This window comes from Brienomyrus brachyistius, unplaced genomic scaffold (genome assembly GCF_023856365.1).
Source record: "Brienomyrus brachyistius isolate T26 unplaced genomic scaffold, BBRACH_0.4 scaffold148, whole genome shotgun sequence".
Classification (NCBI taxonomy): domain Eukaryota; kingdom Metazoa; phylum Chordata; class Actinopteri; order Osteoglossiformes; family Mormyridae; genus Brienomyrus; species Brienomyrus brachyistius.
The window spans coordinates 3077-117997 of NW_026042423.1; the positions used below are offsets into that span (position 1 = coordinate 3077).

At 49.0% G+C, this 114921-nt stretch overlaps 4 protein-coding genes and 3 long non-coding RNA genes across 11 annotated transcripts; 4 read left to right on the forward strand and 3 right to left on the reverse strand.

The window, feature by feature from the left end:
- Positions 1-4402: 4402 nt before the first annotated feature.
- On the forward strand, positions 4403-36836 carry LOC125728055 (AT-rich interactive domain-containing protein 1B-like). Of its 2 annotated transcripts, none has more exons than XM_049005117.1 (17): positions 4403-4678; positions 12500-12589; positions 13992-14171; positions 17391-17721; positions 23438-23565; positions 24941-25035; positions 26191-26349; positions 26572-26781; positions 26923-27127; positions 29114-29252; positions 30469-30641; positions 31366-31510; positions 31944-32063; positions 32212-32287; positions 32375-33158; positions 33341-33471; positions 33702-36836. In XM_049005117.1, exons 2-17 carry the CDS (start codon positions 12508-12510, stop codon positions 35502-35504), a joined length of 4761 nt encoding a protein of 1586 aa, XP_048861074.1. In that variant the 5' UTR covers positions 4403-4678; positions 12500-12507; the 3' UTR covers positions 35505-36836. The 2 variants fall into 2 exon arrangements, with proteins under 2 accessions (XP_048861074.1, XP_048861073.1); XM_049005116.1 differs by having other exon boundaries at positions 4550-4678; positions 26575-26781.
- On the reverse strand, positions 22942-25787 carry LOC125728057 (uncharacterized). The gene is made up of 2 exons (XR_007388902.1): positions 25573-25787; positions 22942-23150 (listed from the first exon to the last, which is right to left on the reverse strand). It is a non-coding gene; the product is annotated as an uncharacterized LOC125728057 (long non-coding RNA).
- Positions 36837-40696: 3860 nt separating the features above from the next.
- Positions 40697-82214, forward strand: LOC125728056 (palmitoyltransferase ZDHHC14-like). 3 transcript variants are annotated; one of them, XM_049005119.1, is made up of 10 exons: positions 40697-41530; positions 41916-42204; positions 66730-66890; positions 72335-72493; positions 74167-74304; positions 74977-75025; positions 76115-76217; positions 76504-76613; positions 77704-77806; positions 80470-82214. In XM_049005119.1, exons 2-10 carry the CDS (start codon positions 41966-41968, stop codon positions 80869-80871), a joined length of 1464 nt encoding a protein of 487 aa, XP_048861076.1. In that variant the 5' UTR covers positions 40697-41530; positions 41916-41965; the 3' UTR covers positions 80872-82214. The 3 variants fall into 3 exon arrangements, with proteins under 3 accessions (XP_048861076.1, XP_048861075.1, XP_048861078.1); XM_049005118.1 differs by having other exon boundaries at positions 40697-42204; XM_049005121.1 differs by having other exon boundaries at positions 40698-42204; positions 80515-82214.
- A 5645-nt stretch (positions 82215-87859) lies between these two features.
- LOC125728067 (uncharacterized) lies at positions 87860-89238 on the reverse strand. Its single transcript, XR_007388906.1, has 2 exons — positions 89114-89238; positions 87860-88268 (listed from the first exon to the last, which is right to left on the reverse strand). It is a non-coding gene; the product is annotated as an uncharacterized LOC125728067 (long non-coding RNA).
- LOC125728066 (uncharacterized) lies at positions 88265-94320 on the forward strand. The gene is made up of 3 exons (XM_049005136.1): positions 88265-89891; positions 90543-90583; positions 91099-94320. The coding sequence occupies exons 1-3, from the start codon at positions 89397-89399 to the stop codon at positions 91184-91186; spliced, it is 624 nt and encodes a 207-aa protein (XP_048861093.1). The 5' UTR covers positions 88265-89396; the 3' UTR covers positions 91187-94320.
- A 657-nt stretch (positions 94321-94977) lies between these two features.
- LOC125728065 (Krueppel-like factor 11) lies at positions 94978-98782 on the reverse strand. Its single transcript, XM_049005134.1, has 4 exons — positions 98579-98782; positions 97248-97505; positions 95984-96773; positions 94978-95813 (listed from the first exon to the last, which is right to left on the reverse strand). The coding sequence occupies exons 1-4, from the start codon at positions 98627-98629 to the stop codon at positions 95518-95520; spliced, it is 1395 nt and encodes a 464-aa protein (XP_048861091.1). The 5' UTR covers positions 98630-98782; the 3' UTR covers positions 94978-95517.
- An 8234-nt stretch (positions 98783-107016) lies between these two features.
- Positions 107017-109104, forward strand: LOC125728062 (uncharacterized). Of its 2 annotated transcripts, none has more exons than XR_007388904.1 (3): positions 107017-107027; positions 107642-108261; positions 109020-109104. It is a non-coding gene; the product is annotated as an uncharacterized LOC125728062 (long non-coding RNA). The 2 variants fall into 2 exon arrangements; XR_007388903.1 differs by lacking the exon at positions 109020-109104 and adding an exon at positions 108717-108835.
- The last annotated feature ends 5817 nt before the right edge of the window (positions 109105-114921 follow it).

Below are 114921 nucleotides of genomic sequence, written 5' to 3' on the forward strand. Positions count from 1 at the left end.
ATATTCAAATTAATGTTATATTATATGGAGTTATAATATTATATGGAGTTAAGTGGGTAGTAGTTGCTGACAGACGGGTAGGATTTAGCAGTGACGGTATGTTCAGACACAATGAGTAAATAAAAATCCTGAGTGTGTCTGACAGTGGTTATTATTCCTGTCTCTTTTACTTTGGAGGGGGTATTTGGATACCCTCAGACTGCGGTCACATGATTGGAGGCTTTACATCAAACGAGCACTTGTCATGAAACTCAAGACAAAGAGAACTAATTACCTGCCACCGGGAACGGACACGCTAATTAGCCGTGCGGCCGGGATTCCGAACTTGACGTCACCGTGGGCTAACAAGCACATGACCTGTCCCCGCTGGGCCCCCGCTCTGCGTCTAACAGCCGTCAGACGCCCAGACGGTGACGCCACTTGGCCCCGACGTTAGCTCGGGATTCGACGCTCCGGTTTCTCCGGGCCGAGGGGCCGCCGAAAATATCCTGTAATTCTGTGAGACTTTTTGCCCGGTTGTCAGACAAGTGGCCCAAAGCCTGCGGGAAACTGTCAGCCGCGATCGCTTCCAAGGAAGCGCGAGAGTTCCGCCTTCGCGCCGATTCGGAGCAGCTGCCTCAGATTTACCAGCAGAGCTACCCAGAAGTCCAGGCGGGCCTGAAAAAGTTTTTGTACAGCACTGTAAAGCCGTACGCCTCGCGCTCACTGTCTTGGTCTACTGGCTCTCCGCATGTCACTGGTCAAACCCAGTGCCAGACAGCCTTCTGCCCTCCCCCTCCTCGCTCCATGTGGAATGGGGGCATCAGGGGCTGCCCCGAAGAAGGGTCTTCTCGTGCTGTGTCAGGCCGTCCCATGGGGGCTGAAGACTGAACCGGGGATGGTAATTACAGCACGGCCCTCACTGACCCCGTCGCATGGACTCCCGGGGTGTGCCGCTGCTGTAAAGCCTCTTGGTGGCCGCCTCTTGTGCCTGTGTGCTTAGCGGGTGGCCTTGCTTCACAAGCTCATTAGCCGAGCTGAATCTGTACCCAACCCTGTACCCACCGCCTGTTACACTTTGCTGATTATTAATGCATATTGTTAATTAGCCCAATAGCCACAGTAGCTATAGTGCTAGATGCCAGAGTTGGGTAATGATGTTTGTTTCGTTTTGCTAATTAGTCCTTGCATTAGCGTAGCAGCAGTTAGCCAAATAGTCACGGTAGCTATAGTGCTGTTTGCTAGCATTAGGTTGTGATGTTTGTATTTGTATTGATAATTAGCCCTTGCATTAGCGCAGCAGCAGTTTAGCTGGATAGCCTCGGTAGCTACAGTGCTACGTGTTTGAGTTAGGTGGAGATGTTATTTTTTTGTTGCGGGGATGTGGTCATTAATAATGGTGTCTTATTATTTTCTTTGCTCCGCTGTACAGACTTGTGTGGGGGTGAAGTTCGACAGGGGGGGTAAATAGTCGCAGAAAAGTCAGTGCAGCGCTTCCCTCCAGCTCCCCGGCCCAAAGTTAATCGTTTGGTGCGTGAACAGACAGGCCGTCAGCTTCCCCACGCCGCTGACCCCTCCTGCGTCCCTCCCTCCAGTTCGGCCGTATCCGGTTCCGCCTCTGCGAGGGCCGCAGGGCCTGATGTATTTCTGCCGGCGCTGATGGTTTCCGGGCGAGCGGTCACTTTAAATAATTAAATGCAGCGCTGGGATGCGCCGGGAAGCAGGGGCCCAGCGACCTCCCCAGCCACAGCTCGGACCCTCCCCTTCTGTCTAGATGATACATCTCCCCCGGGAAAGTGCGTCCAGTTTGAATAAAAACAGGCCTTACACTGTCCTTACGAGAGCTGACACTTTTAGCCAAAGTGAAGCCGATTTTCTGGGGCATTTTATGTGGGCGCTGCTGATGATAATCCAACCACCCCAAATACCAGCCAGCGTGTGGGAGGGTCATCCCAGGCAGTGGGGCATGACACACACACACACAGATACTGAAAACCACCATCAAGCATGTTGAGAAATGTAGAGATGCCAATTAACCTAACCGCGTGTTTGGCGACAGTGCTAACAGTCCCACTGAGGGGGAAAAAAAGAAATAAACCACAAAACCCTTCGCCTCAGCCACTCGGGACCTTAAAGGTTCCTTGCTGCCTGGTGCCCCACCACCACGTGAGATGTGTCACTCCACACGCTTCCCTCGGTGGTGGAACGAATTCCTGCTCCACGTCCAGTCATCAGACTCCCTCTCCATCTTCAAGAAACTCCCCATCTGTTCCATTAATCCCTCTCCTAACCTGACTGATGGCTGGACACTCTTATGTTGCTCTGACTGGCCCTTGCCTAGTCTTATTAGGGTCCTGCTTTAATGGATATACCTTGTACCTGGGCACCCATTGTAAAGCTCAGCCTAACCACACTTATGTCTTACTGACTCCTTGATGGCGTGAATATTTGCAATGTGCTGTTTGCCTCGCGGTATGTCGTTTCGGACAATAGAGGCTGCTAAAAATGTAAATGGTGATGTAAATGTAAAATAAGTAATAATATCTGGGGGGGAAAAATGTAAAATGCTGTGAACCGTATCGCGAGAGAGTGGTGTGGGCTGTGTGAAAGGCTGAGCGGGGTTCTTCATTAAAGGCCGGCATGTGGGCTGGTATGGCACACACACACACACACACACACATACGACGCCCCCCTCCGGCACGACAGGAAGTGAGGTGGCAGGCCGAGGTGCGCAGTAAAGAGCGGTACCCCAGCGCATAACGAGGACGCCGGAGGCTTAGGGAGGGCGTTTCCCAGTGAAGCGGCTATTATCACCTGGCTATTTTTATTATTATGACAATTACACGCTTCAGGAGCGGATTAAGCGATACGCGGCACCGACTGGGAGCAGTTGACAGCTATTTGGAGACTCAATGCACAGAACAATTTGCAGCGCTGAGGCTGAGAAATTGGATCTGGGCCACATTGGAAAGGGACCAGAGCACTGAAAATTTGGACAGGGCCGTAGTTTGCCACACTAGGCACTCCGGAAGACTCCGCCGGGTCTTGCCACTGTGCTGCTTTCTCGCCACCGCTGGGCAGTACGAGATGTTTCCCCTCCCTGTAAGCTAGTGGTGAACCATCGTTTTATGGTCTAATGGCATCTCAGACTCAACCCTGTTCACTCTTAACCTTGGGCTTATTTGAAATTCATCCATCTGTTTTGTGCAAGATCCAATAATGGGTTACTGTGATACTGGGACCTATTGCAGGGGATGCCCTGCAGGCGGCGCCAGTCCGACGTAGCACTCATTTGTACAGTGTGGCCATTTAGAGACACCAGTCTGCTTTGCTGCCTGTTTCTGGGCTTTGGCAGGAAATCTTGTACAGCATGGGGAGAGCATTCAAACAGCATACACTGTGCTGGGGGTGGGAATTGAACCCACAACCCTGGGGGTGTGAGGCTATAGCACTGCCTCTTAAATTAAAAAGATACCTGTTAAAATTAAAATCCCCAAATATGGTGGCCTTGGGCCCCCAAAGACCCTGATTTCTGCCTTTCTGGCCCCTCCCCTCCCCCTCCCCTCCCCCTCCCCCCACAGTGCTTGTATCAATAACTCCCCGCCAGAACGTGAGCCCTCTTCATCACCTGCTGATGACAAATGACTGATTGTTTAGCGAGTAAATCAACTTCACCGAGCGATTAAAAACTTCCCTAATGAAGGCGCGGATGCATATTAAGGAGACGACTCATGAATAACCCGCCGCGGTTTGATTAAGCCGTCGGAAGACCCAGCGGAGACATCGGTGGGGTTCGCCGGACCCCCCCGGCGAGCCCGCGGCGACCCGTGGCCACCCTGCCGGTAGTGGCTGCTGCGGCCGAGAAATTACACCGGGAGACGGTGTCACTGTGATTTATTTAAAACCAGGGCACAGAGAAGACTGGATAAGCGTCTGTGAGTCTTATACCAGCTTTTGCCCAGAATTACACACACACATGCGCACACACACCTCTCAACTGGGGTTGCGCCTTGAGATTGGGCATGTCTGAGAGTGCAGTAAAATAAGAGAGTGCTGGTTAGAAAGATGTTAAACGGTTTGCTTCTTTGAAAGGGAGTGCAAGCTGCCCAGTGAAGCACATACCTGTATTTTCTTATACTTTAATTATTTGTTTGTCTTGTTTGTATTGGAGTGAAGGTCAAGTGAAATTTCTCGTCACCTTACTTGGCCAATAAAACGGATTCTGATTCTGAGCACAAAGTGTCTGCTGAGAGGCCGTGCAGTTCATTTGTGGAACAACAGGGGGCGTAGTGGTGTCTGCTTTCCGTCAGTCCCTCTTGCGGTTTCGCTCGGTGCAGTAACCAAACCAGGGAATGTTGTGCTAAATAGCTAGTGAGGTGTACTTCCTGTGCTCAGCTGGTGTCTGTGTTAAAGGTCAGTGCTCATCTCTGTGCCCACCTCCCTCTGTTGCAGGACCTGTCGGGCTCCATCGACGACCTGCCCACGGGGACGGAGGCTGGTCTGGGCTCAGCGGCCAGCGCCTCAGGCTCCTCCAGCAGCCAGGGCGAGCAGAGCAATCCAGCACCGTCGCCATTCTCTCCCCGCACTTCCTCGCCGCACCTTCCTGGGGCACGTGGAGCGCCCTCGCCCTCTCCCGTGGGATCCCCCGTCGGCTCCAACCAGTCCCGCTCGGGGCCAATCTCCCCTGCCAGTGTCCCAGGTATGGCTCCATGGCGCCCCCTTTTGGCAGCCTGTGCTCCAGCATTTCCCTTTTATTTGATCTCGCTCCACCTCTCGAGTCACGATAGGTTTTGTTTATAGTCATATTGTGCTTTGAGAGTCACAGGCATCCTGTTACATGCTCCTTGGACTGAGAGCTGCCACCTTGATTTAAGGAAAGTTTCACCAGGAGACATTTCTTGGCTGGTGTATTAGATATGCATGGGGAGTAAGATTTGTGGACTCAGCAGATATTGAGCTCTATTCTAAACACTTATACCACAAATTCCGTCCACATGTTTCAGTCTCCTGTCTGCCAGTGTTTTTACTTGCGTGAATATGTTTTGATAACGTCGCTTATGCATTGTTGTAATGCTCCGGCATATGAGATGAATGAATCTCAGCGGACTTCTTCGAATAAGTATGATGGCATGGGGAGAGGGGGATGCGTTATTTATGACTCATCCCTTGGCCTGGGCGACTGTCCCAGTAGCCTGTGTTCAGTTTTTGATTGTCCTATTTATTTTTCTGGGAGGGGGGCAAGTGGGGCCAGCCAACCTGTCCCGATTTTTTTTATTTTTTTTTCAGCCATTACAAGGGAAGACAAATAGCAGATGCGAGAGTGGTACATTTCGTGTTTGCGTTTGTTTGGTTTAATAAGTGTTGTTATAGTTTCATGCTGAATCGTTTGGCTCCCATTGATGGTTGAGTGTTGTTCCGGGGATGTCGTCTTTCATTTACATCGGAATACGATGGAGCCCCGCTGTCAGTTTTTCCGAGGATAGCTGCAGGTCTCATTCGATTTCTGCCGGTGTCTGTCTTGGCTTTTCGGCGAACTTGTTTGGCGAGCTCATCAGCAGTGCCGGAACGACGACTCATTTAATAAGTAAACAAACCGAATTTCAGAATAATGGGGTAGGTTTTCAATTCAAAGGCATGGATGACCAGGGTCTCCCAGCCCCACTGAGCTGACGTCGTCTCTGATTGAGGCCTGACAGGGATGTGCCCCCCTCCCCCTCCCTGGGCCTGTCAATCTCAGCGATGAGGCGGGTCAAACACTTGAGTGACTTCCTGAAGGCTGCGTGCGCGTGACGGTGATTGACGTTAATGAAACGCTTGACCACAGCTCCAGGGTGTAAACACTGGCAAATTCGGTGGGGAAGCAGGCAAGTCACATGTTGGGGGGAGTGAGCAAGAAATAAACGTGGATGGGTGTGATTGATTGAATCCCTTAAAAAATATTCCAGCCCAAAATAAATGCTCAAAAAACATCCGATGCAGGATTCTAGACATTTCCATGCTGCCAGTGGGCCTCTCAGTCTTTTCCTAGAATTACGTATTTCCCAACGTGGAGTTTCTCAGCCAAACATTACTGTAGCATTGGGTGCTCCAGCATGGTCATGATGTTCCGCAAGCCTGTGGCCTCCTGGTGGCCATGGCGCTGTGATGACAGCATGACCAGCACCAGAGGTTACCTGTCAGAAGCAGCCGTCCACTCTGCGCCGATGTGGCAGCCACCAGCTTCTGTAAAGGCGTGACTGAATGTAAACAGGTCGCATGAAGGACGATCGCATTTCAGTATGCGCACTGCCGGTTTTTCCTCGTGCCGTCCCCTGATTGTCGACACGTCATTGCTTCTGTCTGGTTGGCCCGCGGAGTCACCGTCGCTCCCCTCCCCACCACCTGTCAATCTTCTCCCGCCGGCTGCCCCCCCCGACTCCCCACCTTCTTCTGATTCAGCTGCCGTATATTGATTCTTGGGTCTGAATCTGGTCAGAATTCAAGTGAGGTAAAGTATTTGGGAGAGAGGTGAGAGGGATGCTTAAACCTCTGCCCCCCACTTCCCGAAAGCATGAGGCAGATTGAATGCACGGTAAAGCTGTTCTCACTCAACCAGCATCTGGATGGTCCTGGAGCCGTGGTGGGTCCCAGCAAATTGATTTTGCCGTCGTTCCGGATTTGGGACGGCAGCATGAATCGCATCACTCAGCCCGAGCGTCTCTGGACCGATTTCGCAGGGGCGCCGTGTCCGGAGAAGGCTGACAGTCCCACGAGCCGCAGAAAGCCCGTGAATATCCGTCTGCGGGTGCTGAGAGCAGGGACCGGCGGCGTGCATCATCCCGTCTCTGACGACCGGGGGCGCCGTTTCTTTGCACATGTAATGGACAGGAGGTGTGGGATTCCCCTACACCACATTTAGCATTTAAGAATCCCCGAGTTAAAGGCGGGCCCCTTAACAGATCCCCAGGCATTTTTCAGAAGGACTCTGCCCTTGTAAGCAAGAGTACACAGACCGTTAACCATTACCAACGGTCACTTTTAATATCCAGCAGCTGCCGGCGGTGATTAAAGCCGCTGCCCCCTGCCGCCTCACAGAGAGGCTGTTTGCTTCCACACTCCAGTTCTCTTTGAATGGCCATTTTGGGTTTTTAGGAAGCCGGCAGCTTCACCTGAAGTTTCAGGCTGGCTTCTTTAAATGTGCTGATTAAGATTCTAGAAAACCTGCCGCTTGCCAGCCTGGGAATCCACTTATTTTCTGTGTGTGTGTTTCATGATGGCCTCTACTTCGGGGGCCTTTTGAGCGCCTTCCTCTGGTCACCTCTGGGGGGCCCCCCCCCGCCACCCCCGAAAGCCATAAGAGCGCCAACAAAGCAGAAATGTAAATGGGATCGCGGCTGGCGGATCTGTATTCACTGGCCAGTCAGCTGTGTCTCTGCGTGGAGTGAGTGAGGGGCTTAAATAAGACACCAGCCGCACGCTCTGTCCCATCGAGGAGCCATCAGCTGGTTTGCCAGCTGATCTCTGAGATGTGCTTGAATAGCCTCATGGTTTCGGGTTTTGAATCACAGACACAGGATGCAGCGCGGCTGGATCGGGAAAACGGAGCGGACGGCAGGTCGGCGGTGAGGGGCACGGAGCCGGGTGGATGTGTTTCGTGTTTTTGCCTTGGGTTGTTTTTGGATATTTTGGATGTTTTTGTCGTTGGAAGTTAAGCTTCCCCTGGGAAAAATGATGCTCGTGGTGATAAAGGTTTTTTTCTTAATTTTTTTTTTTACCTGCCTATCATTCTGTCTCCGTAGAAACAGAGTCATGCTCTGCTGCGAGTCACAGCCTTGCTCCCCGTACCAAGCCCAATTGAATCTGAGCAATTGGGGGGGGGGGGCTGTGTCCCATGATGGCAGTGATTTGCTCAGTGTGGTGTTCTCGATCAGAAAAGGCTGCTCCCTGTACCCCCCCACCCCACCCCAACCCCCCCACCCCACTTAAAGATAAGATGTTAGCTTCTGCAGTCTGACTTCAACGCCCCAGCCTCTATCATCTCCGCGCCAAAGTTGGATGGGGTGCAGCGACACGACAGTCAAAGGCATTACTGCCCCCCCCCCCCCCCCCCACACCCCAGCCAGCCTCTCTTTGTGAAGCCTTCTTATTGGTAGCGGGTCGGATATCACCATCAAATTAATCACCTGTGTGGTGTGAAGGAAAAATATTGCTTATTCTTAATCAGTGCTGGGAGGAAGGATGGCAGTGAATGAGCCCAGCAAATGGAGCTCTGGGAGAGGAGCGAGGGGGCGGGAATTCAATTAAAGGTCACATGACACGCTTCTGTTGGACACAGACAGCGAGCGGCCCTTCAAACACACCGTGCGGCGTTTTTCTGTGAATTGTCAAGATTAAAGTGTGTCTTCCTCCCCCCAACCTGCAGCAGGCAGGCAGTCAGAATGTTTTTTTTTTTTTTTTTGGCTTTCATATTCCCAAATTCGCAAAAAGACACCCCCCCCCCCAACCTCGTTTTTCCATTTAAATCCCTTGATTGTGGGAATTTTAATGATTCTGCCTCCTCGCTCCCCTCACAACTGCCTCCGTCACAGTTTGTCACCACCATCCGGCCCCTGGGGGGGGGGGCAGTTCTGGAAAATGGCGTTCCTCCCCCCCCCCCCCCACCCGACTGTGTTTGTTTCTTTTTCATGATTTTTTATTTTTTTTGTTTTCTTTTAGCTTAAATGGCATTTCTCCCCCTGCAGCTTCTTCCCCCGTCTTCCTCCCCGGTAATGAGGTCCAGGGGAGATAATTTCCCCGGCTCTGCGCATGCCGGCCCTAAAGCGGAGAAATCCCGCATCTCCGCCTAGGGAGCTTTCAGCAATGCTGGTGGCTCTACAGCGCCCCCTTTCCCTAGGGGCACTAAGCACTGCCGAGGGATGTAAGGCTTTTTCGGTATCTCTTTCACTCCTTTCTTCTCTCCGTGACCCGCCGAGGCTGGAAATTGCCAGTCGGAATTGCGTGCCGCGCCCGTCGCATGTTTTCGTGCAGGATTAAAGGCGCTGCATTGTGCGCAGGTTAGAGCCGCTCCTCCGCAGGGATGCGCCGCGCCAGCACATCATCCGCATAATAAAACCTTGGAAAATGTTGAAAAAATACAAATATGAGAGCTTTTAATATGCCTTTGAACTGTTTTTTTATTTTTTATTTTTCTTTCCCCCTTGCCAGTTGTGTTAGAAATGCTTTAAAAACTTCAGAGATGAAAGTCTCTCTTCAAAGGGCCTCCTGTTACTCTAACAGCCCTTATTTTCCATGTCTCTTTCTGCAGTTAAGGTGTTAATGCCCATATTACCTGTAAACCGAGTCACTGCGAGTCTTTGCTCTCAGGGTAGCCGACACAGCCGCACTTTAACTCCCGTTGAAAATGAAAATGATTGGTGGGGGGGGGGGACTGGTGACTCTCGGCTCATTATTTGCGGGTTGGCAGGTTGTCTGGTTCTCTAGACTATAACCACTGGGATGTGTGACCATGAACTGCCCCTGGTGGTGAATCTCTGCAGTTGCATTGTAATATCGCCTGTTCCTTCACGTGCTCAGTCTGTCACGATGGGCGGGGCCTGACAGTGGTACCCGTTTGAGCGTCACAGGTGAAAATTACCTGCCAACGTTGCCCAAGAGGGAGCCAGCGATGGCTGGGCTATCCAGCGACGTGTCGGACTGCCCGGGGTTCACAGTTTTGCTAATTGTGCTATCTGATACCGGTGGGATTGCCCCCCCCCCCAGCACACACACACCCTCCACCAGCTCCCTCTACAGTCACTGGACTGAGGCTCACATTCTCACACACTCCCCGGCAGACGGAGGCCCCCGGAACGCGAAAGCAGACGTCCAGAATTCTGCCATTTATCGATAATTAAGACGCCGTATCCCGAGAGGGATGGAGCCGCGCCCTGACATTTAGGCTTCTCGCTCCTCCGAGCCGAAAAAGTCCGCAGACAAAATGCCTTGTGATGAATAATTTACCAGGCGCCTGTCGTCCTTTTTTTTCCCCCTCAGTGTAAGCCTTAGTGTCGCCTACTTATTTTATTTAGTGTAATTATTCAGGCGAGCTCGTTAGGACTGAGGCGGGGGTCGCAGCGGATAGATCAGTAGAGGGTGACAGTAATGGCCTTGGGGGGGGTGATCCAGCACCCGACCCGTACGGAGGCATGTGAGCACGTGGGAAGGGGCGCTGGCCCTGGACTCACCGCAGCCAGCCTACAGCCCCCTGGCGAGTGACCCGCTCCCTCTGAATCGGGCGCGACGTTCTTCTCACGGGCCCTGCCAGCGACTAATGAGGAGGAGAATCAGGCTGGGCGTGAGACGAGGCCGAATGCCGACACCAATCGCCTTTTTAAATTAGTCCCCCGTAATCCTCATCTGGTCCACCGGGGGGCCCCGGTAACATCAGTGTGATTTCCCTAAACGAAATGTGACAGCGGAACCTGTGATGGCCCCCCCACACCAAAGTCACCCTCTCAGACATGTAACGCTTCCCTGCTTTCGGGCACCAGCTGATGGTGACCTTGCAGAGGGGATGTTAATTGATGTCCCAGCGCAGTGAGACGGTGCCCCCTCTCTCAGACACTTACATTAGGAAGGTGCGCTGTGGGCCGTCCCTCCGGAGGACGGTCCATGCCGCCTTTATTCATATTTTTCTAGACGTTCCTAATTCCTCTTTGGAGGCGCCCCCTGGTGGCGTCTGTGATGTCCAGCAGCCTCCCATCGGTTTCCTTCTGGTTTACCGTCACCCCAGAAGCCTCTCCGTGAGATTAAGATTTCCGTGCATCTTGACACTGTCGTGCTGATTCAGCCTGACTTTAGGATGCAGGTCATGTGAGCACAGGCAGTCTGAGGCTGCATGGTCACAGTCCGTAATGCATGCTTCTGGTCACCAAACCCTCCACACCAGATGGCGCTTAGACCTGTAGGTGAACTATAGCTATAAGAATGTTGCCTTTTTAAGTAATCAGTCAATGTATTCAGCTTTTCATTGTATTTTTACTTTCCTGTGTTTCTTCAATGGATATGGACGCTGTCCGTGTATAAAATGAGTACCAGGAATAATGAGTGTATCAGAAAAACAGCTTGAAATAATCAGTGCTTTTTTTTTATTTGCGTACTGCCTTTCTGAAAGGTCCAGTAGCGTAATGAGCGTCCCGGGGGCCTTTGTGAGTCCGTTCCCTGATCTCGCACATCTCATGTTGGCTTTCATGTTTTCTCGAAGGCTTGTAAGCCTCCCCGCGATCCTTTGTGGCGACCTTAGATCTGCGACCGCTGATGTCTTGAGTTAAAGCAAAAAACTGTATAGCAGAACAGCTTTGTCAAGGTCCTAGTTCAATGGGTTGGACTACAGCTGGCAAAAAGTTTGTGAGTTGGGAATGTGATTTAAAAAAATAATTTAAACAACCGAATTCTCGTGTTAGCTGGCGAACACTTCTGACAGTGTGGAATGAGTTACGCAACTTATCAAATAATCCTGCTAATAGACAGTTTAGTTAGAGGCAATGTGCTCTAAGAATGTAAGAATGGTTGGGTAGTGTGTGGCTCTGGGTTAAGGTGCTGTACCCGTATTCAGAAGGTCACTGGTTCAAATCCCATGTTTGGCAGAGCGATTTCACTGTTGGGCCCCAATTGGCCAGTATGACATCACTGTGGATCAAAGTGTCTGTTCAGTAAGTTAATGTAAAGTTTGAGAGATTCGCCACCATCTGCAGCTGCAGCGTGGTTTTCCTGTAAAGAGGCGGCTTTGTGGGTGTATGATGGCTGAAGCCCGTATCGGACTCCTGGCCAGCGCTTGGTTTTCCGTGGCTGTGATCCGGGTCCTTCCGCGTGCCGTCATGTTAATTAAAGCCGCAGCTCTCGTCTCGCATGTCCTCGATGCGGCCAGTGTTCTGTACGCACCGTGGATCGATAATCCCCCGTGTAGAGGGTTTTTGTTAGTGCCCTTGATCGGGGTTAAACGCGGCTCGTGTTTCGGTGGAGACGCACCGGCTTCGTGTTCCGCTGCGGCTTCTCGTGTTGCCACTTCCCAGGCTGTTACCGGGGAGGCTTGGGTCATGTTGTCGGATGATCGTTGTACGGTCTCCCACCAAAGCTTCCGTGACACGTGTGCAGTTTAGCGACAAATTTCTTGATTTGCTGGTGCAGGGACTGCCCCGTTGCATCATGGAAGATACCTGTGCTAATTTCCAGCATGAGTAGCATCGCTGTACATCGTGAGCAGTCTCGCGGCTGAGCCTAACCCTGCTTCTTCAGCTGGGGGGGGGGGTGGGGGGGGTCTCCATCCACACTGAGCTGAAGCAGACTCCCAGGGGGACGATTTCCTCGTCAAGCACAATTAAAGTTCATTTTTCTTTGCCGTCTTGTGAAATTTGCTTGTGCTGCGATTCTGTGGACACGCTCGGCTGTCGCCATGGTTACAGGAGTCCTCTGAAACGGCCGGAGAGCGGCACTCCGCTGTGCCTGTCGCCCGCGGTGACCCCGGGGTGCACAGCTCATCTAATTACCCCCCCTCCCCCCACAGGCACCCAGATGGCCCCACAGACCCCCGGGACCATGTCGGACGTGGGCCCCCACGCTGCTCTGAGCCAGTCACCCATGTCGCAGGAGAGGGGTAGGTCATCTGCCCCCACCGCCCGACCCACCCCGCCCTGGGGACTTTGCTGTGGCATGTGTGCCCCCTGTGCCCTTGGTGTTGTGCCAGGGGGGCTCAGTGTCAGTTATTGGTACCCTAACAAACCCCCCCCCCCCTCCTCCATCAGCACCACAAGAAAAAAAGTCACTTGAGCCATATAGCTTGTGTGTGTCCATCCGTCTGTCTGAACCAAGACCTGTTTGTCTATCTTTGTGTGTCTGTGTGTCTGTGTCTGCGTATCTATCTGTGTGTGTGTGTCTGTGTGTGTGTGTGTCTCTGTGTATCTATGTATATATCTGTGTGTGTTATTGAGAGTGCATGTGTGTATGTGTCTGTCTGTGTGTGTAATTGAGAGTGTGTGTGTGTCTTTGTGTATATATGTGTTGTCTCTCTGTGCTCTGAAGCCTCTCCCTCTAACTCTGCATAACCTGCTCTTAGTGCCGCCTGCGCTCCTGTGCGCCTCACCCCCCCCACCACCCCCCCCCCCCCCCCACCATCCATTTTCCAGCCAATTTAAAATGCCGTATTACAGAGTGTTTTCAGAATCCCTTCTCTAATGGAAGCAAAACATTACAGTAGTGGGCCAACCAGGACCACCCCCCTCCACGGCCCTCCCCACGTAAATACGCTCACACTCAGCTTTCTCAGCTTTATCACACGACCCCCCCCTGCCCATGTTGATGTGGGGTGGGGGAAGAAAATTTCTTATGCCTGTGCGGCCCCCTAGCCTCACCCCCCCTCAGAATTTACACTTATTTAGCAATGTAGCAGGGGTTGCATTTACGGCCTTCTGTGCGCACCCCTTACTCACCCGATGGCCCCCCCGCTCTCTGGATTTAAAATGTAATAAAAGGGCAGTCAGTTTAAAAGCTACTTTTCGGTGGGGATCACTTAAAATGTCAATTTCCATGTCGGAGGCTGCCTCAGCGCAGAGCGACAGTCATTCGAGTGACACCCGCTGAGTTTTAATTGCCTTTTAAATTTGAATCGTGGGCCCGTGTTCCGTAGGAATGTGCGTGTTCTGCTTGATGTCGCCAGGAAAACCTCAGCAGTTGTACATTTTATAACTAGTTTGGCCCTGATATGAATGGAATTTACGTCTGAGAATTGGACGCAAGTTTCTTCTGTTAAGTTTATCAGCGGTTCTGATGAAACCGCGGCATCGCTGCCTGCAGGTCGGTGGTCCAGGTCGGCTGTGATGTCAACTTGACCTTTTATGGACGAGATACCCAAACATTCTCGATGCACAGATTTCAAGGCAGGAGCCAGAAATTTGATATCTAGATGTTATACGCAAGTTCTTTCTGACCAACTCCAGTACCTCCCCCCCCCCCCCCCCCCAAAGCCCTCTTTGACGTGTCCTCCTTGCTCACCCCTCTAGGGTTCATTCCTGGCATGCAGAGGAACCCAGTCGTGTCCCAGTTTGGCACTCAGTCGTCCGGTCCATCCATGTCTCCTCACCCTTCACCAGGAACCCAGATGCATCATGGGATGGGCTCCTATCCCCAGAGTGGCTCGGGCAGCTCCTACGGATCTCAGAGCGGCCAGTACGGACCCCAGGGTAAGAGTTTGCCCCCCCCCCCCCCCCCCCCGATCAGCAGCGTTACTTCATTAATTAACAAATTGCAGGGAACTGATGCTGGTGAGATTTTAGCTGAATAGTCTAGAGCTCTGTGATGCCGCCATCTTGGTTCAGCATCAGCATTTTTTGGAATTTGCCTGAATCTCAGGTTCTGGTATCTCCTGCTGCTGGACAGGATTTCTCTCGTCTGTCACATAGTCCCTCTGATCACCGATCGGCACACGCACACACCTGCGGTTGGTGTTGGGCGCGTGTGGCTGCCAGGAAACGCTTCTCCCCTCTCTGTGTGAGGGACGCAGGGCCTTTGTGAGGTCACTGGAATATTCATCAGTGATTTGAACTCGGCGCGGCCTCTCTCTCCCGTTTTTATTTTAGCTAAACAGGCAGAGAAGGGCCGGTGAAGCGTGTAGCTTCTGAGCTGGGTGCCGATGTCAGACTCATTATAAAGGGTCACTGTTTTAACGCCGCTCCCACTGAGGGGCGCTTTGCTCAGAGCCGCGGGGAAGTTTGTTACCCTCTGACAGGGACTGTGGGGGGGGAGGGGGGGGGTGTTTGGCGCCAAAATTACAGCATGAACCTGGCTCCTGGCCAGACTCGGGAGCACCCCCCGCTTTGGGTCACTGAGCTGAGCAGGTGCCACTCGCCGTGCTTAACTACGCCTCCCTCTGCTTTGCGGGATGGGTGATGTGCCCCCTGGTGGAAGCGTGCTGCTAAATGCACACAGACCTATTCGCTGCCTCTCTGATGCCTTGCAGTCATTACTTAAGGAGGCTCCTGTTTGTGAAAGGAAAGAACCTTCTAAACGAGGAACTGCAGTCAAGTTAAGGTGGTGCGCTGCGTTGTTTCTGACCAGTTAAATGCACTCGCCACGTGGCTCCGCCCCCCTCAGGCCAGGTCTTTCGCTCCACCAGCCCGCTGTGACCTGCCAGGGTCAGTGACCTGCCGTTAAAGGCGAATACGTGTTTCTGGAGAAACGATGGAAATGGGTTTTCAGCTGGTGTTCCGGTCTCACGGCCTCCATTTCTGCGGGGTGTCTGGGGCCCCCGCTCTCCGTGTCACTGGCACCAAGCTGTGGCCCGGCCCAGCAAGATCTACACTTCATCTCCTCATGACAGGATCTCGGAGAGACGTGCGTGGACGCTCTAGATGCAGTGTGACATGCTTCTTACTGCCGTCCGGCACTGTTTCTGGTTTCTGTCGGGGATCTGTGGGAAAGGCACCTTCGGCCAGAGAGCCGGTCCTGGTGGCCGATCTGGGCCGCTTGGCATCAAGGTAGTGGGCGCTGGCCTTCTCAGATAGACATACACCTTTCGGAAACGGGGGGCATGCGATCCGGAATCCTGGCAGCCCCCTAAAGTGGACCTGTGTGCCCCGGGTTTGGTTCCGGAGTGATCCCCACAGCTGGGAGGAGCGGCGAGGTCTCTGCTTGTAGGACAGTGCCAGAGGAGCGATTCCTTAGACAGATAGGCGAGTTGTGGGAGAATATGTACGCAGCGAAAGTCTCCGCATGTATGTATAGAACGTTTTCACACGCGCGCCTTGAAGCCTGGGATGTGGGAGAAAGGAGAGAACGCTTTGAAGCGACGAGGAAAGAGATAAAAAGACGACTTAGAAGGAACATTAAAGGATGAAGAAGCACTGGAGGAGGGGGGTGGGGGATTGCGTATGGCAGGATAGGACATCTCCGCAGGCCTCGCTGTCAGTAGTGCAAGAAGAGGGAGGACTGCCAAGAAACCCCCCCACCCACATCCCCGCCAAGCCACTGAGACAGACAGGGGGCGCCGTGGTGAGGCAGGTGCTCTTAGCCTGACTCTGCCGGGTACATCTGCAGCTTCTGCTTAGGGGTTTATAGCCTCCCCCCCGATCTGAGCAGTGAGCTCCAGTTGACCCGCTTGCTGCAAGTAGAGCACTGCCCCCAACTGGCTGCGGTCCGGGGGCTGCTTTGCCCTCTGATTGCTGCTTTCTGTCCCTAATAGACGTTACAGATTCCGGTGAAATTTTAGCTGGATCAGTAAAATTTTCATTGGGCACGGGGTTTTTAAATGAGCAAGTCCCTCTGCCTTTATGTTTTTTTCCTTTTCCCTTGCTCCTTCAGGCTGTTCGCTCGTGTCGTGTGAAATATCTTTCCGCTGAAGCGGTGTTCCGATACAGACACCACTTTCAATTTCCTGATACATTGCTCCGTGTGAAAATACTGCGATCCTATGTTTTGTTCATCCTGGGCTGGAAAACCCTTCAGGATTAAAAAGAGTTTTAAAATCTCCTTCTCCAGACTCATTCTGAAGGGATTCGGAAGCACGGGGGGGGGGAGCGCCCTTAATCAAATCAAAATAAATAGTGGCTCACAAAAGGGCTGCAGTCCTTTTCCATTTGTAGTTGTCAAAGGTTTGTCCTTGGGGAGAGTCTGTGACTGTGCTGCGTGTGTGTGGGGTGGGTGGGGGCTGGTTCCAAATGTCCCTGCAATGTGGTAAAACCTCTTGGCTTCTGGGGACATTTTTTTGGGTCCCCGCAATATAAATCTCAGTTTTATAAAATTTACAATAATATGGCAAAGATCTTTTTTTGTGTGGTTGCTTATGGTTAAGGTTAGGGCTGGATAGGGGTTAAGCTTATCATTCGACAGTCCCCACAAAGATATGGATACAAACCGTGTGTGTGTGTGCGTGCGTGCGTGCGTGTGTGTGTGCGTGCGTGTGTCGAATTTTTGGGAAGTAAGGAAATTTGGAGTGCTGTGTTTACAAAATAGATTTTTTTTGATTGTGTGGTATGTGATGTGTGGCCCGGGGCTCTGTAAGAATGGCTTCTGTGAGCATAATGAGCACTGAAATGTCAGTTAAAATGGCTGTCAGAAGACTGACAAAGGGACATTGAAACTGCAGTTTTATAGATTGCTTTACATTTGCTTAACAAAGATATGAAAACTGCAGTTACGGGCTGTAACTTGGGGAAGGTAACATTTTCGTATGTGAAAGGTTTTCCCGGGTATGTGTTGGATTCTGTGGTACCTCAGGATTTATCTTCCTTATAGGTGCAGTTAAAAGTCACACGGCAGCTTCGACAGTTGGAGACGGTTTTAACAGCACAGTAACATTTTCACTGGATGACTGAGTGTGTTGCCTGTTGTTTCTGTAGTCAGACTAACAAACCCCTGTTCATCAGTCACCGGCACCGCTGCCTGACCCGTCTCGTCTCCCCCAGGTAACTACCCCCGGCCCCCCAACTATGGAGGCACCCCCAGCGGTAGCTACAGTGGCCCAGGCCCCGGCATGACCAACAGCTTGGGCCTGAACGCCAACAGCCCCATGCACGGCCAGGGTCCTGGGCAGACATGCAGCTCCGGGCCAGTGGGTCGCAGCCCTGGGCCCGGTCCCGCAGTAGGTGGGCGACCGTACTCCGGCACCATGAGCGGGGCGGCCCCTGGCTCACCCAGCGTGCCCCAACCGACCGGCCCCGGCATGGGCCCGCCTGTTGCCAACATCAGCCGCAAGGCTCCAGAGGTCGGCGGCACAGCCAGCTCCGCCCAGGGCAGGTGAGTGGCAGCCCGTCGTGCCCGCATCCCGCAGCCAGGGGGCACCCTGCATCCTCTGCCATATTCTCCACTGCGTCTACCACCATCTTTAGCTGCATCGCTGACATCGAGCTTCATTTAAAAGTCTGGCGGCCCTCGAGGGAAGCACGGGCCCTCCCAGGGGATCTGCGCGTTAATGATGATTCCCATAAACCTGCTGCCGGCCATCATGGAGGCAAAGGCCGTTAAACGTCCGTAACTTGGTTTACAAACCTTACAGCCAGGGGAAGCAACTGCAGAATAGCGCGTGCTCATTTTATAAGATTTTTTTTTTTGTAAAATTTCCCCAGTGCTTGAGAGTCTCTCCACGTCGTTTTGATGTGCTCTCTGATGGGAGGGGGGTCAAGCTTGAGGGGTACATGCAGTGCCCTCCTTTTGACCCCCGTTTGAGAGGGTCGTCTCTTCTCAGAGTCGCTATTTTTAACTCCGCATGAAGAGCAGCCGCTGCGATGAGGTGTCGGGGTCTCGTGGCTGCCCACTTGGAATGTTAGGGTTCTTTTACAGTGACTGGGGGGGGGGGGGGGCTCGTGCCAGGTCCCATTTAAGCTGCTAGGGGGCCTGAGCAGCTGCCCCCCCTCCTTCAGCCCTGTAACCGCACAACTCCGTAAACTCCCAGCGAACCGGCGCGGGCGGAACAAGGGCGGGCGACGTTCCAGCCCAGAGCGGCCGCCCAAAACCGAGGAGGGGGGCCCTCGCTGATTCTTTGCAGGAGAGCAAGTTTGTATCGGGGAAGAACATTTGCGCTTTCATTTTATTTTCTTTTTTTTTTTTTTTGTGCGCAGTCACCTGGGGAGCCGTAAAGGTGACCCTTTTATGGCGTTTCTCTCTGGAAGCTCTGCTCCCCCCGTGTCAGATTTATGAATCTTTTAGCTACGTTATTAATCTTTATTTGTCATTTCACCCCCCGTTTCCCGCGTCCCTGTGACGTCTCGGGCTGCTCTATTTGTGAGGGTCGGTTCTAACCCGAGAGGCTCGTCTGCACCCCCCCCACACTGCAGGCCTCCGTTTGCGAGGTCCCCCGTCTACCTGGGCTCATGGCCCCCACCCCCCCAGCAGCTGCAGCCGCCGCCGGCCCTGGGCTCCTCGCCCCCCTCCTCTTCACCGCAGTATGATCGCTACGGGTAGGTTCCTGGGTGCCACTGGGTGCATTGCTATCAGCAGGCGCAGTGCCGGTTCGCAGTGCTGGGGGGCGCTAATCGAAGACACGCTGCATGCCCTTTGTCACCCATCACGGGCAAGGTTTTCCCACCTTTTGTCTGATTGGTCGGTTTGCCTGACATGTGATCTCTCACTGCACCGCTCACAGGTAACGGCTAACGCAGTGCACTGACCAGACTAACGCGTGGTACAGTCTGCTAACCTAGCTATGCAATCTAATGGAGAGTCTGTGTCACCGCTTTATGTTCCCTGTAACAGTGTGTGTGTTGTGAGCTGAGCCATAAAGGGCACATTATTGTCAGGGGTGTAAAGTCTCTCTGAGGCTCTCTGGGGCTTGTCGCCTCTCCCGCGATGATTCTCTGGACTGTCGTCCATCTCCTCATGGATCCACACAGCCCCGGTGGCACAAGAGGGCATCATGTGACCGCGATGGTCCTCCTTATAGCCATCTTGCAAAAAACAGTCATCATGGCTCGCACTCGGTAATAATGACAAATTAGGCGCCGGCCGAGAGGCGCGGCACTCACTCCGGCATTCGGGGGTGCCGTCTGACAGCTGGTGATTAATGGCTGGTATCGGCTCTGGCGGCGGGTGGGTTGGGGTGGTGCGTACGTGCCGGACGGGGGGGGGGGGAGTGGGGGGGGTGGGTACTGGAAGACGGATCCTCTGTATATGGGTTCTGGCACAGTGCGTGCCATGGTGCCGAATGAGCGGACCTATCAGTCACCCCTCCATATCCCCCTAAACGCAGCACTCCAGTGTCGATGCATCTGTCCGGAGAGAGCCCCCCTGTGCTAGATACCTACCCCTGTCTACCCCCCCCCCCCCTCCCGGTTTGAGTCGCACTCCTGGCCTTGATTAACCCTTCCCGATTGTATCTGGCTGTTGTGTTTTTTTGCACGTCAGTCTCGGTTTGCCGGCGGCCCGTTTATCTGATTCCGACGCTGCGTCATTGTGCCGGGTTCGAAGGTTAACCCTCGGCGTCTGGCATTTTTCGGGAGGGGAAGAAGAGGAAGACGAGGCGAGGGACGAATCAGTCTGAGCATCTCTGTGCCTGCAGCGGCCTGAGCCTCGCATCAGGGGCAGGGGGTGCGTGAGAAATCAAACATGGCTCATACATAATAAATAATCTCTATGCTCCCACCACAAGCCCATCATTGTTGTTCATATTGTCCCCCCCCCCCCACACTTTATTCCCTTTGATGTGACAGCATGTCTTTCAGGCTACGCTCAGATGTGGCTCACGTGAGGGGGGGGGCATGAATGTAATTAAAGCGCTCTGACAAAAGGACTGACAAATCTCCCCCCATCCTGCCCGGGCTCTCGGGTCCTCCAGATGACACTCGAAAGCGGGAGGTTGACAGACTCCTCACTCTGGAGGCACATGCCACCCCCGCTCCACTATATCTCCCCCCTCCCATGAAGAACGTGGCAGAAAACGGGTCCAGCCGCCAATGAGCCCGGCCCTTCGCTGGGTCCTGATCATTTCCTGTTCCTTGTTGTGGTTTTGTTTCTTTGTTTGTTCTTGCGGTTTTGTTTCTTTGTTGCTGTGCAGAATGTCCTCGTCTGCCGTGTTCCTTTCTGTGCGATATTTTGAAGTACGGGTCCATTTGGCCGCTGGCGCAGCCTCGATCGCTTCTAGCACGATGCTCTGCCGTCGCCGTGGATATTGCATCCTCACCGTAGCGTTTTTTTAGCGTGTATCACCGTCGGAGCTGGGGGCCGCCTGTCATATGGTCCAGGATAAACCGAGAGGGGCAGTGGGGTCTGTGCTGACGGAGTTGGGGGGGGGGGGGGGGCATCGCCCTGTACATAGGCGGCCATCAACCAACGAATAAAGCAAAAAGAAACTGTTGTTGGTTACTGAAGGGCAGGCCAGCACTTTGAAGGAGTGTGTCCCGATGTTCAACGGTAGGGGGCGGATTTTGGAAAACGAGGCGATTAACAGGAACCTTTGAATCCCAGCACCTCCTCAAAGCTGCAGGAGTGTCACAGTGGTGGGGGGGGGCGGTGAACAAAGAGGGGGAATGAAAAGCACGATTTTAATAAACCTATCAAGCAAATGAAAAGCAGAAGACGGAGGAGAAATTCTTCGAGAGAAGAGAAAGTGTTGCCAAATAATTCATTTCTTACCTCCTTAGTAAGTAAATTTCCTAAATAAATAAAAGGCACTTGAATGTGAGTCGTCGAGCTGCCGCAAGCTGGGGGGGGGGGGGGGGGGGCGGCAGCACGTGTGAGGCAGGGAGATGTGTGTGTGTGTGTGTGTGTGTGTGTGTGTGTGTGTGTGTGTGTGTGTGTGTGTGTGTGTGTGTGTGTGTGTGTGTGTGTGATGAATAGCCGATATAAATGGCTTTTCTCTGCTGGAGCCGTTTCATGTGCTTGTTTTTTTATTATTAATATATTATCATTATTGTTATTAAGCATTAAGCATTTCTCTGGAATTAAAAGTACATACCCATCCCCCACCCTTTGCGTTCTTGTGTTCAGCCGAGCAGCAACAGTTTAAGTGCTCTCTGGGTGCTGGAACGGGGCAGGCGGGGCCCAGTTCTCCTCTTTAGAACCCTATCCTACACGTTTGCATGGAAACGCCCGTCTTTGTGCCGCTAGTGATCAGTGCCAAGCGTTACAGGCATCAGTGCACCCATCCGCCTTGTGTCAGGAGTCACTTGGGGTGGCGGTTCTCCCTGATTGGCTGTCAGGAGGCCCCACCCAGGGTGTGACAGGCTGCTCCATGGCCAAGAGGCGGGGCTTGCATGCCGTGTACGTGTGGCATGCTGCTGTCCCTCACTGCCACTCCCTTTGGCGAAGTCTAGCGCCTCCTGGTAGCGGCGATCTCGGCGCCGGCTGAGACACCCCGGGGGACGGCGGAGTGTGCCACATCATGATGGGGGTCTGGCCCCACATGCATAAATTAAGCACAGAGTGGCTTTTAATGGCTCCTCTTAGACATGAATTTGTAATAACTTCAGTCCCATCCCTGAGTTACACACACAGTGTGTTTCTGGGGGGGTGGGGGGTGGTGACAGTATTTATCCACACCTCTTAAGGTTACCTTTTTATACTGGTGTGAATTACAACTAAAGACCCCCCCCCCTCACTCTTTCAAAATCCTCCCTTGTCTGGAGATTACAGCCCCCCTTTCCTTTTCTCTCTCTCTCCCTCTTTCTCTCTCTCCCCCCCCCTCTCTGCTGGGCCCTTGAAGCTCATGTATGCAGGCACCTGCAGACCCCGAATAGGACTCTGCCCTTAGCTGTGGGGGGGTACGAGGCTCCTTGACCCGCCGGACACACATGACATTAACAGGCCGTCATCGCGAATGGTACTTTGGGGCTGAAATAGATTTCAATCCTCTCTCTTCCCACCAAAGAAGCCAGAGAGGAGGATGAAGCAACCACGGGGGGGCATGGGGGGGGGGGGGGTGGACGGCCGGTTTATTTTCAATTGTATTTATTTATTTGCTGGAAGCTGCCTGGAACGTGTTGTCAGGGACCCAAAAATCTCATTGCCATTATAACCATTGTGTTCTAAAATCATGAAATGTAACCCCCCCCCCCCCGCGATGTAACACTTCTTTAGAGGATTCCATTTCACATTGCCCCCACCCCCTTCCCCTTAATGGTTCTGTCTGCCACAGCGGGATTCCTGTCCCTCATTGGCTGGCCAAGCTGCCTGGTTGCACTTCACTTCAAGCCAAGCGGCTGACATCAGAGCCCCTGGAGTCTGCTGTGGTTGACAGCGTCCCCCCCCCCCCCCCCCCCCAGAGTTACCTTGTGCTATTTTTGTACTGACAGCTGATGGGACAGAGCCCCTCATTGTGTGCTTGTGTTTTTTTTCTGTTTTCTTTCGGGGATTTGGGGGTTGGGGGGAGGCAACATATAAATCACCTGACATCCTGGGGGCCGTTGCGGCTAGGTAACGTTCTGTGGTCGCCATAGCGACCAATTACGTGACGATGCGGTGGGCGGAGGGTGACGTGTCTGTTCTGGTGAGACACCCTGCTGAGAGCCTTGTTTTTTTATGATACCCCCCATTGCCTTCCTTAGCCTGGGGAGGTGTATATTCTGCTTCTCCAGCATGACGTTACGGGTTTGTTTACCCGCTTACCTCTGATGACATCGTCTTGAGGAGGCGTGTCGGTCCCGAGCGTCCGATTCGCCGATAGTCCCATGAGAGCCCCTGAGCCCAAAGAGCCCCTGGGACGTTCGGTGAATGTCGGTATCACTGCAGCTAATCTTAAAAGAAAAATCACAGCTTTGTCAAATCAGTCCCCAAAAAGCCTTTTATGAAAAGCAGCATAACGCATGAGAATTTTCAGTCAAAGGCACTGTGGCATCGCCGGATTTCATTATCCGACTGTATTCTTAGGTTGGGATCTTTCCAGTGTCAGGATTGTCCGTTTCCTTAACCTGACAGCATCCGTTAATTTCATTTTTTTTTTAATTTTTTAATTTTTTTATGCTTAACATGCTTTTTAAAATGCATGCCCCCAAGTCATGCTTTGGTATTCCCCTGTACACAGGCAGGGAAGCTACCCTGGCACGAACCACATGGGGATGATGGGGGCCAACTCGCCATACAGCCAGCTGGCAGGGAACAGCTCTGGGGTGATGACATCACAGGCGCCGCCCTTCAGTGTTCCGCCCACAGGTAATACTCAGTGACCAGAAGGAATTGTGGGTAATGTGTTAGTTTGAGGTTTATTCTACAGTTCTGTAGAATGACTATTGCATTTTTTAGTTTTTAATGCCTTGTATTTCTGTTATTGTTCTATATTAATTAAGTTATTGTAATATGAGAACCAGGACTCCCAGAGAAACTGTTCAATACAACCACCAGCCCTCAAAATACACCACACCATCCAGACTTTGAAATCGTACTTATTTGCTATGCAAGATGGCAGTTCAATGGAAAAATGCCTCTTTGTCGGATGACTGCAAAGAGGATCGAGAACGTGAGCCCTTGAAGCTGCGAAACAGCCATCTTTGTATTGTTTAACAAAAAAGAAAAAGTGCACTGTCAAAATGAAAATAAATTTCAGAAAGCAAATGAAGCTTCGGTGTGGAACGTTAAAGTTCCGTCCTCGCTGTGTGCGTCGAGCCTGTGACTCATCCCCATGCCTTTATCCAGCTTAGATTAAGGCCTTTGTAGCTAAATAAATCAATAAAATTCATAGGTCGGTCCAAACCTTTATCTCTCATTGCCAAGTATAAACTATCAGAAAGTGCTTTCCTGAAGGGTACCGATTTGTGCTAACCATATTGAATTGGACTTAACAGTGCCTTTCACAGGCTGGTAGTTGCCCCGCTTAGCCGGCCCCGATTGGGTCCTTGCATTTGCTGGCCTGAGGGAAAGGCATTTCTTCCTGTTGAGGGCGGAGTGGTTTTCAAGGAAAACAACACGATTATTGTGTCTAGTACACGTAGCATAACTTAGCGTAAAAACACAACCTGCTTATTTGTCGGGCCGACAGGTCTTTCCGAAAAGATTCAGCTTTCAGTAGCAGGTTGGGGTGCGTAAGGGCTCGAATGTCCGCTCTGCGTTGACTGACGAGAGTGTTAAGTTAAACTGAGGCCATGCTCGAAAGTGTGATTGACACAGCATGTGCGCGCCCTCTCGCGCACATTATATGGATGTACTTTATATAGACAAATTCCCGTTTCACAGCAATTAACAGTTTCTAACAGAAATGGATGAAAATTAAGTGTAGACGAATCTGTCCGCACCCCGTCACGCAAACACGCGTGCACACATCAACATGGCGCATACACACGTGAGGCTGCGGACAACTACACGCACATTGCAGGCCTATGTGCCGATGACGGTGGGGGGAGGAAGATGGAGCCCCCAGCTATCATGCTTGGGAAGCATCTTCTGTGACATCCCTGCAGTCCTGACATTTACAATGCCGAGTGATGGGCTGACATCGGAAAGGCAGGGGCATCCCAGGTCCCACCAGTACAGGGCGCCCTTTCTCCATCCATTTTTTTTTTTTTTTGTCTGTGGCTCCTTGAATGGCCTGCAGGGGGTGCTGGTGAGAACATGATGGCTGCTGACCCAAAGCAGAAAACTGACAACAAGGAGGAGAGCGTTCCACCTACAGAGACTGCCAAAGCTAAGGTATGAGCATGATGCTGTTCTTGCGCTCTAACTAACACACACACATACATACATACACACACACACACACACACTGCTCAGGACAATGACGCAAATACCCATTGGGGCATTGTCTGACCAGACTACATGTCCCAGCATGCTTCTGTCACATGCACAATGACAGGCTTGTGTTAGCATTTAATGGTGACTGGGTGGGTGATGACGGCTGGTATTTAGAACAAGTATCCCAGATTACGATCTGGTTCAAGAACTGTGGCCTTTATTGAAGTCAGACGGTGGATGAATTGCGGGCCGGCACTTTCAGAGGGCTGAGGCAGAGGGAGGTGTGATTCCCATGGGCAGCCATCCCCTCTTTATTGACAGTCCCACAAACTGGGTTTCCAAATGCCTCATAAACAGAAAATGGAGCTAAGATTTTCCTCTTTACCCCCCATTATCGAGTGACCTGTATCTATGAGCCCTAATTTCTCATGCGCGTTTTGGTTTCATCCGCTCGTCTTCTCGCCACGGCCCTCGTCTCGCTGTTTCCCCACTCACCGCAGATAAGGGACAGACCGTCCTCGCGGCGTCGAACCGCAGAGCTTCGCCTCGCCCCCGGCGCGGAGCGGAGCGTGTTTCCGTTTAGTTTGTGCATGTGTGCTTTAATCCCTCGTCCTTCACTGCGCCACGTGTCACTCACAGCGAGACTCTGCCGCATCCCATGACAGTGCTGACAGATCGGAATGCTTTGTGACGAGTCTCCAGGCTCGATGTCATCCCAGTGCTTTCTGTCCTCACCCCCTCCTGCCCCGGGGTGACATGTCGGCACTGGAAACCCCTCCCACAGCCCTCCGCCCCCCATTCCCCCTTCTGCTCTCCCACTGATAGTGAGCTTTTGCTGATAACACAGGTTCACGCGCTGAATTATTCAGAGCAGCTGGAGCCGCCTGAAAGACCCCGGCTTCCCTCCGGACGCTGCCGGCCCCCGGGAGCGTGCTGAGCCCCCGCTATTAGTCGGCATGCTCCGCTGATGCTCGCACTCCGGTCTGGCTGCCCGACCAGCAGGGGGCGATATGGTGCCAGTTTCACTCACATGGGAAGGAACAAAAAACACAATGAGGGATCTCGCTCACTCCTGTCGATGCTCACCCTGCCTTTTTCCCTTCGCCGCCCCAGGATGGATACAGCTCTCAGTGTATATCTCAGCCCCCGACGCCTGGTGCCCTGCCCGTCCCCTCCCCGCTGTCCCCCAGCCCTGCTAGTCTGTCCTCCTACCACGGCGATGACAGCGATAGCATCAGCAGCCCTGCCTGGCCAAAGACGCCATCCAGCCCTGTAAGTGGTGCCTCCTCACTCTTTCTTAGTCCCCTTTTGTTTCGTCTGCGTGTGTCTGTGTAGACATGTGGAGGTATCGAGATTTGATATGCGCAGGGTTTCGACACCAACCCTCAGTGGAGGAGACCTGCCTAATTTTTTTTGGTCCTCCGTCCCTGTCTGTAACCCCCACCCCCCCCTATCTCCCTTCTTCTTCACCTTCTCCTGTCCCTTCTGGCTCAGAAGTCCAACTCCTCGACCATGACCGGCGAGAAGATCGGCCGGCTGTACGACATGGGCGGCGAGCCGGAAAGGAAGCTCTGGGTGGAGCAATACCTCTCCTTCATGGAGGAGCGTGGCACACCTGTGCCAAACCTGCCCGCCGTGGGCAAGAAGCCCCTGGACCTCTGCAAGCTCTACATGACGGTCAAGGAGATGGGCGGCCTGGCCATGGTGAGGGACCGGCTCTGTCGGCGCACTGAAAGGCGTAGGAGGGGCGCGCTAAATTTAGCGGGATGCACAAAGGGGGGCAACCCAGAAAAGGGGAGAGGTCCGGTGTCCTCTTGGTGCTGAACCCACCTCCCCCCACAACAGGTGAACAAAAATAAGAAGTGGAGGGAGCTGGCGGGGGCCCTCAGCATGGGCACGTCCAGCAGCGCCGCCAGCTCACTGAAGAAGCAGTACATCCAGTATCTGTTCGCCTTCGAGTGCAAGGTGGAGCGCGGCGAGGAGCCCCCCCCGGAGGTCTTCGCCATGGCCGACGGCAAGAAGCAGACCAAGATCCAGCCGCCGTCGCCCGGTGAGGAGGCCGCAGGCCGTCTCGGGGAACCTTCCGGAACATACGTCACACGTCTCCCTTTGATTTGGGTTAATCTGCTGTGTAATTTTAGCAAGCCTCGCATTTTTTCCCCCCACCAGAATCTGCAAGGGCGGGTGTGCATTTGAGTACTAAGGATTTTTGCTTTTTTTTTTTTTTACTTTCTGAAATCCAAGAATTCTCAATAGCAGAAGAAAACCCATTGAAGAGGGGGGAAAAAACCTTTCCTGGATAGGAAGTGGCAATTATATCGGCATCGCAGCTGGGTGCCTGTCGCCTGGCTGCGTGTCTCACGACCATCCCCCCCCCCCCCCCCAAATGGGCCGCTGGAGGTGGTATAACGGACGAGAATGCTACGTGCCGGTGCCTAGTCGTCCTACATAGTCAGGAAGCGCCTATCACGCCTATCCAGCCATCCTGCAGGTGGTGCCTCCCCTGCTTGGGCAGAGAGGGAGGGAGTGACGGGTGACTATAAATAGCTGACGTGATGTCACGGGGAGAGTCGTCAGGCAGCCGAGAGGGGGATTCCCCTCAGGATGATTAATGGGGGCGGAGCCAGCATATACACCGAGGTGACCTCTGGTGAACCCAGTGTTTGCAGCCATAGCAGTGAGGCAGCAGCTTTTTTTTATTAGCTCACCTCACCCCCCCCCACCACCACCACCTTCTCCCTTCTAATATAAAGATGAGGGCACTTGAGTGCAAGGCGCCCCTCCCTTCTTGCTCTGTGTCTGCGCCCGCCTGGCCTTTGAATAATGCCCATCCACTCCAGCTCAACAACCACTTTGTACTGTTTTTTCTTTGCTGGAGGGGGGAGGCACGTTTCCAGTGTTTTGCTTTTTGCAGTGGTGATACTAGCACCTGTCATCTGCCTGCCAGAATAATCCCACAATTCCCGAAACAAATCCTTCCCCACAGTGCCCCCTGCAGGGAACCTCGGTCCGGAAGGCCTTTCCCCATCCCCTCTGCCGAGGACCCAGTGTGCTGTCAATTATTCAGCGTCGATATGAATTTTTAAAGTCAGTCTCTGTCCCATGTGACATTTTTCCTCACTAGTGTAGATCACCAGGATTTTAACTTGTGTTTTTATGAGTTTGTACATGTGGCGTTGTGTTGAAGCCGGCGGCTTTTGAGTATGTACTTTTGACTGAGCCTTCATAAAGGGTTTGGCTTCTCTATTCTGGGCGGAGACCATAGATCATCTTCTGTGTGTCATGTGTTCGGTGGGCGAACTCCCTACTGGCAGCACACAAGGAAGAAACACATTGAGTCAGAGCTGGGCACACGGCTCTTCCGCTCACCCACGCCCTCCAGTGGCCAAGTCAAGTCAAGTGCGCTTTATTGTTATACCATCCATATCCAGGTATAATGGGGCACGAAATAGTGTCCCCCAGAGCCTGGGTGCATCATACAAACAGCGAGTGATGGGGGGGCGGTGTTTTATAGGAGCAGGCTGGACACTAGGGGTTTGTGTACATAGTAGCATGTGCATGTAAACCAGGGGTAGGGAACCTGATCCATGGAGGGCCAGTGCGGGTTTTTGGGATGACCTCTCAGTCAGCCAATAATAAAGCAGCGATTCTCAACTCCAGTCCTTAGAATCCACTGTTATTGGCTGATTGAGAGGCCATCATAAAAACCCGCACTGGCCCTCCATGGATCAGGTTCCCTACCCCTGATGTAAACAATGAGTAAAACAGCAGCAGCGTAACCGATGAAATTAGAATAGTGACTCTTAATGAATAGGTAAATAACTTGTGATGTTCTGGAAGGCATGTGAAGTGTGGTTTGTTGTCCAGTGAGTATTATTAAATCAAGGTTCATATCGACTCATTAAACTAGGAATGAGAATTTGGTGGCCATATTGGAAATTTGTGCTGTTCAGCACTCTGCCTGCAGGGCACCTCTTTCAATGCTTCCTCTTCTCCTCTTCACTTGCTCCTTCTCTCCGCTCCTCCATCTCTCCAGCCAACTCTGGCTCCCTTCAGGGCCCCCAGACTCCACAGTCAACAGGGAGCAGTTCCATGGCCGAGATGCCAGGAGACCTGAAGCCCCCCACCCCGGCAGGCACGCCTCACAGTCAGGTCACCCCGCTGCAGGGCAGCAGGTAGGTGGAGTGGTGCAGTAGCGTACCAGCATCAGCCCATACGGACCTGCCTCCCAATCAGAACCACAGACAGAACCAGAGGCCTACTGTCATTTACAACCTGGCAGCCCGTTATTTCAAAACAGATCCTTCCCCAAACCTGCTCTTGCAGAAGTCTGTATTTGCGAGCGAACAAATATTAATATTGCTTGCCAGTCTTTTAATTGTCACGATTGCTTGGCACGTAAACATTACCGATAAATAACTTGTAGCCTATTTGCGGCTTTGAGAACACAAATTAGAATGTTGGCAGAGCACTACGTAAATAAAGCAATTAAGGAAACGTAAGTGCCCACAGTTGATTAAACAACCTATTTTAAAAGAACGTAATGAAGAATTCATTTATACTGAGTTACATGACCTCCGTATTTTATTGTGACGACTGCTCGGGAGTGATTATTTATGCTCGTGTTCTGTTGCCGAATTTGTGCGCGTCTGAGTGTCCTGCTGTATTTCTGAGCTGCTCATTCTGGTACCAGCATGGAGCACAGAGGATCTTGCCCAGTATTCATCTGAGTGGGTCGAGAGATAATGTTCAGAATCACAGATATGTCTGGCAGGACATAAAAGGCTTATTATCGTTCATATTTATAAAGACCCTTATTCTTAAAATAAAACGTTTAAAAATAAAACATTCCGTGATTTGGCCGTTACCAGCCATTGTGTGCGTACCTGTATATATATTTGAATTTGAATTATAAATATGGTAAGTGAATTTTCTCCTGCAGTTGTGATAACTGGCTAAAATGCAGTTTAGATTAGATATTGTTAGGCCGCTTGCTGCGTTAATCACTGAAATTAATATGTGCTTTAATAATAGGCCTAGACGTAGCCCCCTGTTGTGATTTAGGTGCGGTTTAGCTCACAATGAAATTGTTTATATTGTAACCATAATATCATAATATATTCTGTATAGTGGTCAGATATTGCAAGGTTAGCATCAAACAAACCTTTATTTTAGTTATGTAACCACTGCCAGTTGTACTACTAGTAATAATGTTTTTATCTTTTTGGGGGAGTGATTGAGAATTAATAATATTTATTTGGGAATGAATTAGAAGTCTGTCAGCGAGAGACCAAGAGAGAGACAGTTAAGCCTGGCCTAAGTGAGGTGTGTGCTTGTGGTCAGTGTGGTGATTTGCGCTGGCTGTCCTTTCCCCCACCCCACGTGTCACAGGAACAGCACTGTCAGCGTGCAAGACCCCTTCTCAGAGGTCAGTGACCCCGCCTTCCAGAAGCGCAACTCCTCGACCCCTGGCGCCCCCTACCCACAGGGCACCAACATGTCGGACGTCATGATGCGGATGCAGTTCGAGGCCAACAAGGACCCGTTCACGGGCATGAGGAAGGGTGAGCTGGCAAGGGGGTGCTCTGCGTGCGGCTCGCAATCGATCGGGGGGGGGACACCTAAAGGCAGATGTGATGCCCCCACTTCCTACAGCGCACTGACTATCAACCGCTCCGATCGCTGGCAGTCTGCTGTATGACCTTCAGCCTCTATCCTCCCCTTTCCTTCCAAGAACACTGGATCACAGTGGGTCAGACAAAACTTAAGCATTATCTCACCCTGCACTTTCTGTTTGGAATTAGCTTTTGCCGGGAACATTACAGCCTCAGTAGGAATGCCGGCTTTTATTACGTTTTGGCAGCTAAGTAAAGCACTAACTGAGAACAGCTCATGCTCATCCATAGTCACGGCCACACTCTGCGGCAGCATCCTCACAGTCACTCCTGGTCCTTGCTGATTATCTGTGTGGCAGTGGTGCCCCCTAGTGAAGGCCAGTGTCCTTGCAGGGTTTTCCTAGCAAGGCCCCGGTGTATGTAAAATCATGTTCAGCTTGTGTGAGAGTAGAGAAGCTTCGACACTGTTCTTTAATCATGTTCTGCTCGCCCACAGCTACAGGTGTAGCCCTGTATGTTCAGTTATTAATTTGTGTATTTGTTTTGCATGTATTAATAAGCAAATGGGGGGAGTTTATTAGCTGGTGGGAGTGGATAAGCCAGAGAATATAACAGGTGTGCATACAAGATACACGCACCTGATTGGCTGATGCGGCCCTATATTTTTCAACAGTAGCGGGCGCAGAACCATTCATGTCGGCACAGATGCCCGGTAGCGGCATGCAGGACATGTACAGCCGAGCGCCATCCAGTGCCATGGCCGGCCTTGGCATGGGCCAGCGTCCGCAGTACCCCTATGGGGCCGGATACGACCGGAGGTGAGCCAGGCCGCCGAGTGTGCGTGTGAGCTCTGTCATACCTCTCAGCCAGTGAAGGGAAAATCCGGCCTTGCTGGGTTATCATGTGGTATAACCCATGTCTGATTGGTGAGGGCCTCTTGGGTTTGGTCAGTCAATGTGATCTTTCACAGTAATCCCAGCTTGTTGATATCTTCAATCACTTTTATCAACTTGAGGGAAATAAAGAGGAGCATTAAGTATTACTAACTTCATTTTTACTACTCAATGACTTGATGATCAAATCAATCTTATGATTATATATCTGTGAGTATATGTCTGTTACATTGGTAAAATACTATAATTAATGTGTGGAACTTCTGTTATAATTGCCCCATACTTCATAAGCATGTGTAATTAATATGTAAGTAATGTGAGAAATATATCTGACTGGGGTGAACATCCTGTCCAATAGATCAGACCATGTGATGGGCATGGAGGGTAACATGGGACCCCCCGGGAACCAAGGCAACATGGTACCTTCCAACAGTGACCCCAGCATGTATTCTCCCAACCGATACCCCTCTCAGTCGAGGTACGACATCCAGCGTCCCCCCCCCCCCCACCACCCAGCTATCTGGCGTGCTTTAAACCCTCCTGTGAATTTTCCATAGAGGGTAACAACGTGTGCTTACCGTGTGTTCGAAGTTTACACTCACGCTGCCGTGTCCCGTCCATGCCAGGCACGAAGGCTACAGCCAGCAGTACGGCGGCATGCCCTACGGCGGGCACCCCCCTGGAATGTTCCCCCAGCAGCAGGTGAGGTGGCCGCGCATGCCAGAGGGACAATCATCTGAACGTGGGCCCAGGATAGCTAACTAGCGCTAACGCTTACCCATTCTGCAGAGCTATAAGCGGCCGATGGAGAGGATGTACAGCGGCCCACCAGCCAAGCGACACGAGAGTGATGTGTACGGGGTGCCCTACAGCGGCCAGCAGCCCGACATCTATGGGCAGTACGGAGGCAGCTACTCGGGCCCCGAGCGGCGCCCCCCACAGGGCCAGTTTCCATACTCATACGGCCGCGAGCGCATGGCTGGTCCAGGCCAGGGCCCCCCACAGCAGCCCCCACAGCACGGAATGTCTCCTCAGATGATGGGCGGGGGCGGCTCGGTCGAGGGACCCCAGGCCAACATGTGGCCCCCCCGGACAGACATGCCCTACCCGTACCCCAACCGGCCAAGCCAAGGGCCGCCTTCGCAGGTACCTCCATACCCCGGCATGGGGAGGGGAGACGACATGGACAGTCGGTCCGGGCAGGATGGACCGTGGCCTGGTCACGGGGGCCAGCGGCAGTCCTCCTTCTTACCGCCCTCCACGGGGTCCATGCCCCCCATGAGCGGCAGGCCCCCGCCATCCAGCCCAGCCATGCCCAACCACATCTCCCGGGCACCCAGCCCCGCTTCCTTCCAGCGCTCCCTGGAGGCCCACATGTCACCCAACAAAGCAGCCTACATGTCCTCCATGAAGATGCCCAAAGTGGGCATGCCCGTGCCTGGCCAGCAGGGCGGCCCTCTCCCAGGCCAGGGCCCTCCACACAACAGGCGGGACCTGCACTTTCCTTCAGGGTCCATAGAGGGCACCATGCCTGTTCTCAAGCCGCGACGAAAACTTACCTCAAAAGACACTGGTAAGTCCTGCTCAAACGTAATTGTCATAGCAGTTTATATAGTACTATTGAGTAAAGTACATTTCCTGAGGGGAACCACAGCAGTTTTTCCTTGTAGTGACAGGCGCGTAGCCGCTGTGCTAGCCAGCTTCAGCCCGCAGTGCAGGTTTTCGTGTCAGGAACCATGTTTCAACGTCCCCCAGGAACTCCAGAGGCATGGCGGGTCATGATGTCGCTCAGGTCAGGCCTGCTGGCGGAGAGCACCTGGGCGCTGGACACCATCAACGTGCTGCTCTATGACGACAGCACCGTGGGCTCCTTCACGCTCTCGCAGGTGCGGGGTGCATCGGGGGCGGGGGGGGGGCATGAGGGCACATGAACACAAGGGCTGGGGAGCATGCACATTTTGTAAGACTTTAATTGTTCACTCAAAAGGTTGTAAACAGATATCGATCGCAGGGAGACCAAGTTGGGTTAGTGGATACAGCCAGCTGTACGAAGAACAGGAGCATTCCCAAAATAGGAACAGAAACTGAAAATGTGTGTAACCGTGTCTGATTACAGCTGCCTGGCTTCCTGGAGCTCGTGGTGGAGTACTTCAGGAGGTGTCTCATCGAGATCTTCGGGATTCTTAGAGAGTATGAGGTTGGAGCCGAGGGCCAGAAGACGCTCCTGGGACCCGGTGCCGACGAGAAGTCTGAAGAACCTCCTGACTCTGAGGGCGAACCCGAGCCCAAGATGGAGGAAGGGGAGGGGCTGAGGGAGGAGCAGCAGCCCAGCCAATCAGAAGAAGCCCTGGCCAATAAGGAGGAAGCCGCCCCAGAATTGGAGAAAGAGGCGATGGTGGATGGGGTGGCTAAGGATGCAGACGGCGAGCCGCGGCTGGAGGGCGAGTGGCCTTCAGAGCAACCCATCCTGGAGCTGGAGCCAGAACCGGAGCCTGAGCCGCGGCCCAAGCAGGCCAGCAAGTACGACAGGTTCCCGGTGAAGGTGCAGAAGAAAGAGGACGACTTTGTGGAGGACTGCTCTGACCGTCTGGGCCAGGTGCAGGAGTTCACCAGCGGGCTGCAGCACTGGCAGGCGGGCGGCGGGGACTCCACGGCGCACATCCAGATCCACTTTGATAGCAAGAGCGAGGGGCCTGCCTGGGGGGTGGTGTGTGGAAGGGAGGCGGGGCCTGGGTCACAAATGAGGGCGGCCAACAACGAGGAGTGCGGAGAAGAGGCAGTAGAGAGAAGCATCACCGCCACCGTTGATGATGTGCTCTGCGCCAGGCATGGCAGCCTCTCCGAGGGCGGCTCCTCCCTGGGGGCCCATGGCGGCTCATACCCTTTCCGACTGGATGAGGCCGAGGGTCGTCGTCGCATCACGGTCCTGGAGGATGAGCCACGCACCCTGGATGAGGCACCGCTGTCTACCGCCGCCACCTGGCAAGATTCCCTGGCCCGCCGCTGTATCTGCGTCTCCAACATCGTGCGCAGCCTCTCGTTTGTGCCTGGCAATGACGCCGAGATGTCCCGGCACCCCGGCCTGGTGCTGATCCTGGGTGAGCTGGTGCTGCTGCACCACGAGCACCCTGAACGCAAGAGGCCGCCCCAGACCTACGAGCGGGAGGAGCAGGACCGCGGCCTGGCCTGCAGCCGCGACGAATGGCGCTGGGACTGCCTGGCTGCACTGCGGGAGAACACCATGGTGACTCTGGCCAACATCGCCGGGCAGCTCGACCTGTCCCTCTACCCAGAGAGCATCTGCCTGCCTATCCTGGATGGCCTGCTACACTGGATGGTGTGCCCCTCGGCTCAGGCCCAGGACCCATTTCCCGCCGTGGGGCAGCACTCTGCCCTGACACCACAGCGCCTCGTCCTGGAGACCCTGTGCAAGCTGAGCATCCAGGACAACAACGTGGATCTCATGCTGGCCACGCCGCCCTTCAGCCGGCAGGAAAAGCTGTTCGCCACGCTGGTGCGCTATGTGGGTGAGCGCAAGCATCAGGTGTACCGGGAGATGGCGGTGGCCATCCTCTCCAACCTGGCACAGGGGGACACGCTGGCAGCACGCACCATCGCCGTACAGAGGGGCAGCATCGGTAACCTGGTGGGCTTCCTGGAGGATGGCGTGACCATGGCACAGTATCAGCAGAACCAGCACAGCCTACTGCACATGGGCCACCCACCCATGGAGCCGCCCAGCACCAACATGATGTGCCGGGCCGGCAAGGCCCTGCTGGCCATGGCCAAGGTGGAGGAGAACCGGCCTGAGTTCGTGCTGTACGAGGGCCGGCTGCTGGACATCTCCATCTCCTCTGTGCTGAACTCTGGTGTGGCCTCCCTTATATGTGAAGTGCTCTTTCAGATTGGCCACTTATGACAAGAGACGCAGAGATCACATGCGATTGGTGGTTTTATATTTTTATTTAAATGAAATCAAATAAAGTTTGTTTTTTTATATATATAAATATATATAGTTCCTCTGGCTCATTAACATTTTCATTTTGGAATTTAAAAAATAATTTTAATACAGATATTTAATACCTGCCGTTCCTGTGTTCTAAGTGTATTTCTTTGCTTCTTTTATATGTAATTTTTTTTTTCTTTCGTTTAACCAAAGTTGCTGCCAGATTTTGGAGAGGGTATCTTTATTTTTCTTAATTTGAAATTAGTTTTCTGAATGTTCATAAATATCGGTTTTGATTTATTTTTGGGAAGCAGATTTATTTAAATTGTGAGAAATATTGTAGATAAGTTATCTTGCCACGTGCCGAGGAGAAAGGAGGACAATGAGAACAAAAGGAACCTTGATCTTACTTTTTTTTTAAAAAGTAAATATATCCATCTCTGAGAAAATGAGTTGTGCAATAGGATTTAATGTAAATCAGCTTGGTAAGTAAGAGAAGTGTCTTTTAACATGCAATACATGAATTCGACCACAAGAGGGCAGTGTTGCATCAGCCTGTCTTGGAGAAAATTGTCCTCATAATTTTTGCTTCCTTCAACAGTGACAAAATCTGGCTTGCTTCCTTATTTGTTGTCACGGCTACATCTTGAGTACACTTCCACAAAGGAACAATTTTGTTTTTGTACTTCTGTTGCATTTTTTTATTTTCTATTTTGCCGGTTGGCCAATATGTATATAATGTTGTACATTGGACACCCCCACATTTTTACCCCTTAAATTTTTTTCCCCAGTTCTTTTTCAGAGATGTGGTACCTACAAAGTGATGGTAGTTTTTAATCATTATTATAATTATTGTTAATGTTGTTATTTAATATTATAAATATTTTGTTATCTGGGTCATATCTTCAAGCAAGGTTCATGTAAAGGTTCCTATCTGTTTGTTTTAAAAATAATTATAAAAATTCTCGTATGCTTTGTTCTGTAGCAGACAGCTGTTCACACCAGTTGCTTCGTTAACCAGATGTGGAAGTGATTACATTCAGATGGTTACTAGAAAAGGTTACAAAAGAACGAAGAACAGGTTTAATGGGCTTTTTTTTTCTCCCCACCAGTGATGCAAATGGTCATATTTGTACTCCAGAATAATGTAGTTAAAAAGAATGACAAACAGCAGAAAATACCAACAAAGGATGTAAATGACACCTTTTTCCTCTGACTCAATATCATTTATTCAGTATAAATCTTTATACTATATGTTCCACATGTTAAGAATAAATGTACATTAAATCTTGTTAAGCACTTTGATGGCCGTTTTTTATTGCTTTATATGTCTGCTGTTGTTTGTTCCAGTGACTCGCAGAAATTCTGTAAGTCCAGACGCAGGCGTTCATGGACACCTGCCGTACCAATGCGCCGTGTGTCCATTGCTGTCCAAAACACATTTTTAGCTTCACTTGGAACAGTCCTCATGGAGAACTTCAGGCTAAACTAAGGCATCTGAATACCGATGACGTCACCATTCAGATAGAACGCTCAGTCCGTATGCAGGGTCCTTTATGGGAGTTTAAGTGAATGTTGGGCCAGCAGTTGGTGGATTCTGATATTCTGGGACTGGAAAGCCGTTCAGTGCTGGAGCTCAAGGGGTCTGCGGGTGTGAACTCAGGCCACCTGGTCTCTGGCAAAGCAAAGCCCCGCTATCTGTGGCCTGGGTGCAGAGGAAACGCACTGACTCCATTCTCCGCAGCAGCCTGCTAACTGGTTTGGGTGTTGAATCCTCCCCTCCACCAACAGATTCTGCACTGTCCTTCCTATTAAGCCCCCAAACTATCGAGTACAAATTGATATTGACAAAATTGATCCCTATTACAGCCTTTAGCCTCGTTTTTCTTATTATTCTCCCTATAGATCAGTGTTTCCCAGTCAGGGACCCAGAGCCAGTCCACATTTTTGCTTCCTCCCCACTCTCTGGCAGACAGTCCACATTTTTGCTCCCTGCCGGGAGCATGGAAGGAGCAAAAGCGTGGGCTATATGTGGGTCCAAGAGGACTGGATTGGGGGAAACTGCGATAAGTGCACAAAAGCCAGTGGAAGTTTATAAGAATGGACAGGCTCTCAAATGATTTCTTGGGCAGAGCTGTTGCACAGCACAGGGCAGTTATCTAAATCGGCTGGCACTTCAGCTGGTTCCTGACGTAACCTCCCACTCACTATGCTACCGGAGCCAGCACTGCCTCTGTGCTGTGGTGAGTCACAGGAACCACCAGCACAATGTGTGATGCGTGGGCAGTCAGTCACACTGGCCCCCGCCACGCCTACGTCACATGGGGCGGCAGGAAGGTAGGTGATTACCACAGGACTTCCACACAGTTTGGGTCTGAGGATGAGTGTATTCCATTTTACGTTGAATTGTGTGTGTGTATGTATAGAGAGATTGTATTGTGAGAAGTAAAATGGCCACATGACTGATATGAACGATAACATCATCGTGATGTCATCCTGTTGCCTTCAGTCCCGCATCAAGGACATGACCCTCTGCAATCCACTCCTGTAACTCTGCCTACATGTCACAACCAGCCAAGTTTTGTGTAAAATGTCTGTTCTGGCACGACCTCCCATATCACCTGAACTTTCAGTTTCGAGATCACACTGCTGCGGGCATCTTTTTCTGTGTATCTTCTGCTTTCACTCTTTGGTCTAAAGTCCATTCTGGAACGTTTCAAGTAAATGGTTGATTAAGAAATAGTTCCCTGCGAAAGCAACATATCCAACTGAGACCTTGTTTTTATAGCAGAGTGCAGTTTATTCTGGAAAATGGGCAGGTCTCATTTTTGGCATGGTTTCATGTTGTTTATGTATATAAAAAGAATATCATGGAAAACAATTTCCTTTTGGAAGCACTGAGTTATAACCCCTTTCAGAAGCTGGCAGACACTACGATCTGAATTCCTAAGCAATTCAAAACAAGCAAAAGCCACACATGCACTTTCCGAGTGGCTAATAATTCTATATGAGTAGGACTGTAATAAACGATGATAAGCTATTATTCATTAGGTGTGTAAACTGTTGGCACAGTGAACAGCAGATGCGTCCATTTGTGGTTGGTGAGACGAAGCATTTGCCTTAGTGGTCGAGCCAGCGACCATGCAGGCGCGCAGGACATTTTCCTGGTGATGAACAGGAATGAATCTCAAATTCCACAAATTCCAAAGGACTCCATGTAACACAGCACCAGTGGTTTGAGGGGGGTAGGGTGGGCTTTCCTCCAGTTGTACATAAGATTTGATGTGTGTTAAATTGGATGAATTAGCTGCTGGGGAGATATCTTCGTGCTTCTGACCAGCATTTGGCCATCGCATGTCGAGATCTGTTGCTAGGCAGTAAGCTGTCCTATACCCCTTCTCAACAAGATGAGACTGCAGGTGGTCCCCCAGACGGTCCACATTTTTGCTCCCTCAGGGAATATGGACCGTCTGGGGGTCGCCGAGGACTGGTTTGAGAAACGCTGGTTAAACTCATCCAGGCCCAAGAGTGTGCTGCCATCATCTGATGAGGTTCCTCCACTACTGATATATCCTGGGAATGCGTGAGGACTGAGATACAAAAAACAGGTTACCTACAGATGTCTGAGCAGCTAGGAAAACAATTTATCTGGGTTAGGAGGTTTCTTTCTGTTTTTTTTTTTGGGGGGGGGGAGGGCGCTCATTTACAGTAATCCCTATTCATTTGCTCCAAATAAGCTAGGTGACTGAAATGCTCAGAAGATTATTTGGATCTTAATTTTAATTCCCGTATTTTTATCGTCATCCCGTCAATAGTGACGTGTTAAATTGTAAGCAACGCTCCGGACTCCTTTCTTACTTAACTGGAGCTGTGCCGAGCTAGTGCTCTGTGAGTCACCAGAGCAATGATGCCTGACTTTTCTGACGGAGACGAGGAGGCCCGTTGAGTATGGTGGGCAAGCACCGCGTGGAGGAAGCGCGGGGGAATCACCTGGGAGACAGTCTGCGTCACGAACGGGCGAATACGGCGCTCCCGTAAAAGGAAGGGGGCCCGAATCACGTGACCGGGCATCCGGCTGCCAGCTGTCATCTCATTTGCACTTATCTTTCTGCTGATTTATCTTTAATTTTACAAACTGTATAAGTGTCACTACCCATTCAATGGTTAATGAAATGATGCAGAATAATATCTTCGGTGGGAAATGGAGGGGATTTCCACATTTACGTCGTTTTCCTGTCAATCCATCGCATTTCAAGCCGTTTCAACATGTGAATACAGAAAAAACATTACGTAGAGAATCCGGTGTGAAACATCTCATAAAAATCACGTTATCTTACGTTATACTTTCATACAGTAAGTCGTTGCGGTTCTTGATTTTATCGATACTAAATGTATTCACATTTATTACATAATTTACTGCGGTTTATTAAAACAACGACCACGACTGAACTAAATTAATACAGCTCAACGAAAAATCAAGTGGCGTTATATGCTGCATCTTTATAAAGCTAAAATACTGCTCCAACTTGCTAGGTCAACTATATCTCCAGATTTCTTTTATTTAAAAATTCCCGAATCATGACACTCACTGTGTAGTAGTAAGAGTCATCACCTTTGTCTTATCATAGTCTTAATTCGACCGACACTAAACCGAACTTATTTTGAAGTTACTCCGAATCGCTTAATCACTTAAAACGCCCCGAACCGAATAACTACGGCATATAGGTCCCTTCAATAATTTTTAAGCATTCTGCCGATTTCTCTTTGTATTACAGGAATAAACATCCTGATATAATTTAAGAAATCCCAGATTCTGCTGCTCATACGAAATATAGTTCAATTTAAGTTCGGATTTTACTACATTACTATATTACTTGTGATCTTTTGAACGAATTCCAAAGGACATTACCATGAAGCTCAAGAGTTATTTTCAGCATTCCCAGAACAAAACACAAAAAAATGTCTCGTTTAGAACATCTTGGGTTATGGAGACACCAGCTAACCGGAAGGCTGTGCACATTGTTAAGCAACTCGTGTTCATATGCCTGTTCATGAGATGGAATTTGTAGTTTTTATAAGAATATTTTTTGTGTTGGCCTTCAGTGTCGTGGGACCGGAAAACTACACTTCCCGAAGTCCCACGTGTGGCCGTACCCGCTCTTCTCCGGACAGCTCAGCGTACTGTTTATTAGTTGCAATGAGCAGCGAAGTGGTGAAGGTGGTGGTAGAGTGTGTCCTCTGGAACAATTAAATAAGGGCTGTTTCTGTTCTGGCATTTCTCTCGGTCGATGTTGCGAGTTTCCACGTCGTCGGCCACGGAGGAAATAAAGGCGCTCGCCGTGTACCTCAACTCCTCGCGTTTACGATTTTGAATCTTGATCCGACGCGCCTCACCCGTGCTCATCACTCGGATTCCTACGTCGTTTGTGGATTAAAAAAAATTCATATTGAATGTGAGGGCGTCCCGAGCTGATGCGACTGCCTGACTAAGCGACGCTTTTGTCGGCGAAGGTGGCCCGGCTGTCGAGCGCGTGAGGCACCGGCGCATCTATGCGGACGCCTCGCGTGTTTGCGGGATGAAGATGTCGCGCATAGTTTTAATAGCCGCTCGCAACAAACCCGGATAATCAGCGGACGAATAATCGAGAGAGAGGACGACAAGTAGTCACGCTTCTTTATTTTTTTTTTTATTTTTGTTGTGGAGGGTGAGAAGAAAAGGAAGGGGATATTTGGAGGGCTTTTCGTGCTGTGCCTCTTACTGCGATCTTCAGTTGGATGTCCGTCTGCTTACGATGAACTGGCGGGGCGGCGAAGAGTAGAAAGGAAACTGTCGGCAGGAGACCAACTTCACCGTGTCTTAGGCGGCCGTCCTCCTGCATATGACCGCTTTGTGTTTACTGGGGATAACGAATAGTATAGGCAGCCCGACCCGCGTAGACGAAAGGCTTTGCTTGGATATTTGTATTTTGACGTCGGGTTCTCCGAAGGGAAGAGACCAGGTAAGGGTAATTTAACCAAGGATCCCTACCACTCTAGAGGTTTGTTTTGGTCGATCGATTATCCTTTTGAAGACGTTTCCGATATCCTTTATACTGCTCTGAACACAAGACATTGATGACTCTTGAGTACCAATCAATAAGTCTTGAAAAGAATATTCCCTGTTATGTAATGGGGAGTATTTCAGGGAATAGACTATGTGTACGTGGATAGACTTGTTTTTTATATTAGGGGTGAGCTTGAGATACTGGGGCTTTCTTGCAACAAGCAGGAAATCCATCACACTGTCTAGATACGGTTTCACTGGAATTGCAGTGGACACTATGGTGAGCGTGGACATTACACAAAGTGACTTCATCATTCCCATCTGCTCTGGTTCTCTCGCAGAGACTTCCTCGGATTTCTTTTGACCATTGTTGGGGTGCCACTGTTGATTCATGCATCTCGGGGTGTCCGATCCCATGAGAGAGTGCGAGTACAGTCAGATAAGCACTCGCAGCTCGACACCAATGGAATCTCCGCACAAGAAGAGGATCCCAAGGAGGAAGTGGCAAGTCTTCCCAGGCCGGAATAAATTTTACTGCAGTGGAAGGATTATGATGGCTAGGCAGACCGGTGTCTTCTACCTCACCCTGGTCCTCATCGTGGTCACCAGTGGGCTCTTCTTCGCTTTTGAGTAAGTCAAATATGTCTGTATATGTGTGGGTGGGTGCGTGTGTTTTTTGAATCTTCCTATGAGCATAACGTCATTTCACTGGTTTGTTGACGTTAGGTCAACATAACCCCTGCAACAAGTCCACTGGGAATCTGCTAGGCCGCTAAAAAGTGTTTTGAATGCAGTTGTCATTAAGGGTTCTTTGATAACAAATTCTTTGACAGTATTTCTACAAAATGGGGCGATGCATCAACATTCACAGTGGATAAAGACAACCACGTAGGCGAGGTACACCAGTAAGGTGACCATCCAGTTAAAGGGAATCGCTGCCTTCCAAAGATGTGTGTAAACCACCTTTTGATACTGTTGCAACTGTAACCTCCAGTCTCCTGTTACATCTATCTGCTCTGAGTGTCTTTTTTTTTTTTGTCTGTGTGTCTCAACACATCCAACCATCTGTGTTTGTTTAGTGAAGATAATTTCCTTGGGAGAGGGGGATTCCGCCCTTCTCTTTGAGGGGGGGGGATTATCAGTGAAGCTGGAGCATATAGTGGAGAAAAGGTGGGCGGCCAAAAGCCAGCTGCCCCCTCTTCCTCTACTTCGAAATCCTGCCCACCACGTTGTGCCAGGGCCATGCTGAGTGCAGCCCGCCATGTGGTTCGCATTGACAAGCTCCTCTTCCCCTTCTAGCTTTTTTCCATTCATTATCATTTTAACCCGGCATGATGCAGACTTTGGCCTTGGGCCTGTAAGCCGGGCTCAGTCTGCTTCAGCTAGCGACGAGAGCCTAAAGCAAGCACTTCCATAAGGCCGACACCTACATCGATTGGACGCTCCAGGCTGCAAAACAAAGGAATTTTCTAGTACTTAATATTTTCATGGCTTGTCTCTTATCTTGCGGTATGACCATATCTTTTTTTTTTTCCTGTTTGGTTATATATTTTTTTCGCTTTACGTTTGATTTTATTTAAGGAGCACATTGGATATTTCGCTGTGACCGTAGAACCTACAGATGGCTGTTCTCGGAACACGCTGTGTAGACACCGTTAGTCAGCCTCTTCACACTCTGTGTTCGTACAGTATGTCATTGGCTCTGTAGCACTGCACACGAGACCTACTTATCTTTAAAGTGGTCCAGGAAAAGACCACATTTGCAGTACCTTTTTTTTCAGCAGCCCGGTCTCTCTCTCGAGCCCCCCTGAGCAAACGAACCACTCTGCATGGCCTTGCCGTGAGCCTGCCCCCTCACCTCTACACGGTGATTTCTCCTGTGTGATACTGGGGTCCCTATGAATAATATAGAAGTATAAGTATTTTGGAATCATGTGTGGTGTCAGGGACAAACGGCAGGAACAAAGCACTTTTAAATGTCTTTCAATGCTTTTGAAGCATAAGATGACACCCATTAGCAGTCATCCCTGCTTTGGGCTTTAAGCAGACTACTCCATTAGTGGGAAACATTTTAAAGTGATACTTAGCACCCCAGTACAGATGGTGTGGACCAGCTGATCCCTTTGCCAGTTCCTCAGTGTGGAATGATGCTTCTCATCCCTGCACTAAAGAAAACAGGGATGTCTGTGTTAAACTTGGTGTAGATCTATGCAGCTTTCATGTGGTTTTTAAGGGGCTCTATGTGGTTTTCTAAACGCCTGTGATGCCTAGGGATGGCCTCTGTCTGAAATTTTCCTGATGAAGGAAATGAATTCAGATCTCGTTTCTATACTCTTCTTATGCTTAGCGGGCTGTTGCTGTATTTGGCTGTCTGTGATAACTGAATTTATTTCCCGCCTTGCTGCACATAAGTTATAGCATTTAGCCCTTAGATGCTGACAGAACAGAGACCTTCTGAACCATTACCCTCTTCCTTGTCTTCTGTTTTTTTTTTCCCCCCCTCTATTCCCCTGTTCACCATGCTGTGAAATTATCCCTTTATCCTGCCAGATGCATCCATACGCCTTCCCCCGATGGTGGTCTAGACCCCGCGTTGGCTTAGTAGGTTGGTTGCATTCTTGCCTTGTCAAGGCGTTTGGTTGAATACCCACTTGCACGTAGTTTAATGAGATCCGCTGATGAAAGGCAGCCCATTCTTATCTGTTCCCCTTAGCAGGAGCGCCTTGCATAATTCGGCCCGAACTCCGTCAACCCGAGGCCTTTGTTAGCGGAAATGACCCAAGACGCCCTGACTGACAGGGTGCCGTAATTTTACTCTTGTGAAAAGTCACGTGTGCAAACGGCGCTGCCTCCTGAATGCGCCTCTGAAGTCTGACATTTGCACAGTGTAACGGATCATTTTAATTATCTTCTTCCATTCCATTAGCAGCAAGGACAAATTGCAGACTTCCGTCAGCACTGGGTGCAGCGCTTGCTGCGGTTGTGTTGACTGCTTGTTACCTTCCCTTCCAATGATGTACTGTGTCATTCTGTAATTACGGTCCCTGCTCCCGGCCCGTCTGTGACTTGCGCCAGAGTAAACTGGCCATGCTGTCATTTGGCGTGTTGACCGACAGCATTAAGCTCTCTGCTCTCGTGGCACGCTGAACTTTGCAGAAACGTGGGGGGGGGGGGGGGGGTTAAGGCATGAACCCAGGCCATAGCAGCTGCACTATTTGCCGACTCAACCACAGCTACCTCGTGATCCTCTGGAAGCCGTGCTGTCTGCCTCCAGGTGCCTCCCACATGCTAATAGGTCTCTTGACCAGTGTGGTTGGTTCCTGCCCACTGTCCGCTTGCACATTTACTCTGCATATTTTCAGATTTTCTTGCAGTTCTGTATTTTCAAACTGGTTTCAAGTTCTAGTCTTGCTCATGGATTTAAGGGAAGCGGACACCTAGGAAGTCCTTTACAGCTAACTCTTGAGTTTTGTGTGCATGCAGGCTCCTTTGCTCTTCTGATTTGTTGGGCTGTTGGTGTTTTTTTTTTTTTTAATATCTTCCTCCAATGCATCTCAAAAATAGATACTACTCAAAACCCACTATGCCGAACTTCAGGCAATAGCCCGGTACAGATGGGGTGAACCGGCTCATCCTTTGCCAGTTCCTCTGTGGAATGGGACATGTTAGAAAACGGGGACGTCTGTGTTAAACTCAGTGCCGATCTGTGCAACTTTCATGTGATTTGATTAATGTGATGTCGTCCTTAGCAGTAAGAAACTCCTCCCAGTCACAACAATATAATTAAGGCACTAGACTTTTTTTTGACACTGGAAATGAATCCCACTCACCCCTGCGCTTTATGTATAAGGAGAGTGCTTTTAGGTTGGGTTGTTGTGTGTTGATACCATTGTCGTAGTTATATCCCTTTTGCAGCTTTTCCAGACAAAAATGCGGTAAATAATGTCTTAGTGAAATTTCCTAATGTAAGAGTTTCTGGCAGGTATTTGGAGCGTTTAAGTCTGGGTATAGGGCCATTGGCAGGTCTCTCCGTTTAGTGTTTACTGAAAACTTCAAACTAATCTTGAACCAAAGTAAACCACCCCCACCACAAAGAGATTCCTTCTCGCCTTTCTCAGAGATGCGTATCTCTGTCTTGGCACGGCGTTCGCCGCCGTTCTCGAGTCGGGGGATGTGGGGGGGGGAGGGGTCTCGCTTCTCCTGGCCCCTCTCGTGCCGTGACAAGGCCGTGCCGTCTTACGGCAAGCAGAACGGCAGCATGGCGGTGCTGCCTCCCGTAGGGAGGAGGTGGCCGCTGTGAATAGTGCCGCACGATGGATAATGTTGGTGCCTGCACTGCTCGCTAAGTGTCCCTTCCGCTGGAGACAAAGATGAAAGGAGCGTGACAGAAATGGTGGAGAATCTGTCGGAACCTGTTCGCCATCATGGCGTGTGCCGGAAGAGACCAAAGACATTCTTCCCTTTCTTTCGCTGTCAGTGATGTGACAGCTAACGATTTTGTACAGAATATTTATGCCTCTGTTGCATAAGGGCCCTTCTGTGTTTCCTCTAACATAAAGTTGAATCTGTTGTAATGAGAGCCATTTGTCATTGTAAAGTTTTATCCGTTTCTCAAATGGTTACCTGGCTTATCGCGGCAGGTCATTGATGTGTGTGTTTATAAGGGCCTTCGGAATTTATATGAGCATGTCGCTGGCTGATGTAACCTTTTTATTGTGCCTGGTAGCCGCTTCGCGTACGAATGAACTGCAGTGGCCGTCGGCCACTTGAATGTCACGACCCTCGCCTCCTGAGATACTCACTGAGGTGTTGACTAGGTCCCAAGGACATTGGGTGGAATTAAAGGTTGAGAGTAAGTACCTGATAAACCAATTACTGGCACATTTGGTTAATCCTCCACATGCTACATCAAGCAGCTTTCAGTCGACTGTCTAAGAGCCAATTTGAGAGTTTTCTCCTACACCCCCCCACCCACCCACCCACCCACTATTGGTCACCCTCATCCTGACTCAGTTTCAGATTAAGATGGCAGTTTGGGAATCGAGTGAATCCTGCTAGAAATCTGGTTTCTTTATTTGTCTTTAACGAAATCGGTTTATCCTTGATCTTTACTAGAGCTGTCACAATTACTCTATTGAACTCGATTATTAAAAAGCATCGGTTTAAAATTTTCCTTCTCGAATTACTCTCCAATATGGTGGAAGGAAGATGACACATAGACAACGAGGATCCAGATAAAGAGCGAAGGCGTCATTTATGTGGAAGCATTTCACGGTAAAACGTAGTCATCTGTCACTATTGCAAAGCAGAACTTAAATATCATCACAGTACGACTGCAATGCAAATATATCTTAAAAGAAGACATCCTGGTTTGATGGGCTCGCCCAGTAATGGGAGGTTAGACACAGAAATGTCCCATCTAGCCTCTCTGTGTAGCCTAGCCTGACTTTGCCATCACTTTGACTTAAATCGTTTTGCTTAATTTACTGTCTACGATTTCTGTATGCCAGAGGTTTAGCCCTGCTGCTTAGCCACATCATTTTACATAATACAATACATATAACCAATTAGAATAATTTTTTTTGTGAATGTATTGTGTGTTGGGGCTGGACGATACTGGGAAAAGTTCACGTTGCATTTGTGGTATTTAGGAGTTGAAAATTAACTGTAAAGCCAGATATAACATATCTACTAAGTTTGTCATAAACTCACGACAAGATCTATTAGTGAGTCCAACAGCAAGGATGAGAATGATAATGTCTTGCAGAGCGCATACAGTGCTCATGCAAAAGCAGCAGCAGTAAACTTTAGACTGACCTTTTTTAAAGCATATACTAGATAATGTTTAAATGTAATCATTATAATTGCAAAGCTGGCTATGTTTTGTTTCCTCCGACTGAGAAAAAATATTTTATCGCAAATTTTGATGCTTTGAACCCAGCAGACTGTCATGGTCCTTGTGATATGAGAATCGCATGTGCATTAAAATCGCCCATCCTGCAAGTTTTTCTGAAATGCGGACGGTGCAGTGGGTAGAGCTGTCGCCACACACCACCGCTTTGCATTTGTGAAGTTTATGCGTGTGGCGCAATGGTGTGTGTGTGCCCTGCGATGGGCTGGCCCCCCATCCTGGGTCGTTCCCTGCCTCGTGCCCATTGTTTCCGGGATAGGCTCCGGACCCCCCGCGACCCAGTAGGATAAGCGGTTTGGAAGATGGATGGATGGATGTGTGTGGCGCTTTGGCGCATCCTCCGGTTTCCTCCCACTGGCCAAAAACATGCGACGTAAGTGGAGTGTCTAAGCTGACACTATGTTCGACAGTTCGCACCAATTGCAAATGTATGTTATTTATATTATGAACGACTGCTCAGTGAATCCTCAAATTAATTGGTAGATTACTTGATTATTAACATTATCCAGAGAGACAGCCCCAAACTGTACCCTCCCTTTGGGGTGGTGTGTTTTTTTTTTTTTGGCGGTTAGGAATCTGCACCCCTGTGTGGAACTCTGTGGGTTCAGATCAGATTGCGTAGCTGTACCCAAGTCTCTCAATCCTCCATTGTCCCAAGGGCCCTGGATGCTGGCTGACCCTGGCATCTGACCCCAAATGTTGCTCTCACCTCTATATACCCGTCTGTCTTTTTCATTTAGCACAAGACTGGATAAGTGGAAACTACATAGTTTCCCCCTTAGGATGAATAAAGCCCCACTTGTTTTGTCAATGTGCTGAAAGGTCCTCAGTCCATGGATTGGCACAGTTCTTTGCGCATGTGCTCTTTGCATTGATGACTTTCACAGCGTAGTGCTCGTCCTTAAAATGCTGTGCTTTCGATGTTTGCGGCCACAGTCATCATTGCGGCCTTTGTTCTGCGCTGCAGGAAACTGTCCGGGGGCACGGTGCTGCTGTATACCTGTCGCGGTGACCGGCGTCACGGCACCTCAGCTCGGTTATAGCAGTTTCCCCTCTTTCCGTGCCATTCCTTCATCCCCTTTACTGCATACGCGTCCACCTGCCGCAGCACAGGGTCGGAGCCCTCCAGCGGCCAGCTTTGCTGTGGGAGTATTGGGTGGAGCTGGTGTGTGCGTGACCTGTCCGTCTCTGTGTCTTTCTCTGTGCTACCTGTAACCACTGCGAAAATTCTGCAGACTCAGTGCGGGGAAGTACCAGAGTACAAATTACATCGTACCCAAACAGACATTAAGTTCTAGTAATTAGTGTTCTGAATTGCCTCTTTCACCCTCAATGCAGCCAATGTCACATCGGAAACACCGAACCAGGCTGATTTTTAGATTTGAGACTGTTCCTTCTCGGCACTTCACAGCATCCTCGATCTGCCCCGTCATCTGACGATGTGAGACGCCTGCCAGTGTGTCTGGTCAGTCTGTGTCCGTTCCCCAGCAGCCACGTTCACCAGGTAGTTGTGGTCGTCCACATCTCCTTGAATGTGTTGGCCCTTGCGGGGAGAGCAGCCATTCAATTATTCTCGTCCACCCCATGATTGACTGGCATCTTGTCCATTACAGCTCCCCTGCCTTGTGACTTAGGCCGCGTGTGACTCTGTATTGAGTAAATGCTCGGAAGATGGAATATGGTTGTTTTAGACTATGAACGATAATTAGCCTTATGATTTTATGTATATATGGCGCTGGTGCATGTTCAGGCTCTTTGAGATGGTCTGTTTAAGCTGGCCAAACTTTCATATCAGAGAATAACCAGAGATCAGAGTTGATATGACCTTATCCTGCCTGGGACCATTGTGTTTGTTTCTGAAGAAATTGCAGGTTTCACTGGTGGCATAGATGACCCCCCCCCCCCCCTCAAAAAAATGCAAAGGGGCAGGGTTTCATGTTGTCATCTGGAAGCTTTTCGGGAACCTGCGTCCTTTTTGGCTCGATCGAGGGCTGAATCCACTGGACGATGAGGCTGCGGGGCGGTTCAGCCTCCATGAAGAGAAGGTCGGAAATACCTTTTATTTTAATCGAACAGAGAAGCTTTTAGCATCGATCGCACCCAGTCGTTAGCGTGAGGGGCCTGTCAGAGAGCCAGTGCTCATGGCAGACGGATATACTTTACAAGGGTCACCCGCCTTTTTGCATCCAAATGCCAGCACTGCACTAACTAGCTTTTGCACTCGGAGGTATGCGGAGGACAGCTTTCAGAGCTAGCAGCTTTGATTTTCCATATGTGCAATATTTCGGATTTTATTAAATTTAATCCGATCACCATCTTGCTTTGGTCTTTAGAAAATAAATGCATTTGCATCTGAATTGGCACCAGTTCTCTCTCTGGACCGTCGCCACAATGGCTGGGCCCTTCGTCCATGACTTCTCACCTTCTGGTGGTTGACACAAAATGATATCATGTGAAATTATTGGAAATGAAACCCTGGATTATGTGCCGTCTGCTTTACCTGCCTCCATGCTGCGCGTGGAAGGCCTGCAGTAATTGCGACCGCCTCTGTGTTGCGGCACATCGAGTGCCCGGTCTTCTGATGGCTTCAGAATGGCAGAGGGGCACAGCCCGCCGGCTGCATGTGTCAGTTATGCCAACACCTGATGGGGGGAGAGATCACCCCAGTAAAAGGAACGAAAGCACAGCTGTCCATCCTCCCCCCCCCCCCCCCCCCCCGGAGGCAAGAGTTCTGCATTAACTGCAACGTTCAAGCTCCCCCCCCTGCTCGTGGTCATTGCCTTTGGTATACCTGCCTTTGAGCTGTGGTTGGTTGTGTAATTACCTGGCATGATGCTGGGAACGCTGGTCCCGTCCCATGTGGACAGTCTGTGTCGTTGAATGTCCACGTTAGAGGGTCTTGTGGCGAGTGAGGAGCAGTCTCCTTCCTGTCGGTGGGAAGAAGGGCCCGCAGTGTAGTTCGGTACTCTGGGCTCACTGTGGATCTAAATGACGTGTGACAGCACCGTTCCCCCCCCACCGTAAATCTGTGGTGACTTTGCGCTATCATTAGCCTAACAGCTCAGTGGATGACAGCATCTTTGGTGGTGGGTGGGGGGGGGGGGGGGCTCAACTTTAACTTGTGTTTTCTGTCTGTTTACTTCATGGGGTGGGGGTGGAGTCCCCATGCAGCCAGTAAAATTGTTTGTTGTAGGGTAAACCGCCCCCAACCCTGTCACAGGGAACAGCAGGTTTGAGGAAGTCGCTCGGCCTCGCTACTTATCTGCGGTGATCGGGATGGTTCTGGTGGCACATGGACCTGGGCTTACTATGAGGTTCTGGGGTGAGGGTGGGAGCACAGGGAGAGAAGTATAACCTGTTTGACTGGTCCACTTAATGTAGGACAGGAGTCGCTTCATGCCTGTAAGAAGTCCTGTGGTGCTGGGAAGTGCTCTGAGGGGTAATATGCAAAGGCCACCTCTTACAGTTGTATTCCCTTACACAGGAAACTGGGAGGGGGGGGGTACCCCTCTCAGCCTGCCTGTTTCATAATCTTATTTTTACGATGCCAAAAGCAGACATTTCATTGGCTGTAGCTGGCTGCTCCCCTTCCTGTTTGGACTTGAATTGCTTCCATCCTGTAGCACAGCTGACGGTTTTATAGTGTCCATTTGCAGAACGTCTCCGACGGAGGGGATCCCAAGGACTCTGTGCTCCCCCCCCCCTCCCCCTCCGAGGCTAAGTGGCTTCCCTTGGAGGGTAATGATGTGCCCCTTGAGGCTTCTGCGCCCAGCCCATCTCACCCCGCCCCATGGAAAGATGAACTTGGCTCATCCTTGTTGCAACAGTGGCGGGTCATTTCCTTGTGACTGTTCGTCATGCTTTGCATGTCACCACGTTTATTAAATAAAGGCGGGTGCCGCGCAGAGTGCCGTCCTGGCAGGCATCCGGCAGGAACACGATACTACGGAGACAGCCGCACCTAACTGGAGCGACACTTCTCCTGCAGAAACGCACACACCCCACTACATCTGTGTTCTTAATAAACATCTTCTGCAGTCTCCAAGCACCGAAAAGGCTGATGTCGTCTTCCGTCGTAGTTTATTTCATGGTGCAAACATTCCTTGTTTCATCGTTCTTTTGAGTTCAGATGTCTTATTTACTAAGTTGTCAATTTCCAGGCATTATGGTTGTAATGATGCTTATCTGATGCTGTAAAGAAGAGCGGGAAGTATGATTGAATCTCATCTCTGCAATGAATGTTGCTGCTCGCAATCTGCTGACTGTTTGGAAATATCTGATGCATATGGTCATTGTTGGGATGAGGGTTTTACCCATAGAAATGAATGGAAGGTCCCCACAAATGAATCTGTGTGTGTGTTTCATAGAAGATGAGAAATGCAAAGATTAAGTTTCATTATACTTCGAACAATGACAATATAGGCATTCCATTGTTTCTAAAATACATCGATTATTCTCGGCCCTGCATCCTGTCAGAGTTAATTGCAGCTGATTGTCAACCTGCCACCCATATATTGGTCTTATCCTGTCCCCGCAGTCTTCCAGAAACACGGTTTTCTAGATGCTGATGAGATGGGCCTGCTTATGGATTGGGGACCCTCAGTTTGTTCCAAGTCTGTCTGGGGTAGCATACGGTGACAGGGACAGGAGCTGGTGGGCAGTCACAAAGCTTGATTATATAACCACCGCTGGCAGCCATTTCTCTCACTATGGTTAAGTTGACTGGCATGTCTTGAGCGTGTGGGAGGCAATAACTTTACTCTAGGGAAACCCCTCAAGCTCTGGAAGGAGACGCGCTGCTCAACGAGTTGAATGGTCTCCTTCAAACCTACATCCAGCTGAAAGAGCAGTACTATCTACCAAGATATCTTGGCAGTTGGGATGGATCCAGCCCGTTGCTGTTTGGCTTTGATGCCGTTGCTGTTTTACAGGAGTCTCTCTAATTTGATAGCTTTGGGGGGGAGGGGGAGGAGCAGGCAACACCATTGTTTTTAACCAGCCGTCGGTCCCTCGATTATAAATACCTGAGCGACTCATCAATTCTTCATGTTGTTCCTGTAATTGACGAGATCATTGAGCTAATCACACCCAGTGCAACCATGTGATGTTTCAACGACTTTTGCTTGCACACCTGGAGTGAGCGGTTCGAAATTATGGCGCGTGTGGGTCTTTGAAAACTAGCATAAAGCCGGTTTCAAGTCCTTAGGCCTGGAGGATAGAAATGGGGGAGTGGGGGGGGGGAGGCTGCCCCCCCCCCCCCCCAAGTTGAATTCTCTCTAATGGTGTTTCACTCTGCTTGAGGCTAGAATGGTTTCTGGTGAAATGCCTGGTGTGCAGTGGTACCTTTTGATTCCTGATAAGTGGCTAGCTGAAGTACACTGCGTGGGAATGCTGATGCGATGACTCAGCTTGTCATACTGCTGCTGTCTGCTGCGGTCATGACCTTCCACCCTGTTTAGCCCTCTTCCTGTCAGACATCGGCTGCCTGATGGTGCCTCACTAGTGACATGCGGTGTGGTGCGCGGTCCTCTTGTTGCTTGGTACCAGGTGACCGCAGTCGATGGGTTCCATCCCATGCATAGTACCTGCTGAGTTGTTTGGTGCTGCAGGTTGCTATTCATCACCACAGCGTTTCCGTTGGGCAGCCACTGAGAAGGATTGCCATCAGGCCAAAATCTATCCAACCAGTCATTTAATCCAACGCCTTTGTAACTCATTTTGCAAGCCCAGTTCTCGCGCCCTCACCCCCATGCATGCGTCACAGAATTCTTGGTTTAATAGACGGTCTTATAGACCTCCAATAAAATTACATTGGATTTTTTTTTCCTTAGAAAACACCCGTGAGGTACGTAAGCATAGCAGGCCTTTAGTTAGGTGTGCTCTGCTCTCTAACTCATACAATAATTTTATAACCATTTTTGCCGTTACGGTGTCATTTGAGAGTGGGAGCGAACCAGTAAAGTCTACCCGTCTATCCCCTGGTGACCCAGTAATGCTAGTGGTAACTGTCTCGGCTTCTGTGGGAATGGGAAACCATAACGGAGTACCATGTTCAAGAAGGGCGGGGTGGGGGGTACTTCTCCCCACATATTAGTTAAGAGTACACGACGCCCATTACTCACTTCCCACAAAAAAGGCACTAAGTTTGTAACTTTGTTACGTTTTTGAGTGAAGCGCTGGAGATGGGAAAACTGTTGAGGACATAGTTTAGCAACCTCTAAATAAACCTTATCAACTGTCACTGAAATAACACTAGCCTATATAAATTGATATAATTGTGTACCTCCATAGACAGAGGAAAAGGAAACATGCTATCACTAAACGGTAATGTAAAAAAACATGTCCAACAATAGTCTGTCTGCATCCTCCCCCCCGGGCACTTTGTCCCAAGGGGAACACTGTATGCAGCCTGGTCTTCATAGGGGCCACCTTCATCACCAGCTTGGCTTCGCCATAGCACAGATTCTCATCAGCTTGCCCAAGTTGAAAGATCAAGTGCATTATCATAAGCTATGAAAGGCTTTCAAAGGTAAACAAAGCATTGTTTGTCGAAAGGGCAATTTTTGAAGATATTGTTCTCCGCATTCCTTTGTCCATTCCTTAATCAAGCTACGTTTTGCATCCCATCGGACTTCCTGAGGGATAAGCCCTTTCCTACCTCAAATGTAGATATATACAGTCTGGTTATTTTTCTGCTTCTGAAGGCAATGTAAGAGGGATTTTTTTCCCTGTGTTCCCTAGTGAAAATCAGGTCTGTTCCAGACGCATCATTTTGTGCCGAATGCATCCAGATGGAAGGGAAATTAAGCGATTGTTCACTTTTTGGTTTGAATGCGCACAGTCCACTGCTAGAATGTAGCTTGCCGATTTTAAGCATACTGTTGATGTGTGTGGAAACCCATCAGTTGCTTATATTATTTAGTGTAATATTAATACTAACCAGGATTGTAGACTGTAAAAATATCCAAGCTATTAGGCTGTTGGGTGAATGAGGGGCCGAAAAAATTCTTCTAGAGCGGAGTTTCCCAGTCCAGTCCTTGGGAGCTAGAAGCTGGGAAGTAGCAAAGACATGGACCGTTTGTGGTTCCCCGAGGGCTGGGTTGGGAAACGCTGCTTTAGGGCACCCTGCTCCTGCTCTCCCTGTATCAGCTACATGTTCAGAGTTCCTAGGATCTCCAGCCACGTCAGGGATAACTCACAAGTTGCCTGCAAGCAAATGTTCAGATGGGCTAGGTGACTGTTTTCTTATAAACAGATTTGTTGGTGTTTGCTGGGTGGCAGCAAATATGTTCGCACAGCATTACCTCTACGCACCATACCTTCAGCTACCCAACCGTTCGCCTGTGCGGAAGCTGCTACCTTTTGGGTCAGTAGGCATAGCATTCTAACCTAAATTTAGGAAGCAGTTTCTTCTGTTACCCCATGCGAATAATGTTTGGCTGACTTTCACCTTCTAATCTTATTGAGTGGCCATCAGTTCCTTACCAGGGGTCTCATTTATAAAACTTTGCCTAGAATTCATACTGAAAGTGTACGTGCACTTAAAATGATGTACGCAAAAAAAGTCAGATTTATAAAAACGTGCGCACGCACACCTGCATGCAATATACGTTTTATAAATCTCATTCTACCTGGGATTATGCGCACGTGGATTTGCCGCATATTCCGCCGTCTAGACGGCCCCGTTCAACCATACATGGTCAATGCAAATCACCTCATGCGTATTTAAGCCTCCGACGTAAACCTGAAAAACTCCTCATGGCATCATGGCAACCAAGGGGAAAAGTAAGAAGAGAAATTTTTCTGAAACCGAGATAGATGTGCCTGTGGGTGAAGTGGAAAGCGGAAAAAATATTTTGTTTGATGGTCACAGTAGTGGGATGACAAAAAAAAAGGCAGGTGATGAATGCTGTCAACGAAGTGAGCGCTGCAAACAGGATGGTGCCCGAAATAATTAAAATGTGGTCAGATGTGAAAGTGATTATTAAAAAAAAAAAGAATTGCAGCGCATCGAAAAAGCGTGTCTGATGCGTCCAAAAATCGCCACCTGCATTTTAGCAAGACGATCGCGCGCTCCACAACGGTGCGCGCACAAGCGTGAGCATCATTATACACATTTAACGGTGCGCACACAAGCGTGAGTATCATCATAGACATTTAACGGTGCGCGCACGAGCGTGAGTATTGTTATAGACATTTTCCTGTGCACTCTGTGGGTTTGAAAGGAGGGTGAGGAGCCAGTGCTAGAGAGGGTAGCCGCTGCCACCTGCATTTCATAACAGAACGATTCAATACATGAACAATGAATAGTTATAAATTACACAATGTTTTTTTAATTTTTTTTTATCATCTTACCAAGAAGCCAGTCATCGCGCACAGCACCAGCCTGCAGTTTGCTCCCTACACTGCTGTGTTCCAGGATAAACGAGTCATGTGTTGAACCAGGCCATCGTGCAAACACGTTTGTCAGGACCATATCAGCGTCACAAATAATTTGCACGTTTATAGAATGCACTTGTTTTCTATTCACGTAAATAAATTAGTTTTCATATGGAGCCTTTATGCAACGTGAGTGCAGTCAATTGCGCCAATTACATTTGGGAAACCGGACATTACTGCAAATTGCCTTTTGATGTTGGCATTTCGCCCACAGCGTAAGGGAACTAGTCATTTCAATAATCCCATCAAAAGCGACAGGTATTATTGAGCTTTAGTGATGGTTGTGATATCCCAGACCTAGAATACAATTAAACATAATTAGATTATTATTGTATTTCCTAGGCAAACTTTAGAACAAATTCACAACATTATTGTTAATTACAACATATATCTGTCAGCTAATTCCCGTTGGTAACAGGCAGTTGCAAGGAACCCCAGGGTCATCAGGATTGCAAGGAACCCGCGGTTCCGTCGGGTTGGTCTCTCTAACATTGGGCCCAGTTCAGCACATAGCCCCAAAAGCACACATCTATGTAATCTAAATCGGCTTATGAGGCAGTCATCATCATGGGCCAAAAAATCTTCATCGCCCCGAAGAACCCGTTCCCTTCTAATTCTGCCACTGGCGTAATCTTCCAACAATGCCGGCGCATCCATTCCGTTATGTTGCACACAAATGTGATCGCGGTATTTATGTGTTTTCAGCAATGAGACTATTTCACACCGTATCCAAATGATCATGATAGTCACGGCCACCTCTTATCCATTTACATTTCAACAGCTGCGGCGCATGGATTAAAAATGTAGATTAAGTTAAGATTTGAGTCGGATTATACATTTTACTTGTTTGTTTATTCACTATTATAAATATGTGGCTGAATAAGTGAAATTAAATCTACGGTGTATGACTCGCTAGCACAAGGAACTATTATTTATGCACTGATGCCACGTTTTTGCTCACCTTCACCCGCAGTCGCATTTTCTTTTCTCCAAAATGTTCGCAAGCGCCTCGTGCTCATTTCTTCCATGATAGGCTCCGGACCCCCCCCCCGCGTCCCAGCAGGATAAGCAGGTTGGAAAATGGATGGATGGATGTTTGCACGCATGGGTCAGGGTTGGCGTACATATGTGCACATTCTGGCATTGTTTGTTTCTATAGATCACAACGTTTGCGTAGAAAGAGGCATGCACAAGTTTTAGGTCCCGTTTTGTGCATATGCAACGGTTATAAATGAGACCCCAGGCCCTTTTTTTGGGACGTAATTGTAGATAATTCTTCAGTTCCTGGACAGACATACATCTTTGCGGGTGCTTGCAGGGTCATTTGAGGTTATGGAAATGTGCACGTAAAGAGTGCGGCGTTGAGAGTGTAAACGGTTTAGTACATTGGGCTAGTGTCATCTTGGGATTTTACACTCTGGAATTACCTGCGGCTTAGACTTAAAGAATGATGAAAATCTTTAGACTGCATGGATTTTCCTAGCTGAATTTATAAAGTGAACCTTCAGGGGACATTTTTTTTTGAATAGTGCAAAAATTGTGTGCAAAGCAGTTTGAAGGCTTTAATTTCGGAAAATGTTGTATGTGGTGTTTTCAGTTCTTCGGGGACATGGAGCAGATAGTCATTTTTAATACCTATTAAAGGAGAGGTGGGCATGGAAAGTGTAGATTTATTGGTTTACTGGGAGCAGGCTAGTAATAACGCCTGAGTTTTGTATGCTTCATAAAATCTTTGCGAGATTCTTTCACTGGAAAAAGGCTTGCACTGTTGAACCCAAACTTTGACGTGGATGACACGCGTCAATTCTGTGATGGTTAGTAAAACACCCTGTTTACACCGATGAGCCAAAGCATTTCGTTCTTGCTCATTATCTGTAATGAGACTCAACTTAAGTAGGAAACAAGTCTTGTGATCCAGATCCTGGAGACCTACCCCCAAATCAGATGGGTCGACCTTCAAAAACATCTAATTGATTTAAAAGGCTGTAGTTCTTGTTTTTAACATTTGTTTGCCAGTCAGTTGGGTTTATTTTCACATCATGCCTTTCCCAGAACATCTGCTCCAGAGGACTTGGACAGTGGTCTTCCTAGGAAGATGCTGTATTTCATGAAGGTTTTTGACAACCAGGATGATGCTGATGAGATATTGTAGCGTGATTGAGCCCAGCTGTGGTGGCACGCATGGCCCGGATTCAATTTTCAGTCTCTGTGGGGTATGTTGTCTTAGCCTTTGGTAAGCTATAGTAGCGAATTGATCAGAGTGTCTCCTGAATCAACGACGTGACGAATGAAAGGAAGACAGTTTTTTGAGGGCTGGAGACTGACATATCCTAGCCCAACCAAATGGAAAATGTCACCCGTGCTGTAACTACCTATTTTGGGTATTGCTGTTTGGATGACATCATAGGCTGATGGACAGACAGCATGAGGCATGAACGAAGCGATGAGGTGAAGTGTCGACCAGCTTCTTCACAGCGGAGTCCTTGATATTATTTATTTATTTATTTTTTTGTGGTTTCTCACCTTCTGCATGTCGACGCTCGCCGAAAATGGTCGTCTGCTGGTTCCCCCAGCAACCACTTGTCTTCTAAAAGCTCCATGTGTGCTGGTGGACAGCTTGCATTGCCATAGCAACGGGTGCCTTGGAATAACATCCCAGTTTAATTTTTTTGAGCGCTCACTTGTGTCACTCCCCGTAAAATATGCGTGCCTTCACGTTTAGGTTGAAGGACCTGCTCGTCGGGAATTCCTTAAATTGCAGCCTTTTGAAAAGCTAGTTTCAGAAGTGCCCAAAACCGTGATCTATCGAAACCTATTCCCGAAAAAGCAATGTGCTTTCCAAGAATACACGAAGGCTGAATGAGCCTTTGTGTGCGTTCCTGAGAATCTCCTCACTTTCACGCAAGGGTGGCTGCAGACCCAGTGACCAACGTTTACCCCGTTACTCACCCGTATAGAGGTTTGTCACGCAAGTTTTGTACGTTTCTGGAGGGTCTGGACAAACAGAAGAAGGGGACAACTGCTAATTCAGACTTTCAGGAACTTGCAGCGGGGTATGCAGCAAACAGCAGTTTGTGGTGGAGTGACAATGGGTAATGAACTCGAGGAGCTTGCCAGTGTAAGGCTGGAGCCTCAAAGTAGCTGCTTGATGTTGGTGTGTATTCAGTGCCCACTTGCCCAATTTTAAAGCTCTTCATCTTCTCTGTTGTAAACGTTAGTGTTTGTTTTTGCACACTTTTATCCTGTCCAGATTTCATTGCCTTACCTTTTCATCTTTCCCAAAGCTAGGACCCATATCGAATTGACTGACGCTCGTTATCAGTCCTTGATATGGGACTTATTTTTAATTATGGGTGAAAATTTAACCTGTGGGGGCTTTTTCGTGTGTCACGGCACTCCCAGGTCTGCAAAAATTGAACTGTAAGCAGATGAGGGATATAATTATGGGGTTGCTTCACAGAGCCGTCTGTAAACTGGCTCGGGCTTGAATCCTGCTCTGATGTGGCTAAAATTAGCTTGGCCCCCCCAGCGGTGGTGGACCTGTACCAAAGGTGTGCCTGCCCGGGCAGGGCTGTCATTTGCATATTCCTAGTTCATCCAGCCGTAAATATAAATGTATTTTTTTTTTTTTTACGTTTCTTAGCCCTTCTCAGAGGTTTAAAGTAATTTTTAACTTTAGCATAAGGCATCGTTTATTGATAATAACGTTAGTCGGTCAACTTAGCTGTGCTTATCGCTGTGCTTATAGCTGTGCTTATCGCTGTGCTTATCGCTGTGCTTATCGCGGCTCTTTTACTGGCAAGTCGGCGTCCCCTAAGAACTCGGCGCCCTAGGCGGCCGCCTATGTCTCCTGTAAGATCGACCGGCCCTGAGTTTATTTAATTAATTTAAATATAAGAATAATTTAAACATGACTGAAATTGCAGCATTATTTAATATAAATGAAGAATTTAGTAATTAACAATTTTAATTAAAGGCATATTTTTGTAAGTATCTTTCTAGTATTTCTATAGTGGAACTAATCTCGCATTTGGGTTGGGGTCTGGCCAGTTTTGCTGGTAACATTTTTCGTTTTGCTCAGTTAAGTGCAGCATTTGTTATGCGGCTCAAAGTTATAGTGTCAATATTCATGGAGACTGGAGTTATTGTACAAGCTGCAGTCGTAAGTTTTCTTTAACTCCTTGAATTAACGCGACCAGTGAGGTACGGGATTTCATGTCCAATTTGCAAGTTGATGGCGTGAGTGAGCTGTATTTGTGTTTGGTTATTTTTAGGGAAATGCCCTGGTCTTTAGTGATTCATTTTATGATTTATGTGCTTTATTTTGTCTAGTTCTCACGGCATGCTCGACCGGATGGATACGCGAATAAATGCCTGTGACCAGAGATCAACTTCTGTTTGTGTTCGTCACTGAGGGGAGTTATAAGGGGGGCGACATGGAGGGGAGGGGGAGTATCCGCGGTGGCCTCATAGGAAAGTTGCGTATCATTATTATTATTATTATAACTACTACTTAATAGGCTTTGCTAAGCAGGTAAATTCATGTGGGCTTGTTCTTTTCATATCAGACACATTAATACCAACTAGCTTTAAGAATAGTGGAATGTCACACTTTTTTCTTCCTCCGTTTGTGGCCCCCCCTGGATGGACGGCGCTCTTAGCATTTGCCTATATTGCCTTTGCCACGGGCCGGCCCTGTCAGCGTGCGATCCTTTGGGTTTGGTTGGCAGGCTGGCACGGCAGCTGTGCCGAGGGTGCCGGACCCTCGGTGTCGGCTGATTTTAATCCCTCAAAAACCGTAATTGCACTGTTAACCCCCTTTTACCTCGGGGGTGGTGGGCATGGACGGCTAACTCCGTTCATGGATTCAAATGAGTCTCTGTTTAGGTTTGTACTATGTTTGTCCTCTAACCTCGGGGCAGGGGGTGATCAATTTTGATATTTTTTGGGTCTATAATCAATAGCCCATCAAATCAGTAGTTTTATGATCTTCGGACTTATTTTGTTCGGCTGCTTTTTATGTGTCCGCTTGTGTGAAGGTACTGTGCGGGAAGTCAGGTATTTTAAATTGTGGGGGGGGGGTTAATGTCGTCCTTAAGGACCGACTACTGAATAATATAAGCATGGACTCTGGCTTTCCCCTTTAAGTGTGATGAGTACACACTTTCCAGAGGATGTCATTAAAAATGCACCCGATCATTTCTACTGGTTTTAAAAAAAGCTTCGGCCGAAATGGTGTCCGATTACGTTATTGTCACGTTAACAGCTCTGTTTGCCGAGAGAGTCGCCATGGTGTTTTGCCGCGTGAGTCTGTGGGATTTGTGGAACAGCGAACCGACGCTGGTACCTGTCATCACTAGTGCTGTCCAAAGAGCGTTTTGAAAACACGGGTTTTAATGGTGGTGCTGCGATACACACAACCATGCTGTTAGAGTTCGGTCATCGAAAACCGATCCAAATAGTTCCGTCGTCTTTGGCTAGCTTGCATGGTAGCTGTGGTGTCAGTGATTATGTAAGTATGTGTTGTCGTTGAAATGAACGTCCCTCACATTACGGTAATGACAGGGTAATTTGGAGGAGGTGGAGATGCCCTTTAACGTCCCTTAATCCTTGTTCCTTGCACCACTCTGTCCCCGTTTGTGTAGCCGTGTGCAGTTAGCAGTCTGTATTAGCCGGCTCGCTCCCTGCTACGGGTTAGTCTTGTTCTTCCTTGTCCGCAGCTAAAAGTCACAAGGTTTAACGTCTCGGGTTGTGCATCAAGTTAAACTGGAGTGCAGTTTCGTAAGAGAATTTTTGATGACGAGACGTTCTCATCCTGGACTGAATTTCCCCTTCCGTTTTGCCGAGGAAGTGCGTGTTGTGGGCTGGCTAATTTTAGCATCGTAGTCAGCTGCTTCTTTCTTGTTCTTCTCTCATCCCTTTCTCTCGTGCCGAACAAAACTGCCTGTTTCTGTTTAAGGGAAATAAACATGCATCTCGAACCTTCTCAGAGTCGGCTGCAGGAAGGCCTCTCTCTCGATTTTAACACTTCAGTTCCTCTTTTAAAATCTGTACTGGCCACATCTGTGTGCGTCTGTAAGATTTGTCGTTTGTAATGAAAGCCGGGGACATTTTATAGTCTTGAGATATCCAGGTGCCTGGCATAACAAGCCGATTAAATTGAATCCACAAGAGCAATAAACTATTAATAAACTGAGAGTGCTAGTTTTTGCTCTTGTTTTAAAGCCCAAACAAGGATGTTCAACTACAGTGTGGAACACAGTGAACGATGCATCTGCGAGCTCATCATGGCCTCCGTGGCCATGTATTCTGGCCCTGTTTAGCTTGAATATACTGGAATGAAACGTCCAGGACAGGGCCCTCTAAATGAGGCTTGCCGAGTCCCAGTGAAGGACGGCTTGAGAACTGAGCTCCATCACCCCTCTGTCACCATTCTCTGGCAGAATCGCAAGTGAGTTGTGGCTTGATGACATTCTGAGCATAATCTTTTGTCTGTGGATCTCTTTGTCTTCATTATTCCCGGTCTGGCATTGATGTAAGCACTTGTGCAGCTTATTAACCGTGAATTCATATTATTTCAGCCAAACAGCACACGGTAAACGCATCTAGGACCTGGTAGTCTTCCCTTCTGGCATGTATTACCCTGCCTCCACGTCGGCTGTTTCCCCCGAACTGCATGTGTGAGGGTTCGGTGGGGGGAGAGTGGGTGTGAAGCTATCCAGCTCATGCTGTAATCGGCCAGGAAAGCCCCTTGGCAGGATGGGGGAGGCGGGGGGATGTGTGTATTAAAGTCTGTGTGTAGGTTACGGCATGAATCTGGTCTAGTCATCCAGCTCTCGTGGTGTTCCTCCGATCTTCCAAGGTGTTATGGGTAAAATGCCTGCTTTCTGTCAGCCCCCCTCAGGCCCCCTTTTCTTTTCCACCCTCCATTTCTGCAAGTTCCAACTCTGGCCAGTCTCTGTTGCCAAGTGACGCAGTCTTTGTCCTGGTCAGGACCCTCAGCTGTCTCGTCCGTGTTCTCTGTACCGTAACTGGTCAGCAGTTGACCAGAAGCCGTCTCTATAGGTGCCTGTAATTTGTCGAATCCGGAGAGCCAAGATTTATATTTCGCCGTGAAGAATTTAAATTGTGCGTACAAAATACAAAAGGTACATTTTGACTCTGCCTGGATGCCAGTTCCACTTGTGTGGCCTTTTTTCCCTTCGCTACCAAGGATGGTCTCTTTCTCTGTCTTTGAACCCTTGGATTATTGCCATTTCTCCGGAACACTGCTGACTCTCTTGGGAAAGACCGGGGGCTTTTCCATGAGGTGACGTAGCGAAACGCCGGCTTCGCAAGGGGTACTGGAGTCGCCAGTTTGCTTTGTCCCTGTGGCCTGTTTGGCATCGCATCATCCCTGGGGACCCAGAGGATTACTCTCGCAGGCATCCCACATGACTGCCTAAACTCCCTGCTACAAAAGCCACACTTTTCTGCGCTTCACGGTGCCGCTGCCAGGCCACGCGTCTGTCAACCTGCTGCTAGTACGTGTCGGCCTGGTGGGATTCTGGGACTGCGTTTGGCCTGAGTGGTGTGGTGACACCCGCTGGTCTCTTGCGAAAGCTATTCTTTCGCAAGCACGAGTCTGGGACCCCACTCAAAAACATACTTAAGCTTACTCCGCAATAACTTTTTTTTTTAATGCATACATTTTTATGAACCCCTGGGAGTGCATGTATTCTGTTTACCACGTAAATGTGTGGTTTGACTAGCAGTAAATGCTACTGTCTGCCATGAATAGTACGACTGTAGCAGTCGCCACAGCCCAGCTGGTGAAGCCCAACCATCCACGATAAACATTGAATTATCCCTCTGTCTTGGTGCTTCCATCAGTTGTGATGATGGTGTTGAGTGGGTGAACCAGAAGACTGTGCTACTGGCTCAGGCAGGATTCTTGAGGCTAATGCTGCGTTCCATTTATCATCGGAGGTCGGAAGTCCGAGTTGGGAATGACGTCACACCCGAGTGAATCGCGTTCCAGTAGAGCGAGTCCGAAAGCCATTTAGCAAATACCAGATTCCAGAATACCAGAAAAGCAGGATTTCTTTTCCGGATTAAGGTACCCCAGGTTACATGGCCTTTATATTCATTCAATTGCATTTAGCCCAGACTACCTTAAATCTGACAAATTATCTGGCTAAGCGAGAAATCCTGCTTTCTGAAACAGGCCCCACTTCTAGCCTGAGGTGCGTTTCCCAAAACCATAGTTATGACTTCATGGTCGTTCCAGTCGAAATTTCCAAGTAGAAACTCGGAATTTTTGATTTCAGAGTTCGATTGGAATGTAGCATTACTTCAGAGTTTTGTGTTCCCCGCGCGCAGCCCCTACTAATTGTTAAACTGGCTGTGTTGTCATAGTAATTTACGCTGCATGCCGAACCTGCTGGGAGCATAACGGGTCCCTTCACTAAAAACTGATCCTTAGCCAAAAAGCAGAGCCACCGGATCACTGAATGGTAGGGATGGGTGAGTTTCTTTTCAGTCCCGGATGGAATGTTTTGTCCCGATACCGATATTTGGTGCCGACCCCTTTCCAGGAGCAGATTGCATTTGCCAGGGGGTGTGAACACTCACAAACCCAGAGTTAACTCGCCGAGTTCGTAACCACCCTCGTATTCTGTGCAACGTCGATTGCATCAGGGTTCATTAACTCTGCTCCAGCGAGTTACCCGTGTATGTAATACTCACCTCCCCGGTTTCGCAGTGCAGGCAGGCAGCGGTAGCGGCGGCTCCTGTAAGCCCCCCTCTGCTCCAGGCCTGGCTTTTAGGCTGTGTGTCCTCAGAGCCCTTTCTGCCATGTGCCCCAAACCGTGGAGCCAAAATGGCTGCCTGAAATAGACTAGCCAGATCGGTGGGGCGTTAACTCAAGGGGGGTTGAAATGGAAACTCTCCCAAGGTGTTGCCATCTGGAAGATCTGAACTGCCGACATCCTCGACTGTTAAAAAAATAAATAAGGGGGGGGCGGCAAGTAGAGAAATTCCCTAAAAAGGCCAGAAAAAGCCACCCTGCCCTCCCCGCGGCCTCCGATCATTGAAACATGAGCCCGGAATGTGGCGGCGCGGGCCAGGATGTTGCGGTGTTTACACAGGGCCAGAGGAGGCGCTCCCGTGTGTACACACAGGCCTCAGCAGCACCCTCTGGTCTGCCGGTGTGGCCGCGGCGGGAGACTCGCTATGACCAGTTTTGAACGGGTTCCGCTGTTAGGGGGACGAAGGAATGTGAGATGTGTTCCCCCTGCTGGTCAGGGCGCGAAGCATGTGCTGGGATGCCAGAGGGTATCACACCCCCAAGCATCTAGCGATTACAGGATGGTGAACCTTCTCAAATGGATGCATGTGGTATGGAAGCCTCGAGGGCAGCATGCGTGATGCCCGCTGCGGTGTTTGTTTTTTCCATCCCCTCCGCAGACTAAACCGCCCCAGGATCTCCCCGATCCCGTGTCCCGGCTACCCAAGGCTGGCTCCCCGTCAAAGGATGTTTTCGTAATGGCCGTGATCAATAATTGAATGTGTATTTATAGCCTTTTAAAAAAAAAAAAAAAAAGCAAAATGAGCTGCCCCCCCCCCCGCCCCCATCACCATGGCAATAAAGGGTCGTCACGGCGACGCGAAGGCCTTATTGCGATCGATTTGAGTCGTGCTATTAAGCTGCGTAAGTGCTCAGGTAATGGCCTTTCTGCTACTCAAACTCACATACAAATCGTAAAATAACAGACTTTTGTTTCGTGACTCCACTATTTCATCATTTCAGTTGTCCTTTTCCCATGATTGTCGTCTAATGTAAGCTTAATCATTTTAACTCCCCCCACAGAGTGGATGTTTTGGGACAGGCGAGCACAGGCCGCTGTCGGTCGGGTCGGCAGATTGACCCAGCCCGTGGACTCCAGCCAGGCCTGGAAGGGAAGCCAGAAAAAAAACACATCTGTGTGTAACCGTCTCCATGTTTCCCTTCCTCCTGGCGTGTGTCTGGGGCGGCAGAGACTGACTCTAATCAGGGACCTCGGCAAGGAAGTTAGCGGTTTTGTCAAGAGAATGATGTTGGCAGCTGTTTTCGCGAACAATTTAGTCTGTAAGTTTCGCTGCAGTTAGTCAATGGTGGGATGGTCTCCAAGAATCTGTCTTAGAGTACACAGACACACACACACACATATATACTTTTGACCTCTGGACCAACCAATTAAATTTAACCAGCTGGTTGTCTGAAGTAACGCGATTACACTAATTAACGCCGGTAAGATCAAAAGGTGACTTATTTTAATCCCGTTATCTGTTGCCAAATCAGATTATGGCCCATCTGGAGGGCTGGGAATCCATGCCTGGTGTCTGAAACTGTATGCATAAACTGGAGAAGACGATTGGCCGACCCACCTGTCATTGAGAAAGCTGCGACAATCGTATAGGCAGTCACTCGGAGGTTGTCATTATGGACGGCCCTGATAGGCTTGTGCAATGAACAGGATCTGAAGGCTGTATAGAGGGGAGAGAAGAATTGAAAATTCCTTTGTCAGGCCATTGTTATGTGCCATTGCAACAGGGGGTTTAAAATGCATTTTATCAATTGAAATTGTCTCATTCCTGTGTAAGAAAGGTCACTGTTTTCATAGAATGGGTTATTATGGCTTATTGGGTGTCAGATGACTGAAAATGATTGGAAGCTATTAAAGCTGTGCTGTGGAGATGGTGTCTGATTGGCCGGTGTGGCTGCATTAGCAGGGGATGCTGAACCCCGGCTTCAACTCACCGCTGTCCCCTCTGTGTGCCCCCAGCTGCCCGTTCCTGGCATCGTCGCTTAGCCCCGCCATCCCGGCAGTAGGGGGCGTGCTCTTCCTCTTCGTGTTGGGGACACTGCTCCGGACCAGCTTCAGCGACCCCGGGGTCCTGCCCAGGGCCACGCCCGACGAAGCCGCCGACCTGGAGAGGCAGATCGGTACGGCCCCCCCACCGCCATCTTTTAACCTGACTCATTTACTCAGCACTGTTGCTCTGACTTCCTGTCACATGACTTGCATGTTCTATTAGGGATGATCAGCACTGGCTTTTCAGTTGATTTTTCCAGTCAGAGGCAAGCCGTGGGACTCTCTATCAGAAGGGTGGCACTACGGCGGCCCTCCCCTCTGTTTATTTCCCCCACCGAGATGTCACATGTCCCCTTCAGCCTCTGTTTGGTTAGCAAAGTCAGCAGGTGACCATTTACTCGTCTTGCGGCTTTTGAAGAAGCTCATTCACCCCACCCCCACCCTGAAGGACAGCGTCTGGCAGCTCTGTGGGATGTAGGCGTCCTTGCGGGCAGCATCAGCAGCATCTCATGTCGCCGACAGCAGCCGGATCCCCTTGCCACAGACACCGGAATATAGCGACACACACTCTGGTAGTCTCATTTCTGTTCAGATGAAACTCAGCCCTGGTCGGCCTCTTGATCGGTCTTGTGCTGAGCTGGTGGGCGGAGGGGTATCTCTCCCCAGGTGTTGCGCGTGTGTTTCGCAGACCTGGCTCTCTGATGTTCCAGTCTCAGAAGGTACCTCGGACTCCATTATGGGTTGGGGCCTCGCGATTCTTCAAAGGCTGGGAATGCTTGTGGCGCCTCGCCTCGCTCAGAGATCGAAGGCTGTTCCCCTGTCAGCCTCGTGCTGATGTAACCTCTGGCCCTCTTTCATTGTGGCCGCGGTTCCTGTCCCGCCTTCCCTCCTGCCCTAATGTCAGCTTAATGGCCTGGAAGCTTCTGATGTTGCCCGGTAACTGTAATTGGATGTTTGGCTGGCCTGCAAATGGTTCCGTGTTTCTGCGCTCGAACGTGCCAGGTGGCTAAAGGACTATATCTCCTTGTTCCCTGTTTCTGATGCTAACCCAGTGCCGATGCTTGTTTTTCCAGTGTAGGATTCCTTAAGTGCACCAGCCGTTGTGTATATATTCAGAGCTGAACACTGGGGCTGCTCAGTATATCGACCTTCTGTGTTTTGTCGGGGTGTTTTAGTTTTGCGCTGGTGCATGATGGGAAGACAGGGTGTCACCACTCCTTTGGTTTTCCGGTTACAGGAAGTTGGCTTGTCGTATGCGGTGCAGATGTTTGTGGGCGAGACCCGGTCGACAGGAATGTGACGCCCCCCCCCCCCCAGACAGCATACTGTGTGCTATCACTTTCAGGCCCTAGTTTGACCAGCATGCCTGTCTCTCTCTCTCTCTGTTCGTCTGCCTCTATCTGTTTCTCTCTTGTCTTTTTGTCTGCCTGTCTTTTCTGCTTCTCTCATTTGTCTGCCTGCCTGTCTGTCTCTCTTGACCCGTCGGTGTTATTGATTCAACAGAACACATTTCACTGATCGCTGCTAGTTGCAGTACACCAGTGGCGCTGGGGCGGTGTGAGAGACAGCCCCACCCTCGGCACCACTCCAAACGGCATCTCCTGCCCGATTGGTAGACTGTCAGGGGAGGTGCCAGGGAATGACTTGGTGTCATGTGACTGCCATAAATGTTTTGTGGCTGTCTTAAATTTTTTGATGAAATTCACAGTAAAAATGTGAAGGATAAATTAGCATTGGACTCTCACAAAGTTGCGTCTTTTAAGCTAATGAATGGCAAAAGGAAATGTTCTGGGAAAACTCCTCCAGATGTGTGGAGCCTTGTGCGACCTCACTGCTGAGGTCAAGGTCTAAGCAACGTCTGTCTGGAGTGTAAATGGAGCATCAGAGCACAGAGTACCTTAGAACCGCCCGGTCAGCCATCTGGCAGCGCAGTCCTCGATAGCCATACTGTCCTGTCCCCCCTCCACCTCCCAACCTCTCCAGGGTGCGTTTAGTCTTAACTACCCTGTCACGCATCTGTGATCTTAATGAATGCAGTCTTGGGTTTGAGTTATGGAGTTGTGTTTTTTTTTTTTTTTTTTTTCTTACGGTAACGACATCAGAAAATCAGATCCCTCTACCAATGCGGCAGTTTGCTGGTGGTTATTAATTAACAGCCAGAGGCAGTGTCAGCTGGAAGGGACACAACTTCAGGAAGGGTTCCCCCTAATGGCGGACTGTGGGAACACAGGCACATGGTTGTTCCATTCTTATCTTTGGTTATCCAAGCATCAAACATCTTTTCCTTTCTGTGACCAGACCATGTCCTTACCCACCCCATTTCCCTTTATTCTTCTCAACGACTTGTTGTGCAGGCTCAGGATCGGTCCCGGGGAGCCCGGTGGCCCACTCGGAGCCATGTTCGTGTTCTCCAGGCAGTGCACGGAGCGAGCACGATGTTACGGTCATTTAAAGCTTGGTGACGGGTGTGATGCTGCTGGACCAGAGGGAGGCCATGCGCTCGCGTCAGTGACCAAGCCTCTCCAATCTGCGGCGCTCTGCTGCGTCTGGGCTGGGCGCCAGGCCCGCCAGTGTCAGAACTCACCCCCCCCATGCTTTGGTACAATCCTGTAAACGATGCTGGGGCCGGCCCACGTTCTCCGGCATCCTTGTGGGAAGCGGGGGAATACAATAAGCAGAGAGCCGGTTATTTGCTTTCGGGCTCAAATTCCGTGTCTTGTTGCCAGGGGTTACTGCATCTGTGTGGGGAGGAAGATATATGGGAGCGTGTGAGCGAACTCTCCCTTAGCTGTGTGTGCCCTGTGTTCATGGACCCCCCTTTCTGCAGGGACCAATAGGCTTTTAGGATGACTGGCTTCTTGCTCAGTGTGCGTGTGTCCATCGTGATGAGCGGGCAGTGTTCTAAGGGGGCTTGTTTTGTCCACCTCCCCCCCCCCACCCCACCCTAAGAGGCTTGCTTGTTTTGGCTGGTCTCTGAGACGCATCGTTTAGCAGAACACATGCTGCCTTAATGAGGCCCAAAGTTGTCTTTGAAGCCTGTGCCAGTCTTTTTGTTTTTATTCTCTCCCCTCTTCTCCTTTGGGGGGGAGCGGGAACAGACCCGAGCCGTTTGCCTAGCGTGCTGTTTGTAATCTCGGCAAGATTGGCCGCTAAGATGAAATGTGGCCTCTGTTTCCCCAGCAGACCTCTGTCCTCTGCCTCAGAAATTTGCCACTTTGTGTCTTGCTTGGATGAATGTGGCATTAATAATTATAGTATTTATTGGTGTTCTGTTGTATTTTTAAATCTGCTTGGTAGAGCAGTGGATGCACACAGAGCTTTTGAATTCCCTAGCAGCTTGTGTGTTCATATTTAGTAAAATGCTAACATTTAATTCTATCACCTGTGCCGCCCTCCGGGTGATCTTTCCAAGGTGAGAGAAGGTAGCAGATGTCCTTCTGGGGGGTGACCGGGGTGCTGAAATGGAGTTGGATTGTAGCCCCCAGTTCTGTACTCAGTCTGGGCAGTAAGTGGCTCAGCAGGTGAGGGATCTGTACCCGGAAGGGCGTGGGTTCAAATCCCATAGATGGCAGTCTAACTGTATCATCCTTGAGTCCTTGAGCATGGGCCTTATCTCCAGCTGACTGGGGGGCTGCTGAGTGCTGCCCCCTGACCCCAAGCTGTCCTGGCTTGTTTTTAAATATATTTTACCTCCCCCCCCGCCTCACAGTTTACACTGGGATGTGTTTTGAGTCCCAAAATGTCACAAGGGGATGTCTGGCCGAGTGTGACAAGGAACGGCACGCAGCGAGGTCTCTGCGGGGGGGGCTGACGTTACATTCCGGAAGCCTACCTCTATCATGGGGGTGTGCTGAGGGGCTGTCCTCAAACGCCCCTACTCCTACACTGATATTCAGTGCCCCCCCATTTCAGCAGCCTGCCTGCTGTTTATCCTCTTTCTTCGCACCTCCAGTCGCACCCCCTGCCCCCCCCCCCCCCAGCTCCAAAACAGACTATCTAGGAAGAACAGGTAGGAAGCAATGGTTTGCTCTTCCATTTCAGTCAACGATTTATAGATCAGTGGCATTAAGTGAAAATGTATTGGCTGATGCTATTGGCTGATGCTATTGGCTGTCTTCACTGGCTGGGAATATTGAAGCTGTCTGTCCATGTGAATCTGGGAGAGCAGGGCAGGGCAGGGCGGGGGGGGGGGGGGTGGTGTCGGAGCTGCAGCCCTTGAACCAAAGCGACAGCCATCACCCCGGCTGCCTACGGCTTTGTCAGGACCGCGGCGTGACCTTGCGCTGATTCGCCTGTGTTCCTCAGCCTGTGTTCCTCAGCATGTGTTGGCACATGCCTCTTGTCACTGGCAAGGACAGCGATTTGAAGGGGGCTGCTGTGAGAGTCTGTAGCGGAAACACCCCAATGTTTCGCATCGTCATACAGACGCCATCAAAAGTACCGCTGATGTCATTGTTGTATCCGGCAAACTTTCGAAGTGATCCAGGGTTTGCCTGAAAACAAGAGGCATCTACATCTTACTTGCTTGACTTTCACGTTTCCGAGATGCCAGAATGGAGAACTGTAAGAATGATGCGTTAAAAGGAGGGGATGGGAGAGAATCTCGTCGCATCCGACCGCCGCTGCAGATTTCGCATTTACCTCTGCTTTGATGAGATTTGCTGAATGACTTTCACAGGTCAGTGCATGAGGAACAGCAGGCGAGTCGTTTAGATTTACAAATTATCCCGTATCTCGACCTGTTTATTCAGTATGAATATCTCAGTGCTTAAGTCCATGCCCCCCCATCCTCAAAAATACACCAGTGCTCTTGTGGTATTAGAAATGGCTGCCTTTACCCTTTGCACTGTGTCCTGAATTACTTTATTACATTTTATTCATTTATTGGATACTTATGGAAGGGTTGCAATTTAGGTGCCTCCCAGGGATTTGAACCCACAACCTTCATGATGTTAGCACAGCATTCTACTTGTTAAGCTCTGGCAGATTTTTTCCCCTTCCTTAATAAAAAGGTAAAGACTAAATGTTTATGAAACTGACACGACACACCATTGATGCGTTAGTAGAGGAGTGTTCCGCCTGTGTTTGTGTGTGTTTTCTAAGATGTATGAGTCAGTAAGGGGGCTGGCTTGTAGAGGGGAGTGGGGTGGTCTTTCTGACCCATCTCTGGTGTGTCAGACGGGGGGGGGGGGGGGGGGTGGACTATGCATTTTCTGAATATTGGGTGTCGGCAGGGCATGTTTGAGCCTGAGGTTCCTGATAAGATTGGAGGCATTTCGATGTCCCAGTGGGATCAGTGCCCACCCCTTATGCCCGAGACGGGCTGATAGTTGGTGGCGGCTGGCAGTACATGTTGGCAGAGCAGAGGGGAGAGGCGACAGGATGACACAGATTTTGGGGGGGGGGGGTGCTGCACTGGAGGAGAGAAATGGATAAGGAAGGAGAAAAACCTGCCTGGATGTCTATGGTTGTTTCCAACACTAACCGCCCCCACCACTCATGAGGGGGGCTTGCTGTGAACAGGCTGTTTATTTGTTTTTTTTTATTTGTTTTTTTTTTTTCTTAAACTCTACAGACATCGCCAATGGCACCACTTCCGGTGGATTCCGTCCGCCCCCCAGAACGAAGGAGGTGATCATCAACGGGCAGACGGTGAAGCTGAAGTACTGCTTCACCTGCAAGATTTTCAGGCCGCCGCGTGCCTCACACTGCAGCCTATGCGACAACTGCGTGGGTGAGTGTGTGAGGGCCAGCCAGCAGGGGGCACTGTGGGCCGTGTTCATAGCTCAAGGGCCCTGCTTTAGTGCCTGATAGTGGAAACTCACTATTTAGCACTTCTTGCTGCGGCAAAATATCCATCTGTATGAAATAGCCTTGTATAAAAGCAGTGTTTGTATTAAGGTGTGCACGTGCCTGTCAGACGTGTCCAGGTGGGTGTAGCTGTGTCTTACAATGTGTACTAATGGCCTTGGTAGCCGAGTACTGTTTCCTGTCCGGTCATGCCACGCCCACTGCATGAGACACGCATGAGTCGCGGTGTGGCTTAGCCGTGAAAGGCAGAGATCGGCCTCATTCCCGCGTCAGTCCCACTGGACTCGTGAAAGACCCTCACAAAAGCCCTCCGTGCGTGCTCTGGGTGCATTTGGCGTAAACACACTGCGGGTCTGGAATTCTGTATGCTGGTGGGTCTATGTTTAGTACCGCGACTCGCGAGGTACAGGAGAGGCGTGTGGGAAGAGCGTCTCAGTTTGATGTGAGGCTCCCCCTCTCCGCATCTGCCCACGGAATTGGGGGGGGGGGGGGGTCCTCCTACCTCAATTAAAAGGCAGGAAGGTTTCCAAGGTTCTGGGCATGATGTCACTTTCTGAGGAGCTTGTTAAGGACTAACACCATGTTTTCCTGCCTTGGCTGGTTGTTCTTGAAGTCGATGTTAATAATCACCGTCATTATTGCTAACAATAATTCCAGTGTTGTGAACTAAGGAACTGTCTTCAGCCTTATGAAGTGTTTTGAGTTGCCTTTTCTGGAATGTGTTCTCCTTTATAAATCAGAGCAGGATTATGGAAGCTCTGCCCTGTCACTTTTCCCCAATGCGCTCCTGCTGGTCCATCTAGTCAATGCATTCAATTTATCACTAAGAACCACAATTGCTCATCAGAATCTCTGTGTCCTGGACTTTAAAAGCATGCGCTCCCATTGTGCTGCTTTGTCTGCGAGGATTGCCTGGCCTGGAGAATGGGGAGATCAGGCTATCAGAGGCTCCTCCCCTGCACCTCACTGGATGTGGCAGGTTAAGGGGGGTCTTTGTTGTCAGCATAATCTTTCCTGGTATAAAACTCGTGCTCGTACCGGATGATGTGCGGGTTGAAACCCGCAGTAGCTGAACGGCGTCAAAGCAGCGCTTGGAGCAGATCACCATCGTTTATCATTTCTTTACCTCCTTTTAGTACCAGGTCTTGGCATCGGAGGCTATCCTCATTCTGATAAGAAAAGCACTCAGCCCAGGGCACTCATCTGAGCGTAAAATGAATGTGTGCCGGGCCTCTGTTCGTAATGATCCGCTTCTGTCCTGCAGAACACAGTGTTGGGTTAACGGATGAGAGCAGAGTGTAGGGCGAATGGCGGTCAACTCTGCTGGTGTGAGGCAGGTTACAGTGCCGATCGTGTTCGGGTTCTGGGACTGGTCTTGTTCAGCCTGACGCCGTTCATGATCCTGAGAGTTTGGTTATTGACATGTTGGGTGTTGACCCAGTTATCTTCACATCTTGGTTGCTCTCCTGCGAAACACTGGGGCCAAATGGTGGCATGATGCCCTTCCAGGTTTGTGAGCTTCCTTCTGAGAAGACGAGAGCTTCCACTGTACCAGGCTTTTCCTGATCTTGTCCAAAATCTGCCCATCCTCCACAGAACGGTTCGACCACCACTGTCCCTGGGTGGGCAACTGCGTGGGCAGGAGGAACTACCGCTTCTTCTACATGTTCATCCTCTCGCTGTCCTTCCTCACCATTTTCATCTTTGCCTTCGTCATCACCCACGTCATCCTGCGTAAGTAACCGCTCGCCTCCCGAACTGGTCAACAGACATTAAGTGGGTCTTGTAATGCCTTTGTTCCCTGTACCTATATATACGAAATGAGAACGAAAGTGTACGATAGGTCTTGAGTGATCCCAACATGGTTCCCCTGAAGCACCCATATCTTAACTGAAGGTTGTAGATTCAAATCCCAGTCACCTCTTATCTCCCTGAGCCATGATACTTAACCCCAGTTCCAACCGAATCTACCGCTGTATCGTTTCATCCTTGGGCTGTGCTCCCGGGGTGGGGGGGACCAACTTTTCTCAGCATTTGTTTATCTTCCCGGTGCTGGTAACCTTTTGGGCAATTACAGCATTAATAAATTCGTCTAATGTAGCGCGCCGTCTGGCCTGTTGCCATGGCTACTGGTTTTGGGGTAATATCCGGTCCGCCCCTCGCCTCTTCCCCTCTGTGGTGTGTAAAGAAGGGACGCGTGCGGGAAGTAGAGGGTTCTGTCACCGGTCCCCTGAAGAGCCGTAGATGGCCAGTTCGGTCAGGGATTCGGGTCCTGAGTCATTGGTGCTGCACCCTCTTACGGGGGCCTTATCTTCTGCATGCGCCCACTGTAAAATGATGTAGAGTCCCAGGCAACAGGCCAGAGTGTGTGTTTGACTTTTGACATTGTCCTCTTCTCTTGTACAGGGTCCCAAAGCATGGGCTTCCTCAATGCACTCAAGGACAGCCCTGCCAGATATCCTTGTCCAACTTGTGGAACTTTGTGTCTGTGTCTGTCCAGCTCAGGCACTTTCCAGGCCACCTGTGGGGTCCATCTGACCCCTGGGTGACCACAGACCCTGGGTCCCCCTCATATCTCCTCCTTCCTAGGGGGCCTGTACCCCCATACTGTTCTCTATGTTCCTGCTGAGTCAGGAAGGACGTGCACTGTCACGCCGTGTGCATTCAAAGGGGACGGCTACCTTGAGGGGCTGGAACTGTATGCTGTTCCTTTGGATCACTTTTCCCGTTTAAAATAAAAAAATAAATGATGGGGAGTCATGTACTGCTCTCAACATGTTGCAGTGCGAATTAGATGTAATTTATCATGTTTATCTCTGCTTAAGGCTTTTCATAGTAAAATGGTTTTATCTTGAACCTGGAAAACTTGGCATGATCCGGTGTTTTCCAGCCCCTCAGCCGTTTCCTTCCTTCTCTGCCCAAAGATGTGCTTGAGTTTTGTTGACGGCCATCGTTTCGTTCCCGAGCTCTGACTGGAAGACCAGCAGAGGTCCTGCTGTTTTGGGGGTCCGCTGACTCGCCGGCGTTCACTCACAGCGCACATTTTTATGTCTTCTTCTTTACCCCTGCATTTTTTTGTGCATATTTATACCTTTTTTTGGTGGGGGGGGTTGAGATTGACTACCCAAGAAGCGTTCCAAAATTAGATGTTCCGGCAATTTCCTGTGCAGCCCCTGCCGATGTTCTTAAGGATATGAATAGAAGCCCTCCTCAACAGAAAATTACCCTCCCCCCAAATGATGCTGTTAGACAACCATGTGATTCCACACTCCCGCTGCTGTCTTCACTCGACAAGAGCCAGTCTTGTTGACTATCATAGAAGCATCGCATCTGTAGATGTAATGTCAATCCGGTGCATGACGCCTTAACAGCAGATGACTAGGCATGCAGGATACTGGCTGCGTCTGTCTGTCTGTCTCGCTGTGTGTGTCTCTCTGTGTCTGGGTGATTGTGTGCTCCGCTCCCAGTGTTTTGGAATCTCTCCCAGTTTGTGCGTCTGTTCCTCTATGCCTTCCCCGTTGACGCGTCCTTAACTCTGCGGCACCGTGTTGGAGGTGGTGGTCTGCTTCTTCTCCGTGTGGTCCATCGTGGGCCTGTCCGGATTCCACACCTACCTGATAAGCTCCAATCAGACCACGAACGAAGACGTGAGTGCCACCTGGTGTTCTCTGGTCAAATTACGGGTTGCAATTACAGCGAGGGCTGTGCGTTAACCTGTAATGTAAATCTGTAATTACAGGGTTAGAAAGGTACCCACAAGACTCGCATAAGATTTTTTTATTCAAACTGTATTCAGCTGTATTGCAATTACAGATGACCATTTTTTTATTTAGTGCTTTCTGTGACTAATATTACTGTGACTGAATAAATAGTCCTTTGTATTATATAGAAATTTTCTCAAATGATTTTTCTCTCTCCTGACCCCCGTCCCAGATTAAGGGATCATGGTCATCGAAACGGGGGAAGGACAACTATAATCCTTACAGCTACGGAAATATTTTCAGTAACTGCTGCGCTGCTCTTTGTGGACCACTGCCACCCAGGTAATTCTCACAGCCAGGTGACCTGTAGGGGGCGCCAATGGGCCGTTCTTCCCCTCCAGTGTCGGCATGTACAGACGAGTTCACAGTCGGGTCACTGGAGTGGTGACCTGTCAGTTTGCTGATGCTGCGGGAACTGAGCTCGACCAATCAGCATTATTAATGGCTCAGCGTTGTTTTTAGTGCGCCAATTAAATGGGGTGCCCGACCAGTAGCAGGTGGATGTTTGTTTTTGAAAACAAGAGCAGCCCAAACAGCCTTACAGTGCCCCTGTAGACGGAGCCTTCGTGGAGAATCATCACATCGTCCCATAAGTGAGCATGTGAAGCACTTAACGCTACACAGGCAGAGAGATTCGGTGTCGCCGACGACATCAACCCCCGAGGTTATTTCTCACCTTTTCCCAAAAAAAGAAACAAAATGCTGTCTCCCCCCCACGGCTGAAGGTGCCTGGTGTTTATGTGCTTTCCTGAGAGACTATCAGGTTACCCTACCCCGGGAGTAAAACTATACTCGCAGTGCTCAGGTGGCCAAACAAGTGCCCTTCTATCTGGCCATTTTCTCGAGCGCCTCACCGTGGGAACACTGTAGGACTTAAAGGGTCATTAATGGTCATTAACACGCACAGGTGGGTCGTATGATGCTGGTAAGCATGATCTCACTCCAGTTTGTAAAATGAGGCCCCTGCTTAGCTTTCCACGCACACACACATACACACGCACAGACCTGTACGCATTTCTTTCTGGGGGCCATCTGTTCATTTCTATAGGAAAAACCAAAATCCAAAAATGACAGCCTTAACCCCCCACCCAGCCCTAACAACCATAAGTAACCAAACAAAATACAAGACTTTTGGCATTTTCCGTTTTTTGATTGCGTTGAAGGATTTTTATAAATCTGAGATTACGCCAACCAGAAAAATGGTGCCCATAATGTCAAAATAAGATTTTTATAACGTCGATGTGATGTATACCTGAACCACACATACAGGCACTGGAGGCGCATTGGGCCGTGATTGACCATTTTTTATTTTTTTAGATGGCTGAGCTTGTAGTTCTAATGACTGTGACCTCGATCCCCTCTTTTTCCCCAGTCTAATCGACAGGAGGGGCTTCGTCCAGCCAGACACGCCCCAGCCCACCCCTCCGACCAATGGGATCACCATGTACGGGGCCACGCAGTCACAGAGCCATATGGTGAGTTTTGCTTCTCCCTCCTGCTGTGGACCAGCATACCACCACTTGAGCCACCTCAACCTCTTCATTTCTTCTTTTGACCCCACCGATCTTCACCGACGCCCCTTGTGCAGCCCGTTCCCGAAAATAAATAAACCCGTCAGACTCGCGGGGTCACGTATGTCTAGATAAGCCAGCCGTAAGCGAAAGGGCTCATCAGCTCAAGGTCGGGCGGGTTATTCGCATATCTGCTACCTTTGTGCCCCGATGGAGAGCGATGTACGCGGCGAAGACATGTGGCGCTCTGCTGCACGACTGTGACACCGTTCCCTGCCCATTCTTACGGGGGGGGGGGGGGGGAAGGCATGAGGGAGAGAAATTGGCATGTGGGAAGGGGAGAGTGGAAAGCAGGTAGAGGGAGAGGGATGGAAAGGGGCAGAAACAGGAGGAGAGGAGGGGTTGGACAGAAAGGGAGAGGGGGGAAGGTGTCTGAAACAGGTCGAAATGCACTGTCACCTTGGGATCACATGCAACAAATCTTATTTTCTGATTGGCTGGTAGGTGGCTATTAACTCTGTGTAACTCGGGTCAGCTATGAACTCCTCCTGCCTGTGCATCGTGCAATAATTCTATATAGCAGGACACCTTGGGGGTGTTTTCCCTGACTACTTAGCGTGAGAAACGCGAGGTGTGGCGTGTGAACAGATGTGAAATGCGTGTGAGCTCTGATTTTACTTATTTGACCTGGGACATGCTTATAATTCATAAATAAATCTGGCCGGCAGATCGATCTTTCATTTTCCACGTAATATGTAACGATGTATCGTTATCCCGCTAATAAGCTCTGGCACGTTTCACCGCCGGCACCGATGGGAGACGTAGGCAAAAGGTATTCAGTCTTATTGAAGTACAAAAATAATACCATCTGCTCTCTATTTTCTGCTCCTCCGCGTAGCTTCCATGCTAGCGCTGGTGCTTGTGGTCAAACAAACAGCAAGTTTATCACTGCAACCGCCGCCTCAGTAGTGCCTCCGAGGCACTGAATCGGAGTTCCGATGAGTTTCGGTGATCTCGCTCACACACACTTGCTTACACATACACACCAGTTCTCACAGTCCAATGGATTGTCTCTGGGCATATGTTTTCCTCCGGGCCTCTGATATGTTTGTGTAACGTTACGTTAGACAGCCAGTCTGCCTACGTGTGTTTATTAGCTCACAGGCGCTAAGATTTACCATTTGGATATTGGAATCCGGCTGACATATAATACATTTTTCAATCCTCGATAGTATTGGAGCATTTGGCGCCGTACCCAGCCCTAGTCTCAAGGCTGAACGGGGTATGATGTGACATTGGTGGGGGGGGGCGGGATTTTGTCACTGATTTACAACGTTTTCACAATGTTCTGCACGCCGCATTCCCCTAGTCCACTTGCCATGGCAACCACTTCCACGTGACCAAGGCTCTGATTTGTCGGTGTGACACGTAACTTAGGGAAACGTGACACCTCTCTGTGGAGGGGGGCGTGGTGACCGTAAATAATGGTGACAGTAGTCCTTTCCCATTGCTGGGCACCATGACCTTCAGCCACAGTAAGTTCTGAGTAAAAGATGCATGCCTGTCTAACCCCCCCCCACTCCCCAAAAGGCTGCTGGGACCGTCTTTAAGAATAACACCCTGTCTTGGGGGCTTACGGTGTGGCTTATGTGTGTTACAGTCATTCAAGGCTCGCTGGGATTTAACAGGGGCAGGAGAAGCTCGAGGCTCAGATAAGGCTCCGAATGTTCCATGCGCGTCTGTTCGAGGGCAAAAGGGGGCCGTCAGTGACAGCGTCTCGGCCCACGGGGGCTAATTGAATTGCATTTGCCTCGTTAACTCCACCGCCATGTCCTTACACGGTCCTGAAGACCGCCTTTGTTCAGAGACCTGGCACCTGCCCCTGCGCTGCCGTGCTGCGGCGTATTTCATTCACGCGCAGTAGTTCCGTGCGGTCGTACGCGGCCTTCCAAGGTCGCCGTGGTTACCAGCCATGTCAGCTTTCATTGGCCGAGTCTGAGGGGGTGGCTGACGTTTGAGCTGGACAGACGGTGTGCGAGCTGGCTGATGAGTAAGACGGCAGTCACACCGCCGTGGAGGCTGCAGCCGTGCGCGCGCGTGTTCATCGCCCCTGCTCTTGTCTGCCCACTAGTGGCACCATGAGTAAATTGACACTCCAGCCTCTCCTGCCCAGCTCGCTCATCCTCATGGCTTCTCGGTCAGCCTGCTGAAGTCCAGTCAAACCTCCGGTTTTCTTTCTTTCCTCCCAACTTGCCTTATGGTTAATGCATTTTAATTGTACCAATGTGTATTTTTGGATTTTGAATAAATTTTTTTGCATTTTGAAACGTAGGATTCCATTGCTGTGTTCCAGACAGGCCATGTGTAATGGAGTAACATCCTCTAATGGGAGATTCTGTCTTGCTGACTGATTTGTGCCAGATGATCGCTATAACTCTACTTGGTTGAATGTTTTTGGCTGTTGCCAGTCTAACCGGTTACTAACTACTGTTTTCCTTTCTCTTCCTTCATTTGCCCCCCACCCCCCCCCCTCTCTGCCCCTGGTTCTTCTTACCCCGTCCTTGTGTTGCATACCCTAATTCCATCATGCATCCCCCCCCCCCCCGCTGCCCCGCCCCCGCCTTCAGTGTGACCAAGACCAGTGCATTCAGAGCACCAAATTCGTTTTGCAGGCCGCCGCCACGCCCTTGCTGCAGAGCGATCCCGTCGTCATGGGCGACGAGCCCTCGCTGCCGGGCCGGACCTCGCTGGGCACAGCATGCACCGCGCTGCCCCTGGCCCAGCCCACACCCCCGACCTCCACGCCCAGCCTGAGCTGTGACACAGATATGCTGCCCCTGCGTGGCGACCACATCCCAGAGGCCCACCACCACTTCCTGACCCCGGAAGAGGCGCCGTCGCCCCCTGGCATGCTGCCCTGCGGCAGCCCGCTGGGTCACAGCCACACCATGCCCTTCTACAACCCTGCCAGCCAGGACTCCCTGCACGAGGACTCCGTCCGGGGGCTGGTGAAGCTCAGCTCTGTCTAGCCTTCCGCCACCTCCATCCACCCCATGCTACGCCCGCAGACACCCCCCTTCGGCCCAAATCAGCGCCCCCTTGCCAAAGCCCCATCTCACCAGACTGAGCCCCACTCAGCCAATACACTGCCAGTCCTCCCGGTCACACGGGTGGGGTGGGAATGTCAGTGGGTCAGCTAGATGACCCTAAACTCGCCCCTCCCATGTCTGCCGGGACCCGGATGTCGGCTCTGGGTCCCCCGGAAGGAGGGATGAAAGTGGCGATTCCAACTGTGGACAGCAAGTGGCGCTGTACCCTATGAGCAGCGGTCAGAAGTGTAAAGCGATGCCATGCTGCTCTCCCCAAACGCCCCCTTTCTGTGATGGATCTGGTGATGCTCTTTTATAACCCCCCCCCATGGCCGTTCTTTTGTTTTGTAATCTCTTGTTTCTCTTGACAAATGATACCCTTTGCCTTTTCTAGCTGCGATTTTTCGTGGAGTGTCAAAGGTGATTCCGATAACTGCCGATACTGTGTTGTGTTGCATATCACTTATCCCGCCCCTCCATGTTTAATCGCGATATGGTATTGTCGTGTGCCATACCGGGACTGTGACCCACCCCTACACACTTGTTATATTTCCTGTGGATATTAATAAAAAAAAAAAAAACACGCAACTTTTTATTGCCAAACTACTCCAGTGGCATTGTGGAGTCTCTGAATTAAAGCGTCATCTGGCCCTCGTGACTGACCGGGGTTGAACCCCGCCGTCAAGGCACTGCTGCTGCTGCTTACGGAGTCGGGGTCGCGCATAGGAGATGCTGCTCTTGGGTTTTGCGTTTTTCTGCACCCTAGCAGAGCCATGGAGTGCTGGAATCTTCCGCTGCAGCCGCCGTCGGTCGGTGGCAGGTTCTGCTGCGTATTTTGGTCTCTATGCTGCACTTGGGTGGGTTTGTTTCTGGAATCCCACTCAAAAGGTCACGCCCCTCCCTCCCCCAGTGTAGTGACTGTCTCTGGCCAGCAGGGGGCCCAGCACAGATGCATGGTTTAGTGGTGGTGAATGCTGCCACAGCACCAAACTAATGCATTATTTTAAACCAGTTGCATTTCTATGGAGCGTGTTCTCCTACTTTAAATTATACTGTAAATGATCATTTGAATGACATTTTATAAATAATCGTTTAAATGACGATTTAAATTATTATTTAAATCATTTAAATGACATTTATTTATTGAATGTCCTGTGGCTGACCAAATTATGCGTGTAGAAGCATGTTTTTACAAGTTACAAGGGCTGTTTTTATTTTACCAAAAGCCCCAGTTTGCATACTGATTATTTGTTGAATTTTATGTAAATAAACTCTCTTTTTTTTGCTTAACTTACCACTTCATATTAATTCATCTGGTCACAAACCGAAGCTGGTGTCCTCATGCCTTTTGTGCCTTTTGTGCTTTTGATGTTCATGCTTGCAGTTGCTTTTCTTCACCTGTAGATGGCGACCGACTTTGCTTAATGAGATTGTAAGGTATCCTAGCGTTCATGCAGTTTTAGTACTGAAAGGATTGGCTTCACAACTATAATTCATGACCTGCACCTTTAAATGATGTGTGCCTATGTCTGGGTTATTGGTAAGACCCCCTCATATGTGAGTGTTGTGGAGAATCTCGAAGGCAATCGCTCAGAAATCATGCTATAGTTCTGTCTCATTGTGGACATGCCTGGGTTAATTTCACCATCTCCGTCCACCTGTTTAGGACCACAGTGTTTGTGGGATGCTGATAGGAGCATGGAGGAGACCTTGCTTAGTTCCAGCACAGGTGGACCGGTCCAACTTGAAGGCAGCCTTCACTGTCCCACAGCACCTGGACATGGGATCCTCCTGTCAGTGGCTTCCTTAGCCTACGGAAAGCCCCTCGTTTTCTGCTCGCCTCCCTCAGTGGAACAGATGGCAGTCTGGAGGAGATGCAGGCCAAACTAAAGAAGTGACACAGGTGTCACTCAGACGTGTGGGTGACAAGTGATCGCAACGGCATTAAGTAGGATTAGACAGACCGGTGAGCAGCAAAGTTTGGCATGAAGTGGGCCACTGGCATCCGCTAATGCCATTCCTACTGACGCTTATGTCATAGGTCATGTGACGCATCACATGGAATCCCAGGGCCAGAGTCCTTTGGGGGTAGGTCAACCTTCAGGAGATCAAGAAGCAGAGAGCCAAAGGTACTTAAATTACAAAGTGAAATCCAGTACAGGAAATCTGCTTCCCAGTCCCATGTGGGGAAGCCCACTAACTGCTATGTTTTAAGATGTAAGCCCTTCATCTAAAATCTGATCATATGTCATTGTAATGTTATACAATTATTATACTATTTGGGGGATTTTTCAGTACAATATCTGCAATTGTGGGTGGAATGGTGACTATGAGGCTAGGGGATCAGTGCTAGCAATCGGAAGGTTTCTGGTTCGAATCCCATGAATGCTATGTGTGATTCTACTCTGTTGAGCCCTTGGGCAAGGCCCTTAACCTGCAGTTGCTTTGTCTTGGTTATGACGTTAATCTGCATCCAGCCCTGTAAGTAGGTCCTCCAACTTACAGGGGAAAATTTGGGGGTTGGTGGTTAGGATTGACACTCATGCTACCGGGAAAAAATTCACAGTTCCTTTTGGACTTGTGGAGGTATCACCCACTGCATGACTGCACTCGGGTTCTCATCCCTCCGGTGGTTTGTCATGTGGTGTAATCGGCACGCTCCTTAACTCTTCCATCTGCATACCTGTTTGACTAAACTGGCTCTCATCGCCAATTTAATGGCTCCGCTGGTGTGGATGCCAGTGTACACAGTGGGGTTTTTTTCCCAGAAATGCTACTGTAAACACAAGTTTGACATTATTATAGAGGTTTCCCATCATCTTTGGAAATCCAGACCCTGACCGCGACTCAAGTTCTTGGCATTGTTTCTGTGGTGTGACGAAGATTGGATTTGAAGTGCGTCGGACAATGAAACCCGAATTTTCCCTTCCTGGGGATATCAATTCTTGAAGTTTTCCAGAGCGTGTTTATAATGTAACGGACAAAACAAGCTCCTGGGGCCAGTGGTCTTCCCAGTAAACCCAGTTTAATTGCCTCCAGACTGTTTAGTCGCTGCCAGCTGTAATGACCGCTCACCAGTTCTTGCTTTGCTGCTGTTCTTTTTTTGCCAAACCATGCAAAGTCAGCATTGTGGGAGACTAACTGGGGAAAACAAAATGTTTCCCCTAAAGTTGTATTTTAACAGTTTTGTCACAAAGATCACAAATATTTTCCGTTCATACTTCCTCGTACCTTACCTGGACACCTGCCCTTGAAAAATAGTGAAATCGGAGACTTGTACGTGGTTGGCGTGATAAGCGTTAAGTCATGGATAACAAATTCATGGTGTCATAAATCAAGAGAAGGTTTTAAAAATAAAAATCCTTTTTAATGTTTGTGTAAGACCCTTGCTTGTAGAAAGCACTGTTTCCTAGCCAATCGAATAATGCTTTGATTGTTAAGATTAACTTCAGGGACTCAGAACTCTCAGGATTTCATCTGTCAGAATGATCGTAGTCAACTTGACGCAAGTATGCAAAACGGGGGGCTCAGGTTTTATGAGTGCGAGTCATAACACTCTAATTAAAGGGCTCCCAGTGTCGGGTGCAGGGCAGAGCACTATGGAGACGCCAAGTTAACTGTAGGTGTGTTGCGCCGACCTTTGACCTTTCTGTGCTTATCCACAAGAACCACTGGATAACTCGGTTAACAGCCCTGTCTGTATGTTCAGTTCAGGAAGGTGCTCCTGTTGGTTATGGAAGGATAGTGGAGCAGTCAAATCGTTTTGTGAATTTGCATAGCATTGATAAAAGGAGGTTAATACCTGTTGGTTCGCTGTCCTCCCCTTCCCCTCCCAGTGAATAGATCGTTCCACAGATAGAAAAAGCCTAGAGACCGTCTCTACGACTGCCGGAGACCCTGCCCCTTTCTGTTCCATCTGTGACATGTGTGAAAGCTCTGAATACAACCAGCAGTCCGATTACGTTTAACCCCCTGACCTCCAACTCAGTAGTGAAGGGAGGTCTTGGGAGAATAGGGTGGGTGGGGGGGGGGTGCAATTTTATCTGCAAGTAGACGTCTGACTTTCACCCCAGCTGTGCTCCTCGGAGCTGTGAGCGAGGTAACTATGGCAACACTCTGGCAGGAACGACTGTGTAAGTTCTGGGATTTGCTCAGTGCTCGAACTGCCCACAGGTTTGCGCTGTACGGAATGGCTGTCGTTATCCGGGGGGGGGGTATCTGCATGCTGTCACGACGGAGACATATAGCAGGAACCCAGAATACAGCTGTAGTCGGGAAGAGAAGCTCATTCCCTTATGATCACAAATCTCCATGCATGTCCCTTATTTCCTCCACAATCTTGCCGCCCCCTACTGGTACATGTGAGGAAGGTAGACAGGCTGCTATTTCACAGTACTTGATATAACTGGTTGGTCCCATCCTGCGTAGATTGACACTCATCCTCCTCTTTCCAGTGAAATGTGCCGTAATTATAATCCAGTGCAAGTCCCTGTTGAGCCCAGATGTTCAGCAGTGCTCTGCCTGCGGGCTTTTGTCTGCACGCTGCTTAGTGTGATTTAGCAGCTGGAGAGGATGGGGCGTCCGGTACCAAGACCCGTCACCAACAGTCGGGAAAAAGACTCCCGAAAGCCACATTTTTAGTTGTTTGCCCAAGATGAAACGGATCTTTATACAACTCTGGGGGGAAAAAAATTGAGACCACTGTGTATTTTTAAACAAATCTGCATTTTGAAATCTTGGTTTAATTCTGCTGACAGAAGGATACGCTGCTTAAAAGTGAAGCAGGAGACACCGAGAATGGGCAGAAACCAGCCAGGTAGAGGGCAGAGGCGACTTCCTAATGCCAGAGATGAACGTCGACTTATCCGAAAGTTTCTCAAGAATCGTAGGATGACATCGAGTGACCTTCAAAGAGAATGCAAAGCATTAAGTGCTGGTGTGAAGTGCACTGCCCGGACAGTTCGTATCAGGCTCCTAGAAGCAGGACTGAAGTCCCACAAAGCGAGGAAGAAGCCCTTCAGTAATGAGAAGCAGGGAAGAGCCAGGCTGCAGTTTACAAAGACATGTATGTATTATTCACAGACGCACACGTACAAATTGAGAAATGAGTGAAACAAAAAATTAGAGTAAGGACCCTGGCCACCTGTAACAGGCCGGGGCCTTTAACAGAGTTTTCACGCTACTTCCACCCCAACGGGAAGTAAGTGTTGATCTGCAAAAAAAGTCAAGGACTGCTGAGCAGCTGTGCTTCGCCTTACTTGGAGACCAGGGAGTGAAGAGAAACGTTTCGCAGAAAAGGGGGTGAACGCACCGCACTGGTATTTTTACAAGGGTGGTTGAATTCCCTGCTGCTCTTTTGAACTGGGACATCTCTGATTGGTTTACAGGGGGAGAGAGACTCCCACCACTCACACGGACAGCGCAGAGGCCTCGTTTAAATCAAGTCGGAGTTCAGCTGCTTTCTGGGAAACCAGAAAACCTTGCCGATGAGTAAAAGATTGGGGTCACAGTGCGTTTTGGCCACAGTCACAGGTCAGGATCCAACCACAGGCTGTTCATCGCAAGCAGCCTGTGGTCATACAGGATTGCCACTCGCTGGATGGAGAATTTTAGAACTGGAAACAGAAATGTCGCCTTTGTTCAAGATCCGGTTCATTGCGTGAGAGTCATTGAATGATTTAAAAATGATTCTGTCTGTATCTCCAAACCGCCATGTGTGTGTGACAACACGCCCTCACACACACTTAAACAGTGGAATGTTTTCTGAATATTTAATACCGTTGTTTTCAAAAGAACAGAAGGAAGACAAAGCCGTGATCTTTCATCAGGTTTCTTATCCCCAGTCCCTGCCCCCCCCCCCCCCCCCCCCCCCCCGCCCCCCAACATAATGGTGGTTTAAATTTAGAACATGAAAAAATTGCTGAGTGTAGAAAAACCGCCAAGAAAAGTCACATGTTTGTCTGAAAAGACGATGTAGGATCTTAAGTAGGGTGTCTGGATCGCATGTGGCACAACTTTCTGGTTGAAAGAATCCACGGGAAGTTCTGTTGTGCTTTGGGGGAGACTCGCCCAAATGATTCGTATTTCACACGCCTTCGGGACGAATTTCAGTGTGTATCTGTTTTCCAGTCATGGGAATAGACACCCCTCTCCCTGCCTGGAAAATCTACTATAGAGCGTCTTACACTCATATCCGAACTGATCTGCCGTATCGATACAGCTGCCAAGCTATGAGAACATTATAAAAGCCTTGCGAGGGAAATCACAAAAATGTTACCGCAGTGTGACCCATGCCGCCCCCGCTTTCCGCCCAGAGATTTATTTTAAGCATTAGAAAACAATCTGAAGCAGTCGCTGGATTTTGGACGTAGCCCTGAGCTGCTGCCTCTGAAAGGTTGATTTCATATCCAGATGTACACAGATCTCCTGGGATGTGCAGCAGTAGCACTGAGAGAGGTTCTCGCTCAAAAGCGTGAGGAGTACAAATTTGGTCTTGCTTAGAATTGTTCCATACTTGGACCTGACATTTGAAATAGAAGATGACAAAAGATCTCATGAACGTTTGCGCTATTGTTGGTAGCCTGGAAACTTTAACCATAAAAGCGTCTGAACGATATAAAACAAATCCAGAGTTAATACTACAAGTGTAATAAATGCGAGTTAGTTGTTCCCTCCCAAAGTACAAAACATCGTGTGACAAGACCTGTTCAGCAGAAAAGCACCATGCAGTTTCCCTGCATGAAAAATGAACCTTTCTGCTGTCTCTTTGGGTAAATGAAATCTAACAGGCCTCAGTACCAACAGGGGCTTCATCGTGGACCCTGACATGAGGTCATGTCTCCGCCATATATGGCCTGAGATTGGTAGCGGAAGCTCCCCAGTTGTGCATAATTTTAATTATTCGCACGAATTCAGCACGCGTAATAGATGGCAGTACCAGATTTTATTAATATTAGTGGAAATGAATGTCACTTTTACAATTACAATTATCGATTCACACACACACACACTCAAGAAATGAATGTAAATTAATTAATATAACTAATATAAAATATCAGACCCTGGGTGGGGCCTGTCCGTCTTAGATGGGTTCAGCGCCACGCCTGGCCCATAGGGGTGTTTCGGGACCTTTGGTGTTGTGAGGATGGTGTGACCGCCCGTGTGCCTCACGTCCCCAGAAGATATTAAACAAACAGTACGGGGGGGTGCGCTTGGTGTCCCAGCAAGGCTCATTCCAGAGGGTTTTTTGTGCATCAGGATGGGTCAAACAAAGGCTTTGTGAAGAATGTCCTGGAAGCTCCCCACCCCAGGGATGGAATGTTCCTCGCTTGTATGCCCTAAAGGATACAGAGCAGTCACTCACTGGCAGGTGGGTTATACATGCCGGTTTGGTGCCTGTACCTCACCCCCCTCCCTCAGCCACCACAGCAAAGGCCATTAAGCTGGAAACAGGTGGACAAACAGCTTTGCTGCTAGAATAATGTTTCTCGATTGATTACACTGTCTTTGTAGAAATCGTACCATTATTACTGCAGATCTTGGTGTTCCAGTAGGTTTACCCGACTTCTTTTTTTTTTCAGTTTTGTTACACGTCACATGACGTAATCTTATTTTAAATGAACATATCTGTGAGTGTTTACCTGTCATGCATTTTGATACCGGTCCCTTGTTTGCCATATTTTACCGGCTATTTACTGAAACAGTCCTGCGATTCCACAGGTAATTAGAAATAAATGTCACCGGATTTTACAATCCAAGCTATTAATCATTGTCCTGTCGCGTTAGTTTTCCGCCCGGCAAAGGGCATCGAATAAATATACTGAACGCTACTCGCAAACAGATAACGTGGGGCTAATGGGAAGGGTTTTGTGTGCGAACAGGAGTATTATAATTATGGTAACAAAAGACTACAAATGTAATATTAGAGCCGGAGCGATTGACATGGGGAGGTGCTGCACGGTGGTTATGTAACGGACTTTTCCCAGCTGTACACTGTAGTAGTGACTCGATCCTTTAGGAGGTCCGAGATCCGGAGACTTGCTTCGGAATGCTGCTGGAAATTCCCACCACCCTCACTACGAGTCCGGCGCAGATGTGTGCAGCATGCAAGCATGCAAACAACGCGTTTTATCTCCAGCTGCCTACGACTGCCGCTACGACCGTAGCAAAGTTCTTTTCTTACCGCATAGCAGACAATTAAGGAGATAGGAGTTTCTAACAGCTGCACTTGCGATGAGTTGTTCTGCTTGTTATTTACCCATCGCGATGCGAAGCGGCGTATGGAGGAGCGCAGCTTCGCAGTCAGACTGAAGGAATTCGCCGCGTTAAATTTTAACTAGTCCCCCGTGTTGCTGAAAACAGTGGGACACAGGAGCCCTGGAACACATGTAAGACTTTTTAATATTAGTAACAACATTAACGGACAGTATGGTTTGATCGTATTTTTTTTAAACGAGATCAGCGGCATGGGAAGCGTGGGCAGCCGCGGGAAAAAGGTGGCACCTGCGTCTGTGAAAGAGGCGAGTGGCGACGGGGAGCAGCGCGATCGCGGTGCGGCCGGCGGCTCCTTAAAGCCTTCCGAAATACAGACTGTGACTGACTTGAGGCAGTCCCGGGACAGAGCCCCACCGGCCTGCCACAGCGAAGGACGCCACTCGGAATTATCCGCTGACGACTATGACGTCATGGACGCGGACTTGGACGGCGTGCTGGCGGAGTACGACGGTACAATAGCTGGTCTCGGTGAGATCTCCCGGCAGGGCGGTTTCTGGCATCCCGGACGCGAGTGTAAAGGAGGCGGCTTCAGATCCGTTTATAAATTAGAACTTTCTAAAGAAACTCCGCGACCCTGTGACGTGGATCGCAGGGTCGATTTCAAGAAAGATTTTTATAGTAAACATTTCAAACCTGCGCTTAGTTTTCCAGATAAGCCTACTTGTCCTGGCGGATTACGAGAAAAGGTAATTTTTTTTTATTATTATTCTTTTCTTTATCTTTAGGTAACATTAGGTAAAATATAGGCCTGCATAAAATCTCACAGTGATTGTAACTGGAGTGTAAAGGTGTTTGTAGTCTTTGAAATTGGCGCCGATCTTCAAATTCCTGTCGTCTAAAAATACATGAATAGCGACAAATTTAAAGAAATTATAAAACACTCAAGGTTTTCAGTAGGTTTGATCAGACACTGGATTTTCAGTAGGAAAAATAACACAAAACACTAATGATATTCCCTGGTTATTAACTTGCACTTCCCATTTGTATAGACTATGCAGTTTTGAGGCATTGCATGAAATTCTCCCATTCTTTAACGCGTCAAACATCCATGGCACTCCAGCACTTTGTAAATTCTCTTGTAATTAAAATGTGAAATTGTTGTCCTAGTATTTGAAAGAGCGCCTTAATTGAGACAAACTCACAAGCAGCACAGAAAAATCGCGCATCTTTTGAGACCTATGGGTGTAAGGAAACAGGAATGGAAGGTTCAGCGTTTTAATAATTTGTTCAGGGTGCAGTTTGTAATTTCGAATGCAAATAGCTGGTTAAACAAGTATGTTTAAACACAATATACTGTAGGCCTTAATCATGCTTTAAAGGTAAAAATGTCTTGGCAGGACCGTTTCCAGGATCGCTCACTCACCAAGGAGACAGCCTCGTAAGTACGCCTTTAATTATTTAGCTTTCCTGCCCAAAAGTATGTTGTGACAAGTCGGGCAATATCAAATTAACAGTATGCATATTTAAATACTTAGCAGCCTTTTTACGGTGGATAAATCGTGTGATGCGCTGTTTCAGAAGAAAAAAACGGCCCACAGTTAGAAACATAATATGCTCTTACATTTAGAGACAGATACATATTAGTGTTAAGTTTATGGCATCCTTTCTATCAAAAATGAACTGACTCTCTCCTGGAATTATTTCAGTACATTTTTACATTTATGGTCATTTAGAGTAATAATAATAAAATTGTATTCACATTGTTCTTTTTGCTCATGAAGCTGTTTACAAGTGTCATAAACAATCTAATGAAAGATTAAACCAATGTGTTTAAAGTATTGAGGTCAGTTCGAATGGATTTTGGTTGGTTATTAAACAGCTCTAACTTGGCTAAGGGCGTCTGCCAAATACTGTAAATGTAAATATAATGTAAATGATGTGTTTCTGGAACAGGGTCCCTGGAACTTGTGAGGTTACATCCTTCCGGTATAACAGGTCAGAAGAGGACCTGATGGAGACCATCGAGAGGGAATTCAGCTGACGATGGCCACAGAGAGAGTCTGCAGTGCTGCTCACTCACACAAAAGACAAACTGTTTTTGGTCTTGTGGCACAACTCTGGTACCCAGAGCTGAATTACAGGAACTTTTCTGTCACTGTAAGTGACTATTATAAAATCTCCGCTTTGTGTTGGGACAGCCATAACTACTCAGCTGTACAGCCAGTTCACTGGATACAGTTGTTGCTAGACTGCGAGTCATTTAAGAGGCAGTGCTGGTACAGATTTGCAGGCGGCTGCATTACTTTGGCTTCTTAGTCCCCCTATATAAATTATAATTTACCGGCTATTCCTATATTAATATTAACGCCTAATGTGGCGACAGAGCCCTGGCAGCATGTGACTTGACTGTGTCAGCCTGTAGGTCACTGCCAGCTGCCCAGTGTCGTAAAATCAAATCCTATGAATGATGAAACAGAATATATTGACGGCCAGTGGTTTCTGTGACTCATCTGTGATCAGCCCAACCAAACCACAGCGACCTGTCGCCATTGCCTTGGTGACCGGTTTCCCTGGGAATATTTAACGAGCCAGAGGGTAGCACTCTCCTGCTAACACTGTAAATGATTGCTTACGTTCATGTGAGCTTTCGTGCTCAGGTCATGGTCGTTTCTTTTTTTAGGCATGGTGCGATCTTAATGTATGGGCTTTTTAACGTCAAGGTCTGATTAGAGCAGCAGTTCTCAGCCCGCGATTCTCAACTCATGGGTCGCAACCCAAATTTGGGTCGCGAGGCGGAGTTGGTAATGTAAACATTTCAAAACCAGCATGCTCTTATGCTGATCTATGATCAGATTTCCCAGCCCAGTCCTACAATTAGCCCGTATAAACAGGTCTTTGGTCTTCAAATGCTTAGCGCAAAACTAGTGAACACTCAACCAATCCAAGAAGCCAAACCGCAGATGCTTAATTTAAAATTCGCTGGCACATCAATCAGATTCGTGCGACAGGCATTGATTGGCGAAAATTGCAGAGGGCACTGCGCGCTTAATAATAGCGCTAATTTAAACCTATACTTAACACAGGGTCGTGACTGAGCCGACATGGGAAAAACTGGGTCGAAAATGGTTGAGAGCCACTGTTCTCGAGAAAGGGTATTTCAATCCTTGCTTTCTTATGTTTGGCACAGATGTATATTGGGGCGGCACAGGAATGTTTTTCTTGCTTGCTCCGTAGTTTTATAAAATACGTCTGTATATTTAAATCTCTTTTCCTGCCCAGAATTCCCCAGCGGCAAGCCCCCTTCCTGAAAGAGAACCTTTACACTGAACTGGGGTTCTCTCTGGCCGCTTGTCCGGCATGGAAACCAACCCACTGCGCCCCCTGTTCTGAATGCGCGTCTATACTACCATCTTGTGGTTACTTCGGGCATTACACTACACAAATACTCTTGGGGCGGTATAGAATTAAGCTTCTATATCAGGTAAAGCAGGGTTTCTTAAGTTCTGGCGACTGTTTACTTGAAGAATTTCCGTAATTTTGGAAAATTTAAGCTTTAAATTCCCCCCATTAAATAAATAACATGAACTTATCGTTATGTAAATTAAGTAAAAAAAAAATCTAGTTATTAAATACAAAAAGCGTTGAGGTGTTTTTTTTTTTGCTTTAAATTGTTTCATTTAGTTGATTATTTCTAAATTGTGCTGAATTAGTTTTTGAATGTAAATAATTGATGTATTTAATTAATTGCTCAGGGCGATGAGCAATTGAAAAGCCACCATCAGGCCATTTAAAGCTCTTTAATTCGACTCCTGTCATTTCCTCATATCCCAGCTTAATCAAGGCAGCTTAGTCGAGAGCTCAACTGCGACACTGAACATTTTAATAATTTTTATTCTCGGTGCTTAGTAGAGATAGGGAAGAGACTCTTCTGGATGGTGCTACAAAGTCGGTGAGTAATGACACTTTTCTGGTGTATATTTTCACAAACCTGCAGGGTTTTTCACCAGAATGCCCGGTCAACTCGGGGGCAGCAGTAAAGCCTCAATCTAAATTAACCTTAATCACGTGACCGAAGTCATGTGACAGAAAAGCAAAGGCGTCTCATCCTCCCAATCAACCGAGTTCAAACTGAATACCTGTGGGCTGCTGAAAGGTTGTCACCCCGGTTTCGGCGTGTAGCTTAATGCATAGGAATAATGGTATTTGTTCCGTGAAATACACAAACACCTGTATGTTCCATCGAAAAATAATTTAGTAATCATTCTGGCAAACCCAGTCGCATTTGTTACTAAGCCGACTTGTGAGTCGGACTACAAAACGGTCACGTGAATATCTACAATTGTTTTACAATCTGTTGGCAAAGGGCTCCAGGCTTTCATTTGTCACATGCGAGGTATACAGTCAGACCGTAACCGGTAGTGAAATGCAAGGTGGTCAACACCGCCAAAGTAAACGATGAAAGCAAAATAAGTCATTTAAAAGTAGGCCTAACAATATCATAAATAGTCATAAATAAGGACAGTTATACTGTAAAAAACTAGAAGATCAGATATCGAATAGATCGAGGTCGAATAAAGTATGAGGTGCATAATAAGGGGAGAATATAAGTTAGAAGTGCCAATTAAGCGGTCTAAATTAGACTCTCTAATTGTAGAAGCTCCTTCTGAGCATCTCAGTTCTCACTGTGAGATATCAGAAGCGCTTTCCTCGGGTAAGTTATTTATCTACACCGCCTAAGTGTGATTGTGCTGCATATAAGCGTTCCGCTTCACCAAATTTCAGAAAAACCGGCGATGCTCGGCTGCAGTCGAAGAAGCGGCCTCTTTCGGTGTCCGCTTATGACGTCATAAATACTGAGAGGTGGGTATGCAATGCGATACCCGATTGGTCGCACCCACCCAGCGCCCCTCCTACCTACACTCTGATTTGTCAAAGGGTTCTAATGGGAGGGGGTGTGGAAAAAGCCGCAGAAGTGGGCTTTGTGTAAAGGGCGTAAAATCGTGTTAGATCCGTAACGAAAGGATAGCCATCAGTGACCATTATGAATTTGTGTTGTTGTCGTGATATTTTCACGGTTTATTAACTTTGTGTTTATGTGTCATGGAGAGCAGGGTGGGGTAAAAGGAAAAGAGAATCTCCCCCCGGGGATTAATAAAGCATCACTCCTATTAATGATTTTGCTGCTATTTTATTATGTAAAAAGCATTACATCATTTTCAAAAATCATGCAAATGTACCAGAGATTTTCTGGACGTATTTCAATGTACCAGCTCCCATATGCATCTTTGTTTTTGATTTATCATCCATTTAACAAGCACAGCACTTTGAAAAAGGAAAAATATTTTTTACCTATAACTCGATTTAAATTACAGGGGTATGTATACATGAGTAGGTGTCTTTGGAAACTGATATATGTGGAAAGTTAATGATTAATAAATACGAGACAATAGTTAGGAACATAGGTGATGCTATTTTGTTGGGTTTATTGGGTAAGTTAAGTTTCCTGGTGTAGCGTCGGTAGGCCTACACTGCTACACTGCGTTGCCTTAATGTAGATATGATCAATTATTGAGCACTAACTCGCGAAGATGAATTTCTGGTTACATACAGAGAAGTGAAACACGATGACAACGTTCCAGTTGGGAGTGTGCTTTCACAACTCCGCGTAACGTGGGAGGCCAGGCGATTAATCTGGATTTCCAGTGACTTGCAGAGCGATTGCGTCACGTCTGCGGGATGTTCCGCTGCATCAGCAAATTCCACAGGAATTTCAGTCCACCATCTTGGCGTGTGACTTTGACATGACATTTGCCAATGTAGAAACGGGGCAGATACTGTATCACCACAGTCTTTAATACAAACATTTATTAAATACGCAATGTGACATAGATCATAATAATCACAGTGTAGATTACTGTCCACTCACTGACTGCACATATAACTTTCCGTATTCTGTAAGTAAATGGCATTTTGAATATGCAATATGGTCAAAGATATGTATTTACATACACGCACAGATACAAATATACAAATATAATTACAGACAAACTTCATATACAGGCTTTGGCAATGAGTGCATACATTTTGCAAGATATGAAAGTAAACAAATTCCTTTGCAAAAAAACATGTAAAAACAAGCAAGGAGGGAAAAATGTCCAGTGCATTTCAGTTTTATTTCTTTTTTTTCCCATGAGCTACGTAGCAGCCTTTTTAACTTTTCCCTTGAGAGTCTGTGAGGAGTTTAGTCCTGAGATGATAGAATTTGGTTGGAATGGGCAGGCTAGTCTGGAGCCCCTATCGGGAGGGCGGGGCCAGCTGGAGTGGGAGGAGCCCCTACAGGGAGGGTGGAGCCAGCTGGATTAGGCGGTGCCCCTATAGGGAGAGTGGAGCTCTTATAGGGAGGGCGGAGCCAGCTGGAGTGGGAGGAGCCTTGGCCACGGCCAGCCTATTGAGGTGGCGAACCTCAGCCTGCCAGGTGGGGATCTTTCTGGCGGTCATGTGTCGGCGGGCGTGCTTGGTCAGGTGGTCACTGCGCATGAAGCGGCGGTCACACACGGGACACGCAAACTTTTTCTCACCCGTGTGCGTGCGCCTGTGGCGGGAGAGCTCGTCGGAGCGTGCAAACCTCTTGTCGCAGTCATCCCAATTGCAGCTGAAGGGTTTCTCACCTGAAAAAAAGAGAGGGGAAATTGCAACCATAAGTGCACGGGTTCGAATCCTGCATGGGGCAATTAAGAAACTAGTTAAACGGTTACAGCCTTAATGGGACTAAAAGTGTTGCACAAGCTAATCAGATCTTTCCTTATAGACATCTGGTCCTCGGGCCAAACATCTGTACCTGTGTGAGTTCTGAGGTGCGCCTTCAGATGCGAGCTCTTGAAGTAGGTCTTCCGGCAGCCCGGGAAGTTGCAGACATAATTCCGGCGACGGGAGAAGTCCATGTTCATAACGCCACTCTGACCAGAAGGCACATAGAGCGGGGCGGGAGCGAGGGGCAGCAGCTTGGTGTTACCCAGGGTCACGACGGTCTGCGGACATTGCTGAGGCATGGGGGACTGGGGCACCACGAACATCACCGTGCCCTGGGTCACCGGGGGTGTCACAAGGATGGGCTGTGGGAATGCAGCTGTCTGGGGCAGGATGGACTTCACCGTGTGGGCAGAGCTCCGGACAGGGGCTTGGATGATGGCAGAGATCATTCCAGGCTGAGTGTTCACTGGCAGCATTTGGCAAATGATAGGGGAGCTGGAAATGGGGGCAGGGGGCAGGAGGGTGGGGGGCTCGCTTCTGGTGCTCAAGAAGCCCGACTCCGTGGGAGGGCCGGCCGAACTTCTGGGCACGTTCAGGTTCTCTGCTTTGTGAGGGGCGGCCGTCTTGGCCTGGTCCAGCTTCCCCGGGACCTGGGCCGGAACAGATTGGTGCGGGAGGCTGTCGGCCGTGTGCCGTATGACGCTGGTGGCCATGGCCCTGCAGGGGGACGTGGTGGTGGGCTCTGACTGGCTGGTCGTACTGGGATGAGAGTTCCTGGGGTGGCAGGACTGGGCCAGGCAAGTGCCACCTGGTGGTGATGCGGCGGTCAGCGTGGCCAGGCTTTCGGCAAAGCTGGGACTGTGAGGTGGTGTCATGCACTGAAACAAGCGTGCAAAACACCATCAGGCTCTGCATCAGCATGCGCACTAAAAGGAAAGTGACTGAAACCTCCTAATATTGCCGTGATATCAGAGCAGCCAAAGTAAAGGGTTTTTATTTACACTGTATCCAGTTAGGTTTCCTTTAACGTTTACATCACCACCTGTGGCTAAGGTGATGAGATCATAATCACAGCAAATCACTGGGCAACGCTGGAACCCGCAAGGGCGTTGTGATGCCACAAAGATCGAGAGTCAGGATCATAAAGCATGACCCACTATCTGCTCCCATCTGTTCAAGGTCACCATAAAACCTCTAAATGATAACGGAAAACATATCAAGTTATAAAAAAAAGTAAATGATTGCTTGGCTCCATGCAGCTGGGGTTTGCAGACTGAATTTCAGCATGTTTGCTGATCAAACAGTTAGGATTGTTTATCTGACAGGGTGCTTATACTCCCTGGGCCTCTTACCAGTGATGAGAGCGAGACAAAGTCCTTGGAGATCTCCGCGGGCTCGCCGTGGGGGAGGGAGTCGCAGGAGTCTGAGGCCGGTGTCAGGGGCCGGGGCTTGCAGGGGTCTGGCCGGTGGGACCTTTGTCGCCAGGCACTCATGAAGACCAAGGCCTCGGCAGCCTCCAGGTCGTTGTACTCCAGCACGCTGCAGGAGGACTGCTCGCTGTCACGCCTCTTCCGCTCCGCTGGAGACTCACAGGGATCCATCACGTCTCCCTGAATGGCGCCAATTGCAGCATTAAACACAGGGATTATCTAATCTAGGGCATAACCTGACTGTGTGCCTTCAGGGCGGATCAATAGCCAGAGAGATAATACCGGCAATGACTGCACTCATAATTACATTATAACAAGTTATAGCATTGTGAGTAAAGGGAAAAAAAATCTGAAATATTTCTCGCTGCGTTTAAAGGAGCGCAGTAACCTAAAACCGATCAGCATCTTGCTTTTCAAACGATCATCCCCTTAAAGAAAGAGCATAAAACGGGAAGGAGGGGATGCGGCGCCGTGTGTGTTTTGGCAACGTCCAGGTCTAGGAGATCCGCCAGCTCTCGCCCGGGGATCCTCCCATCCGCGAGCACAGCCCACGAGATGACGTCCTTGCCTCGAGCGCGCATAGGGAGGAAGCGCCGGGGCCGGGCTACCCTGGCCACTCCCCAAAACTATGAGGTCGTGTGCCGTTTCAAAGGCGAGCGCACGCTGCTTTTGTGTGGACGAGGACAACAACAACGGCGGCGGATCGGTATCACCGCTAACACTCAGATCGGCGTCCGCCATAGATAGGAATACTCCATATATCCTACACTGGGGGATTGACGAGGCACAGGTTGGATCGGCTGGAGCGTCACTCCTACCTAACCGGCTGGTGGGCTATTTATAACGTGCACGCCTGCTGACCGCCCACGGTCCGCCACAAAACGCACATATGCAGACAGCTATCCCACCTGTTATCCGGCAATGAGCCCTAGGAAACACGCGTGCATTTGCACTGGACGACGGTCTGACATGGAGCATGATGCTGCCAGTCCCGTTACATCGCATCGCACTATGCGTATCTGATGCAGAGTCTCTGTGTCTGTGACGAACGAGACCGCAGGCGATGCGAGGCTCTGAACCGTTACGCAGCCCACCGGGTCCCGTCATTACACTTGGATGCATGTTATCTTCACCACCTATCATGCAGAATTGTTAACAGCGCACAATCAAGACGCTTGACTGCAAGACATCCGTCGTGAAAGTGTCCTCCCCCACTCCCCCCCCCCAAAAAAGAAAGTTTTAAATACCCTTACCCGACTCGATTCTTCCATTTCTGAATTCCGCCCGCTGGCAAAAGTGAGCATCGGGACTATTTTGGTCTCGCCTGGCGAAGTCGGGAAACAATGGGACAAAGAGGAGCGATCTGCGACGCGTCCGCTCGGCGCACATTAAACACCGGATTTAGGATTCGCAGTCAGCGGGAGCCTCAGCTGTGCGAGACAAAAAAAAAAAGAAAACAAAAAAGTCCGAGCGGACCGGAGGGTGGCAACCCGTCGCCAATCAAAAATTAATGTGTATCCGGCGCCGTCCAATCGGAGCGAAGAGGGCGCGTGATCAGAGCATGGCCGCCGGCTGATTGGAGGAAACGGGGTGCGTGGCTGTTGGAGGGCGTACCGGGGGGAGTCAGCAGTGTCGGAATAAACCCGGTGAACCTCCAGTCTGAAAAGTGGGTGAAAGGTCGTCGATCCGTGAGACGCTTGCGTGCGTCTGGCTACTCCGCGCTGGTTTCAGGGCGGCGGAAAACTGCGTGTAAACAACAACTCCCGCTGCACGAAACCACCTCCACGTAATATCATTTTGTCCTCTTACTCTTGATTTCCGAGCATTCCAACCCAGTTATCAACTCGCCAACATTTCAGTCTGCTTTATTTCTTTATTTGCTTCTTTACAATCAGAAGCGTTTCTTTCGAACTGTCATGTCGTAGTAGGTTTGTTAGCAGGTATAACGTGATCGTGCAGCAGACTGATCACTTCTGCATGGACCGATGAGGTTGCCCGCACTCCCTCCCACTCGCAGCTGCGGTCTTTGCTCCCGAACTCCACGACTCCTGGACCAGGGTCGTAAACAAGCCCCGTTCGAGGAATAAGCTGGGTGTGGCCGGTACGTCCAGAGGTGGCTGCTCTCCGCTTTGTTATTCACATGCCCTTTAAAGTGACCTTTGTATTCTGGCGCAAATCCTGCGGCGAGTCCAAAGTCCCTTAAATCCGGAATCAGGGAAAACTACCATTTTCACGACTGGTGTTTTTTTTTTGATTTTGAAGTTGTCGTGTAGTGTGGGGTGGGCTGTGCTTGAAAAACTACCCTTCCTGTACATCATTTGTTGTAAATGTGCGTTGAACACTATTATTTTATCCTCGGATGATTGAATCGATGTATTGATTATGTCATTTAGTCCAAAAACGGTTTACCATAATCCTGCTCTGAAATCCGACACAGATTTCACCACATAACGGACATGTCCAGTTGTCAGATTATAGGCCACCAATATATAATTATATACGGTTGTTAAACTTTTGCACTATATATGTGCAGATGTGAGTTACTAACAGTTTTTTTTGATGAAATTCTTAAATCTTGGAATTGTTGCTGAACATGCAATAGAGTTACAGTCGACAAATTACTGCATCCTCCATAAACAAAAAACAAACAAAAACTCTTAAGTGGTTTTTTTGGCTGTCCCCCCCCACAGAAAACCCATAAGCTTAAGATCTGAAAGCCATTCTTTGTTTAGATGGTGATGGTTGAGGTGGGCAAGGTTCATTGTAACGGGATAGAAAGTTAGACCCAGTTATGAGACCCCCCCCCCCTTAGGCAAGCTGTGTCATTTGTTTGCATAACAGACCATCGTGCCAAAAGAATGGAGTGTGGTGAGTCGGACACAGAGCCATGTAAAGAGAGACAAGCTGTTCATAGCATGGGGCGGGGGGGTAATGTAACTTGGTGGAAACTGGAGGAAAGGTTATATTACTCATCACCCTTTTCCAAGCAGAGGGAATCCAGGGGGGGGGGGGGGAGTATGCAATGTGGGTCTCGCCCTGCTGGGTCAAATACTTGCACCATAGCCATTTTCTCCCCTGTCATTCCTCCCATCCCCCTATTGATGTGATTCATGGACGAAAATACAGTCTTGGCTATAGGCAACTGAAGTTCCCAATTAAATAAAATCTATGGGGAGGAGGTTCAGCCACAAAGCTACTGTATCACCATGTGTGAGGGGCTGCCATCAGATCAGGCGTCTGTCACCCTCGGGGCACAGCGGATTGGTTTTTATTTTGATGGTGACACAAACGTAGTTACAGTAACGGCACACGGGCAGCTTGTGGTGGCGTCGTTCGGGCCCTCGGCCGTTACGGTTAGGAGGATCTTCTGTGTGAGAGAGGAGCAGCTTAATACTGTTATCAAAGGAAAAGTGCAGACAGCAATATCTGGCACTGCAATGCTGGTTCTGAAAAGGCGGCATTTAAAATTCACGGGGACGAGACAAGCCCAGGGGTGAAGCTCCAAGTTGCATGAGAGGTGCTTGGGGATTCCGTATCAGTGGAATAGGAGGGAATGGGGATCGTCACAAAATTTTGCATCATTGAGGCAAAAACTGGAACCACAGCGGGAGTAATTTTATGAAGCCCGCAAGGCAGAGATTCACAGAAATGTAAACATGAAGATCAGGTGTCAAGTGTAGGCCTGATTCCCTGGGAGACGTTGTACGAGTGTCATTGAATTGGTGGGTGAATTTTTAAGTTGTGGATTAAAGGGGAAATTGAAAGCTTGCCGCCTTCAAGTGAAAGTAAAGAGGATTTTCTTGCACATTTTGAATAGTTTTTATAACTGCCTGGTATCTAACAAACTAATGAACTATAGCATTATCGCTGTAGCTGGCTCTCATGCCCTGTACTGAGTATAGGCCTACTTGATGCATTTTCGTCACCCAGTCTGCAGTGTAGCTTTCAATGCAAGCCTCCCTGTATTTATAGAACTTGTACATGTGGATAGGAATGTCTTATGGTGACATGCTGGGTCCTGTGATTGCAGTAATTCATGAAGATTCACCCCCCCAGCTCTTATAATCGCCACTTCAGTTCAGCATAATTAGATCCTTTAGTGAGGTAAAGGTCAACCCCAGACTGGGGCGAGGGGGGGTTATATGGAGGAAAGTTGAACAGCAGGTGCCCTCCTGCATGTCCCTGGCCAACTGACCCCCTAAAAAAGAAGCATGAATGAAATGGACCTGAAACCTGAGTAGATGTCCAACACCATCTGAGCAAGGTGGATCTGGTGGGGGGTGGATAACCTAGGCAGGGTTGCTGAGGGAGATGTCTGTATCTGGGTGAAAGGACATGGTCTAGATTCCCTCCGACCCCCGCCCCAAACACCCGGGAGACTAACATGCCACCCACTGGGGTCCAGTGGTGGGCGGGTGGCCAGCGAGCTGCCCGATATCGCAGCCAAGGCGCGCGTTTAACGAGCTGATGACGCTGCACTGCTACTTGCCCGCTAAGCCAATGGACAAGAGGCATGCAGGAGTCCTAAGCACACCAGTGACTCCCATAAGCAATGTCCACATTTAAGCCGTTTCAGAATTCACATAGATGCCCAATTTATTACTTAATGACTATTCTGGAATTTGAGTCCATGTCATAAGGGGATTTGCAAAAGCGTATGGAGTTCCAGTCAAAAGTTTGGACATTTACCCATAGAAAGGTTTATCTGTGCTATTCTCTACATCAGGGGTAGGGAACCTGATCCACAGAGAGCTGGTGTGGGTTTTTATGATGGCCTCTCAATCAGCCAATAACAGTGGATTCTAAGGACTGGAGTTGAGAATCGTTGCTTTACCATTGGCTGATTGAGAGCCATCCCAAAAACCCACACCGGCTCTCCATGGACCAGGTTCCCTACCCCTGCTCTACATTATAGAATAATTGTAAAGACATCAAAACTATACAATAACATGTATGGAATTATGCAATGATAAAAATAAGTATTTTACAAAATGTTTGTTGGTGGCAGCTGGTTCAAATCCCTGGGTCAGCAGAGAGATTGAGCAGAGTCATCCCATCTTAGGGCTCTTGAACAAGGCCCTTAACCCCAATTGCACCATGGACTGGCTGTCCCTACTGTCTCCTCTGCGCCATTTTCCTGAACTGGCGTCCTGGGATGCTTTTCCAGCTGACCTGAAGGTCCCACAGATGCTGAGCGCTCATTGGCCACTTTTCCTTCACCCTCTGGTCAAACTCCTCCCAAACCATTTCATGTTTAGGCCAGGTGACCAGGTGATGTGATGTGACACTATCATTCTCCTTTATAGGCGGCTTTATAGGCGGCATGTATAGACATGTAAGGAATACATGCCACTGAGGTGCCCCTGAGGAGAGGTTTGGGAACTGAAGCGATGTTTATCTAGCCATCTAACAAGACTTCAGTAACTTTTTAGAGAACAGAAAGAAATTCGTACTAGTTTTATTGTGTCTAAATGAGGATGTCACGTGTTTATGATATGGGGTAATTAGTTGACCTGGGGCATTGTGTTTGCTTGTGATTGGAAGATCGTTACGTAATGCTGTTGGCAGGGATGGATGTACAAAGGGCAGAGCTAAGTTTTTTTTTTTTTGGTTCGATTTTACCTGATTCTTAGTAGTTTAGCAAAAGTTCTTAGAACCTCAACAGTCTGCTGCCTCACACCCCCAGCACCTGAACAAGGCCAAGGACTGAAGCCCACCCCTGCCCACCACCTACTTGTACAGTGTACACTCATTGGACATGGACACTTTCAAACAAAAGCTGTTTTCTTTCAGGACAATGCTTCACTGCACTATATTAGCTTTTTAATTCAGTTTTCATTGAGATTTTCATTCTTGCACTGCTGTATCTCATCTGTGTGTTCCTTTTACAATCCATGTTGTGCAGCATGTAGCATATAGTCACTGTGTAAATGTAAAAAAAAAAAAATTAGGTGGTACATTGGGCGGAGCTTAATGCTATCCCCTTCTGTGATGCCATAAACAAAGGGGCATATCCATTATTCTGATTGGTCGAGGCGTTATGTCCATATATGGTATACTTGCTTATGCCATGTGTTGGCGATAGGGGGCCATATGGCTTGGGAGATAAGGGTTGCCGTTAAACTTTAATAGAATAAAAATACATTACATGTATTTAGTTATGTCTTTTAATTACGTTAAGGAATAATTAAACATATAGAGAGATGAATGCAAGCTAGCGCATAAACGTCCAGCAAGACTTCAGCGTTATTAAGCGTTAAGACAGAAATTGCCCTGAGTCAATTCCACTTTTAACGAGTAAGGCCAGGTCTGCATTTGTAGCTATGGCTCCAGAGAGCACCTTGAACTATGATGTGCTGAAAGAAGCAGAACTCAGGAAATATGAAATAAGCCCAGAGACGTACAGACAGCAATTTAGATCTATGGAGACAAGTATGGAGGAAACACCTGTAGAGTTGTATGTGCGCCTGAAAGAGCTCTATTGCAAGTGGGTAAAGTTAGAGGAAAGCTCCAAAGAAGATATCATGGAGGCTGTGGTTCTGGAGCAGTACCTGTGGGTCCTTTACCCGGAGGTGAGAACATGGGTAAAAGAACGGAGCCCAGCGACTGCAGCAGAGGCAGCTGAATTGGTGGACATCTATCTGGCTGCGCACAAAGGTCTGAAGTTGGCCCGTTATGCTGGAGTATTGGACAAGTCCATAAGGGGTAAGTCTGAGGGTTTGGGTAAAGGAGTGGGCTCTGAAAACAGCTATAGCCAGTATAATACAAGCAAACGTGATATGGGGGGGAGGTCTGAGCATAAAGTCCCTTTAATCTGTTTTAACTGTGGCGCTCAGGGCCATAAAAGCCCTGTCTGTCCTTTAAAAAAATTAAAATCTACAAATATGTGTTATGTGCCTCATACTACCCTAGAAAAAGATGTATTTGAAATGAGGGGACCTGTTATGACAGTGGAACTAAATGGTAAGCCACTCTTAGCTCTTGTTGATACTGGATGTTCTCAGACGTTGGTCCAGGCAGATCTTGTACCAGTTGAGTGTCGGAATGAAGACAAGGTTATGGTGAAATGTGTACATGGTGACCAGTTTGAGTATGTTACCGCTGATGTGTATATTAAAGCTGGTGACCAAACCTTTCTCTTGAGAGTCGGGTTGGTATCTGAGCTGCCATACCCTGTGTTACTGGGTCAGGACCTGCCATCATTGCCAGATTTTGTACAGAAGACAGCCTGGTGTGGTATGGTTACGCGTGCCCAGGGAAAACGGCTGGGCCATGTAACTGAAGGTTCAGATGCAGATAGTGATGCATTGGAACTAATGCCTTTTTATAATGACGAGATTGTGCTGGGAGTAGGTGAAAGCCGGGAGCAAAGAGGTGAGAAAAGGAGGCAGGAAGTCAGTGACCTGATTGAGAAACATGATATTCAAGCTGAAGTAGAGCTGGAACCCCCACATTTATCAGAGGCAGATTTGTACTGTATAGAAGATATGTCTGAACAGCAGCATAAGGATCCTACTTTGTCTCTGTATTTTGCAAAGGCAGAGAAAGGGGGCTGTTATTTTCCAGCATTAGGAAAGGAAGTTTATCTAGAGAATGGTATTTTGTATAAGAGAAGCGAGGATGGTCTTCAGCTGATGGTGCCAGAGAAATTTAGGCAAAAAATCCTTGAGCTGGGACACACAATTCCCTGGGCAGGACAGGCTATTTGAAAACTCTGCAGAGGATAGGAAAGAGATTTTATTGGCCAAAATTATATGAGGAAGTTAAAGCCTATTGTAGCTCCTGATTGTAGATAGGGGTTGGATGTTGTTGGACCAGTGGAAAGAAGTAAGTCAGGCAACAGGTTCATTTTAGTTATTTACGATTATGCAACAAGATACCCTGAAGCTTTTCCAATGAGGGATGTTACAGCTAAACAAGTTGCTACAGCTTTATTGCAACTTTTTTCTAGGGTAGGTCTTCCCCAAGAAGTGTTAACGGAACGGTAGGGAACAAACTTTATGGGTAGAATACTTAAACAGGTTAATCAGCTGCTAGGAATCAAGAGGATCAGAACCACTCCTTACCACCCTCAGACAGATGGCCTGGTGGAGCATTTTAACCAGACTCTGGTAAATATGCTGAAGAAGTTTGTTTCAGAGACTGGGAAGGACTGGGATCAGTGGCTCCCATTCCTCTTGTTTGTTTACCTTGAAGTACCTCAAGCTTCAACAGGGTTTTCACCGTTTGAGTTGCTGTATGCCCATCAGGTGAGGGAACCCCTGGATGTCTTGAGAGAGAGCTGGGAGGGAGAACCCGTCCCAAGCAAGATGAATGTAGTGTCCTATATCCTGAAAATGCGAGACCAGTTGATGCGCTGCACTTCCATGGCACAGGAGAACCTCAAGAAGGCCCAAAGTCACCAAAAATCCTGGTATGACAAGTCAGCAAGGTCTTCCACCAAGGTGAGGAGGTCCTGCTGTTATTGCCGAGTTCGGGTAATAAACTGCTGGCAAAATGGCAGGGGCCTTTTAAAGTTTTCAGAAGGATGGGGCCTGTGACCTATGAAGTGTTGACACCTAATCATCGTAAGCAGCATCAGGTATTTTATGTGAATATCTTGAAAAGGCGGAATCCACGGGTACAGCAGTCTTCCGCAGCAATGTTGATTGCTGGCCCCTTCCTAATCCAACATTGAGTGCGCCCCAGTGCACAAAGCAAGGTTCGAAAAGACATGGATGAGCGAGTCTGGTGTGGAGGAACTTGACTGGCCTGCACAGAGCCCTGACTTCAACCCGACAGAACACCTTTGGGATGAATCAGTGCGGAGACTGTGAGCCAGGCCTTCTCGTCCAACATCAGTGCCTGACCTCACAAATTGCTCTCCTGTAAGAATTGTCACAAATTCATAAACACACTCCTAAACCTTGTGAACAGCCTTCCCAGAAGAGTTGAAGCTGTTATATCTGCAAAGGGTGGGCGAACTCCATATTAAAGCCTATGTATTAAGAATGGGATGCCATTAAAGTTCTTGTGTGTGTAAGGCAGGTGTCTCGATTCCGAGGGGCCACAGAGCAAGTTGAGTCTAAACCAGATCCGGGTATAAAGTTGTTCAGAAATCGCCACAGATCCGAAAACTGGATCTGCTCTGACCCGTACGTGTTTGAGAGTCAAAATAACGAAAAGATCAATGCCAAATGGGAGTGGTAAGTGGCTCGGTGGGCAAAGTCGCTGTGCTTGTGATTGGAAAGTTGAGGTTGGTGGTTCAAGTCTGCCCTCAGCAGGATGGTTACCGGGTGGGTCTTTGAATGCACTGAGTGACCCTGGAGAGTGTGTGTGTGTGTGTGTGTGTGTGTGTGTGTGTGTGTGTGAGAGAGAGAGCAGGATCATTCAGTGTGCTTGAGGGCCTGCCCTGTAACTATTCTGCTGAGGGCAGGCTTGAGCACACTGACCTGATCATAAGCACAGAGATTAGCCACTCACCACCCCTTTTTTTTGAAGAAAAAAAAAACAAATATTTTTTGTACTACCTGTCTCTGTGGCTCTTCCTCTACGGTCTGCGCTGCAACTATTCTGCAAAGGCTGGGCTTGAACCAGCAACCTTCGGATCACAGATAAAGAGGCTTAGCCTGCAGCGCCACTTGCCACCCCTGCTTGTGTGCTGTTTTTCGTATATGTGTTTTTTGTGTGACGCGACAGCAAAGAAAAACTGCACTGAGCGAGGTTCGAAGCTGCGATCTGCCGATCGCAAGAATGACACCCGGAACGGACACTCTGTGGGTCGTGCCACCCATCCATCCACTGACCCACCATCCCTTAAGGCCGCATTATAAGGCTCTGCCGGTCGACGCGACAGCAAAGAAAAACCGCACTGAGTGAGCTTCGAAGCTGCGATCTGCCGATCGCGAGAATGATGACGGGACGTTCGCCCTGCGGGTAGTGCCACCCATCCATCCCCGACCCACCGTCCCGTTAAGGCCGCATTATTAAGGCTCAGCAAAGAAAAACAGCCCCGAGAGAGGTTCGAAGCTGCGATCTGCCGATCGCGAGAATGATGACGGGACGGACGCCCTGCGGGTAGTGCCACCCAACCAACCCCGACCCACCGTCCCTCTTAGGCCGCGTTATATAAGGCTCTGCCGGTCGACGCGACAGCAAAGAAAAACAGCCCCGAGAGAGGTTCGAAGCTGCGATCTGCCGATCGCGAGAATGATGACGGGACGGACGCCCTGCGGGTAGTGCCACCCAACCAACCCCGACCCACCGTCCCTCTTAGGCCGCGTTATATAAGGCTCTGCCGGTCGACGCGACAGCAAAGAAAAACAGACCCGAGAGAGGTTCGAAGCTGCGATCTGCCGATCGCAAGAATGTTGACTGGACGGACGCTCTGCGGGTAGTGCCACCCATCCATCCCCGACCCACCGTCCCTTATAGACCTTGTTTTATAACGGTCGACGCGACAGCAAAGAGAGAAACTGCACCCAGCGAGGTTCGAAGCTGCGATCTGCCGATCGCAAGAATGTTGACTGGACGGACGCTCTGCGGGTAGTGCCACCCATCCATCCCCGACCCACCGTCCCCCTTAGGCCGTGTTATATAAGGCTCTGCCGGTCGACGCGACAGCAAAGAAAAACAGCCCCGAGAGAGGTTCGAAGCTGCGATCTGCCGATCGCAAGAATGTTGACTGGACGGACGCTCTGCGGGTAGTGCCACCCATCCATCCCCGACCCACCGTCCCCCTTAGGCCGTGTTATATAAGGCTCTGCCGGTCGACGCGACAGCAAAGAAAAACAGCCCCGAGAGAGGTTCGAAGCTGCGATCTGCCGATCGCAAGAATGTTGACTGGACGGACGCTCTGCGGGTAGTGCCACCCATCCATCCCCGACCCACCGTCCCTTATAGACCTTGTTTTATAACGGTCGACGCGACAGCAAAGAGAGAAACTGCACCCAGCGAGGTTCGAAGCTGCGATCTGCCGATCGCAAGAATGGTGACGGGACGGACGCTCTGCGGGTAGTGCCACCCAACCAACCCCGACCCACTGTCCCTCTTAGGCCGTGTTATTAAGGCTGTCGAATCGACAGCAAAGAGAAACTGCACCCAGCGAGGTTCGAAGCTGCGATCTGCCAATCGCAAGAATGTTGACTGGACGGACGCTCTGCGGGTAGTGCCACCCATCCATCCCCGACCCACCGTCCCTTATAGACCTTGTTTTATAACGGTCGACGCGACAGCAAAGAGAGAAACTGCACCCAGCGAGGTTCGAAGCTGCGATCTGCCGATCGCAAGAATGTTGACTGGACGGACGCTCTGCGGGTAGTGCCACCCATCCATCCCCGACCCACCGTACCTTATAGACCTTGTTTTATAACGGTCGACGCGACAGCAAAGAGAGAAACAGCACTGAGTGAGGTTCGAAGCTGCGATCTGCCGATCGCAAGAATGATGACGGGACGGACGCTCTGCGGGTAGTGCCACCCAACCAACCCCGACCCACTGTCCCTCTTAGGCCGTGTTATTAAGGCTGTCGAATCGACAGCAAAGAGAAACTGCACCCAGCGAGGTTCGAAGCTGCGATCTGCCGATCGCAAGAATGTTGACTGGACGGACGCTCTGCGGGTAGTGCCACCCATCCATCCCCGACCCACGGTCCCTTATAGACCTTGTTTTATAACGGTCGACGCGACAGCAAAGAGAGAAACAGCACTGAGTGAGGTTCGAAGCTGCGATCTGCCGATCGCAAGAATGATGACGGGACGGACGCTCTGCGGGTAGTGCCACCCAACCAACCCCGACCCACTGCCCCTCTTAGGCCGTGTTATTAAGGCTGTCGAATCGACAGCAAAGAGAAACTGCACCCAGCGAGGTTCGAAGCTGCGATCTGCCGATCGCAAGAATGTTGACTGGACGGACGCTCTGCGGGTAGTGCCACCCATCCATCCCCGACCCACTGTCCCTCTTAGGCCGTGTTACATAAGGCTCTGCCGGTCGACCCGACAGCAAAGAAAAACAGCCCCGAGAGAGGTTCGAAGCTGCGATCTGCCGATCGCAAGAATGATGACGGGACGGACGCCCTGCGGGTAGTGCCACCCATCCATCCCCGACCCACCGTCCCGTTAAGGCCGCATTATTAAGGCTCAGCAAAGAAAAACAGCCCCGAGAGAGGTTCGAAGCTGCGATCTGCCGATCGCAAGAATGATGACGGGACGGACGCCCTGCGGGTAGTGCCACCCATCCATCCCCGACCCACCGTCCCGTTAAGGCCGCATTATTAAGGCTCAGCAAAGAAAAACAGCCCCGAGAGAGGTTCGAAGCTGCGATCTGCCGATCGCAAGAATGATGACGGGACGGACGCCCTGCGGGTCGCGCCACCCAACCAACCCCGACCCACCGTCCCTCTTAGGCCGTGTTATATAAGGCTCTGCCGGTCGACGCGACAGCAAAGAAAAACAGCCCCGAGAGAGGTTCGAAGCTGCGATCTGCCGATCGCAAGAACGGTCTGCGCGTCACCCGGCAGATAATTATAATGAGACTTTAAGGGTTGGTGGGTCAGAGGATGGCATGATGCACAGAGCAACCGTGCCTGCGATGCAGGAGGTCCCTGGTTCAAGCCTTGGGCAGAGCAGGATGGATGATGGCACAACAGCAGGACTTAATAATAATATACAACCCCTTAAACTCTCATGTTTTTCCCCAAACTCATAGACATGCGAAGGCAGAGATCAAACCTATGGCCACCTGCTCACAAACACAGAGACTTAGCCCACTAAGCCACACAAGCCAGTACAGAAACTCAGCAACTTGGTCTCTTTATCCTGAAACGACACCAGTGGGTAACTAATGGTAAGGAAAGAACATCCAGCACTTAGCCCCCCCCCCCCCCAACTTATTAAGAAATAAGCATGAGAGCTGCAGGACTTAATAATAACATACAACCCATTAAACTCTCATCTTTTCCCCCAAACTCATAGATATGCCAAGGCTGGGGTGGGCTGTCTGTCAACCTGTTGGGGGCTTGGTAGGGTAGCGGTTAGCACCATTATCTCACACACCCCCCCCCCAAACATTACAGTTAGAAAAGGTAGATGGCCGCACTATATTTTTGACATATTCAAAAACATTGAGCAGGACATCAACATAGTTCTACCTCCTGATCCTCTAACAGACCTGTTCGACATTCCACCATCCGATACCATGCCCCCCCCCCCCTTACACGTCAGCCGGTGTGTGCGTGTTTGTGCACAAGAACATGAACAACCGTTTACTGAAAAAAAGTATTTATTAAAATAACTAAGGCTTTATTCTGTCAAAATTCTTTTAAATAATGCCAGTGGTTAAACGGATCGTTATAGTCAATCTGCTGTCTCGCTGCATAGTGGATGACTGCTGACACTGTTGAATTTGGACTATGTTTCATTAACTATCAAACAGGCTGCAGCTCAGTTACCACTGTCAACTTAACATGCTACTCCAGCTAGCATCTCAAATCAAGCTTGTAAATGATATAAGCTGGGGCCGTGGGGCACCTTGTGGGACGTCTTTATTAAAATAACTAAGGCATTATCCTTTAAAGTGTGCATGTCCGATACAACAGAAGTTTATATACCTTTAAACATTAACAAAAACAGTTAATGTCTTTTCTTTAAAATTTACACGTCTATTTCTGTCTGTTTTTTTGCGATAACTTAGCAAACAACTAAGTTAGTATTTTTTGGGGGTCTGAATACACATTGCAGTCCTATACTTTCACAGACATAAAGTTAAACTCTAAAGCCGCCTGACCACCACTGTGTGTGTGTTTGTGCATATGAGCATAAACAAATATTTACTGAAAAAAGTGTGTTTATCAAAATAACTACGTCTTTATTCTGTAAAAGTTTTTTTAAATAGTAATAATAAGGTCCAGCGGTTAAATGGGGTGCTATAGTCACTGTCTGGTCTCACTGCATAGTGGATGACCGCTGACACTCTTGAATTTGGACTATGTTTCATTATAAAATAGGTTAAAGCTCAGTTACCATTGTCAACTTGACATCGTACTCCATCAAGCATCTCAAATCAAGCTTGTAGATGATATAAGCTGGGGCTGTGGGGCACCTTGTAGGATGTCTTTATTAAAATAACTAAGGCATTATTCTTTAAAGTTTTTAATGTGTTTTTGATGCTTGTCACTAAATGTTGCTTAATAGTTCCTATCTGGGGCTGCTCCCCCAGAGACAGTTGCTAGTCCATATAATGCTAGACCATATAATTTCGCACCTAAAACATGATGATAGGGCTTTTGCCGTTAGAAAATAACATATTTACTTAAAATAACACATTGACAAACACAAAAAATGTTTTTTTATCCCTTAAATTATTAAAATAACTAAGGTATTAGTCTAACAAAGATTTTAAAATGTTTTTGAAGTACGTAGCTAAACACCGCTCACTATAGTTCCTATCCAGGACTACGTACGGCGCCATCTCCTAATCGAACGCTCTCCTTGCGGTGTCTTGTTTTATGAAATCTGCTTGAAATGTTGAAGGTGTTTTTGATGTATGTTGCTAAATACCGCTCACTAATTCCTACAGCTATTAAATTAATAACAAACTGCGAGCATCTTATTTAAAATAAAACTAACAAAATACAGCTAGACTGTTTTATTACTTAAATCTTACTGATTTAAAATTTTACACTAATTTGTCATACAACCGTTTAGGTTACGGCACTTCATCCCGCTGATTAAACAACTGTAGTTAGATACTTCATCCAACCCCCAGGCCCGCAGCGGGGCGTCAGAGCCCCAGAGCTGTGGTGTTAGAGATCGACTTTTATTTAAATTAGAAATATGTTATTTTATACTATTTACAAATACGACAGATCAACAAATAGATGTAATGTGCTTACTGCCATGATGGGGCACTCAGGACCAGTGGTTAAACGAGATGTTACAGTCACTCTGCAGGCACCGTGCAATAATTTGTCAACCGGCGGCCATTTTGTTTCGCTGACGCTTATCGCTCACGACTCCAAAAGCTCTTGCGCCGACGCCCCGTTTCCCACTGCCGCGGACATTAGCTGACCGACATGTCTCGACATGCAACACGCATAAATCCCCCTAAAACAGGATGGCTGTGTTTTACCGACATAAAATAGTGCATTTTTGTTTAAAGAATAACCCTTTAAGAATACATAACTACTGCTTTTACCATTTAAAACTGCCAGACCCTCTTTCCTCTCTAGCTAGGAAAGCTTGACGCGTCCGGTGACCCCGTTAAAATTAAAAGTTTTATTATGCTTTAAAACATACCTTAAAATCGCATTAATGAATTAATATAATGCATTTTCTTCTTTTAAAGACTACTGAATCCAATTTAGTGCCATATGCTTTTACCTTGTACTACACCCATTTTTCCAGCTATAGGCCGGGGTGCGTGTGGGATATTATGCTTAAATTCTTTAATTATCGTTGGCTATATGCTTTATAACACATTTCATTCTATACACACTTTAAAATTCAGAAAACTACTTGCCTCAGCTGTTTTCAATAAAAGATCGTGGCTCTACGCACAAGCCCGACATGGAGAGAGCGAGAGTCATTTTAACAAGGATTGCCCGCGTTATTTCTGGATTCTTGTTGTTGAAATGCTTAGGATGTTTTATTTTAAATAACACATTGGCCGAAAAAGAGTTTCATTACTTAACAAAAACGCTATGGTTAAAGGGTCTTATTTGAAGTAAAAGGGCAATATATGCCTCTGTTGGTGCGCCATTTTGAAATGGGATATCTGCGTGCGTGCGTGCGCATGCGCAAGATCGGAGCAGTCTTGGACAATCCGTGGCTACGGCTGGACGGGCTCCCACTGGACGTTTATGCGCTAGCTTGCATTCATCCCACTATATGTTTCACGATTCCTTAACGTAATTAAAAGTAACACATAAATAAATACATGTAATGTATTTTTATTCTATTAAAGTTTAACAGCAACCCTTATCTCCCAAGCCATATGGCCCCCTATCGGCAACACGTGGCATAAGCATGTATGGTACCATATATGGATGTAACCCCTCGACCAATCAGAATAAGGGATACGCCCCCTTTGTTTATGGCGTCACAGAAGGGGAGAGCATTATGGTATTACGCCCCGCCCAATGTACCACAAATATTTTTTTTTTGTGTACTGTTTGGTCAATGTGTCAATGTTGGTATGTTGTAGTATATTGTTTAGTAAATGTGTCTATGAAGCATCACAGGATGCCGACAGGTGATATTTCAACTCGCATGTGCATTGATGGACTGACGAAGATCTCAGTAACGCTTGCTTGCAGTCTGTTCCTTAACTATTAATAAACTTTCACTAATCATTGATGAATTGATTAATATACTAATAGAAAGATTCATTAACTAACAAATTTAGAAATGTATTACAATCAAATCTTGCTCCCTGAAGTTACAAAACAGCATTTAAATCACTATGATATCATTGTAATACTTTACTAAATTTGATTATAAATTAATCTTCTTGTTTACAAATATATTATCAAATTTGTTCATCACAGTTCACCAGTAAGTAAGGAACAGACCTTAAACTAAAGCATTACAAAGATCTCTCAAACCCTGAAATGGTGCAGTAGTCTTGGAGCAGAATGTAAAGAAGTAATTTGTTTTTGAATTAAGTTATTCAGTTTTATAAGGGGGGGAACATATGAATTGTTTAAATGCAATAAACTGGTGTAGATATTCAATGGTAGTGGTGGAGATGGAATGTGACCCAGCTTTGTGTGTGTTTGGGTGTCTGTGGTGTTCAAACAGAAAATTAGTCAAAATGGGGACTTCATTTCAGCTGCAACAGTGAGGAGGAGTGCATCTCTCTGCCCCGCGAAAGCCTTGGCAGCAGGATAGAGAAATTCTTCTGCAGTAAAATTGCGCCACCGCTGCCGGTTGCCAGCACGGGAGGAAGCGTCACCCTGTGATGTGCGTTTCGCAGTTTTGTGCCACTGTACGATGCTCTTTTAGAGGGTTATAAATGACTTCCTTTTATTAGTTTTTCAGCCAGAGCACGGAATATGTTTTCATTGCGCAAAAAGGGGTGTGGTTTTCCTGATGTGGTAAAAATTTCTTAAAGGCTAAAAAAAAAATGGTTTTGAAATCCCCCAGATTTAGCTGTTCCTGCCAAATTCCCCGTGTGACTTGTTCGTTTGCTTTTGTTATGTGCTGTTTGGAGCCGTAATGTCTGTAGGCTCTAAGCTAACTGGGAGGGGGGGAGTTCTGCAAGCCGTTGAATATCATGGAGAGGTAATGGTGCTGCCTAGTGGGAGGTGTCATCATCTCCTGCCCCCCCATGTGTCCACCTGTGTATAAAAAGCTGGTTGTTAGCTGGAAGCTACTAAATGGCCGTTGAGTGACCAGCCTGTAGACACTTATGTTACAGAGAAATGCTGTCAGTCTTGTGTAATGGTCTGATGCTGTGTGCTATCTGTTTATATCCCTCTGTTATCGTATTTCTATGTTATTTACACCCTGTAATGAAGTGTTTCTCAAACCAGTCCACAGGGACTCCCAGACAGGCCACGTTTTTGCTCCCTCCCAGCCCCCGGTAGATCCCTGTGGAGCAGGTTGAGGTACACTGCTAT

What these genes read in the sequence shown, in the direction of transcription:
- LOC125728055 (XM_049005117.1), top strand. Translation starts at nt 12,508, where the DNA reads ATGGCCCCACAGACCCCCGGGACCATGTCGGACGTGGGCCCCCACGCT. An exon ending in CTTCAGTGTTCCGCCCACAG is followed by an intron (nt 23,566 to 24,940) that starts GTAATACTCAGT and finishes AATGGCCTGCAG; the next exon opens with GGGGTGCTGGTGAGAACATG. An exon ending in ACCCCGCTGCAGGGCAGCAG is followed by an intron (nt 29,253 to 30,468) that starts GTAGGTGGAGTG and finishes CACGTGTCACAG; the next exon opens with GAACAGCACTGTCAGCGTGC.
- LOC125728066 (XM_049005136.1), top strand. Translation starts at nt 89,397, where the DNA reads ATGGGAAGCGTGGGCAGCCGCGGGAAAAAGGTGGCACCTGCGTCTGTG. An exon ending in CTGGCGGATTACGAGAAAAG is followed by an intron (nt 89,892 to 90,542) that starts GTAATTTTTTTT and finishes ATGTCTTGGCAG; the next exon opens with GACCGTTTCCAGGATCGCTC. An exon ending in CTCACCAAGGAGACAGCCTC is followed by an intron (nt 90,584 to 91,098) that starts GTAAGTACGCCT and finishes TTTCTGGAACAG; the next exon opens with GGTCCCTGGAACTTGTGAGG.
- LOC125728056 (XM_049005118.1), top strand. Translation starts at nt 41,966, where the DNA reads ATGCATCTCGGGGTGTCCGATCCCATGAGAGAGTGCGAGTACAGTCAG. An exon ending in CGACCTGGAGAGGCAGATCG is followed by an intron (nt 66,891 to 72,334) that starts GTACGGCCCCCC and finishes TAAACTCTACAG; the next exon opens with ACATCGCCAATGGCACCACT. An exon ending in TGTGGACCACTGCCACCCAG is followed by an intron (nt 76,614 to 77,703) that starts GTAATTCTCACA and finishes CTTTTTCCCCAG; the next exon opens with TCTAATCGACAGGAGGGGCT.
- LOC125728065 (XM_049005134.1), bottom strand. Translation starts at nt 98,629, where the DNA reads ATGCTCACTTTTGCCAGCGGGCGGAATTCAGAAATGGAAGAATCGAGT. An exon ending in AAATGGAAGAATCGAGTCGG is followed by an intron (nt 97,506 to 98,578) that starts GTAAGGGTATTT and finishes GGCGCCATTCAG; the next exon opens with GGAGACGTGATGGATCCCTG. An exon ending in GCACCTCAGAACTCACACAG is followed by an intron (nt 95,814 to 95,983) that starts GTACAGATGTTT and finishes TCTTTTTTTCAG; the next exon opens with GTGAGAAACCCTTCAGCTGC.